Source organism: Quercus lobata, chromosome 6 (assembly GCF_001633185.2).
Source record: "Quercus lobata isolate SW786 chromosome 6, ValleyOak3.0 Primary Assembly, whole genome shotgun sequence".
Taxonomy (NCBI): domain Eukaryota; kingdom Viridiplantae; phylum Streptophyta; class Magnoliopsida; order Fagales; family Fagaceae; genus Quercus; species Quercus lobata.
Genome location: NC_044909.1, coordinates 36,315,250 through 36,431,887, shown reverse-complemented (window position 1 = coordinate 36,431,887; position 116,638 = coordinate 36,315,250). Strand labels below are relative to the sequence as shown.

The following is a 116,638-nucleotide window of genomic DNA, read 5'->3' as shown; positions in this document are numbered from 1 at the left end:
TATATATAAATTAAAATAACGCTCATTTCAATTTTCTAAATAAATTTAAAAAGAAAAAACCCAAGTTCCTATATTATTAAAAAAAAAAACCACATTATGTATCCTTATCCCATATTTTCATGTAGTTTTTTTTTGTTTTTTTTTTTAATAAGATTATCCCATATAGTTAAAAGAATATCTAGTTAGTCACTACTCTTTTCCACTTATCTAAATAAAATTATTAAGTTTTAAAATTTAAAATTTTAGGTTACTTATAAAATCTCTTATTTTTTGTACATGTTCTACTCTATCATAAATAAACCCAAGTTGATATAATCTCACAAAAAAAAAGGGGTGTTAGGAGAGGTGGTGCCTAATTTTATGGAATATGGAGAAACGTTGTGAGATTTTTTTTTTTTTTTTTTAATTTACCTAAAGTTTAGGAGTTTTATTTAGAGTTTACACCTTAGAGTTCATGACTTAAATGGCTTTAAAGTCCCTTAAATAGTAGTATATACAATACTTAAAATTAAAAAAATAATAATAAAAAAAAAATACTCTGTCCCAATCAATCAAGAGAAAGAGTTGGTAGAATCCATTTTGTCATTGAAAAAATAATAAATTTAATAACACAATTTTTTTCACTTTTGTTGAAGTGACAAGTTATGAATGATGGAAATAAAATAAATCTTAATGGTGCTATCATGTGAAAATAATTATTCATGCTAGCAACCTTCCACTTCAACAAGCTGTGAAAAAAGATATGTTCAAAGCAAAATTGTAAAATTTTGAAACTAGTGTTGGGTCCATGAAAATGGTCTACACTCTTTCGAAACTCTTAATATTGAAAAAACAATATCTATATAGAACAATCAACACAGCCGTTGTATAAAAATAAATAAATAATAATAATAATCAACAAAAAAGTTGGTTTAAGACTTTCGGTAGACCACATCTTTCTAGTGTTGTTACGAAGGCATTGATGGCAAAAAATATAGGTATGGCTTTGTATGGACTATTCATTGACTACGCGAGAGTATTAGAAAGAAATTTTACAGAATTATCCTACTCTCATATTAAGAGTGAGCGTAACAAACACAAAGTTGTACATTGCTTTGCAAGATTAGTACTTAATTTGTCAGATACTAATGTATGGATGGAAGATATTCCACAGTTAGCTTTTCTTTTTATTCAGACGGATTTAGCCTTTTGTTTGAATTAATATAAGCAAACTTATTTCTCAAAAAAAAAAAAAAAAAAAAAGATACAGAACAACCAACAAAGCCATTGTCAGTTTGTCACTAAAGCCAAAAGGTGTATAGTATAGTAAAGAACTCGAACAATTGAATTTGGGAAGTCATTGACCTCTTTTTTCAATCATGATCATTGTGGGGGCCTTTTTTGTGTATGGTGTGTTGGGCTGGGCTGCCTTCTGCGATGATGGGTCCAAATGTTTCTGAGTAAGGGAGTTGGGACAGGTCCAATTGTAACTCAACTTGGGCCGGTTTGTGCACAAACTTATGTCTTGTCTACCAGGAGTAAGCTTACGGCAAACAGAACTGTTTCAGACGAGTTACGGCAGGCAGATATAATAATAATAACCAAAACAGAGTATTCTGACTATTTAAATAAATGGCTATGTAATCCCTACTTATAAAGTATGATTACAGTCATGATAATGTCAATCACAGAGAAAGTGAAGAAAATAATACGAACTAATCAAATGGGCATAAATCAAGTATTAAGTTTAGTCTGCCGAAGCAAAGCCAAAGAGGGGAGAACGCCTCTTCTCAATGCAAATAATCTCCCAAGAAAGGATCCTGCCGTGGGGATTAATGGCTTTGAGGGAGTTGGACCTGAATGATTATTGCCCAAAAAAGAGTCATTGTTTACGTTTTGGAAGAGAGCAAGATTTGAAGAGGGAGCGAGGGAAACCGATCTACCGGTGCATGCCCACTGTATTACCTCTCATTCTTCCTTAATTTTTCTCTCTTTTCTTCTCTGTTTTTCTTTCTTATCTTTTTTCCTCTTCTTTTTACTCTGTTTTTCTTTTTACTCCGTAAATGCTCTGTTTTTCGATCCTTTTCTTAGGGCACGGCAAGGGCCCTTTTATAGTGCCTGTCGTGACCAATCTTTTACCATTTTGCCCCTTAACCGCCTTTATCTGGTCTGGGTGTACTTGCCGACCACCAAGTTTGTGCGACATTCACCCTTGCCAGACAGAGGCAAGTTTGTTTCATTCCTCAGTCTACCGTAACACTTCTTTCCTGCCACGGTATAAATGCTTTCTCTCTCTACTCTCAAGGTATGCACCCAACGGTTCCCCCTTAAACTTGCCTCTTTTGGGTAGTCTATCATCCCAGCAGGACGTACCTCCCAAAAGGGCTTGGGTAGGAGTCGCAAAACAAATCTTTTCCCCTCTCCCCACCACCAAACCATACCCCCCTTACCTCTTACCTCTGGCCCATGGCCCCACCACGTCCTATATTAGCTGGGTACAAGCTGGTGGTGCCTAGGCCTTACGCGTGCTTCCCTTTCAGATGTGTCCAAGAGTCTACCTACTGCTCATGCGTTTGCTGTGATCTGGAGACTCTCTGTCTGTGTTTTCTGACCTTTCATGTGGGCTTTTCCTTGGTTTCCTGCTCCATTCAAGAGTTGGGCTTTGTCTGATGATGGGCCTTACATTTCTTTGGTCCACTCTTGATTTTCTTTATTTCTTGCAACGTTGAACTGTTATTCCTGCCGTAATAACTTAATCCTGTTGGACCTCTTTTGGGCCAGCCGCTTATTCCTTTTCTCAGTGGCTTGTCACGAACTCTGTTTTGCTTTTACTTATGGGCTCCTATGTCCCTTTGGGCTTTCCTTTGGGTATCCACGGCCTGATTGCTTTCTTTGGGCTTCCTTGGTCCGTTTGCTAATTCCACACTCCCATGAGCTTTTTACTAACTTCATTGGGCTTCCCCAGCCCAATAACCTTATTCTTATCCTTGGGGTTCATAGGCCTGCCATAAACCCCTTACTCTCTTAGTTTGCATTGCCTTGAGCCTGCGGTGGCCCTTTCTCACTTTTCTACCTCATACACTGCCCATAGGATGCTATTTCTTTCTTTTCGAGCTTCTTAGAGCCCGCTTGCCTCTTTAAGACCCATTTATTTATTTGTTGGGCCTGTGATCCATTATTCCTGCCGTTTGGGCCTAATGGATTTTTGCTATCTATTTTGTCAATTCTTTGTTGCTTTCATTATTGGGCTTTCTTTCTGTCTGTCTGGACTTCCACAAATGGCCCTCAACAATCATTAAACTATAAAAGTTGTACTCACTGTATAAACCTTTAATTTTTACAGGTATTAGGAGAGATGATTGGTAGATAACCATATCCTTAATTCTTGGTTTTTTTTTTTTTTTTCTTAAAGGTTGATTCTTAGGCCCCAACTTGCAACCTATCATTTTAATGAAAAATACCTATTATCACACAAAGGCCCTACCTTTATCTTGACCATTGAACTGTAATCCAAAAATCCCCTTGCTTTTAATGATATAAGAATCGTTTATTTCAATGCCTTTCATTGAACTGAAGTCCGAAAAGGTCCATCCCCAAAATTGAATCTCATTTACAAATAGAATCCATCACCAAATCATTTTCCTTTTATCCTAAAACCAATCTAACCCATTACCTAAAACAGAACCAAATCTAACAAAAATATCAAAACAAAACTAAATATAATCCAAATACCTAAGTCAAAATCAATCCAATGTATATCCAAACCTAAATCAAATTTAACATCCCCTAAAAAAATGCCCAATGGCAATGTCTGGTGAGATGATGATAGTGTTCAACCTAAGGGGGCAAACATACAGACAATGGTGAATTACCTGAAGGGGGAGGTTGGTTGAACCATGGAGTGTGATGAGAAAATGGATTATTTATTTATTTATTTAAATCGATTGAGACTTTTCTTTCAAGACAAATGTTTCATTCAACAATGGTAGTTGGTATGTGGCTTGAAGCAGGTAGTCAAACAACCCTTTTTTTTTTAAATGTCTTATTTTGAGTGATGAAGGTTTAATTTGTAACCACCCTAAAGCATAGGTTTAAAATGAATTTTTTCTTATTTTATATATGTATACATCTTTCCAATGACAAGATTAGAACCCTAATCATGCTTTTCATGGGAGGGGATTAATATCATGTATTACAAAGATTATTGAAACTATATGAAAAAATGGAACATAGGGTCAGGGGCCAACTCAAATTTTTGAACCTACACAATTTTTAAAAAGTTAAAACATATGTATACTACAATATTTCTCCAAAATTTTAGGGGTAACAGCCCATTGACAAGCTCAATGCTTTTACTTTTTTAATAAAAACATGAGATCTCATCAATTGAATTTACAAGAACCGATTATGATACCTCAATATTTATTGATAATTCAATATTGAGAGGTGGGGATTTAAACCAACAATGTATACTCTCAACAAAACAACAAGAAGGGCAACTTAGAAATACAATAACCTTGTCACGAAACCAAAATAATAAGAGAAAGTCTATGAACAAAAAAAAAATTGACAAATGATGATATGACAGATTGTTAGTAATAAGCAAAAACTAATGTTCAATGGTTATCCCTAGGGCTATCATCGGGTTGGGATTGTGCCCAACCCGCAACTGATCCAATCAGATCAGGTGGGGAGTTTTCAAACCTGTAACTGAATTATAAGACTATTAAGTTGGGTGGTTTGGGTAACTATCGTGTGGTAGTCAATTTTGGGTGAAGCCGAAAATCTTTAAAAACCATTGAAAATCGGTGAAATCTCTTCAAATTTAGCAAGATCTCTTTAGATCTGTCTAAGATCCAGTGAGATCTAGCCAAATCTAGTGGAGATCTTGTCAGATCCAGACAGATTTTCACCAAATCATGCAGAGAACTTGCCAAATCTAGTGTATCTCCGCTGAATCTAATTGTATTAGTCGTCGAAATCAATAGCATCTAGTAGGAAAAGTCGCCAGAAAACTTAAAAATCGCCAAACTCGATGGTTTTTGGTCAGGTTGGGTTTCTCGGGTTTTGGAGTAAGAGACTCGCAACCAACCTATTGATGTTGGGTTTTTAAAGGTCGGGACCCGCGTCCGACTGCAAAAGTAGTCGGATCGAGTGCCAGCGGGTTGGATATGGTTAGGTTGTGCGGGTTTGTTGGGTGGGCAATGAGTTGGACACCCCTAGTAATTATCTTAAATGAAAACTAATAAAAATTTACCAATTCAATGGATGTAAAAAATGTAGTGAATTTTTTTTCAAAATTTTTTATGTGCGTTCTAACATTGGGTAAATATTAAACCTTGACATTAATACTTGCGTTACCAATAAAACAAAAATGATAATGATCCGAGTGGGAGTAGGAGCGAGAGAGCGACTTCACGAAATGTTAACATGTGAAATAAAATAACGAGAGCACTCTCGGGGGAAGCCATAATAGGCAGTGGATACAGAGCACGCTCAGCCGTACTCTTGGAGGTGGTTGGTTTCATCGAGACTATCGACAGAGAGCCCAAATACGTACTAATAGAGCTGTGGTACGGTTCAGATTACAGACTACACAGACTAAGACACAACCAGAGAAGGGTTGCAGTGAGAGAGCTAATAACAAAACAAATCCTTCCCCCTTTTTTATTGTTGTAGTTTTGGTAATTATATTCACAATCAGTCAATCTGACACTTTACATTACAAGTGATAGTGATTGTTCATTTGACAAACCTAGTAGTTCGTATAATATAGGAAGTACTGCCCTGACCACTTTTTTTGTCTTGTAGAACCCTGTGGGCCAATCTCTTTATATTGACCAAGCAAATAATAAAATGAAACTGGGTTTCTAATAACAATGTGCAATATGTATACTTACGTATAGTAATTTGGAATCATATATACTGCCAACCCGGACATGGATTTTACACTATTTCGTCCTGCCAGAAGATTTTGCCAGCCTGAATATATTTGCAGTTTTGCACACTTGGCTCTGTGGCTGCCATGGATCATAGCAAAACAAGGCATGCCCAACAGTGGAGCCAGAAGGGTCACCTGGCCTTTGTCTATCTATCCCTAATATTGGAGTTTGATGCTGTATATGTTGCAATATCCAAAAAGACAAAACAATATAATAAGATTTATAAACTTTTTGGATATAGCTTGGTCAAAACTCTTTAATTCATAATCTATTCTTTTTGTGGGTTTGGGAATGTTTTTTTGTCACACATGTACATAGAATAGCTTATTTGCAGGTGGTTCTATGAGTATTCTACTTTTCTATTATAGTTTGAAATTTTATTTAATTTTCTCAATACAAAAAACAATAATATAACCAAACATTAATTAGTCTCAAAATTTTTGGGCTTAGTTATTGACCAATATTAACAAACTAGTTAAGGTTAGTTATATGAATATATATATTTTCCCATCATTCTATAATATACCTGAAGATCATACTTTTTGTTATTTTCTTAATTAACACATCATTTTGTATTATTTTTATTAATATTATTAATTTTTTTGGTTTTCTTCTATCTATTTTTTGTTCCCCCAATTTGAATTAACTCATTCTTTCTCACTAGTAGATTAATCTCTCTTCTCTAAACATGAGCACGTCATTTCAATCAATAACTTTCGCCCTCATCTTTTAGTTGACTCAATATTTAAAGCAAAATTTTGTTTGGCTCCTGTATATATGTCCTAATTTAAATAAATTAATATATAGGTGTCCATAGATTGGGCTATATGTATTTTTATTTTCATTTGATTGTTTGGTGTTGGACATCTGTTGAAATCATATATAAACATAAAATAATCTTCAGGTGGCCTTAAAGTAACTAAGACATTGGTTTTGCGGTCGGCATCTTGACTTGTGGCGGCGATTCATTGTGAAGGAGGAAATTGAAGTGCAGTTGCAAGCTTGTAGCAAGAGCTGTGAGCTTATATATATTGTATTGCAACTTTTCCATGGTGGATGTGATAAGAGCTCCTAGAGTGTTTTTCTTGTTAGGTTTTTACTTCGTGAAAAATTTCTCTATCGCTTCTCATGTATGTGGTTGATTTTACTGTTTATCCATATTATAATTGAATTCGACTAATTAACTATTTTGACTTGACATTAATAAATTGATAAAATTGGTACTAAGCCGTACTAAAGTCTAACCTTAATTTTACATTAACTTAGATATTAAAAAAAAAGGAATAAAAACAGTGAACTTTCAGCAGAAAAATAGAGGTCTAAAATCCAGAACTTGGATGATTTTGAAATGCTTAATGAAAATTCTGATTAATTGGCATAACTATTTTATGGAAAAAAAAAAAGAGAGAGAAGAATATGATAACAAAAACTGAATGAAACTGAAGTGGTTAGATTGAGATGGGGAGAGCAGTGAGATCAGATGGTAACGTTTGATAAGTGGGAAGAAACATTGATGTATGCATGTATTGTATGTATTGGCTTTGTCTTTGGTTTGCTCTCATCTCACGGGAATCCAGCCACCCCTCTCACGTGTTCCTCTTTCTCTCTCAAATGTGAACTATCTATCTGGCTGGACCTAACTGTTTATAGCGCATAACTTGTTATTTTACAATGACCAATGAAATGGGTTCTTTCTTAACGTTTTTGGTCGGTAGTGCCTTGTTTGGGTGGGGACTAGGGAGTTCTTACTTTACTAGGCTTATATTGTTAGTGATGATGATGATGATGATGAATGATCCAAGACAACTCTAACAGTAAAACAGATTTTCTTTGGCTGCAGATAAATCATATATAAATTAATGCTTACAAATAATTAGAGGAGGCTAATAGGCTATACTTCTAATGATTAGAAGGGGAGAAAGTCAAAAATAGGGTGTTGGGGTAGTACAATTGGGTGTCATTTGCTATGATTAGAGAGATTTGTTGATTAGTGAAGTTTTTGAGGTACGAAATTCGAGTGTTTATTTGCAGCTTTTTTTGGTCTAGTTGCTTGTCTTGGATTTTCTTTGTCCAACAAATAGGCTATACTTCTTAATTCACTTGGTCATTATGAAAGAAAGAAAACAAACAAACATATTTTTATGGCACGTCCAAAGCTAAGTAATAGAAACTGTCGTTCATACTTCTTAGGGGCAAATCTATATGAAGTAATGCTGTGATTAAGAATACAAATCTACACAAAGACTATTATTTTACGCATTATTTGAGATTATAATGAGTAAGCATAAGTTGTCAAAACCTTATAACTCATCTAGCACTATTTGATGTTTTCAACGAAATTATTTAAAGTTCAAATTTCTATTCTCTCAAATTTTAACTATCGAATTATATATATATATAATTTGAATAATCATAACTTGTTGGTTCTCTCTCTCACTGCAATTTACTTGTTGGTTAAACAATATTTGAATTCCATCCTACATTATCACTTATCACTTATCACTTGTTAAGGCTCAATCAAAAATTGAGTATGAACATATTTTTTCTTTCTTTTTCATTTTAAAGTTACAAATAAAAACTTTATTTTGGACAAATTACACCATCATCTCTTGAGTTTCACAACTTTTTAAGGTGGTAAATTATTTTTTACATGGGTCCTCCATGAATACATATCTTTTATTCCACTTTTAGTGTTCCATCAACCACACTTTTTTATTTGCCTTTTTTTTCATTTTAAACTTTGGTCACTTTTAATTAAGGAAAAAATAAAGGTAATGTGTGGTAGCTAATCTTCGATTAGCGGAATATAAAGCAAGATACTCATGTGGGATAGAAGATTTATAATCGGTCCATCACAAAGTACATCCTCAATGAACTCAACAAAATTCTAACTAAATTTTTCTAGAAAGTCTCTTTTTTTCCTTTTTTTTAGCTACCAACCTTTTGGAATACACTCCAAAACAAAGTCAAAAGTCCCAAACACAAGAAAATTTTGGTAGTGCTTAAGATGATATCAATGAGAAAAGCATTGAGATCAGTGGCATTAATCTTCGAAGCAACTTGGGCCATGGTCATCTTTAGCTTCGGTCTTCATTATACTTGACACCGATATAAAATATAAAAATCCATTCATATGTATACTTAGTATTTGTTTGGCTAGATCTTATCTTATAAGTTCAACTTTTAGTTTTTAACTTTTATATATAACTTTTTAAAAGCTAAATAAGTTGGTTAAAGCTTATAAGTATACTTTAGCACATTTTCAACAAAAAACTAAATAAGTTGCTTCCAAATGAATACTTAATGATATACTTAGTGTAAGAAAACTCCAAAAAAAAAGGTAGAATATTTATTATAGGCAAAAATACAAAACCAATCTTCTAAGTTTCACCAAAATTTATTTCAATTCTCTAACTTTGCATTGTTTATTATATTTTATCTTCTTCTTTTTTAAGTAAAAATTCCATTAAGAAATGAAGGATTTTTAGTTCGTAGATTGACACCAAGTATAACTTTGGTATTTTTATATTATTAAGAAAATGCTAGAGATACAAACTTTTTTACAAGAACTTCTACAAACTGCTGATGTGGTGAATGATAATTAGTAAATAAAAAAGTGATGTTATTAGTTGGCCTAGATAAGAATCAATTAAAATTTGGTCACAACAACAATTTGTAACAATGTTGTAAAATAGTTATAGCTGTAGCAGTATTTTTTTTTTTTTTTTTTTTAAGAACACTAAGTATTTTTAATACACACGGGAAGAGGGAGTACTCATACTATTATATAATTATCCCAAATTTTATTAAACGTTTATACATGAATTTCTTGAAGGAGAATAAATTACTATATAAAGAATTTAAGGTGTTATTAATTTCTTTTATCACGCTTTAAATGTATCAACAATGTTCCTTTTTTACACCTTTCTTCCTTTTTTTTTTTTAAAAAAAATTTCTATATTCACTTTCCTTCTATAAATTTGAACCACAAAAGAAAGTACAAATATAAAGATTTTCTATCTATTTTTGAATAAATTTTGACATGTAAAAAATAATAATGTATTGTTGGTTATAATTATGATATAAAAGAAATATATAAAGAAATTCATTAAAAGAGAAGGGGGGGGGGGGGGGGAAATCAAATGGGAGGGGAGCAAAGTTGAAACTAAGTGTGTGTTTGGAAAATGCTGAAAAAAGTTTAGTTTTTTTTTTTTTTTTGGGGGGTAAATTATCTAGTTTTTAACTTTTTATGACATGTTTAATATAAAAGTTTCCAAAAACTATATCTTTTAATAATTAATATAAAAATAAGCTTAAAAAAAATAAACAATTGTTAAAGGCACGTTAATAAGTGATAATTTCATATTTTTGGCTGGTTAGATTGGGTCCTAATTTTCGAAGATTGTGTTGAATTGTTGGTGAATTTGTTTCAGATTTATATAAAAAAAAAAAAAAAAAAAAAAATGTTGCTTTGTTGAGTTCACATAGGATAGAAGATATTATCACTAACATAACTATTAATTCTTAAATAAATAACTGCGACTAAATTTATTGTTTCTAATGGATAAGGCCAGAAAGTAAGAAATTAATTTCAATTGTCTCCCTGCAATCAATAGCAGATAAAATGGGCTCAAAGAAAATCTCTTTTTTCTCTCTCTCTCAGAGTAAAACTAGATCTTCTGGTTCCCAGAAAGTTTTCCATCAGCCAAAGCTACAAGAAGACAAACTAGCAAGAAATGATCGCGACCGTTAAAACCCGGTTGTTCAAGTATTGGGAAGGGTATCTTTTTGCAGTTTTGAGGTTCGTCAGAGATGTACTTACTTTTGCACCCCTGACTCATGTACCATAGGAGAGTAGTTTGGTTACTCTGGTTGAGACATATGGGTGTTCATGAATTTAAAAGATTGAGACTTGAGAGAGCTTCACAAGTCATTAATGCAAATCAATGAACTAATTAAAAAAGCTTTCTTTGCATTGCTCATATGGAGTAATTGGCTACTGATCAAAGGCATATGGTATACTGAGTTGAGCATATGGTATACTGCCTCCTTAAAGGACTAGTCTAATCTTGAGACTCTAAAACCAAATCAGCAGCCTTTTACTAAGGCCATATTTATAAGAGTAAATGTTAAAAATAAAAGAGTTTTTAAAACAAATTTCACAAATTTTATTGATTTTCATATTTGCTTATCGCTAAAACTACTTTATAATTCTTTATTTATGGTCTGATAGTTCATACAATTATGAATTTTGTTGTGTCTCTAGATTTATTGAATTTCTAATTAAATAGTCCCCCTCTCTCAAATAATTACTCATATATTATAAGAGAAATTATGCAAATATATATTGAAAGAAATCCTTTTTTATTTATGTCGTGATTCTTTTTTTTTCAATAAAAAAGTGGGTTTTTTTTTTGAGAAAAAAAAAGTGGGTTTTTAGTGTGGACTTATTAACCTCACATTACGTAATTGTAATGAATAATACTATATATATTACCAAAAGCTTGATAAGGCTATTATCGTGGACACAACACACTAACTGAAGCGTTATTATTGAAATCGCTCAATTATTATTAAATATCATGTGAAGCGATACGAGAACTCCAATCACCAAGTCACACACCTACAGTATTTATGTCGTGATTCCTTGATTACTGTTTATGAAATGGTTAATATGAGATGACATAAATTAGAGAAAGAGGGGAATTTCGTACGTGCGAATTCCTGTATGGGCTCTGTAGAGTGAGATGAGGTTAATTTTTAGGTTCAAAAGGGACATTACATGGGAAGGAATAGACAAAGTTGCAGGGAGTGGCAGAGCCCCACTGCTGCACTGCTGCTTGCCTCACTGACTCTATGCTTCACCCTACTAATTAGCCCTACTCCCACTGCCCCCTGTCATTGCTGCTCTATCTTATCCCCCCACTTGGATAAAATGTCCTCTTCTTTTTCCTATTAAATCCAAGACTACAAGCATTTTTATGCTAACGCTTTCATGTATATGAATCATGCTTCCCTTCCACTCGTCACATCCAAAAGATGACCAAATGCCCGTACCTACTTGATTCTTTGTTTTTCATTTTTTTTGGTTATGTAGTAGTAATCCCATAACAGAAACGGGATAGTGATGTTTTTAACAAACGAATCGAAATTTGGAGCGAGTAATTTAGAACAAATTATCTATGAATTCAATCATAAATTTATAATGCCATACTTTAGATAAAAAGAGAATTCACAAATTGCATTATTTTTAAACCAACCTTTTAAGATTTTATCAAGTAGGGATTTTTAAGGAGATGAGTGTTTTTTTTTTTTTTTTTTTTTTGTATATAATACATTTTAAAGTGAAATGGGGATAAATGTCTTAAAAATACCAAGTAAAAACTAGTAAATCTGTATTACGAAAGTACCATACAGATACAATTAATGGAATGATTTGTTTATATATTGGTATTAAAGGAATCCCCTTTGTGTGCTTAATTACATGAGATTTAATTATGATTCATAAATGACCAACATTTCTCATCATCAACCATGAAGAATAGGAATTTTGTTATATCCAATCGTTTTCTTGTAGTTGTGGATCTCTCATTCTGCCAGTTCAGTTTCAGATAATCTATAGCTTCCTTGTCTCTACTCTCTCTCTCTTTCTTTCTCTCTCCTTGTACATATATAGACCGACTACTTTTTTCTAGTCTCATGTGGAAGCCAGTAGCTTTTTTTACTAAATTTATTCCACTTCTCACAGATCTAGTCCCCCGGCTCCTAAAGTACCCTCCATAATATATATATAGGATATAAATATAAATATATATATATTTAATAATATTTATAATTATATTCTAAAATCCCAATCTCCCTCTCTTTGATGAAGATCACAGGCACCCATCCATCAACATCCTTGATCTCACCATTTCTCACCCCCATGCATGAAACCATTCAATTTAGTATCTTTGCCTCTGCCAAAGGAAACTGATCAAACAAAACAACACCCACATCTAAAATTTTTTTTTCTTTCCCACATACCTATCTTTCTCTCTTTCTCTCTTTTTGCAATTGCAAGTGCAATGATGTCACAAGATAACATTCCGGCGAAGCCCGTGACAAAAGATGAGAACCAAGGCTCCGCCGGTAGCCGGAAAACAGCGGCGGCAAGGCCACCAGAGCAAGGTCTAAAGTGCCCACGTTGTGACTCACCAAACACTAAATTCTGCTACTACAACAACTACAGTCTCACACAGCCAAGGCATTTCTGCAAGACTTGTAGAAGGTACTGGACAAAAGGTGGGGCCTTGAGAAACGTTCCCATTGGTGGTGGTTGCCGGAAAAACAAGAAGGTCAAGTCATCTTCAAGGCTGTCTTGTGACTCCAAAGACTCTGGTTCATCATCTTCAGAGATCGGTGGTTTGAAATTCTTCCATGGTTTATCTCCTACAGCCATGGATTTTCAACTTGGTGGGTTATCATTCCCAAGACTTCATCACCCTCCAACTACTGGTGTTTACAACCAGTTTTCTTCTTTTGGACTTGGAGATGTTTCTGCTACTTTGGCTTCTGGAAGTGTTACTAGTCCTTGTTTTGCTCTTGATCCATCTGGAACCTCTAATTCTCTGATGGGTTTTAATTATCCTAATAATAGCGGTGTTGGTTTTAGTGCTCCAGCTCAGAACACGAGCACTCTCAACGTTCACAGCAGTCTTGCTTCTTCTATAGAATCTCTGAGTTCTATAAACCAAGACTTGCACTGGAAGCTGCAACAGCAGAGGCTAGCTATGCTATTTGGTGGAGATACTCACAAGGATAACAGCGTTTCCTCAGTTCCTCTTGAAAACCACGCACAGAAACCACAACCCATTGTTTTTCAGAACCTGGAGATTTCAAAACCGGAAGCTTGTGGTGTTGAAAACTCAAGAAAAGAAGGTGGTACAAGTGGTGACACACCAACTGAGTGGTTCTTTGGGAACTCTTATGGGTCAGTGACTCCTACTCCAACCGACAGTGAAGGCAATCGTGGTAATGACAACGCGAGCAACTGGAATGGAATTCAAGCATGGGGGGGTGACTTGCAACAATATAGTGCTTTGCCCTAGATGATGAGGGGCATCAAGAGGTAGCTAGAGAGCTTAATTAAAGGATGGTGAAAATAGGGAAAATGTGAAACTATCTGAAACTCATTTAGGTATATGTTTGTTTTTGTTTGTTTGTTTATTTTTCTTTTGTGGGTGCAGATCAAAATGTAAAAGTTGCGAAAAGGAGATAGTGTTTTATTCTAAAATTAATCAAGCTAATATTTTTATTATTTTATGTTGATCATTTGCCATAATTAGTTCTTCTTTTGGTTGCTAGCATTGATGCTGTTGATTGTAGTGATTTCCATTTCTTTTGCATGTAAATGCAGGACCAATATTGCCGACTACGGTAGCAAATTACTAGTTAAATATATACAAATATGTCTGTGCAGGGCTGATCATTTTATTTATGAAGTTTGATTTGAAAAATGGAATCTGTTATTTGGCACAGATTTTCAAAGGATTTGATGTTCTACCTCAATACTTTGTTGAAGCGTCGTTGTTAATGCTCTACTCTTCTCAAAAAAATCACTTTGGAATCTATATGGTGGACTTGGGACTGTTATTATATGTGCCTTAATGGCATATCTTTGATTTGTTTTATGTTCAGTTTGTATCCGAACTCTCACTGTCTCGGTTTGTCCCTCTCCATCTCTTTCAACTATCAAGGTCTGAGTTTCAGGTTGCTCAGCTACAGCTACAGAACTATGTCGATATATGAAACAAGCACAGTAGCAGTGGCTGGGAAAGGCCTTAGCTGATTCTCAGCCTCTTCCTAGGCTCTCAGTGTTTAGCTTGGCCTATAGCGTTTGCCCCTCTCTCTATTTCTGTAGGGCACCCCATAATAATTAGGGGCAGTGTGGTGTGATTTGGTAGTGTCTGAAAAAGTGGTGGTTTGAAAGCGTATTGAATGAAAGACTGTCAACATTTGAATGAATGAGAGAGTAAGAAAAAGAGAGAAATGTGGCATCTAAAGCCTTAGGGTTCGTTTTTCTTTTCTTTTTGGTATGTATAGCAAAAATAAATAAATAATAAATAAATGTTTTGTGTTAAGCCTTTTAGAGTCTTGGAGAGTGAGCCTCTCCCTCCGTGCTAATTGCCACTGAGCATATCATCTCTCATTGTGATTCTGTTTTGTGACCAGTGAGAGAGAAAAGCTTTGCTTTTTCTTTGCTGCTTTTGCTATCTTTATTCTTCACTTTCACTATTTCTGTGAAAAAACTGGACCCCTCAATCTTGAAAAAGATTAGCATTAAGCTCCCTCTGTATCTCTTATTAAAAGAGGATATATGTGCATGCAATTGTTTTAATTATTAAACACCACATTGTTTTGGCCCATATGTAGGAGCATGTAACTTAACTTTCATATGAATGATTAGGTTTTTTGGTCCTCCACTAATACGAATTCTTCTTCTAATTCTTCTTGGAATAGTTACCATTGTCACGTAAATAGATGGATTTCTAGCTTGTCCCCTAATTAACTTTTACCCCATTTCTTCTTCTTTTCCTTAAATGCCAAAAAGGTTATTATTAGTGCGCTATTCTTTCTTGTACAAAGATAATCTATCTCTCTCTCTCTTCTGAGAGCTCTACCACTTCTAGTCTTTCACCACTTTATATTGCCTGTAGACTGTAACTGAGTGATCAGTGATCACAGCCTGTAACAAAGGCCAACCTCTCTCTCTCTCTCTCCCTCTTTGCCTTTTCTTTTGCCTACAGCATTTCACAAAGTGACATCCATTATCTGATTTTGATTTGAAAACTGAAAATTTATTGTTGAAAACACGTAGCAAAATAATTTTTAAATTATAAATGGTGCTGTGGGACCTAGAATTTACTGCTTATGCGCGTTTTTCACAAGTTTGACTGGGTCGTGAATAATGTTGTGGGACCTAACCAAAAACGCAAAACGCAATATAATTTTTAGGCAAACGCACACTCAATACAGTGAGCTATTACATTATGTAATTTACATCTGCCAGGCTTCCTTTCATGAGACCGTTTTTTGCTATTAGCCACTATATTCATTCTGGACATCTTATATATCCAACATTCCTAGGTTTTTTGAAGTTAAATAGGTCATATATTGTAGATATACCAACCCCCTAACTTGTTTGCTTGCTACGTTCCCAATCTTGCCTAGTTAACTTTATCTTCTTGCTGGTGCTTAAAATATGTTATGTGTAACATCTATCTCTCTCTCTCTCTCTCTCATACACAAACTCCTCAAAAGCATAGCAATCATTTCAACATTTGTTTTATATATGTACAAAGTGTGAATATAATAATTTTTGTATCACTAATTTTGTCACAATTTTAATGCGATAAACTATGAATGGTAAAAAAAATGTGGTGAAATTTTTTGTAATAACCTGACAGGGGCTTTCCTTTTATATTAAAGGCAAGTAGTATGGTACAAAACAATTAAAGTACTATTTACAGTCAAATTTTCCATCTTATCTGTTTATGATAATTAGTATTTTGTTAGAGAGAGAGAGAGAGAGAGAGAGAGAGAGAGAGAGAGAGAGAGGGCTGAAGAAGAACTGAACATGTAGTTGCGTGATTAACGTGATAGAGTGAGTGGGAGAAAAACTTTTTGGTTGTGACTGCTTGTGTTTGTGTCAACTGTCATTTACAACTTACACCCTGCAAGAAGCTCATGACTGAATGAGAAACTCTATGGTGCTCCTCGTCTTCACCCCACCTATCATGGTACCTCATTATCCTGGCCCCACCAACCGACCTTGATGGTTTCATCAACCATCCACTCAGAACTCCATATATGTCAAAATGCACCACAAAAGTCATGCGGTGTGTTCTTGCTTTGCTGAAAGGTTGTTAATTGCACGGGTGACTGCACTGTTCGATCTATATATACGAAATTACAAATCCTATCTTCGTTTTCTGTAGATGTATATGATTGGAGCGCACTTGTCCATGTGTAAGTGCATGGGAATAACGCTACATTTTTCCTCTGTCCATCTAGGAATATACCCAAATCCATCCTGAATTTTACAACATATTTAAATGTCAATATCCAGTTGTCAGCTCCATTTATTTCGCTATAAATTGTTTTATAAAAAATATTTTTAACATTTTATTATATTTGTTTCATTGTAAAAAATTTGTTTAAACCTAAAAATATTTTTCATTAATCATAAAATCCTTTGTAAAATATTGTAAAACGTTTTAACTTTAAAAATTTAGTAAAACATTTCACAAAAATATAGTGACTCCCCTCCATCTGGTGGCTAAATCGTTAGCCTAGTTGGTTTGGCATTCAGTGTCAAGGTCCAATGGTCTGGTGACAGGTAGTTTGGTTGCCAGAGTCATAGGTGACTGTGGTCATATCATTAAACCTTCAACATTGGCAACTTTGATTGGTTTATATTTGAAAAATTTTACATGTTACACAAAACACTTAAAAAATATTTTACATGTCACACAAAACACTTAAAAAATATTTTACATGTCACACAAAACACTTGAAAAATATTTTACATTAATTTGTGTTTTACAATGAAATAAATGAAGCAAAATTTCATTGCTTATACATGAAACCACCACAATACACTAATCACAAGTTGAAACTTAACCATATGTGTTTTACAATGAAATAAATGAAGCAAAATTTCATTGCTTATACATGAAACCACCACAATACACTAATCACAAGTTGAAACTTAACCATATTAAAAATAGACAAATTTGCCAAGAATTTGTAGCTAAGTCAAGTGGCATGGCCTCTTTCCCTTACAATGGGATATTTATTAGAGTAAGACTTAAATACAGTACTTAGGTGTTGTTTCTTAAGTTCTCCTCCTAAAATTATGTCATGTATCTTTTTTCTCATAGAATGAAAATGGATTTTTTAGTTTAGTAGCTACATAATTAAATTTTGAGAGATGAACTTAAAGAACAATACCTAAGATACTGTACATAATTTTTATTTTATTTATTGTATATATAAATTATTAAAAAGAAAACAAAGAAACCAAATTCCAAACGCCATAATCGTTTGGATTGATCAGACGACTGATAAATGATAATCACCAACCAAACTATGAATTAATGTGATTCATCAATCAATATATTTTATCATCATTTTGATTCGTAAGGAGTGAAATAATTGCTATGTGTGAGTCTGATAGTGCAATTAGAAGATCCACTCTCTCTATAGATATATATCTAAAAAAGGCCCTATGTGGCAATTGGCAATAAAACTAATTAATCAAACATGTCATCATCGCATAATAACGTTATTTAATTTGTTGTGTTGTCTGTGATGACCTGTTTGACGGTGGGAGGGCCTCACCTCCTTCAAAACGAGAAAAATACTTTCATCCCATCACCCTTTTTGGCCTCTTCTATTTCTAAGTTCTAATCTTAACCCTGACGATTCAACCCCACACCTTCCACCAAGCCATCACCATCATTCCTATTTTAGCCTTTAGTGGCGTGTAATTTGTGAGTGTGTTTTTAAATTTTTATTTTTTTTATACGATGGTGGATTGATTGAATTGCAATGTCACAACTAAAAAATATTTCTAAATTTATTCTATCTAAGTTTTTATTTATATTCTTAAATAATTAATTAAATTATTTGCGTCGTCGTTGATTGGGCCAAAAAATTTAGAACTGCTACTTTTTCCAAACTTTAAAACAATGGTTGAAAGCAAGCTTATCAAAATCAGGATCTTATGTAAGATCGTGGGAGGTAAGTGGAATTGCGGACTATAAGATCGAATTGCAGAACATAGTTAAGATTATAGGAGTATTTTTTTGGGGAAAATAACAAAAAATACAATAGTAATGACTTTTTATGTTGAATAATCACATAAATTATGAATTCATCCCTAAAAAAATAAAAAATAAAAATAAAAAACAAAAAACAACAATTTGTATCAATGTGACGTAATTTGTATACCATACATCATCACATCTATATTAATGAAAAAAATATAATTAAGTTTTAACACAATATATCCAAAAAGTTCAGCAAATATTTAATTAGCAATCAAGTACCAAAATAACTATCAACACATATGGAAAAAGTTTCAAAATTAGTTTCAAGTTCAAAATCAAAAATAAGTTAGCAAATGGAAACTAGCTAACTACAATATGAAATACTCCAAAAGCAATATGAATAATAAGGTGAAGTGACTATTGAATCATCCATTCGAAGGTTCTTGCATAACCACCATCATAATCATTATCATCATCATCCATTTTGCCATCCATGTCCAACTCAGCACCAGCATCCATGGGGTAATCACAAAGGGGGCTATGCGATTTTTAGTTATTGAATAATGAATAGGGATTTTAAAGTTTTAAAGTTAGGTATTTTTTAAGATTAATTTTCAGTTCACCTAAATGTAATTTTGACACTTCAGTATTCATAAGGTTCTATTGGGCAATTGGTAATTTGCTATCCATTGGAGGTAGTTGGCTTTCTGTCAGCTCAAACCAATTTTCATTTTTGAGTGGGATCAGAACAATCCTATGATTCAATCCTACATGATCCTACGCGATCCTACTTACAATCCTAAATGTTCTTAATACGATCCTGCTCTTTTTGGATAGGTATCGTAATTTTTGACAGCCTTCTTTGAAAGTAGTGGTATATAGGACACCCAAATGCAAATTCAAATCCATTAAAACTAGTATATCTATGGCTAGGGTTATTCAAAAATAACAATAAATTTTTTATTATTATTATTAGATAAGTAGATATTGGAAGAGGGGTAATGGAGTTCCAACTACAAACATTAGGTACCACAAAAAATAATGGAGTTCAAACTACAAACATTAGGCACCACAAAAAATACTATCATCACTAGACAATTACTTGACCCCTAATAGTCACCAAATTGATTGGCCAAAACTAAGCACAAATATCAGTTTAAACATGCGTTTGGATTAAGTTTTGAAAATTGCTAAAGTCATAAACTATTTTACAAACTACTGATATAATAGGTGGTTATTAATAAATATAAATGTGATATTTATGGTGAGTCCAAATAAGAACTAGTGAGAATTTATCACATCAATAGTTTATAAAAATGTAAAATAGTTTATGCCTGAACATTACTCTTAAATTTTTGTTAAAAAATTTATTTAAAAGAAGTGGGGCTTTGAGAAACGTTACATAAATAAATAAGCTAATATATTAACAAGGATTAAAAAAAAAACTAACATAAACACATTGAGAGGCTAAAATGGGGGTTTGCAGTGGATGGCCGGTGTGCTTAATTAATATAATCTTAAAATGGTTTCTTAGTAGTTGATTGTTAAGAAAGTGGAGGAAAATCAAGAAAAAGAAATGACAGTACTTTTATTTAGAAATATATGGTTTTTTGTGAGTTAATTTTTACTTGTGGTGGTTTTTTTTCTTCTTATTTTTTCAACTGAAACTAATTAGACTTCTTTTTTATTGTTATTAAACCCTTTAATGTGTCACTAAGCATTTAGCCAACCACCTCATTAAATTTTGAGAGCTAGATGATGGCAAAGGTAGTATTTGAAACATGTTTGAAATGAGTAAGTAACTAGGGACTAAATTGACCAAAAATAATTATTGAGTATTAAAATGAAATTGACCCTACAACTTGAGGACAAAAGCATATTCAAGCCAATTATATACTTATAGTTGACTAAAATCATAGAGAAATGTAGATACTAGATGCGAAAATATTAATTGACACCGAACATATATTAAATGTAAATTACAACTTAAAATTACATTATAATTTTTTTGATTACTCTTTTTACCTATTTGTTTATTTTGTTACTTATGTGCTATGTTGAATTCTTTTTCTTTTTCAGGAATTAATTTTGTTTTTAACCTTTTATTTTAGTCTTGATCCTTCTAACTAAAATCCTAGCTCCGTCACAGCTATTAAACATAATGCATGATCTCTACTCTGCTAGGAATAAATGAGAGGTACTACCGATTATCAAAAAAAAAAAAAAAAAAATGAGAGGTACTACCATTACTTGGGCAATAATAATTGCAATCAATGGCTGATCAACCTAACCCAGGCCTAACTAACTGCAGCCTTAATAAGTAAGCTCATCCGAATATCCTAAGCTCAATTGTGAAATCGAAGGAGAGTTTTAGACAATTTTAACTAACCAATCAACCAGTTGACTACAAATGGAAATGTTTCAGGTCAAAACCTCAAACAACTTGAACCATTAATTATCACCCACTGTGAATCATGTTGAAAGCAAATATATCCGAAATTCTATATTATTGCAGTAATTTTTCAGTACTCTTAAAGCAATACTCTCTCTTCTTTGGATCTAATTAATTAAAGATTAAAATCTATTGCGCACACTCACCAAAAAACAATTGAAATCGTACGATGTGTATGAAACTGTGTAATTAAGGCTACCCCTAATTAAATTCATGCTCATTTTTCTTGAGCAGAAATTAGGGGTGTCAATTCGGGTTAGCGTGTCGGGTTCGTGTCGTGTCAAGGTAGGGGTATTCGACTAAATGGCTCAACCCTAACCCGACCCATTTAATAATCGTGTTATGATCCTTCAACCCTAACCCGACCTGTTAATAAAGCGGGTTGACCTGACCCAACCCATTTGACACGCTTAATAAACGAGTCGTGTTGGATTGACACGAATGTAACATAACCCATTTCAACCTGCATAATATTAAATATAACATCAATCTAGAAATAATTTTTTTTTACATCCCAAAAAGCAATGCATACACTTCAAGTCTTCAACTCACATTCAAAATAATATAGTTTAACAAAAATATAACATTTATCTATAAAATAAGTTCTTTACACACCAAAAGAAGTGCATACACTTCAACCAAATTCAAAATAACTAAGTTTAACAAAAATAAAATAACATAGTTCAAAAAAAATATAATATCCTTGGAACTCGTCAAATACTAAGTATCAATATTGAAAGAATTTGAGTAAACAGTAGAACTAATCTTGACTATGATCACTATTATCATCTATAGATTCTTTGTTGATGTCCAAATTCATAATATCTTCCACAAGCTCATCCAATTTTATTTGTGCAAGTTCTATACCAAAAAAAAAAAAAAAAAAAGTATTAGTAGTTCTAGGGTTTGTAAAGTTTCAATTTCCAATTATATCCCTTGTAAATTTTTGTAATTACTCACTTTTCTTTTTAAATTTAAAATATATGTTGGATATAAAAGGTATTTGACAAATTTAAAATAAAATAAATATTTATTTGTTAAATGAGTTAAACGAGTTGTGTTAAGTGGGTCATTTTGGGTTGACACAAATAAATTGGCGTGTCAAACGGGTCTATTGCGAGTTATGCGGGTTAACCCGCTTATGACATGTTTCTTATTGTGTCGCTTTCGAGTCGACCCGTTTATGACCTAAACCCATTAAGGTCCAACCCTAACCCGAAAAAACCCGTGTTAGGTTCGTGTCGTGTTCACGGGTTGGGTCGAACCTTGACACCCCTAGCAGAAATAACACTGCACACAAAGTATTAAATGATTTTAGACATGGTTGGTTTAAGACGTGTAAAAACGCAGTTATATATCCTTTTATGGATGTTTGCATTTATATTCTGCAAAAGACAAATTATTGTAATATAATTTGTATTATAAAAAAAAAAAAAATAAAAGACAAATTTTTGTAGAGATATTATTGTTATAATAATCCACTAGAATCTATTCCGAAATAACAAAGAGAAGATCTTCCCATCCATTTAAAATTACAAGATACTGGCGAGCTGCTGTTTCTAGGTTACAATTATTTTATTATTATTATTATTTGAATCCTAGGTTACATTTATTATATTTAGGCCTCAGCCACTAAATTTTTTTATTCCAGTGTTCACTATGTGTGCTACTGGTACTGGCTACTGCGTATCATTGCAGAATCGTCAGCCCACTGCGTACACTGGTATAAGTAAAGGTCATTAAAACATTGTGTGCGGGTTGAGCCATTGACAGTTAACATCATAGCCAGCCTAAGAGGTTTTTTTTTTTTTTTTTTTTTTTTGTGCCCTTTAATTCTTATGGGTGAGGTTTGGATCCAATGCTCAGTTGCACTGAATCCATTGAGATAATGACACGTGTCATCATCTCAACGGGTCTAATGTACTGAATACACTGGACTTAAGCCTCACCCAATTCTTAAAACCCATTAAACAAGATTACCAAAGAAATAAAGATCTTCCCCACAAAATGAATATAACATAAGAATCCTTAATACTGAATTTGTGTCTGAAAACTATTTTATATTGATTAATTGGTAAAGGGGGAGGGACAGTTGGGTGGATCTTAGGTCCGAAATCTTGTTGAAAAAAGATTTTACTATCCGGGTTTCACTTCTATTAATTAATACTATATTTAGAACAACATTTTCTATGACCACAACTTTTTTATTATTGTGTTCTTCCGGAATACCATAAATGTGTACTCCCTCCTCTCACATGAATGTTGAGTCCCACTAATTAAATTCATGGTGGGACCCACCATTCATGTGAGAGGGGAAGTACACATTTATGGTACTCCGGGAGTACTTAATAATTTTCCATATTCAGGACAGTCATTTTTCACTTATAGTGGTGGAGTTCGTTAAATTTGTGGCAAAAACTATGTTGCTATACTTTCTCTATTTAGAAAGACAAATCCGAGATCCTCCAACATGTATAGTCTACACTAAGCCGAAATTGCTACAAATTAACATTTTTTTTATATTCGAGGAAAGAGACACGTCCGTTTTCTCTAAATCATTCTCCTCCTCCATGAATTTGCTTTCATCTTCCTTATTACAATTTCAATAATACCCCCAGAAAAAACTACTTCTTATAGTTTAATGCAGATATTCAATCATCTGGCACCGCTATCAATAAAAAAATTACAAACAAATAAAAAATTTCATTTCTTCCTTTTGTTTAATGATAGAAATGAATTTCAGATAACATTCAATCATGGTACAGAATTTTACATTCAAAAGAGAAGGCATATGTAACATTGAAGTAAAAATGTAAATAGGGAAGTCAACGTAGAAAACAAGTTGACTGACTGACTGAGTTGAATTTGCTTCACTATCTTGACCAAATCTTCTTCTTATTATCCCTCTCCTTAATCCCTTGAATCGGATCTCTACTAGTCCTCTTGTGAGTCAAGGGTCCCTGAGCAGCAGTGGCTGTTAGCTTTGTTGTTCTCACAACTCTTGCTATTTTTGGTGGATCAGATTTCCTACTAATCTTCCTGTCATTTAAAGAAGACGGTACAATAAAGTTGTTCTCTATATCAGAACTTCGAGACTCTCGTTTCCTTCTTGTCTCGTGGAGAGGCTCAATTCCTCTTAACAAACTAGACCCTTGACTCATTGGGCGGTTCACTGAATTTGAACTTCTCAATATATGAGGCTCAATCTCATTCATATATTCTTCTCTTACAAAGGTTTTTACTTCAATGGGAGTGGCCCTAACTGCATCAGTGTAGTCATGAGTATGCTGCCACTGTTGCTCTTTCATCCTCAATTTGTCTTCAAGCTCCTTTATCTGCCATAACATGTCAAACAGATATTAGCTTTGTCAATAAAATGACCTCCCTAAAAAACAAATTAAGATTAAGAAGCTAATTACAATGCATCATTAAAAATTACACAATGGTAGTGACATAGCATGAATATACATAACATGGTAAAACAATGGCGGATCAAGGATATTGATAGGGAGAGAGAAATTGAAACATAAGTATGAAACATCAAATTGATTTGGCAAACATTAATTAATGCAGATATCAACATAAATTAATTATAAGTAACATTTTATTATCTTACAAACATAATGTACTTTTCACATTGATACTAGTTCTATTTTTTTTTTACTGGTAAGTTACATAACCCGTGGGGGTCTTGAACCCACGATTTTACCCTCTAACTTATGTGCAAATTTCAAAATTGATACCAATTGGTTTAGGAAAGAGTGGGACTTTATGTGTTCTTCATTTGCTTGGACTCCCCATGATCTCAAGTGGTAATTACAATTTTATTAGTCTTGGGCATAAATAAAGATCTAAATTTTATCTAATCATAAGAATTTTAAGCTAGAAATGTGATCATTATATATGAGGAAATTAAAAAGAATAAATTATTGAATAGAGAAATTACTCCTTACCTAAGAACAAATAAGAAATGAAATCAATCTAAAATATGTGAAACATGATAATATACCTGAAAGTTTCATTAAAAATATCAAGTTCCACTTCTTCTTTTTTTTCATATTTTTTTTTCTAAAAAGGCTAGAGATTTTTAGCCATGGAGGCTATTGGACCCCTTGACCATTTTGATAATATAATACGCTTATTCAGTGGAATTATGGACTTGAACAGCATATGATCATTTCAGGCTCTACAGGCAACAATAAAAATTGTAACACAATGAAACTTCTTCAACAATGTAAAAAATATTTCATAATTAACTGTGAAGTGAGATTATCCAATATCCTCAATCACAGTATTCCTATTTTATAAGTAAAGAGGAGAAAAAGAACCTTTTGGTGAAGTAAGACACACTCTGAATTCTGTTCCTGCTCTCTCAGTTTTCTCTCCAGCTCATTAACCTGAAAAAGAAGTAAACAAGCAAACGACATCTTTAATTTTAACTTCCTACTATTAGCTCATTAACATATAAACTAACACCACTGAGTTTTTGACAACCTTATGTTGTAGGATGACAGTATGAGACTCAGACTCCTGCAATTGCCTTTTAAGCTTGTTTTCAAGTTCCTTAACCTGCTTGAATTAAAACATTGATTAACCATTTTAGCTTTTCTTTTAACATCAGCATAATTGGTTGAAGTAACACAGCTCTAGAAAATTGAAGATCCCATCATTAGGTCACCAACAATGCATATTAGAAGTATACTTCTTCCTCAGTATACAATAATAAAGTAAAAAATCATCACCTCCCAAATTAGTTTCCGTTTGAAAAAACAGAGATTTAAAGTTAAATACACAAACCTTCTGTTGGAAAGATGCAGATTCTAACTGCTGTTGCTCTACAAGCTTAATCTCTAGTTCTTTGACCTAAGGAGAGAAATTAATTTCAAATTAGCAATAAACAAACAGGAAGCTAGAAATTTCAAATTCAAGGGGAAAGCAACCTTTTGCTGGAGATTACTGCAGATTTCTTCCCTCCCCTTCAGTCTCTCAGATAGTTGTGAGACTTGCTTCTCAGACTGGCTGTGCACGGCTGTCTTCAACTCAATTTGGCCTTCAAGTTCTTTAATCTTCTCTTGTAGGTTTTTGTAAAACTGATCTTTGCCTTTTGCCTTGCTCTCCAGGTTCTGGAAGTTCTCTTCTAGTTTCCTTAAAGTTTCATCTTTAGATTTGGATTCCTGCCTTGCTTTTTCAAGCTTTATGAAAATAAATAAAGAAATTCAAAATTCAAACGTAAATTGCTTGTGTTCAAAAAATTATGAAAATGTAAACTGAACGTAAAAGACCTACCATTGCTTTAACCTTTTGAAGCTCACTTGTATCAATCTGCTTCCTGACAGGTCCCAACTCAATTCCTCGAACCCGTGATGCAAAATTTAAAGAACTCAAAGTCTCACCCACATCCTGGTCTGAAGGACTAATTTGTACAAACATCAAAGTTTTGGAATCCCCCCCTGCCAACACACATATATAAATAACTACATGAAAAAGAAGCAACAAAATCCAGCAAGGTCAAAATCTTGTGATCATATTCATATCCACTGTCTGATACCAATAGCATGAACATAAGAAGCAAAATTTTGTACACACACATACACATTCATAACCAAAATGACTTAAATACCTAATGAGTCTTGAAGTAAATGTGTCAATTTGGAGTTCCTGAAACCAAAAAACTAACATTGTTAGAATCACATTTGAATTATGATGGAGAAACAAAATAAAGGCAAGCAGGATGTAATGTATACCTGTATGGAATGTGACTATTTTTAGTTGCCAAAGCAGATATAACATCTCCAAGAGCTGAAAGCGATCTATTTATATTTTGTGCTTCCTTCAGGCGTTCCCCTTGCACATCAGTTTTTGCAAGCCTCTCACTGCCAGCCAAATCTACAAGCCAAAGCTTGCTCTTGGTGCACTCGCCATTCACCAAGTTCTTTGCTCTTACCATTATACAAAGCATGCTGGAAAAAAGGGTCAATCATTAATGAAAAGAACATATACAAAATAAAAACCAAGATTTCTGTGGTCAAACACAATAATTTAAAAAAAAAAAAAAAAAAAAAAGGAGCTTGTTTACCAGTGAGATCGACTGCTATGCTCATTCACATTATTACTTCCAACAGCTCTGGCATTACTTCCAGCTTGCAGTACACTCCAAACATCCTTAATGTTATCAACTTTGGCTTCAACAATTCCTGGAACATGATGAGACCCTTCAGAAGCTTGCTTTATCTCCAACCTGATACCAAAAGAAAAAAGTGTTGACTAAGCCTTTTGTTCTATAAATATTTATCTCAGCCTAGTCAAGTGAATCACTTGATGAGTTCAAACCAGCAAGTCTAGTATGCTTCCAAAGCTTGACTAGCTTGGTTGAGTTTTCTTACAGATAATTAAAGAAAGCAGCAGCAATCTTACTTTTTTGATGTTGGAGATGTTGCCAACAAATCTCTAATTTGCTCATTGTAAACTTCAAGAACACTAACAGATATGTTGTATGTAAAAGTTTCACTCCTTTCCTTGGCAATGTTAAACAAGTGCTCAAGAGTCCTATAATTTACTCCTCTGTTTTGCTCAGTACCCTCCATTGTAAATGTCTTCCCTGTCCCTGTTTGCCCATAAGCAAATATACAAACATTGTAGCCGTCTAGCACTGATATCACCATTGGTGAAGCATCCGAAAACACCTCAACTGTGAAACAAAAAAATAATAATAAACATTTTACAAAATCAAAATACTGTTAGTGTATCAACCAAAAGACAGAAATATGTATATATATATTACCTTGATCATCTTTTGGTGTGTAAACTCGGTCAAATTTGAAAGACTTTTTTGTGGTACCACCAGTTAAAATTCCAAGACTTCCTTCCTTCGCTGCATCAAAGTCTACTACTGTTGTACAACCTGCTGATATCTCGCCCTTACTCAATGGACGACAGCGGCAGAAAACCCTGATATTACCTGATATGAAACACATATAAGTTGCTGGGTTAAAAATCTTGACAAATATTGTAACACACTCATAATTGGTTCAGTTGGCATAGAAGTGAAACATACCTTTTGCATCCTGAACTTCATTAAAGAGTTTCCTCCTCTTAGCTTGCTCTTCGTTGTACTTCACTTTGAGATCTTCACACTGTTTAACTGCAGAGTGATTCAATGAGTCAAAATGTCAAGATACCAACTTACAATACTAAGTCTAACTCAAGCAATCAAGTTTTTTATTGCAGAAAAGGGGGTGTTGTAACTTAAACATACCCAGTTCCCGAACTGCAAAAACCATTTTATTCAACTCAGGAATGGAATCAGCACAATCATGAGCTTCAAAAGAAAGCTGAGAATGCTCTGCTTTCATCACCTGCCAAACAAATCGTTTGTGAAAGTTCTTAACAGAAACTTAAAATGAAGTAAAAATTAAGAGAATATATAGAATGATTTTGACACGTGATCTTTAATAGCATTTCTGACCCTTACAATTAAGAGTATTTATAGAATAATTTAAAATGTGATCTTTAATAGCATCTCTGACCCTTACCTTTATTTTTTCATGTAACTCATTGATTGCCGCTGTCCAGTACTTCTTATCGTGCTCATACTTGCTAGAGATATTCCTCAGATTTTCAGCTTGTTTCTCCATGGTTTGATCTGACAGGGAAAAAACAAAATTTGAAAGGTTATTATTTTCAGAGGAGTATAAACTATAAAGCCTAGGATATCCTGTAGTGGAACTCAAGGAGGGTCCTGGTAGTGATAGGCAAACCTGCCTTGAATAATGTTACCCAATACCCACTAATCTAATAAATCTTTTCGTCATCCATTTATTCTTTTCATGTAATGGATAAGTAATTAACCTTTATTCAGTTGAGTTCTGTCTAGAATGTGAAATAAATTTTTTTGTTCCTGATAAGTAAGTTCTAGTCCCAAAGTAGATTGACACAGTTGTTGAATCATCAAACATATCATTATTATAAACAAAGTTCAAGAACATTGCTAAAACACTCTCCTTCTATTATAAATTCAAAGCATACTAAACATCAGACTTACCTAGAGTTAGTGTCTTAAATGTCACGTTGTCGAGTTCCATCCTGACCTGGTCGAGCTGTTCATTTGCTGCAGTCAGCGACATCCAAGCCTCGTAGCATTCTTTTGTCTTTCGCTGGCACTGCTCGGTGAGTTCCTCTATCTTCTTCTCATATTTTATGGTGGACTTCGTTTGCATGACTTTCTTCTACAAAACCCAAATTCACAGACCATGTAAGCAACAATTAAGAAGCTTTACTCTTTAACTGTTCATGTAAGTTGTATATAACCTGAGCGGAAGGAACTTCTATCTCAGCAGCACAGTTGTTACATGTAAGATATTCATGCGTCACCTGAGGAACTGTACTCAAATCATAAGTATATTAAAACATGATAAAAAAAATGTTCACAAATTACAGTGATGTTCCACAAGATAACAAAGCAAACAAGAGATATGCAAATAAAACTACCTGACAATTTTGGTGCTTTCCTAATACAAATTCCACTAACTACTGGACTTCCATTGACCCCTTCAAATCTTATCACAATGACTCCATCCTCCTTCATCAAGACCCTCAAATTAACCAGCTGCAATGGCTTATTGGCTCCAACTACAGAGAAAATATCAAAGTCTGATAGGACCTGCCATATTCACCAACAACAAGAACACCAAGAATAGCACAATAATCAGTTTTAATACTAAATAATGACTGTATATGCACTTAAAACTTTGCTTAAAATGACTTGCCTTCTCTTCCTGGATGTATACATTGAATACCCTCATTCCTTTAGGTCCATTTGTGTTTATGATCTCCGCAAAATGAAGGTCGATAAAATAGTCTCCAGGAGGAAGATCAGTGAACCGATAACAAAAGTTTCCTAATCGTGCAGACTGATAGATGAATGGACAATCTCCAGCCTCGGTTATTGGCTCATTGGTCCTTAAACCATGCCCTCCATCATAATACGTATCACCCAAAATTTTCACACTTGAATCTACCTCATTTGGAGCATCACCTCCAGCATTTACAAACATCACACATTCCTCTGGTTCAAGAAGACAATGTAGTAGTTTATAAATACTATAATTTGCCAAAATCCCCACCACCACCACCCCCCCCCCCCAAAAAAAAAAAAAAAAGAAGTCCTTCCAATCCACTAAGAAAGCTAAAAAGTTTTAGCCTTTGTTAAATATTTCCGAGAAAATTTACTAATAAATAATTGACAAAGTAAGCACAATCATTAAGAAAAACCCTAAAATCTAATTTCAGTATAAACCATGAGATCCAAATCGATTGTATTATATTAACAAAAAAAAATTATAAACTGATAAAATTACTAGTGTGAATTGGAAATTCTAGGGTTTTCCATTAAATTACAGAACAAATCCCACATAACATATAAGCCCAAATCAATAAAAACCCTAAGCCCTCTATAACCCTATGTTTGGTTCCTGAGAAATATAACAGAAAAAATAAAATAAAATGCATTCATCCAAAGAATGTAACTATCACGCTCATTTTCTTGGTTCTCACATCCTAAATAACGAAAAGAAGAAAGACCCAGAATGTAAATTCTTTTCATTTCCCTAAGCAAAGCAAAGAAAGACTAAATTCCATATGAGAAAAATCTTGGGCTTAGTTAACAAATACTAACCGGTGAAGTTGGATCTGGTAAAACCGGTAGCGATTAGTCTTGAACCGGAGTCGCAAAGCATCGAATCCACGAAAGACTCATCGCTGCCAGAACCCTCCTGTTCTTGATTCAAGGGTTCAACTTTTTTTGAATCGCAGACAGAGGAATCTGGAACTAGGGTTTCTGAGTCTTGACAAGTCTTGAATTGAATCTCTTCCATGGAAATTGGGGCTTTTTGCTTGAGGTGTTTGGTGACAAAGAAAAAGTGTACGGTGAAGGAAATATAGCTTTTTTTTCTCTTTGAAGCAAGAAAGTTGAGTTTGAAGCGTTTGAAATTTTCGGGTTTCTTCTAATTTTTGCTGTGGGTTTGGTTTGAGAAATGAGAACGAGAATGCTCTCTCTCGAATTTGAATTTAGTGACCGTTGGGGGGTAAAGTTACCGTTACTATCCTTTTTGGGGGGGTTCTATAAAAGTCAAATATGCAAAAAGGTCCTTTCGCTTTGGATGAATTTTAAGCGCATCCCCTGATGTTTCAATTTACTGCCATTTGAGTATTGACACGTAGGATTTTTAATTTATTTTCTTTTTATATTTTTTGGTGTTATAATTAAAAGACCCATAAGATTTTTTTTTTTTTTTAAAATATTCTTTTTTTACAAACAATGGAATCTAGATTTCTTTGAATATATGATTATTTCTTCGCATACATACAGTTTTCTGTTCCACACACACTAGATTATTATATTGAGTCTCTTAAGAGTGATTCCAAAATGTTGACAAGAGTTTTCAAACCTAGGATCTCATTGATACCATAAAGTTTTAAGAACCACTAAGTTAACCCCTTAGGGTTAGCCATAAGATTTTTTGAAGGAGAGTACATATCAATTTTTTTTAAAAGGAAAAACCCAAAGGATTTGAGGTATGGTGAAATTTCTCTCACTTAAAAAAAATCATTTTGTTTTTTAAAAAATATTCATTTTATTTTAGATTAACATTTAGTAAAAGTATTATCTCTTTTTGTTTTCTCTTTCTTCTTATTTTTCTTCACTTTCTTCTTACTATTCCAATTCACTCCCCCTTAACCGTCTCATGCAAACTTGCCAATCCCCACTCACCAATAGCAACCATACACACATACATCAATATAGATCCAACCTATTTTGAGCCCAAATCACTAGTAGGGGTGGTACTTTATCTTGGTGGGTTATGTTTGTGTTATGTTGATATAGAAGTATTCGATTACATAGGTTAACCTAAATCAACCCATTTAATAATCATAACACTACTTGTTTTATTAAGAAAATTTACACAACATGACTTATTTCAAACCTTTTAAAAAAAATGTATATATATGCATGTTTGTGTATGCATGTATGTATATATATTTTTGACACAAGATGATTAACATATATTATACTAAGTAAGCACGTCAAGTATGATAATTGATAGTAACAAATAAATTCCTAATTTCATAATAGCATCAATTAAATTATAAAGGTAATGTAGTGTATCTAATTTCTTAATGGTTACGAATTAGTTTCAATAAAATTGTCTACTTCTTTTTTTCCCAAGACCCTAGACCGTCATTCCAAACATGAGAAATATTGTGTTTTCTCTACCCTTAAAGCCAAAAAAAAAAAAAAAAAAAATCCTTGGTTCTCCGTCATGCTCTTCGGAGGTGGCATATCAACCATGTGTGTGAATATCATCCCCACTGAAAAATGGTGACCTGTACTTGAGTATTACGAGTCCAAGTTGTCAAGTTGTATTTGATATTTGACTTCACGATCTTGGCGAGGTATTCGTTGATCGTGACCATTGGAGTAGGAAGGGATGGGATGAAGGTGCATAGTTATTGCGGGGAGGGGGAGGCCGATTGAATGGTTTAGGTGAAGAGTAATGTGACTACCCTACGCAATTAGTGAAGTTCTATCTCCATCTCTCCCTCTTTTAAGTTTTGGGGATTTGAGTTGAGAAGATGAGAAAGAGAATCAAATGTTATTTACATGAAATAAAAGAGATAGTGGAGAAGATGTTGCAACTTGCAAGATTTATTTGCAAAAAAAGTTAAGTTAAATGAACATTAATCTTGTTAGGGACACGATTTTCTTCACATCACTTTAACATAATCTTACCACAATGGCACATCATATGATTTTTGTTTATGCATTATTCACAACATGCATACTTGAATGATTATGAAAAATATTAGTGAATTTTTCTAGGTCACTTGCCTTTATTCATATCATCCATGTATGGATAATATTAGTTTGTGGTCCTAGATTTTCATATAATTATATTTCCTTTTATTTTAAGGTTTATATATATATATATATATATATATATCAATCGAATTTTCATACCATCCTGGTTGAAAACACTCTCAAGATAAGTTTTGTTGTGCCTTCTTTCTTATTGCCCATGCTTCATATAAACAGGGACGAAGCTATTCTTGGATCTGGGGGGCAGTGGCCCCCCCCAGATTTTCAAAAAAAAAAATTAGTATATATATATATATATATATAATATATTATTTTTAGCAATTTGTTTCAATAAAATTACACTTTGCCCCCTTAATAATATTATTGATATTTTTAAATGCTATAAAAAAATATATTAGCCCACCAATAAAAATTAAGCCCAAACAACACCAAAAAAGAAAAAATAAATCAGAGCCGGTTCTAATTAGATATCTACCTAGCCTAGAAGTAGGAAACACCTAACTTACCTCACACGAATGATAAAAGGGAAAAAAAGAAGGGGATTTCTAAACCATTCCAAAAAAAAAAAACCTAACTTACGGCACATAGAGGAGAGGAAATCGGCAGCGGCAGAAGCAAAGGTAGTCAACCAGTCAGCGATAGGGACACAGAGCAGCTGGGGCCTGGGTGCCAGGACGGAGAGACCTGAGACTCAAAACTCAAAAGACATATTATAGAAAGAGTTAAAAGAGAGGTAAATAAAAACTGAACCAAGACCCATCTTTCATCTTTGTCTTTAGCCTTCTTTTATAATTTAAAAAGTTACATCTGATCAGACAAACACAACTAAACACGCAACAGTCAACAAGCCATTGATATTTTGTAATTTTTTTTGGTTGTAGTTTTGTCTTTTAGCAAGAGTGAATAACTTGTGTTTTGTGATTTTTTTTTTTTTTTTGGTAGTTTTGTTTTTAGTGTTTTTGTCTTTTAGTTAGTGTCTTTTAAAACATTAAAGTTGGATAAATAATTAAAGAGATTATTTGTAACTTTAAAATTTATTGGTTAATTGTTGAATGTTTGTGTGCATAGTATTTGTCTATTGTGTGTAATGATTGTAGATTATTGACCATATAATAACATAATAATTTCAAATTATATTTTATTTGTAGATTATGAAAAAGTCAACTACCATATTTGATTTTTTCAAAAGATTTAGAAGCTAATATTAGTGGTGCAACATTGCCAACCATTAATGTTGAGGAAAATCCTGATGTCCCAATTGAGGAAAATCTCAACATCCAAATTGAGGAAAATCCTGATGACCCTGTTGAGGAAAATCTTGATGTCCCTATTGAGCAAAATTCTCAAACAAAATTTCAAAAGATTGATATGAGTTCGTTGCAATTAGAACTTGATCTTGGATTGCGTAGACAAATAATTTGTGTATTTTTCTTTGTTGATGGTTTATTAAATGAATGTTTATTTGGAGTTTCAAATTTTTTTTTTTTAATACTTCTGCCCCCCCTAACTCCAAGTCCTGGCTCCATTCTTGCATATAAATATTTTCATATCCGACTCTAAACTATGTTTAGACGTGTATGCAACATTCGGCAAAATTGCATGGTTGGTTATATATTCTGAAAGGAGTGCTCTTTTGCAGGTAGGTGATTGTGAAAGATTGCCACTCTGAAAGGATTGGCAACATTCTACTCTCTATAACTAATAAGATGAAAAATTATTAATATCAATGGCCGAGTCAGGATTTTGGTTCAGGGGTATGATTAGAAGAAAACATTTTTAAAAAAAATTAACCAAAATAAAAATACTAATCTATATTAACAACAAAATAAATAAACAATTATAAACAACTATAAGTGTTGTCATACAAAAACTAATATAAATGTAAACTAGAGTTAGACATCTAAGTTAATAAGTTGCAAATCAATTTGAAAATATTAAGATTATAGCAATTTACTTGCAAAGTTGTATACATGTCTCACTATCTTGATTGTTTTTAAAAATATAGGCAAAATTCAACTTTCTATCTATTTTTCAAAGTATTTAAAATTTGGATTCATAACAAAAACCCACAGTTTGAAACTGAAATGACAAGAAATTGAGGAAAAGGAAAAAAAAAATTGTAAAATATAGGATTATCAATTGAAATATTATAAAAAACACTAAAATGCATTATTATTATTATTATTATTATTATTATTATTATTATTATTATTGTAGGGGCAAAGACTCCAAATCATGTAATGGGCCTTGGGCCCCACCCAGGACGATTAGCAATGTTCGAGGAGAGGAAATGATTGCTAAAGGGATTTCCAACTTAGCTCTCGTAGACAAGGGGCATTTGGAGGACGGTCTGAGGAAGAATGCCTCCTTGAACGTGATGAATATAGTTCAAACATGCACTTTGACAAATAGAAGGACCCCCCCAATAGGCATTAGCAATAGGGACGCGCCCCACAAACCCGCAAGGAAGAAGGAAACGCAAAATTTCCAAGAGAGGTTGTTGTTACCGCATTAAATGCATTGCAGCTACTTTTCTGGTCGCATTAATATGGAAATGACCTGTGAATAGTGCTGCCTTACCCACCACAACTCACAGAAGGCTGAAAGGGGGTGTCCGATGGGACAAGCACTCAAGTAATAGGGACGCGCCCCCAATAGGCACTCTGACAATTAGAAGGACCCCCCCAATAGGCATTAGCAATAGGGACGCGCCCCACAAACCCGCAGGGAAGAAGGAAACGCAAAATTTCCAAGGAGAGGTTGTTGTTACCGCATTAAATGCATTGCAGCTACTTTTCTGGTCGCATTAATGTAAAAAGGACCTGTGAACAGTGCTGCCTTACCCACCATAACTCACAGAAGGCTGAAAGGGGGTGTCTGATGGGACAAGCACTCAAGTAAGGATCCAGATGATCAACAAGTGTAGGACCACGATGGCTTCAAGAAGACTATATAAAATAAGGAGTCGCCATGAGGAAGGGGACGAAGAAAAAAGAAAGAGAATACTGTAGCAGTATAAACGGCCATAATATTCAAACAAAGATCAATATATATTCATTTACCCTCCTCGGATTGAAAATCTATGGACATTAACATGTTTTATTTGTGTTTAATCATTGTATAGCCCAATACTAACCGTTATCCGACTCGCTAAGACCTAGTTCTACGGCCCATTCTCTACAAATTCATTGTTTATGGGCTTCTTGGACCAAGACCCCATACCTCTTGGGCTTGGGTTCCGAATTTTGACCCTACAATTATTATTATTACTATTATGTTAAGTTTAAGTGCCTGAATAATTAAAAGCTAACAGCCAAGACAAGTCAAAGCTATTGGTGTGTGTTGTTGAGCCTATGGGAAAATTTTCCCTTTATTTTCGCTTGTATGAAGAAGTTTTTTTCCTATTTTGTGTTTTCCTTTTCTGCATTGAGTTATTGTGCATTAGGTAAACTTGCCATTTTTTCTTTATTTTAGCAAGGTCAAGAAGCCTTTTTTTCCTCTTTTGTTTATTTTCCTGCATCAAGGAGGGTAAAGCATCTAAGAGATTCATAATAGTAGTACATATGAAATATTTTAGGAGTAGGGGGGCAATTTACCCCCATTCCCCCCCCCCCCCGCTCCACCCTTGGTTCTTAGGCCCGACCCTAAAAATGTTGAAATCCTATTGGATTAGTGTTATTAGTGTTCTAATGTAAGGGAACTTTTTGTAGAGCCAACGTAAATTGAAGTTTTTAGCATATGGTCCATAAATAATAACTAGCCTCATCACAAGCACTTCAGGCATGAGATGAAGCTTTTTATTTGGGTTTACCATGTTGTACTCATGGTAGTTTTATTTTAAGTAGAAATTGTATAAGTACTTGACTACAAATGTAAGAGAAATGTGGAGGTGGAAAAAAAACAATTTAGTGATAAAAAAAATGGTACGTTTATGGGGGAAAAAGTTTTATTTTATTTTTTATTTTTTAAAAGAAGTTGTATTAGTACATGACAACTAACGTTAGAGAGAAATATGGAGGTGGGAAAAAAAAACTGTTTTTTTTTTTTTTTTTTTTTTAATTTAGCTAAAAATTATGAGTTTTAAAATTACTAATTTTACATGTCGAACCCTATGATTTAATCCTTAGAAACAGATAAATTTGAAAGTATTTTGGGAATCTAAATTAAGGATCCCAAACAGGGAAAGCCCCTTAATTAAATAGTAGTATAGATAAATTTTAATTGATGAAGATAGGTTTTTTCATTTGCTGGTGGGAGTTGACAAAACCAGCCGATTGGATTTTTCTGTCTCTCTCACTCTCTTTTTGTCGCATCCCACTCCCTCGCTAAATCTTTACAACCTGCACTGAACCAAACACAATAAAACTGTTCACAATCTTGATCAACCACATGTTAGTAATGGTAAAGGTTTACCTATTTTGATGTCGCGGAAGTCTGAAGAAAACATACACAATGCTCTCTTGATAGAACAAAAACTAAACTATTAACTTGTGAATCCACGAGAGGTTTTCTCTGAATCCACAAGGAGATAAACTAGAATCCATGCTTGTTCACTCCCAAGTGCAGGAGATCGTAGCGATATAATTCTCAGAGTACCGAGGTCGAACCACAAGGAGCAGGGTAAATTCAGAGACAATATAATTAAATAGCAATTTGGGTGAATAAGAAAAATAGTTTTGCTTGGTGATTGTTAACAAGAATAATAATAATAACTGATTTAAATCAATAATGTAAATACTAGGGCATCAGGGTGTTTCCCTATATCGATATGAGATTTTTTGTGTTCTAGGAAAATATCTATTTCATAATTGATTGTTCTTATACAATTAAAAACTTATGATTCGGTTGAACTGAGACAATTTAAGAATGCATGATAACCTCGATTGATAATGAGGTTAGAAAAGTTTTCAGAAAAACCTATTCACTTTAAATCCTGATTTCTATTTGAAACTATTAGAAATTCATCTAAACAATAAGAAAAACATGATTGAACTTATTGAAAGTATGGAAGAACTAATACATCAAAAGAAATCTAATTGAACAATCAAATATGTTGTAGATAAAATCCTAGTAAGAATCACATTAAATATTCATACCGTATAGAAAAAACATAACCCCTAGCCCTAGCAAAGAGTTTAGGCTGCCATTAGAGAAAGAAAAATACAAGGTTTGCTCTCCAAAATTTGCTCTACACAGCCTTCCTCCAAAACCCTAATGTCTAAGTGTCCAAAGAAAATAAAACATTTACTATTTTAATTTCCGTCCAAGTTTACAGTGGTAATTTGTGAGTTAATTTCGGCCTTCAAAAATTGAGAATTTCGAAAAACTCAAAAATGAAAAGTTGTAGATATTTAAGTCACGGTTCCAACCCATCTAGCCTTGTGTCAATTGGATTTTTGAGGAGAGAGATACGCCCAAAATACTAATCAATGCTCAAATTAGATTTTTCCTTTTCACATTCTACTTCTTTGATTTATTTCCTTATTTGAAACTTCCAATCATGGTAGATGATCCAAGCACTCCAGTTGCACCTCCTTAGACATTTAAGCATGGTTCTTTAGCTCCACTTTAATTCTAGTTTGGCCTCCATTTTCTCACAAATTCCTGTAAACTCATCTTTCTCATATAATTTCCTAAAAGTAGAAAATTACACACAATGAATAGCATTTTATTCAAGAAATTATGTAAAGATAAATAATAGGGACTAATGCAAATCATGACTTAATTATACAAATTAAGCATAATAATAAGGAGATAATGCCCATATAAATATATAACAAGTATACATTTTAAGGCGTTATCAATCCACCAGAGAATGAATTTAACAAAAGTCTATGTTTATTGATATAAATTTGATTTGCCTCTAACAGCTACAAAACATATAAATACTGAAGAAAAAAAAAAGTCTGAAACCCTAATTCACACTAATTGCATGGTTAGGTGACAAAATACCGAAATTTACCAAAAATGGCAAAATTGAGTTAAATGTAGAATCATAAACTACTAACCTTGAGGGTCATCTCAAAACAAGTAGGACCTTATTTTGACTTTTAAGCAAAAAGTTATTAAGGTAACAAAAATTATTTTAAACGGCAAAATTGCAGTTTTTGAGGCCTAAATGAAGGAATCCATCATTTTCAGGAGGTACCTCATGGCAAAGTTATGACTATTGCTTAGAAGGCCATTTCGTTTCAGCCTGCCAAATTACATGCGATTTCGACTTCGAGACTCATGATTTCTACTAGTGTCTTTTTGCCTTACGTGATAATTTCAGGTGCACGTGAGAGTCTAGGAAGGCCATGGCGGTTCTGTCTATATCATATTTCTCACATTTGCTTGACCTCTTTCCTTAACCCTTCTTCGTCATTTCAGTTATTTAATGTTCTACATGCACTCTCCATCGCTAAATCTTTACATTTTGTTTATGGCTTTAACAAATATAATGGTATCTTCTTTCAATTTATCCCTCACGTTTTCCTAGCAAGTATTAGGTCACCAAGAGGGTGTTGCTTCAAATTAAAGGGAAAATGACTCTGTTCTCTACAAGCTTCCTTCTTCCTCAACCACCTCGTTTAGTTTGAAACTTTGAATATCATCTCACTGAACTAGAGAACTCTACATCCTGAGATCACAGACTTGGCTATCATCATCATCATGCTCTTCACATTAAAGTTTGGTCTTATGGGAACCTTTTCTTATATATATCCTCAACTGATGGCCATTGTTATTTCATGGAATCTTTTTGGGTTATTTATTCAAAATTTCTTTGGTATTATCCTCTGTCTTAAAAATATGATGATTTTAATGTCTTTCTCTAATCTAAATATTTGCTTAAACCATAATTTTAATGTATTTCTCCAAGTTGAAACTCTTCTCCTATGAACCTTCAACTTGAACTCTCTCCTGTGAACCTTTAACTTGAGGGACGCATAAGATAATGTTGTGATTAAAAGTTTGTATTAAGTTTGTATTTTTATTTTTTATTAATGCTTACAACAAGTGGGAGTATAAGGATTGTTCTTCTTTATGAGAGAACCAGGAAATATGATATGAGTGAGATACACTGTTCTTGGCTTGTATTTGGAATTGTTTTTTTTTTTTTTTTTTTTTTAGGAACGTATTTGGAATTGTTGATTTGCTGAGATTTATCTTATCTTGTGCCTACAATTATAGATATATACAATATTCATGAATACTCTTCGATGCTTTGTTGTTGCTTGCAAGTAATAAACTTGAACAAAATATCTTAGATTCCTAAAAGAGAGAAATAAACCATTTTCTAGTACATTAAACTTGGAATAGAGTACTATTAAGTATTGACACCCTCATATTCTTAGTCTATAAACCTCATATTTCGATCCCGATCAAAAAAAAAAAACTCATATTTCGATCCACCCATGATGGTATTGGAATTTAGATCAATCTCCAAACCAATCCCAAAAATTTCTACTATAAATTAAATTTAAAAAGCCTCAACTTTATTAATATGCAAACAATGAAACACAGTCTTCAATTATTCCTATAAAATGGAAAATTAGTAAAAACCCTCTCTACTACAAGTCGTTAATATTACTAGATTTCATCACACTCTCTCCTAAGCTAAAACCCCATTGTTGTAAGACCTCACCTTCTTCTGAAATCTAGCATTCACTGGTTTCGTTGTGGTATAAATACTAACAAGAGACCGATACCTTCTCTTCTTCGGACGATACACCTCTTTGTCTTCTTTCCCGAAAATCTCTTCAATCAAAGCCGAGGTTATTTCACTCTGACTCTGATCATCATCTGAGTCCCTCTTGCTGCATCTTTTTTCATCGTTGTTGCTATCTTCGTCGCTAAGTTGCATGAGTTGCTGGGCCGCAGCCATGTCTAACTCAGTTAGACCCTTCTGGGGATTGGTTTTACTTGTAGTAGATAAAAATTCAGCCATTGCCAAATGCTGAAGATATCTCACAAATTCACAACAAAAGACTTGTTCAACTCTCTTTGTGTGTGTTTATCTATGTTGCTTATCTCATATGGTTTTGGAAGAGTTTTTTTTTTTTCCTTTAAAAGGGTTTGGCGTAGAGCGCGTTTGAGGGTACGTGTTGTTTGAGTTTTGAGAGAGAAAGAGAGAGGAAAAAGAAAGTGCAGCGTTTTTTCTTTTCATCTTTTTTGAGAAATAGAAAGTGCAACGTTGGTTCCATGAAGATGAGTGGAAGATGTAAATATATTTATATTGTGCTTTATTAATTTATTTCATTATCATAAATTTCGTAGTCTCATTCTATATTTTATTACATTATTAAAAAGTATTATAATCCGTTGGATTCATTAATTATTACATCATTGACTTCTTTTGGGATTTTGATGATGAATCCAACTGCTACAGTGTGTTGTCATTGTTGGTAGTGATATCTTGGTTTTCTTATACATGATATTTTCATATTTGACAATTTGATCTTGTGGCCCATCTGTACATACTTTGCCTCATAAACCAAGGGTCCCACCAGATATATGTATAAAATTATATATATATATATATATGATTTGGTTTCAAGTTACGCCTGATGTAACTCTAAGCAATATTACACCACTTAATAACTTGTTAATGAATATATATTTTAAAAATTCCACCGCTGGATTACATGTTCTATATATTCTAAACATGCGTGCCAATTTTCATACTAATAAGATATTATTTAGCATTCGATCAATAAGTTCATCTTTTATATATTATTTTAAACTACAAAAATTTGAATTTATATAATTAATAAATGACATGACTATTGATATTTGATTACCTTGAAATTTTGCAAGTATGAAGAATATATAAATATAATGTAATCTAACGGTCGATTTGTCAAAATTAACATCCAATTAAAAAATATTGATTGGTGTAACATTACTTAGAGCTACACCAAATATAACTTGAACCCAATCCTATATATATATATATATATATATTATATCTTAGATAAACAAAATTTGTGACCTAAGAAAAATATATATTTTTAAATTAATTAATTAACCTTTTAACTCAATAAAGTTCCATCTTGTGTTTCTTTCATCGTATTAAAATAATTTATAATTGAGTATGAACTAAAATTTTTAACCATTTCTTTTACATCTTTAAGCCATTTTACGGGTTCCATATAGTTGGAACAGAAGATTGAGCAGTAGTTAAGATTGTCTTTATAAATTAGTTATATAACAAATTTATTAGGATAAAAAATTTTGAGTAGCAAAGTCTAAACTACTGTTTAGATGTAATAAAAAAACAAATAATAAAAAAATTGTTTGTCTTTTTTTTTTTTTTTTTTTTTTGGATACCATTCATAAAAATAAAATTTAAAACTGGCCATCAAATTTTAAACTTTGAGAGAGCTCAAAGCATGTCTAAAATTTGAAGGGGCAGATAAACAAATTTTTATACTTGCAGTTTAATTAGGGACTTTAATGAAAATTTTAAAAAGCTAGGGGGGCCATGGCCCCTCCTTCCCCAACATATATAGCTCCACCACCGACCAATATGATGATGTATATATGTTAAAAAAATAAATATCAATATGTATATATGTGTGCGTATATATGTATGTATATATAAAAGCAATCTAATATATAATTTATGGTGGAAAAATACAATTTATCTTTTTTTTTTTTATTAAAAAAAACGAGTAAATAAAACCAGAAGTTTTTAGAAGGAAAAATTGTGACAGAAAATTTGTAATTTATAGTAATTAGTAAGCTTTCGTAAAAATTAGAAAGAATTTACTTGTGAAATTTAAAATGATCACATACAGATAACATTGATGTGAAGAGGAATGGCAAAGAAATCATGGCAAGAGCCATGCTAAGAAACAGAGTGGTCTGCTTGATGTTTGATTGCGTTGTTGCTTTTGCACTTATGAGTAGGGAGTTAAAAGTTCTGGTTTTTTTCAGCCCAAAAAACGTTCACTTAATACAAATTTTAGTTTTTTTTTTTTTACAAGAGATTTCTGCTGTATACTTGCTTTGCATGCAAACTACAAACCATGGGATATCAGAGTTGCAATAAAGATGTAAGTTTTTAAAACTTAGGGTATGTTTGGTACACTGAATGAGAATTATGACAGAAATTGTAATCTTTATTATTAGTAATAAAGTGTGTTGTAATGTAATAACTAAACATATTTATTAGTTTGGTTGTGAGTTATAATATTAGAATGAAACTTAACATTTATTTTAAGAAATATCTTACTCATATAATTATATCTTCTTAAAAATTGTTATTTTTAAATTTAAAAGAGATATGTGTTATTTTTTATAATTTTTATTTTTATACTTGTTAGATGTATATAGAAAGTTTTTTTATTTGGAAATATATTAAATTTTAAAATTATTGCACTTATTAAGGAATAACTAATATAACCTTTTAAAGATAAATAGTTATTACAGTCTACCAAACATGCCCTAAGGTATATTTGGTGGACTGTAATAGGTACTGTAATGTAACAGTTATTCTTATGGTTTAACTATTCAGTGATTTCATTCTCAAAAAAAAAAAAAAAAAAAAAAAAAAAAAAAAAAAAAAAATGGGTTGGTTATGTTTTTGTTATTGGGAATAGTCATTTTTAATAAATAGCTATTCTTTAAAATGAAGAATTACTGTTAATTCCTCTCTAAAAATGTTGTAATAGTTATTCCTTAATAGGTGTATTAATTTCTAAAATTAATATATTTTTAAATAAACAAACTTTCCATATACACATAACAATTATGAAAATAAAAAATCATTAAAAATAACTAATATTTCTTTCAAATTTAAAAAATATTATTTTTTAGGAAATAAAATTATATAAGTAAGATAATTCCTAAAATATATTTTAAGTTTTATTCTAGTGTTACAATTTAAACAATTTGATTAAACATTTCATTATCTTCAAGGTTCTATTCTTATGTTGTCATCAAACAAATAAATAGTAATAAATATTACATTACAATATCTTGTATTCCTTTTAATATATATTCATTTTCTCATGTAATCACTATTACAGTCTATCAAACGCGCCTTTAGTCACATAGAAGAAATCGTTGAGCGCAATTTGGCCATTGATGGTATTATATCCCAAACAAACCCTATATATAAGAATTACTCACAATACCTATGAGTATTAGTACATACATAACATTCTCACAGTACTTCTTTAAAAAAATAAAAAAAAATAAAAAAATTATTCTGTAACAAATTAAAGGGATTTCTATTGTTGGATATCAGCAGGGACGAGCTCAATTTCTTTAAGGACTGCATCGCACTGGGGAAGACGTTCCTTCCTCAAGAAACCAAGAGGATTGGGAAGGCGTACCGGGCTTGAAATGCCATTGTTGACTGTGAGGCTGACCCTAGCACTCCTCTTGAGGAAAGGATCCTTGCTCAACTCGTTGCAGTTAGGATCAGAGCTCTTAACCAGGGCAACTTCACAAATCTCTTCTTCATGATTTCCGTCCACCAGAAGTTGGTAGCTTCCCGACGCGTCAGTCACAGCCTCATTGCTGTATATTACGCTGCTGCCTTCACGGTCCCTGCACTCTATGCGTACTCTTGCATCTACATCAACATTCAACAGCACGTAGTTACATAATCTCAATAATTCGTTGAAGTCTAAACCAATTTTGTTACTTGAAAATAGCGTAAAATTAACTTGACAATTAATGACTGGTACTACATCAACAATACAATAAAACCAATAAACGAAAGAACTTATATAAATTTATATCGTACTAACTACTAACACACAAAATGTAGTAAATTTTGTACACATTTGCAAAAGGAAAAAGTGTACACTATATAATACGATGTAAACTAAGAATTTTACTAGTTAGTGTTTTAAGAAACTGATAATGAAGTAATATTTACCTTTCATGTACGTACTGATCCTTGTTACAAACTGGATACGGCAGGTGTCACAGTAAACCTTGCCCTCCACAAAGAAGCGGTCTTCGCAGTAAGCGAAACCAAGGAGGGACAAGAAGCAAAGGGCAGACGCCTGGATAATAATAGACTTTGCCATTGGTACTGCTTGCTCCTTTTCTTTTCTTTTCTTTTTTTGTTTAGATGGAGATTTGATTCAGAGGACTAGGTACAAAGAAAATGGATCTCATTTATAAAGGAAAAAGATTATGTTATTTTTTGGGAATTTGATAAAGCCTTCTTGTCGGCCGTAATAGTTTTTGAGGTTGTTATTTTTCACTTAAGTTAAATGCGGTTGAAAAACTATTTGACCCAGTCTTCTGTTCCTTTAATCTCTCTTTGTCTTGAAAATTAAGTTCCTCCATTTTAGCTATAAAAAAATTACAATTAAATATTGACTATTGAATGTCAATAATACTGCTAAGAATAGGTAATACTTCCTTCCAAATTATTTGCTGCGTATTGGTAGGATTGACCAAAATAAATATTACTCCATGTCCACATTCTGCCTACCTGCTTTTCACTTTATTTCTAAAGCATTGAGTTCAAAGAGGAAAAATTCCGTGGAGGTGTTCAAGAAAATTCATCCATGTTGGCTTCTTTCTTTTCTTTTCTTTTTTTGATAATGGCTTCTTTCTTCCTCTTCCATTATCTTCATTTTCCCAACCTATTTCTCAACGGATCTAAATGCCCTTCTCTAGAATCTTCCTCGTAGCATGAGCATCATAGAGAGAGATGGAATTGCTCATGAAAAAAGAAAAAGAAAGACGCCTCAAAAGATAAATAGGAAGAAATTGAACATATTAAAAGACAATGTACCCTCTGTTATATTGGTTGATGTGTGTATATATATGTAAGACTTCGATGAAATTTTCAATTAATGCCGTTATAAATCATTCGTGTGACCATTCCTTCTAAATTTGATAGGATGACTTGTAGCAAACCATCTCAGGCCCCCCGGCAAAAAATGATATTTCTCTTTGAAATCTCAATTAATTGACGCACTGTACTTGTTAAATAAAAGTATGAACTAATAAAATAAAATAAAAAATAAAAAAACATAAGTGCCTTACTTGTCTATCTTGAATTTGTGGTTGCACGGTTGCGTAATGCATATGACATATAGAGGCCACCATTTGCTCTCACTGGAAATTTCTTTAGGACAATGGAATTGATAATATGGTTTTCCAGAAACCTTCGCCTTTGTACATATTCAACTCCACCTACAGTCTTATATTCAGACCTCTCTCTTGATCTCTCTTTACTATTAAGGATTCTCACAATAGGACTGTTATTAGGGGCGGCTATTTGTGTTTGTGGGTCAGGCTCGTGTTGTATCGAGCCATAAGTATTTGGTTACATGGGTTGACTTGAACTCGATATGTTTAGTAAACATGTCAAGAACCCTCAACCCAAATACGACATGTTTATTAAACAAGTCGACTTGACCCAACATATTTAACTCATTTAATTAACAAGTCATGTAAAGGTCAATACAAATAACCCGTTTAATAATCTATTTGATTAATAAGTCATACCTAATCTATATAATTTTTATCAATTCTCATATATCTAAAATTAAAATACAATTACAACTATAAATATAGTAATAAACATATAAAAAAAATCATAAATTAAACAATAATATCAAAATAACTAATAATTTTATAAGCTAAAACCTAAACGGGTCAGACAAGTTCACAAGTTGAACATAAACACAACCTGTTTATTAAACAGGTTAGCCGTGTCAACCTGAATATGACTCGAACCCGTTTAACCTCATCCTATGACCTATTCATAAATAGGTTAGTCGTGTCGGGTTCGTGGGTCTTGTCAGATTTTGTCATCCTTAGCTGTTATGCTCACTACTAATCTTGTTGAAAGAATGAAATATAACGCAGGTATATCTTTTTTATCAGAGGTTGAATCGATCATCAAAAGAAGAATCAGGATTAAAATTAGGATACATCCTAAGAAAATATCTTTATTCATTTTACTTACAATAGGTGATATATAAACAAGAAATAACCAAAATAAGTCATGCTTAAACAAGTTTTACAACACAAAAACTTGCTATATTAATTTCACACTTGCTTCCCAAAGTTTATTTCACTTATATCTCAACTCTGTTGAGCATTAAAGGACTCAGTACATCATTAATGACAAACATATTAATTAAGATATGAGAAGTTTCATTGAAAAAGAAGAAGAAGAAGATATTTTCATATGCAATAAGTCACTTTTTACACACAAATCTATAGAGAGAGATTACAAGTTGAAGTCAACACTGGGGTCAAGAGGAATAAGAACTTTGATTTTGCATAATTTGGAAGGTTGTTCTGCTTTATCGAGTATAATATGAAATGCTTTTGCAGCATTTTTGAAACATTCACACAAAGCTTTGCGTATGTGCACCTTCACAACATGCATGGCTTGGGTCTTTTTTGTTAAAGCCTCCTTGAATGCTATGTCATTTAAAGGACTTGCACTTGCATTTAGGACCAAAATCACCGACCCAAGAAGGGCTTGTTTGGTTAGTTTTTTGTCATCACTCATCACTCATCACTTATCACTTAAAATACCCCAACTTCCACACCCCACCCGTTTGGCACCATCACTCAAAATTTTTAACTATTTGTGGGCCCCATACCTGTAACTTAGTGCAGCTTTTACTTTTTTTTTTTTTTTCCCTTCAACCCCAATACCCAAACTCATCGAACATTAAAAATAAAAAATAAAAAATAAAAAAAAAAACCCAAAAACCCGAACCCAATGAAAGAAGAAGAAAGAAAAAAAAAAACCAAACCCGAACCCAGTGAAAGAAGAAGAAGAAAAAAAAAAAAAAAAAAAAGCCAGAAACCCCCAAACCCAATGAAAGAAGAAGAAGAAAAAAAAGCTAGAAACCTGAACCCAGTGAAAGAAGAAGAAGAAGAAGCCACCTAGTGTGAAAGGGAAAAAAAAAAAAAGAAAAAAGAAAAAAAGATGAAGAAACCAAACTCACTAAACCCAGTGAAAAAAAAAATGGTCAAAAGTTGCGGTTGGCTCTGACCGTGGGACCCAGTATGTAGTTTTAATTACGAAAATGCCATTAAAAATAGAGTTATGGAAACCAAAAAAACTTTTAGGTGTTTTTGATTTTCATAACTCATCACAAAAAATCAGAGAATTGAGTGATGGAAACAATCATCCAAAACCAAGCTAAACAATCATCCATCTGTGGGACCCACTTGTTTTGGATGATGGATCATGAAAACTGAGTGATATCACTCAGTTTTCATGTATCCAAACAAGCTCTAAATAACTCATCATTTTCTCTCCATCCTCTTTTGAATTAAAGATTAGGGTAAATTCCACTAGTATACCTTAAAGTTTAGGCTAATGCCAATTAGGACCAAGGCATTTCAAAATTGACTAGTTTGGTCTTTAAAGACAACTTAATTCCTAACACCGTTAGCCGCTCCATTACTCATTTTTCTTTTTCTTTCACAAACCTATCTCTTCTCTCTCTCAAACCTCTCTTCTCTCTCTCATCCCTCTATTTCTCTCTCTCCAACTGGGCCCACTTTCCTCTCTATGCTCACCCTTTCATTGTCTCTTTCTTCTTTTAGGCAATGATAGTGGTGTGTGGGTTTGGTGGTTTTGGTTGGCTATAGGTCGTGGTTATGGGTTGTCATTTGAGGTGGTCATGGGTCGGTGGTGGGTTTTGGTTTGTGGTAGGTTTTTTGGTGGTGATGGGTTTTAATGCGTGGTAGGTTTATTATGGGTTTTTGGGTTTTTTTATTTGGGTTTTGTGGTTAGTGGTAGTTTTCGATGGTGGTGGTGGGTTCGATATGGGGTGGATTTGTAGTAGGGATGGCTGTGAGTTCTGATGGGTTAGTGGGTTTGCTATAGGTTTTTGGATTTGGATTTGGATTTTGTTTGGGTTTTGTGGTTGATGGTGGTGGGTTCTAATATGGGATATATTTGCTGTAGGGGTAATTGTGGGTTCTGATGTAGTTGTGGCTTTGCTATGTGTTTTTTGGATTTGGGTTTTGTCAAAAGATTTGAGTTTTGTGTTATAGGTTTGGTTAGGTTTTGGTATGGGTAAAATTGGGTTGTTAGTTGTCTGTGGTGGTGGTTGTAGCAGAGAGAGAGAGAGAGAGAGAGAGAGAGAAGAGTAACAGAGAGGGACAAAAGAGGAAAGAGTCACAGAGAAGAAAGGGAAACTAATAGAGGGCTAATGGTGTTTAGGGACTGAGTTGTTTTTAGGGACCAAATTGATCAGTTTTGAAATATCTTGAACCTGGTTGACATTAATTAGCCAAAATCTCAAGATATGGTAATGAAATTTACCCTAAAGGTTATTACTTGCTTACAAGCTACAAACTTGGCTTAGAGTATAGGTGCAAGCTCTATTTATAGATGTGTGATTGTAGACACTCCTATGTGGACATGCGACTATTATTAAAGTGAATTGGTGGATTTCATTTTATTTGAAAGAAGAAGGTACTTGTTTTATCATCTCTCTCTAACATTCTTAATTAGCATATACTGTTAATTGCTAAAAACAAAAAGGACCATTTATCTTTTTTTTCTTTTCCTTAAACGTTATCTATTCATATCTTTCTCACTTTCTTAACTAGTAGATAATTGAGCATTGTTGTTCTCTCTCTCTCTCTCTCTCTCTCTCTTTGAGAGAGTTTCAACATATGATGTCTATTCCTGATGATAGGTTTTTATCATCAAGAAAATACATAAATGGTTAGTTGTTTTTTTTTTTATTTTTATAAAGAAATTAATGGTTCTTATTATGGTATCAATATATGGAATAAATAGGAGAGATATATATGTCGAGGGAATGATATAGATCTTCAAGTTTAAGGGAAGAAACAAAAGACGAAGAAGACATATGTATCATCATTTAATGCTTGGAGAAAGTTACACATGGTCTCATTGTGTGCAACCTCCAATTCGAGGATCAAATATATATACTTACTTATTTTCCCCTTCTCCTCTATCTCAATTAAAAAGAGTCTTCCCATCAAACTCCATTTCTCATTTTCTCTTTCAAAAGATAACTCTTGCAACTAGTAAACATCAAATCACATATTCTTTCCACTTCTCTAAAAACACTCCTTGATAATCAACTACCATCAAACTACTCGTTTCCTCTCTCTCCTTCACATATTTTTCCACTTATAATAAACTATATCATAAGAACAATTTAGAGAATTAGATGTATTAACTATAAATAAATAAAAGGAGATGTTAGCAAAATTTGAATACAATCAATTTAACTAGTGACTTTGTATCTAAAATAGAGAGAGTAGTGGATTTTAAATATATAAAAAATATTATCCAATTAATATATAAATACGAGAGAATACTTCGCTTAAAATTATTGTAGTATGTTTCAAATCTTATCGAGTTGATTCTGCATGCATGAAGACCTACATGTAAGATTCACATTATGTGAGAGGAGAATACAATACACCCGGCATAGTTATAATTTCATTACATATATTTTGGCTGCATCTAAATTGTTATTTATCTTGAAAAAGAGTATCTCATGGAAGGAAATTAAAAAAAAAAAAAAAAATCCTAAGTTAGTTATTTACTAATAAATATTATAGGTCACTTCTACTTTCCTCACAAGTCACCTAGTCTCATCTTGCAAGTATGAGGTTGAGAGTTTGATCATTGACACACCCCATTAATTGCACGGATGGTTCCATGCCATTTATGAGTAAGATTCAAGTGGGTCTAGGCTCGTGAACTCAATTGCGAGTTTTTTTTTTAGCTACAAAAAGAAATAAAAATTATATTTTACCTTTCTAAACTATAGTTCTTTTACAATTACTTCTTAAATTATGAGAATACAGACTCTACCCTCCTTAAACTTTTACAGGCCCTTTTAATAAAGAGTCACATAGGGGGTGTTTGACACATGCACTTAAAAACATGTGTTTTATTATTTGAAAGTATGTATGAAAATACATGTGAATAAAAAAGTGTGTAAAAATAATGTAATGTTGTTTAAAAACTGAAAACATGTGTTTAAATTGCCATACCAAACGGCCTAGTCTCAGCCACTCACGGTAAATGCATGGCACCAGATTTCTCCTCCTTTTGATAAAGGGGACACTCGTATGTACAAGAAGTATCGAAGTGCCAAAAATACTGCTGTTCACAATTGTTGTTGATGATTTACTAAAAGTGAAAATGTAAGCCCACTGTCTTCAAAGAAACGTAAAATACACGCTCCAGTGATCACGGTCTCAGAACCTCAAAAATTCCACGCGCTACGACAACACGTGGTACCAAACACCGTAATCGAAAGTCTCAAACAAAATGTCTTAGAAACAAGATTAAGTGCAAAGGCGTCCCTGTTTATCAAAAGTAGTGGGCGTCCAGATCCTTTTCCAGTTTCCACCCAAAACCTCAAACCTTAAAAAACAAAAACAAAAAAAATAAAAAAAAATTTTCCCCCCAATTTTCTTGCTCTTTTTCTCTTCTTTTCTCACCATCCAAACAGGCTTAATAAATTTATTCAAAAAAGGTATGACTTTTAAGATTTTTTTTTTCCCCTTTCAATTTGTTTTTTCACAGAATAATTTGTGGTGCTGCATTTTTGGTTTGTACTAATATGCTCTGGTAAAGTAGTAATGCATAGTTGATCTGTTTCAATACCCCAGCTCTGTTTCTGAAATTTATTTTGAAAATTTTGATTTTTGATTAATTTATCTTGGTGCTTACTGTCTGGGTATTTTCATGTTAGGGTCTGCAAGTGCAATTCTGAACTTGTGAGGGAACTTTACTTATCAAGTGAAAGCTTTTTAGTTTCTCACAGTTTTGTCATATCTTGTTTTCTAGTTTACTGATAGAGTGCGTGTATGGATTGAATTCCCAAGTGGGTTTTCTTTAAATATTGTTGTATTTGACAACGATCATCGTTTGTTGATTTTGTGATTAAATCCATTTTGGCTTAGTTGAATCCTTTGTATAATATTCTCATTGGTGATTCATTTTACCATGGAATGTATGCATGCCCGCGTTTGGTTATACTATTTGAATGGCATAGATGAGAAGCTGAAAATTACTAATGGGAGAATCATTGGCCGTTGTGAATTCAGCAGTTTTAAGTGGTCATTAACATGTGTATTCTTTTCACTTCCAGTGGTTAAATTTGAGAAACTCATTTTGTTCAATTGCTTTCCGTGACATTGATGATGGAGGGTACATACTCTAAAAGCACCTGTGGCTTCAATGTTGATGGAAATATCAATTTATCATTTTTTTCATACTTTAGTTCTTTTGGGTCTTCTAATAATTTTAGAATTATGTGTTTGTAATAGAGAGTGGGTAGAGGTAGTAGGGGCCAGGGGCCAATGATTGCTTAGTGAGTTTAACTATTTAAAAACTTTTGGATGAAGAGGTATTGCTAACTCTGCATTGATAGGCAGTGTTATGACCAGGATCTTTCTTCTGTTTGTTATGTTTGCCCACATTTGTGGGTGCATGCATCTATGTTTGGGCACATTTCATGATATGTAGTGTACAGTGTTTCTACTATCAAAGGCTTGTCGTTTGGAAACTTGTCAACACAACACATTCTGAGTTGAACACGTCTGAAATGCTTACTAAATGGAATATGTCTGAAATTCTTGATAATAGTCAACACTTTTTTATTCAAAATAATGCGTTTAATTGTAGCAAATCACAAAGATACCATTTTTAGATGCGTCCCTGCATTCTGATACTCTAAAGTTTCCCCCATGCAACACATTTTGTTAGTGTTGGAACAGGGAATTTGTCCCGAAAAGGATACAGTTCCTTCCAAATTTGTAATTATTTTTTTTTTATAGATAATTAGATGTGCCTTTTCACTAACATTTTAAGTGTTTAACCATTTGAGAAGAAACTTTTTTCCTTAGGATATATGTATACAAAATGAATATTCCTTGTAGTGCTGAGTTTACTCTTTAAATGTAGAGCAAAATAAAGTTTCTGACGACCAAATGTAATCAAATTGTGAGGGCTAGGGCTTATTTGCATGCAAGTTGCTTAGTTTGGATTGAAACTACTGAAGTGTAACTTTTGGGTATTTTGGAATAGTAACTGGTCCCTTTTTGGGGTTGATTGATATATCAATTTTTGTTAATGGGTATTGGACACACAATTTTCAAGGAATGACTAGGTTACATAAAATTATGATGCTTTAGAGTCAATGCTCATGGATTTTGGGTGAATCCTTTTGCTGACCTTTTTTGAGAAATGGACACCCAATCTTTTGTTACCATTTGTGGCTTGATCACCAGTTAAATATATTAATTGAAGAATCAAGCTGCCAAATATATTAATTGTGTTGTGGTTGCATTCTAATTTTAGATTTTGAGAATCGAATAATCGTCTCACCTGTTTACTTTTACTATCAAGAAATGATTATATTAGATTTTATAAATGAAGTTTCCTGTGAGTTCATGTGCACGAATTGTTTGCTTACTTTTCCAAAAAGGGAAAAGAGCTGTGTATCAGTTATTTTAAAGTCTATGGATTGTTGGCTGGCTTATGTATCAAAGAAGAAGAAGAAAAAAAAATTGTATCTGGGTTATTTGGAAGATCCTAACATATGAAGAAAACTTTGGGCATATAATATTTGTAACTAAATGACCATGGTGCTTGTTATTTGTTTTCTTTGGATTTCTTGTGAAATATAATCCATCTGAGTGAATTTATGTGTTTCCAAAGGAAATGTCTAGGGTTCAAATCCCCCCTCCCCCAACTATCGAAGTATAAACAATAAACCACAAGAATTAGACATTGTCACCTTATTTTACTTTTCACATAATGGACTTGACTCAAAAAAAAGAAGAAGAAGAAGAAGTGAATAGCTTTGATGTTTCAAATGAAGGTTCTTGTAGGTTTGTGTTCAGATTGTTTGTTTATTTATCAAAAAATAAGAGGAAAGTAGTTATTTGGAAGATTTCTTTTGACAAGTGGTTATTTGGAAGATTCTGACATATAAAGAAAATTTTTGGCCTATAATAATGTAAGTAAATGACACACACGCCCACATAACAACAATAACTACAACCAAAAGCCTTAGTATTTTTTAACTAAACGGTCTTCATGCCCATTATTTGTTTTCCATAGATTTCTTGTGAAGTATAATCCATTGGAGTCAGTTTCTTTTCTTTCCTTTCCTTTTCCTTTATTTTTCTTTTATTATAAAGGGCTTGTATAAGTCCCAAGTACTTGGGTGGCACCTGATTGCACTTTTGAGCATGGCTACTTCACAAAAAAGAAAAAAAGAAAGTTTTGTTTTATGTTCTTAGTCCTCTAATAACTTGTATGTTTTTTCCATTTTGGTTTTATTTCTTCTTATTGCCATTGGTAATGGAAACTCAAAGTCAACTAGAAGTTACAGGGCAGACAAAGATGCTTCCTCCACCACCTGGAGCATTTCAAGATCGTGAAGATCTTATTAAACACGTCCGTGACTTTGGTGCTAATCAAGGATATGTGGTTACTATCAAGAAGTCTAGGAAGGACAGAAGAGTCATCCTTGGGTGTGACAGAGGAGGGATTTATCGTAATAGGCGTAAGATTGATGAAAGCAAACGCAAAAGGAAAGCTAGTTCACGCCTTATAAATTGTCCTTTTGAAGCCATAGGTAAAAAGGAAGATGATGTCTGGGTACTAACCATAAAAAATGGGGAACACAACCATGAGCCATTAAAAGACATGTCAGAACATCCTTATAGTCGTCGTTTTACCGAGGAAGAGGTTAGGCAAATCAAAGTTATGACAGAAGCTGGTGTAAAACCTCGTCAAGTGCTTAAGGCTCTCAAGCAAGGTAATCCGGAGCTGCAGTCAACACCAAGACATTTGTACAATCTCAAAGCAAAGATCCGTCAAGGAAATCTATCAGGTCAGACCTTTTCTTAAGCTTTTAAAATCAAATAGGTCATGCAATGGCTGAGATTTGTAGATTAATAGGATCTTTATTAGGCAGAATAGTAGGATTTGTACTCTCAGGGCCTCATGGTAGGAAAGTGGTGCTCTATTCTGATTCTTAACTATTATATTCTTTGTTCATGATTAATGTTGGGGAACCAATGTGGACTGCTTGGCAGTTAAACAGCAAGATTCAGGGGAGTAGTTCTTGGTGCCCCAGTGGAGCAAGAAAAATTATTGGCAGGGTGAATGTCACTTAAAAATGCTTGTTGATGTTGATGGTCCTCCCTTTTCTAGGGAGCTCCTTCGTTGACTGGAGGTCTCGGGCCTGTTTGGTAAGGGAGTTTAAGCAACAGTTTCAAGTGTTTAAGTGCTGGAAAATGTGGGCTAAAAAAAAAACGTGTTTGGTAAGAGTATTTAATGAAGAGCGTTTGAGTCACAGTTATGAATTTAGAGTGTTTAAGCACTATATTTTGAGAACACCTCAAGAGGTGTTTTAGGGCCTGTTTGGTTGGAGATTTTTAGTATCGTTGTTTAAAATGATGTGAACATTGTGGTTTAAAAAGTGTTGTGAAAACATGTATTTACAATATTCAAAAAGAAAAAAAATGTGTTTGGTATCATGTTTCAAATAACATGTATTAGTGTGTGAAAAAAACATAATTGTGTATTTGGTATGTGTGTGTGTTTTTTTTTTTTACTTGACAAGCACAGTACATTTAATTTTTTTATTTATTTGAGAGAGAGAGAAGTCAGTTTATGTGTTGTCTAATCAAGTGGGCCCCATGGTTTTCAATATATTTACAAAAGTGTCATTAAGCAATGTTGTTTGAAATCTGAAAACTGGTAAGAGGAGTTTTCTAAGTTCATTGTTTAAACACCCTAAAATGAGCAATGTAACTTAAACACTCCAGTAAAAAACACCCTTATTAAACGTGTTGTTTTTTTTTTTTGGTCCCACAATTTTCAGTGTTTAAACATTGTAAACTATTGTTCATACACCCTAACCAAACCGGCTCTTAAATTTTCAAGTAACAGTTTTGAGTGACATTGTTGTAATTATTTTAAAAACTGTGGTACCCATATGATATTGACAACACATATAACACACTTTTTCTTAAAAACACATACTCATAACACACACTCAATTCTATTTTTTCACTTTTGAAAATATGTTATTAGAAACATGGTACCAAATACATTTTTTTTGTATTGAGTACTTTAAACACGTGATTTCAGAACACTTTTAAACAATAGTTTTCACATTATTTTGAAAACCAATACCTACTCATATTCCATCGCCTTGTGGAGCAGTGTTGCTGCCATTACCTCATGGGACTGGCCATGAGACATACATTACTATGAAAACATTTTGTATTTTAAAAAAAAAATTATTGGTAGGGTGAATAGTGAATACTTATTATTTTTTGAATGCCCATTTTGATTAACAAGTAGGACTTGTTTATGGTGGGTCCAAGTTTCATTTGTTTCCTTCATTGTGGTTCTGTTAGCTATATATGGAATTGGGGCTTCATTGGTATTGTTTATAAGTATCTGACTTTTATTGAATTTTTGTCAGAAATAATTTTAGCTTAGAATGATAACCAAGTAGGAGCTAGAAGGTACCCTTTTGACGTTATCGAAGTACCTCGCAATCTTTTCTTCCAGTGCTGGGAAAGCGTTCCTTGGAATGTAATTTGAAGCCTGGATGAGAGTTGCAGTGCTTGGAATGCGTAACAAGCTTGTGCTTAAGAAATGGCTGCTAGGCTTGAAAGTGGGAATTTTTATATAGTTCCAGTGAAAATGTTTGACTAGAGAAAGTTGTCCACCTTGATAATCTTGAAAATTCAGTAGTTATTTAAAATTTTATTTGAAAAAAAAATGTTTTTGCAGAGAAAAGTTATAAGTCATGGAGGCCGAATAGGTCTGTTCCCGTGGAAACAAATACCACTCCAACTGGGGGTTCAAAGCAAAATAACAACCAGCCGGTAAGTTTTGAGGTAACAGGAAAATGGTGATGTGGATTAGGTTTCCCTCCTTATAATTTATCTCTAGTTACATCATCTCTCAGTCTCTCTCTCCCTCTTTCTGTTGTATGTATCCGGGATTTCAACTTATTTTAGAGTTAAATGTAGCTGAAGGTTCCTAATTTTATTGGAGGAAAATTTGTGGATTCGCATGGCTGTTCGCTGATTGACGTTTTAAATCCTGTAAGCTCCAAAATTTCCATAGTCAAACCTTTTATTTTCCTCTTCATAGAATTGTTTCTTTGAGTGGTATTTTAATACCTTATGTTTCTTAATTAGGCAACACAAGAGGTTGTTTCTCAAGTTCCTTTGACTACCTATGAAGAATTTAAAGCTGCAGTTGCTGCAGCAAAGCACGCTTTTCCTTTGTGGAAAAACACACCTATTACCACTCGTCAACGTATAATGTTCAAGCTCCAGGAGCTCATCCGCAGAGATATTGTAAGTTTATTACAATTTCATTCTTATATATATGCTTTTGATTTTGTGAATTTTAATTTGGGCAGCACAATATGTTGTATTCTCAGGACAAGCTTGCTATGAATATTACTTTAGAACAGGGTAAGACTCTGAAGGGTGCACAGGGTGATGTGCTCCGTGGTTTAGGTTAGTCATTGCATATATCTTGCAGTTTCTATTATCATTTAGTAAAAAATATGTAAGTTCTGTTTCAACCTTTTCAAGATTAAGCTCATTCCCTCTCTGTTTTGCTTGCAGAGGTGGTTGAACATGCTTGTGGAATGGCAACTTTGCAGATGGGGGAGTTTGTTCCTAATGCATCTAATGGAATTGATACATACTGCATTAGAGAACCAGTTGGTGTTTGTGCTGGGATATGCCCCTTTAATTTCCCTGCAATAATTCCCTTGTGGGTATGTGTGCAATCTTTCCGGGGTTCTTTTATATGGATATTTATTTTTATTTCAAATATAGTTCTTTCTTTGTACGTCACCACGATATACTTATTTTTCTTTATGTTGTGATATTTTTTCCTCTTATACCTTTCATTTAATCATTTTTGCTGGAGGCTTGTTTGTGTAGATACTGTAAGTTTTCTATCAAACTTGTGTGCACACACTCTATGTTGTGTTTTATACTAATTGTTTGCATATTCTAGAAAAAAGAAATGAAAAGGAAACTTATATTCTAAATTGTTGAACAATTTTGCAGATGTTCCCAATTGCAGTTGCCTGTGGTAATACCTTTGTTCTTAAGCCATGTGAAAAAAACCCAGGTGATTGCCAACCTTTTTAATATTGTGTTTGTCTATATTCTTGGTTTTGACTTTTGATTCTCTTGTAATCGATAAAAATTTTAGAAGATACCAACCTTTATTGGATAAAGTTAATTAATTTCTTACATGAATGTGGTAACTTGGAGTTAATGTTTCTAATGGGTTTGATAGTTTCCATAGGCTGTGAAATTGAGTTGGTGAGATTTTAAGCAATATTCTATGGGCTCCTCATCAGATGGATTGAGTTCATTGTTTAAGTAGCTACTCCCTGTTTAAAAAGTTTTCTTTGAAATAAGGTTCGCACTGAGACTGATAGAAATTACACCATGGTTGTATCTTAAGGTGATTCAAAGTCTTACATGAGTTGTTTCTGAATGGCAGCCTTTTACCCCCTAGAGAAGCCACTGAGTGAAGGGACATTGGGCTAATGAATATGAGGAATGTCATTAACAATCATCTATGTATGGTCAAACAAAAAATTTTATAATTTTTTATATAGGTAATTGAAGAATTCATTGAAAATGAAGAAGTTCATATTCCCCATGTACAGTGGCTGTGTACTAGGTATGTTACAAACATCATCTAAAGTTACACAAATCTGGAAATTTCTTCAAATTAGAGAAAGAGTGACCACTTGAAGCAGTCGTCCAATCATACATAGAACGTACCAAAAACAGTTTCAACTCCAAAGGTGAATGTTCAATCCCTTCAAAAGTATGCAGATGCCTCTCTCCAAATGGTCCATATGATGCGTTACCTGCCATAAGTCAGCATTAGGATGTCTGCCAAATCCCCTTTTCCAACAAGCCAGCAAATTTAATAACCTGTCTTTGGCATAACCCAATGGAGTCTGAACAAGCAAAACACCAATGACCATAGATTATGTGCAAAATTGAAGCAAAGGAACCATTTATTTTAGAATCCCCAGTGTTCTTGCACATGCAACATCACTTTACAATACAAATATATCTCTTTCGAGGATTATCCTCAGTGTGAATCTTTCCACTTGAAGGTCATTTTTGTGGGGACCTTAACCCTCCAAATACTCTTCCACAGAAAGAAATGAGGATTTCTGTTAGTAAGAACCTTGGTGTAACCCCTGGAGTGCTGACACATTCCGTCTTCCACATCCCTCTTAATTTAGTGTAGTAGAGAAGGTCAAGAAATTATCGTAAAAACTCCAAACTTCCAATTGTGGACAGGTCTAGTGAATAGAATGTCCCAATTGGCCTTGAGGACAGGAATAGTATTTTTATTCTATTTTAGCTATCAAAAAAAGAATAGAATGTCCCAATAAATAGCGTCATTATTCCGTCACATATGGTCCACCACTGAAGCCTCCTTATCTTGGGTTATTGTAAATGGTGCAAGAAAAGCCTTCTTAAGGATCACCTCCCCACAGCATTAATCATGCCAAAAATGGATACAAAGAACACTGCCCACTTCAAAGTTGATAAATTTAGAGAACTTCTCCCACGCATTGTGAATATGTTTCCAAGGGAGACACCAGAAGGATCATTGATCACCCCCAAAACTCAACCACCAAACTCATTCCCATATTTTTTTTTTATCTACTACTGTTCTCCATAACGCGCCATTTTCTGTGGCATATCGCACAAGCCATTCCCCAAACAATGCATTATTAAAAAGGTATGAAGCCTCTAATGCCTAGATTGCCATGTTGAATTGGCTCACAAATTGTCTTCCAATACACTAAGTGAAATTTAACATCATCTCATTAGCCACCCCAAAGAAAATCATGTGTAATTTCTCAAAGAGGTTAACAATGTTAACAGGGATGGGAAATAAAGTGAGGAAATATGTTGGAAAGCTTGAGAGAGTACTATTTATTAAGCTTATTCTAGCCTGCTAACCTCCTTTCCATCTTCTCCAGAATTGGATCCCATATTGCTTTGGACTTGTATTTAGCCCCCAACGGTAATCCCAAGTATTTCATAGTCACTGTAGATATCTTGCAACCTTACTTATCAATAAACAAAAAAGAAGATATCTTGCAACCAAGAATGTCAGGCAAAGCTTCTATCTCTGGAATTTCTCGATTGGAACTATCTTGGGTTTGCCTAAATTGATCTTTAAATTAGATATGGCTTCAAAACTTAACAAAACAAATGTTAAATAGCCAAATTGTTCTGCATCTATATACACATGTAGACAATGAAGCTGTTCCTAGGCCTCGGTTTTACTCCAATTGTCAAATGCAATTCAATTTTTTACTCCATATTATCTTGTTATTGGTACAACGTTCTTTATTTTTCCCATGGTTGATATGGCTAGTATTATTTTTGTTTCAGGGGCTGCAATGATTCTTTCAGCATTAGCAATTGAGGCTGGTTTGCCTGATGGTGTCTTGAATATTGTTCATGGCACTCATGTAAGCTTTTCTTTTTAAACCTCTACTATTTTTTTTTTTTTTTTGGTTGTCGTTGTTGTTGTTGTTGTAATTTTTACAGTTGAGTATAACTCTTGCTCCCTAGGAGGATTGGAGTTGTGACTACACCCTCCAGCCCTTATTCCTTAGCATTCACACAATTCCATTTTTAGTGGCATTATTGGTTTTAGCAAATCCTTTTAATTAGATATGTCAAATCTCTTGTCCCTAAGTTAGGTACTGAAATAATGATATGATAAATTTAAAATACCATAATTAAGTCATCAATGGTCACCATCATTTCTACCTTTTCTGTTTTCTCAACTAGCCCCAGCCTGTCTAAGGGTTGTGCCATTTTTAAGAAGGGGTTGATCTTTTGCAAAGGGTTTGGGATAGTCTTTTGCAAAGGGTTTGGGATATGTTAGCTGATCTTGAAGACTCCCTATTGTCATTCTACTTGAAAACATTGCTACATTCTCTACCTTTTCCTTTCTGTCCTTTTTAAATTATTTATTTATTTTTTAATGTTAATTGTATACTAAATCACAATTTGAAGTTTCAGTTTAAGTCATTAATTTATCTCTGACATATATTTGTTATGAAAATGAATTTGAGCAGGATATTGTTAATTATATCTGTGATGACGACGACATAAAAGCAGTATCGTTCTTTGGTTCAAATGCAGTAAGTTGGTCCCCAGATCTTGGTGCTTCATTCCTACAAATAACACTCATACATGCATAAGTACATACATATGCAATGTGGGAGTTCAGACATACTCTACACACCCACACCTGTGCATATAAACTTTTGAGGAGTTTTATTGCATTTTTATTTTATTTTATAAGTAATGAATTTTTTTATTAAAATAAAACAAACCAAGTACACCGGGGGTGTACTTAGTTAGAAATACAATCATACTCACAAATTACAATTCTCAAACAAATCTAGAAGAGTAAAACAAGGAGGAGAATGAAAAGCAACACTCCAATCTAACAAAGTACATGCTAAAAAGGCTTTAATTTCAAGAATGAACTGTACGCATCCCTCGAAACTTCTAGCATTTTGTTCTCGCCAAAGACACCATATGATGCAATGTGGTACAACCTTCCAAAATGCTATGTATCTATATGCTTGTCGAAAGAACCCTGCCAAGCTTCGAACATATCAATAACCCTCATTGGCATAACCCGTTGGATACCAAATAAAACGAATACCATTGTCCATAGCTCATAAGCTATCGGACAATTAAGAAGAAGATGATCCATTGACTCCCCACACCTTTTACACATGTAGCACATCCAATACAATAATACCTCTCTTCTAGAGATTTTCTGAAGATAAAGTCTTACCTAGAGCAGCAGTCCAAGAAAATAAGGCAACCCTAGAGGGGACCTGACCGGCGCACCAGTTTCGAAGGAAACTACAAGCCATTAAATGAGGATAAGGAGTGGTAGTAACTAGTAACTACACACCTCAAAACCCCTGCTCTTGGCAGGTATCCAACTAAGTCTATCCATCCCCACACCCTTCACTGCCCTGGAATAGATTAGATCCATAAAATTTTGGTAAAAGTTTCTGTTTACTATTTACCTATATGATTCATAATGATTTCTATGTAAGTTCCTCTTAAGCTGAAGAGTGATTATGTCTTTCAGATTGGTTATATAGTGGATGGGAAGTTTAGATTATTAAACACATAAAGAGCGCATAAATTTGAGTGATCTGGATCAAAACTTGTAACTTTCCATGCTCTATGCCAATATCTTACATGCACCCTGAAACTATTCTAATGAGAAACCTGAGATGGGAGTGTTTCTCAGTTCTTGTCCACTATTTAGTATTAACTGTCACATCTTTATTGTTAATTCTTCAAATATTATTACCAACAGTGAGGTGTTGGTTGAGTTTCACGTTATCACTTTTTTTTTATTATATAAATTTATTCACTTGGTCAACTATTCTACAGGCTGGAATGCACATATATGCTAGGGCAGCTTCTAGAGGGAAACGTGTGCAGGTGAATACTCTTATTTTTTTTCCTTCTCTCCCTCTGGGTGTTTCTATTGTAGTTAGACCTATTTGAAAACTTTGAATTTGCAATCTGGCTACCTAACTGATTATTGTGTTAACTCTTTAGTCCAATATAGGAGGCAAAAATCATGCAATTGTTATGCCTGATGCTAGCATGGATGCTACTTTGAATGCTCTTGTGGCTGCTGGCTTTGGTGTTGCAGGACAAAGGGGCATGGCTCTCAGTACAGCTGTTTTTGTTGGGGGTTCAATTCCGTGGTATTATGATTTGTTTATCTTAGCTTCTCCATTTTAGTTTTGGGCATTTCCAAACTTTAAGAACCTTTTAGGTGGTTGCTTTGCTAATGAATCATAGCTGTAGATCAGCGTACTTCAGTAAATTATAAGAGTTTTTGAGTACCTCTTCCAATTCTCCAACCCACTTAATAATGGGCTATCCCAGTCTTTTGAGTATGATGGCTATTTATCTTTCCAGGGAAGAACTTGTGGAGCGTGCTAAAGCCCTTAAAGTAAATGCAGGAACAGATCCCAATGCAGACCTTGGTCCAGTTATTACTAAAGAGGTGCAACCATAGCCCTGAAAAGTTTGCTAATTCATCTGCTATAAAAAAGGGTTTATTTCACAGACTAAGTTTCTGAATCTTGTAGCTTGAACTTTCTCATGGCATTATGTTGTTTGTTTCCTTTTAGTTAAACTAACACTCACTGTTGTTGCCATAGCTGGTTGCTAGTGCATACTGTGTTTTAGGTCATGCATGAATGTAACTCTTAACTTTGTGTTACTTTTTAATTCCTAATGTGATTGTTAAATTTACAGGTAAAGGATCGCATATGCAGATTAGTACAGAGTGCTGTTGAAAATGGTGCTAGAATGCTGCTTGATGGGAGAGACGTGGTGGTATGCATTTATTTTTTCTAGAAAAAATGGCGTTTCTGCGAAATATGTTGTTTGGCAAACCCCTGATTTGGTCTGTTACAAGACAATTTAACTGTTCCTCTAATTTAGGTTTACTCTGCTTTGAATCCTCTTGCATTAAATCTGCTTTATTCAATTTTGAAAAAAGCAATGTGGCATATTGGCATCAATATGCTACTCATCTCAGTTTCAGTCTGTTGCCAGAACTCTAGAATGTGTCCTGTCAGATTTGCTTATGGTTAATGTGTTATAGGTTTTGGCAGTTCAACTTTCTTTAAACGGCCATGATTAGAGAAGGATGATGCTGCAATTTTTTTACAATTTGTTTTTTTTTTTTTATAGGTGCAATTTTTTATCAGTTGTTGGGTCAAGCTCTTGGACATAATGGAGATTTGTTCCAATCTAGAGAATTTGGTGATTGTATTTTTAATTAAGTGTTGGACTAAAAGTTTTGGATTTTCAATTCATCCAAAATCTAGGCTACTATAATCCGTATGATTTATAGTATATGCATTTGTGAGTAGTTTCAAGATTGTCATTTTACATGTGAACCATTTTGATTGCGTTAGTTTTATTTCTTCATGAACATTCAAAAACTTCTTGAAGGTCATAAATAGTCAACACAGCTGTGAAATCTCTCTCTTTCCAGGCGCAGGGCTAGCCTTTTGAAGTTACAGGACTCTTTAAAGGTCAACGACTACATTCTCAGTTCTTATGTTATGGGAAATATATAGGGGATTATTTTAATATGAAATTTAAGGACTTCAATTCCGTTGTACATTGAAACGTGTCCTTAGGTGTTAAATATGGGCAGAAGCTGTTGTCCCACAACATTTAATATTGATGTAGTTTTTGACATGACTTCTTATATTATGACATTTTTCAGTGTTTCTTTTGCTGGGCAAGCTCTCTCTGTTCACTATTCTCTTTGACGCATTATGTTGGAGCATTTGTCTGCTCTTTAATTCATGCGGTTTATTTTATCTGGAAGCTTGTCTCACATAAACATTTTCTGAATTTTCCAAACTTAATTTTGTAGGTTCCAGGATATGAGAATGGGAATTTTGTTGGTCCCACCATCTTATGTGATGTTACAACCAACATGGAGTGCTACAAGGTATTTCTTTTCATGCTTGCAGTAGTTCATATGTTTTCAGAATGAATGGATTTGGATAATTATGATTCTCAGTGGAAGAAGAGTTGCACCAAAGACATTGGCATATTCTTGACAGCACTGTATCTTGTGTTGAGCAGGAAGAAATTTTTGGACCAGTTCTACTCTGTATGCAGGTATTACTTAGTGGGGGTATTTGGCAAACTGTAGAACTGATTCAATTCTAATATATACTAAACCACAAAAAAATCAGTTCAACATTGAATTGATTTTATTTTATCTTCTGTTTATCTAGACTCAATTTTCGCAGGAATATGCATGCAAGAATGTCAAATTTAAAACTAAGTTTTGAGGGATTATGCATTTGAAAATGCCAATATTTTAAAAATCATTTTTGGAGGGAATGTGCCTTTGAAAGAATCGAATTTAAAATGAGATTTTTATGAGAATATAACTGGTCCAATTTAGAACCAGTTTTCTGAAAAAGAGAAAATTGAAACATTTAAAACCAGTGATATGTTTCCTAGTTGGCTAGGTTCTCTGACATGCCAAATATTTTTTTTTTTTTTTTTTTTTTTTTTTGTTTTATTATAAGCTTGAAATTGGTTAGCAAAATTTCTCTTGTTTGATAACCAACAGGCTGACAGTCTAGAAGAGGCCATAACTATTGTGAACAGAAACAGGTATTGTTACTCTTCACTCTTAATTCCAAGGTGAATTTTGTATGTTGTGTTTCAACACGGCTTAGTTTTAAACTTACAATGGGAGCATTACATGGCACATATATTTCTTTCCTTCTCCTTTCACATGCCAGAATTATATGTGAGATACACCATGTAAACCTTTTCTTTTTAGTAAATATGCAGAAAGTTTTGCAAGTTGTGGGAAGGGATAGTTTTTATTTTTGTTGAAACCTTGGGATGAAGTGCATTTTAAAATATGGTTGTGTTTAGAAATATAGGAACTATATGGATTATTTAAACGTATAGGAACAGTTCAGAGTTGAGTATATAGTACCGCATAAGAATTCAAATTCTTTTGGAGATACTTTGCTGTTACATATAATTATCTTCTTGTCTCCACAGGCATGGAAATGGAGCTTCCATATTCACAACTTCTGGCATTCATGCAAGGAAGTTCCAGAATGAAGTTGAGGCTGGACTGGTAAGCCAACCATCTATAATGGCATATAGGTACCAAGAACTTTTATAGAATGTGCTGTCCTTTTTCCTGGCCTTAGGATCTCCTAGACCTTCTTATTGGTCAATTTAACCAACCCTTGCTTAAATGCAGGGGCCCATCTATGGGCTAGATTTACAAAAATTGAAGCAAAAACACAATTGAGTAACTTAAATGTTATTTGGAGTTGAGGATGCCATTTTGGTTAGCAGATGTTGCTTTGAATTTTATGCTTGAATCGTGTTTGGTGGGAGAATAATGGGAGAGCTTGTGAGCTGCCAAAGATAGTATTCATATATTGCTTACTCTTCTTTGAGACCGTTTATCTACAAAATGACCTGCATGTCATTCTCTGACATGAACTTAATGTCTCAGGTTGGGGTCAATGTTCCTGTACCAGTTCCATTGCCATTTTCTTCATTCAACTGTTCAAAGCCATCTTTTGCTGGGGATCTCAATTTTTGTGGTATAATTTATTTGATTCTCTTTCTCCACCCAAGACATGGGTGCATTTGGCTTTTGCCTATTTCCCGTACCTAACTTGCGTAGTATTTATCAAAAGATATGGTTTTTGGTAACTTTTATGTTAAATGTGTTACAAAAAGCTAAAACTAGTTTATTTCAAAAAAGCTAATCGTTAGATTATTTACCCAAAAAAAAAAAAAAAAAAATTTCCAATGCAGTTACATCTTTCATTTTGATTCTGAATTGTAGGGAAGGCAGGTATGCAATTTTACACCCAAATTAAGACAGTGGCACAGCAGTGGAAGGATTTACCAATCCTAGGAGTGTCAGTTGTTGCACCCCCGTCATCTGAAACAGACACAACAAGCCGAGGAGTATCTTCAGCATTGCCTCAAACTTCTGAGAGAGATTCACCAAGCCAAAGAATGTCACCAGCCATGCCTCTGACATCTGAAAGTGATTCCCCAACCCATGAAGTATCGCTGCCTATCCCTCCAATATCTGAGGCAGATTTATCAAACCCAGGGCTGCCATCTATGTCTCCAAGAGCTGATAGTGATTTACAAAGCCAGGAAGTGTCCATGGTCTTGCCTCCAACATCTGAGAGGGATTTACCAAACTGTGATATGTCAGTAGCTATGCCTCCGGTAACTGAAATGGATTTACGAAGTCAAGGAGTGCCAATATCCACACCCCCATCATCTGATGGAATGTATATGTCTCAGGCTCGGTGGAATGACACTCAACCCTCAGTATCTCAAAGGACTGATAGTCTTCCACCAGCTTCTGAGAGGATTCATGTACCTACATCTCAGAGGAATGGCATCACATCCCCAGCATCTCAACGAGATGCTGCTTTGGCCTTGACTTCTGAAGGGGTATATGTTCCTACATCCCATACACTAGACAATATGGGTCCAATATCCCACAGGAACGACAGTGTGGCTCCTACATCTCATAGGATTGACACTACAGTGCATCCGACTTCGGACAGGGTATTCATGCTGGCAGCATCTCACTTGAATGACAGAATGGGTCAAACATTTCAAAGTACTGACTCTACCATGTTTTCAACTTCTGAGAGGCTATACATGACTGTCACATCTCACCTGAATGACCATATGGGTTCAACGGCACAGAGGACTGATAATATTGCGTTACATCCAGCGTCGGAGAGGATATACATGTCTGCAACATCTCAAAGGAATGACAACTTGGCTCCGGCTTCTCAGCGGGCTGACTCTGTTCCTCCTGCTGAGAGAATGTACATATCTCCAATAGTTCAGAGAAACTCTGTTATGCCTCCGACATCTGAGAGGTTATATATTCCTGGGACATCTCAGAGGATGTATTCTCAGGACCCCATGATGTCAATAGATGAGTTTCCCAGCCAAGGGGCATCACTGACTTTGCCAACATCTCAGAGAATATAGAATATTCCATGATACAAATTGTTTTCCATTTTAGGATCCTTATAGACAAATTAGTCTCATAATGCCAAATAAGTTTATTTTCTTTTTTTAAAGTACAAAATCCGTTCTCTTCTCTTTGGGAGAGTTCAGAGAGGGAAAAAGTGGGAAGGACGAAAGATGAATCCACATAAGACATTCTCGGCGTACAGTGATGTGGTATTCCACAACCATTAAAACATGACATATCCTCAAAAACTAATATGAAATAGTTATTTTTTGTAGTAGGTGGCTTGTATTTATTGGTGTGGAGTACCAGATTTACTGTACTTTGGTAGTAGCGATCGATGAAAGCAAGTAGAACCAGAAATGGATGATCTGGTGTTCATGGAATAATTGACTTAAGAAGCTTGGACCTCATAGTCATTGCCCAAGTGGCAAGAAGCTGTCGTATTGCTGCATGCTTCTTCAACCACATTCATTTGGATCTCTATCAAAACTCAAAAGATAACAAACAAAAATACTAATCAAAATGAAAAAGCAGTCAACAGAAGGCATCATAATCCCAGAATGAAAAATAAATTATGCCAACTAGTTGTAGACCCGTCTAATGTGCTGAAAAATTGTAAAATTTGACAATTTGTTTGTTTTGTTTTTTGGTTAATTAAAATATGAAAATAGTATATGAGATTTATAAGTATTAGTTCTAAACCCTTTTTAAAATAATGAGATTACTTTTTAACTAAGTATAATTGATACAATATATTATATTCTCTAAATTAAGCTATTTATATTTGTTATTTGAGAGTGTTTTAAATTTTGCTAGTTTTTTTTTTTTTTAATAAAAAAACATGCTTTTTACATTTAATTATGGGAAATGCTAATGAGTGCTCTTAGGACACTGGTTAATAATCCAGTTAAAAAAAGGTTTTTATGGGAAAAGAAAAAAAATAATTAATGTTTTGACAACTTTTTTCATTTCCTATAAAAGCGATGTCAAAACTTTCCTTAAATAAATTGTTAACATATGCCCTCAAGGTACTCGTTATTATGACCATTTGATTATCATATAAAACTAGATATTTTGTGAATAATGTAACGTGTAGTTCGAAATCTATTAGTACTTACAAATGATTAATCCTCAATGCGTCTTGACAAACTGTACATCCTCTGATGGACTAAGCATTCTCCAAAACACTAGTTAGAAGCATGTATTGGTATTGGTATTGGTATTGGATAGAAGCATGTATTGGTATTGGAAGGTAGTTTATGTGGCAAAGTAAGTACTCTTTCAGCTTCGATTCTGTATTCAGAATAGGAAAACTGCGAGTGTATGGTATAGAGTATAGACTGAGTGGAAGGAATGCAATGCACAGACACGTCCTGCTGGGGCTGGGTGACTACATCACCTACTTTTCCTCCAAAACTCAAACTCAAAGTTGCTCAGACTCAGACACAAACCCATTTCGAAAAGAAGTATGACAATGCTTCTTACGATGTGAAAGTGAAAGTCCCTCTACCTTCTCATGTGCAATCCATTACTAGCACTTCAAACCCATTTGTGAAGCACTGCCTCAAGCTGCGCCACAACTCTTCTTATCGCCACTCCCATGGTTCAGTTCTCGTTGTGGGTGCTACCCCTATTAGGTACTCATGCTAATCCTTCTCTCTTTCATTTCAATTTATCTGGGTGGTTTTCTATGTTGTAGTCAACAAGCCTAGTAGCCCAAAAATTAAAATGGGTATCTACTATTTTTCTTAAACTCTGTTTTCGTTGCTGAGAATATGTTGGAAAGTAAACGAATATTATTATCATTATTATTTCCAAGAATTAGAAAATGAGTTCTGCCGTGGACTTTGTAATTATCAGTGATTAGAGCTTTCTCAAATGAATTCCGGCTTTCGCTTTTTTTTTTGGATGCTCAGTAGTGGAAGAGAAGAAAAGAAATTGAATTGTTCAATCTTATGAATTTTGTTCTTCTGGGCTTCCAAAAATTAAAATTCCTGACAGTTCAGATATTTCGGGTCCCAAATAATTTAAGAGAATGAGAGTGAAATCTTTGGTTGAGGAAATTTGAATAATTTATTCTCTCTTCTATGATTCCCTTACTTTTGTTTTGCATAATGCTATTTCATCTTATTCATTGTCACTGATATGGCAGCTCTGTTGTTAAATTTCTATGAACTATTTATGTTGTAGTTAACATGTTCCCTACATTTGACCTTTCTGCTTTTTTTATTATCAAAGATTTAATTTTTTTTATCTCCTCCATGACTTACCCGAAATTTTTATATTACTTCAGCATTCACTGCCTAATTGATTATGGGAACTACATGTTAATATGTTATAGGTGATAAAGCAATGAGATATTCTTTGTCTGTAGGGAAATATACAGGTTTCAAGAATCGTTGCAGGATAAAACTGTGGGAATGGATTGTTTACTTCTACTTGATAAAGCTGAGGTTCCTGAAGGGATAGATGATCTCTCTGTTCGTATTGTGCGTGTGAGCTCTATGGTGATGAGAAAACTTTCTGGTGTGCAGTCAACTGAATCTATTGAAGCAATTGCCCTGATGAGTATTCCTACCAGTTTTTTCAATGTAGTTGATGGTCAAGAAAAGGCAGATTGTCAAAGATGGTTCACATCACTGCATCGAATTCTAGTCCTTGATGGGATCCAGGTGATTATCACACTTATCCTGAGTAGTTGTCATTATTGGGAGGCTGTTGATTGGCTTTTCTTCCATTGTTGTAGCCTTGCTTTTTTTGTGTGTGTTTGTGTGTGTGTGTGTGTGTGTAAAAAGATGATATCACGCAATTCTTGGCTTTTTGGGGTGATTATGGATGCTGCTCTAGTCTTCTGCTCAGTGGAGATCCAAGTATAAAAGCTGTATTCTTAGAAAGTAGAAGAAAAAAGTCATTGAAGGGGAATAGATCTAATTACCAATTTCTTATAGGTAGAGTCAATTGAAGCCAAGAGTTTGTCATGCTACATGGCTGCAACTCAGTCACCTGATATTTCTTTTCTCATACGACATAAAAGACACCTATATTAGTAGTTAATACATACATATATAAATATGCAAGACAGAAGCAAAGCATGAATTCTGTTAGGTTTAATAAAACTGTTGCAACAAAAGATTGGAAATAATTGAAGTCTCTTTCATCTCTTCCCTATTATTTGTTAAATGCACAAAATTCCATAAAGGTTTATTAGTGCTGCTTTATACAATAAACATGACATATTAACTGAAGATTCCTAACTCCTAAGATGCTGTTTGTTATCCCGGTTACAATTACAGGCAATTGAATTTAGGAACCTTATGAATTTTGTATCACTAATTCAAAGGTGTTATTCACTGCAGGATCCTGGAAACCTTGGTACATTACTCAGATCAGCTATGGCCTTTAAATGGGTAAGGAAATAAGTTGCAATTTTGAAGTATCTGCCTTCTTTATACTTTTTTATGTTTTTCCACAACCTTTCTGATGTTATATTATATGGATGCTTCTCCAACTTGCATTGCTGAACTTCAGTTGTGTTAAAAGCTTTGATGTAAAGTGCCATTTCTTTTCATCATTAAGGAATCAGTTTGACTCCCAACTACCATTGCTGCAAATTTATGTTAGTTGATGATTGCTTACAGGTTTCCTTTGGCTGCCTGTAGAATGCATTAACCCTGATTGGTTTCATTATTTTAAACTTCTCAATGATAATTGTCACAAGCAATAACATTTTAAGGGTTACACTTACATATTGAGACTCAACAATCTTTCCATTCTGTTGTAAGATGTCCCACTCCTTTTACTGAACAGAAAGATCAATGATTAGCCATACACTATTATGAATACTATTACTTAATGCAACTCTTTTCATGCATTTTCTTGCCTAACGTGAACTATTGTTCTTCATCTATATTTTAGAAGTCAGTCTAATATTGGGGCCGGTGTCCAACAGGGAGGTGTTTTTCAACTTCCTGGCTGTTGTGATCCGTTTAATGAGAAAGCACTTCGAGCTAGCCGAGGAGCCTCCTTTCAGCTCCCTATAGTTTCTGGCAACTGGGTTCATCTTGAAGCCCTTATAAATGAATTTCAAATGAAGGTGCTGGCTGGCCATCCAGAGAGTACTGGAAATTTAAAGCCAGTTGCTAGGCTTTCTCAAGAGCTAGCAGATTCTTTTGTAGATGTGCCATTGTGCTTTGTATTGGGTAGTGAAGGAAGTGGCCTTTCAGAGAAATCTTTGCAGGTTTGTGAGCTTGTGAGCATTCCAATGGCTGGAGAGTTTGAGTCTCTGAATGTTTCAGTGGCAGGAGGGATTTTCTTGTATATGCTTCAGCCTAAGAATCAGAGATGTGTCTGATTCTTGTTCTCTTTCTGTTAATGCTATAGGAACTACGGAGAGTAACGTGCACGAGCCCTTTGATTTTGAGTTGCCATATTATCGAAGATAAAAGAGCCTTCCTCTATTTGTTTCATTTGTAATATAGATGGATGTTAAACTTGTAATTACAAATGCTGTGCAGCAAAATTGAATGATATAATTTCCTAGGAAGGTTTTGAGATGCTTTGAGTTAATCACCGACACAAAGAAATGCTTAGCATTTGACTTGCCGGCCGAGTCACTAGACACACACACAGACTTTCACGTGTATCTAGACTTTCTGCACCTAATCTCTCAATTCACCATCCTATCAGATACACTTTTGTGAATTTGAAGAACCGCGTTGCTGTCAATTGGTGATCAAGTTGAAGCCACAACATTAACATAGACAAGTTGCAAAATCTTTGAGGTGATCCATGAAGTCGCGAGTGGGAGGTTTGTATTGGTGAAATCCATATTAGAAGAGTCCAACCGAGTTGGAGTTGTGTGGTTGAGTAAGCCACTACTAAAGGTAGCAATTAGAAATTAGGGTAAGTATCTGTTGTAAGAACTTCAATTTTAATAGTAGATTTTGCTTGGGATTGGTGGTAGTGGTAAACCCTCAAAGGGTTTTTTTTTTTTTTCCTTGGCTAGGCCACTGGTTTTTCACTTTGTAAACAGATTGCCTTGTGTCTTTATCTTACTGCACTTTATTATTGGTAATTTGTTTACTGTGGTGTAATTAACCTCGAATTGAAATCAAGCTCATAATTGGTTAATTAAATGATTTGGTACAATTCCGCTAATTTTATCAATGAGGTCTCCTAAAAAAAATCTGGTATCAAAGTGGGCCTTGACTCTTGAGTCGAGGTTTTTAATTTATGAGTTGATCATTGACCCCATTGCCAAGAATCGTGGTCACTCACTGAACATCCTTCTGTATTTTGATGGAAGGTGCGCGGAAGAGCCATTTTAAAGTCTTTCAATGAAAAGGTACGACTCTTGGTAGAAATGGAATGGACTAAGCCCACAACCTCTTGTAATTGCGACTTAATATATGTGTTTTTTTATGTTTAAAAGTCGGCACATTATATATGGTCTATTTGGATAGTAAGATATTGGCATTTAGATTTGGATTTGGGTGATTAAAATCTACATATCTTGTTTAGATAGTTTAAAAAAAGGTCAATGATTTGAATTTGATAAATCTACGTAGGATTTTTAAATCTTTAAAATCAATGAATTTGAAATAATAACTAAAATTAATGGATTTGAGATCAAATTTATTAATTTAAAATCTAAACACAAGTTTCCAAACATAACCGTAAAGTCAATGTAATAAAATTTATAGTGATTACCAATTTAAAACTAGTATGGCTTTTCATCCCAAGGAAAAAATAAAATGTTTGTCCATTGTCGATGCCATTGCCTGCTATTCCAATTATTAATCTATAAAGGTAAACTACACTAATGAGGCCAAGAGGCCAGTAGCTCATTTGACACTCCCTTAAACCATTCCTCCATGGTAACTATTGAAAATTTTTAATTAAAAAAAAAAGTATGATAAATCAACTTTATTTTTTTTAATTTATTTTATAAGAATAAATTGACAAACGCGATAAGCGATAAATCATAGATTCGCGGCGGAAGGGAAGAAGGGAGTGAAAGACAGTAATAACTAAAGATTAAAACAACAACCTCAAAAATCTCCCAACAACACAACACAGTTGTTTATTGGGCATAGTTGGCAATGTCAACCGGCGGAAAGGCATCTCAGCCTCAGGCTGCAGCCGCGTTCTCTCTCTCATCACCCTCACCCTCACCCTCGCCACCCTAACCCTTCTTTCCTTCACATACTTCTCCTACAATTCCAATTCCCTCCACTCCTCACCACCACCAACAACAACAACTACTTCTACTTCTCAGCTTTATCTTTCTAAACTAGAGGTGGTGGAGGTGGAGAAAGATGATGTTTCCGGGGATGTTTACCATTTGCCGCAGATATTTGGGTTGAATTATGTGGAGATGGAGAGGAGATTCAAGGTGTATATATACCCAGATGGTGATCCCAACACTTTTTACCAGACCCCAAGAAAGCTTACGGGCAAGTACGCCAGTGAAGGCTATTTCTTTCAGAACATTCGTGATAGTATTTTCCGTACCCATGATCCCAATCAGGCTCATCTCTTCTTCATTCCAATCTCCTGCCATAAGATGCGAGGCAAGGTATGCCCTTACGATAATGCTGTTTTCTGTGCTTGCCTTTTGTTAAACTTCTTTTATATTTATATGCACCAATGCTGTGTTTGTTTGCTGAGAAAGCACGACAACTGGAACTTGTGAATTTCATTAAGATTTTAGAGTCCCAAACCCTGCAAAAGTAGGAGTTTTGTGCACCAGTATAACTTATCCCCTATGGTTTGAATCAATAACAACTTATCGACTATGATTTGTTTTGAAAATGTTGTGGACATAGTACTTCTCTTTGTTTTTTGAGTTAGGAACTCTAAATGGCTAAATAGACCTGTAACTTCAGGAGAACGGGTGCCTGGGGGTCACAGTGTACACGCCCAGGCTGTTGTTTACAAAAATTAAAACACAAGATAGGTTTCTGCAAATTCGTAAGACCATGTATGGGGGCTGAGTGATGCCTGCCCAATGCTGAAAGGTCAAGGAAGTTGGTGAATGAACTCCACTAAATAAAGGGTTTCTTGCACTAGATGTTCTTTATAAGTATATACCATATACAACATATGTAGAGTAGAAAATCTATGGACACAACAAAATCTCACAACATCCTTTTGAGTTGTGGGGGGTCTGGGTGTAATATTTTATTATGTTTTGACTTATGGCAGGCTGATACCTTAGTTTGCTATGAGATTTTGTTGTGGCTTTAGAAGAAACTCTATGTAGAGATCCATGTGAAATCTGAGGCACTGCTTGTTTTGCTCTGGTGTCAGTTGTAATGTTTTGAGTTCATTGAAGGAAAAATGACTACAATGATTGCAAATGTGGATTGTTTGGATGTGTCAGAAAGTTCTACCTTGCAGACTGTCACAGCAAGTTTAACTTTTACAAACTCGCAATTAGTGCAATTTTTCAGATATTGGTCTTGTTTAGGACAAATACACTTTATTCAACACCTACACCTACACTTCTGATCTCTTCTCTGCTGCTATGTGATGCTTGCATGATCATGTGCAGGGCACTTCTTATGAGAATATGACCATAATAATCCAGAATTATGTGGAAAGCTTAATTTCCAACTATCCTTACTGGAATAGAACCTTGGGTGCGGATCATTTTTTTGTCACTTGTCATGATGTTGGTGTTAGGGCAACAGAAGGAGTTCTGCTTCTTGTAAAGAATTCAATTCGAGTAGTGTGCTCCCCAAGCTATGATGTTGGATTCATTCCACACAAAGATGTTGCTCTCCCTCAAGTTTTGCAACCGTTTGCCCTTCCAGCTGGAGGAAATGATATTGAAAATAGGTAAATTGTGGAATGTAAATGTTTGATTACATGATTATCATACTTTCACATAAGTAGATGGCAGATGGCCAGTTTTGGGGTTATTTCCGACTTTCATTATTTGTTACTCTCTTTGTCCTGAGCTATTACTTGAAACATCAATTTGCTTTACTCTCCTATTTCTTAAGGAAATAAGTCCTTATTCAAAAAATGGCATACAAATTTGAAATATCTGGCTGCCTCCATTTTAACTTTTTTTTTTTTCGTGGAATTGGAACTACAACCAGATTGTTATCTTGAATGCAGTGTCGCTAGTGCTTTATATTATGGGATCATGATGTACTAAAACCATATATTGTTAAAGGATCCTATGTGATGATCAATGGCAAAACTTTTTTAAAAGTTAAACCATATTACCAGTTTATAAGTCTGAATTAGTTAAAACTTTTTAAACTTGTATAGAAACTTCTTTTTACCCTGAAAGTTGGTTAACTTGTAGAGATTTTTTGGAAATTTGTGGAACTTGAACCCATTTTAGTTCAGACACTATCTTGAGTGGCTTAGTATATTGCTTCCTTTTATAAGGTGAATGTCAGGTCATGGATGGGAGCTTATGGGGTTTGGGCTTGTTATGATCCTTAATTTTGGAGGGGGAGGGTTATTGGGGGAACTAAAGAAAAAGAAAGTCATCTAATGAATTGTTTTTAAGGTCTATCTCTTTGTAAGGGAATAATTGTTGAGTCATTGTATATTTCTAATGTCTCTTGAAGTTACAGGTAGCAGAAGGAACCGGTACGCTAGCAGTTAAGAGCTGAGATGCATTATTTCATAAAATTAAATTGTGAATAGAAAGCCCATCTATCTCACGTGTGAAGCATAATTTAGACACTTGTCTCACTTGATCTATTAGTGTCAACTTTCCAACCCAAACATGTTCAGTAATGTTGTCAAGAATATCTGGGAAAAGTGAAATGCGAAAGTAAGAACATTTCACAATTCCTCAAACCTATCAAGTTCTGCAAAGACTGCTTTTTTTATTTTGTCGTGATATGGTATGGTGATGGTCAGATTTCATCCTACCATTTTTTTTTTCCCCCAATAATAATAATATTTGTTAATTTTTGAGGTTATCTATCATATCTGTCTTTATACATACTAGAATTATTAGAAAAGGGAAAATAACTGTATACTCTCATCTTCATCTTGAATGGAATGTTGTTTTCATTTCATAGGAATGTCTCATGATGCATCTTATCACTAGTTGAAAGTTGAAATTGTTTTAGGTTAAGACTTGCCTTACATAGGTAGCTGACTGTGATTTTTTTTTTTTTATTAAATAAAAAAACACAGCAAGGCAGTTAATTGCTTATAAAAATAACAAACATGATTTGCAGGACAACACTTGGCTTTTGGGCTGGACATCGAAACTCTAAAATTAGAGTTATACTAGCACGAGTGTGGCAGAATGACACTGAACTTGATATTTCGAACAACAGAATAAATAGGGCTATCGGACCACTCATATATCAAAAGAGATTTTATAATACTAAGTTCTGCATATGCCCTGGTGGTTCCCAAGTCAACAGTGCTCGCATAGCTGACTCAATCCATTATGGATGTGTTCCTGGTGAGATTTCACTGTTTTAATTTTGTAATTTTACTACATACTTGGAGTACTGCTTAGCTTCATGACTTGTACTTCAAACCTGATTGATTGGCACTCTTATACAGCTTATGCGATTTTGCTAATTTATACATTAGCGTGGGGGGTTTGCAAAATCATTTAAAACTTTCAAGAGTGCTTTTTTCATGTGGCGTACTATACTACAACAACCAAGTTTTAGTTCCAAAATTTTGAGGTCAACTATGTATCCTCAACACACTAGTTAGGGTTAGCCACATGTATGTTTTTCCACTTTTCTATTATATCCGAAGTAATATTCTCTGTTATCTTCTTAATTGACCTGTCCCTTTAAATTACTTGTACTAATGTTATTTTATTTCTTCTACCTTTTTTTTCATTCGCTCGACTTGAGTCAACTCACGCTTCTCATTAGTGGAGTAATTGCTTTCCTTTGCACATGTCCAAACCATCTTAAGGGACATTTTCTCATCTGTTCATCAATAGGAGTCATTTCTATCTTTAAATGAATTCCCTCATTTCGAATCCTATTTTCTCTTTTATTTCCATCTATCCAGCTTAACATTCTAGTTTTAGCTATACTCATCTTATGGACATGTTACTTCTTAATAGCCCAACATTTAGTACCATAGATCATAGTAGGTATTAGTGGATCCATTCATAATAAAGTGACAAAATTTTACATTGGCTGTCAATCTACCACAACTGTCATTTTTTTTTGGGTTTGGGATCGATTGTGAATAAAATATTTGATAGTAAGCATAGACATAGGTGGACCTATGTGGTGGATTATAAGTACATTAAAATTATTAACATAGATTGTGACACTATATTAAACTTTCAAAAAGATTAAAAATACTAGTTCTATTAAATTTCTATTTCAAAGAGTTATTAGAAATTTCATTATTTACTTTAAATTACTTCAATTTTTTGTATTAATAAAAAAAAAGGTTGGGACTTAACTCTTACACATCGTGCTTGCGCTATATGGCCAACATAAATGTACAGGTTGTATGCATTTTTGCAATGTGGTGCACTATAAAACTATCAATGTAATTTTGGCAGCACTTTGTTCTAAATCAAACTCTATTACTAAAGATTTATAATTTATTTGCATTTTATGGCTCAAGATAAGTGTCACTTATTGAACTGAGTTCTTACAGCTTATGGCACACCATAGATCTTTAAACTTGTCAACATAGTTTTCTGTAAATTAAACTTTATTACTAAATTTTTAAGAAATTCAGAAGTACTTTTATTAAAACTAAATTACCAAAGTTTCAAGAAATCTAAAGAGAAGTTTCATTATTATTTTTAATTTATTTTAATAATGTATTATAAAAATAGGTTTTGATAAAAGCTTCGTCTTACATGAGATTTGTTATGATCCTAGTGTCCCACATGGATTAAATGTAAGCTTAATCATGTGTTTATAAGCTCTTGGTTACTCTTCCCTTGCAAGCCAGTGTTCAAGGGTAAGTACTACCCATGGGTTTGTAACATTTAATATCAGAGCTAGGTTCCATGTCGAGTAATCGGACATAGCTCATTGAGTATGGGATCAAATGAGTTGCGACATTGTGGTCGGATCTCGAAGGAGGCGACCTAGAGGCTAGATTAAAATTATTGGTAGATGAGTGGAGCCACCAAAAAGAGGAAGGGCTACCCTTGGGTCAGTGTCGCTAGAGTGAGCCGTCGTGGATGTCGGTTGCGGGGTGTGGTGGTATGTTATGATCTTAGTGTCCCACATGGATTAAGTGTAAGCTAAATCATGTGTTTATGAACTCTTGGGCTCCCTCCCCTTGCAAACCGGTTTTCAAGGGTGAATTCTACTCATGGGTTTATAACAAGATGTGTCAACATGTAACTTAAAGTATTTTCTGTAATTTTTCAATTTCAATTTCAATTTCAATTATATTATCAAAATATTTTTTAATTTATCCTTTTAAAAAAAAAAAAAAATTTATAATTGTATATAAATCTGTACATATATCGCACAGCGACACTATATATCATTGTGCTAGTATATATTTAAAATTTAAATCCCTAAGTTCTTCATGTGTTGGATCTCTTGCAGTGATATTGTCAAATTATTATGACCTGCCATTCAATGATATTCTGGATTGGCATAAATTTGCTGTCATACTTAAGGAGCATGATGTGTATCAGCTTAAGCAAATTCTAAAGGACATACCTGATGCTGAATTTGTTGCACTTCACAAGAACTTAGTTAAGGTATTGCCTTTCTATCTCAAGTCAAAAATTCTAAGTGGTTTATCTGATTTATACTACTTTTCAATCTTCATATGGTCAATCTGCTTCTACGCTGTATATATTGTTTGTGTGTACGTATGTATGTGTGCTTTGTCGGCTTCAAGTTCCGTAGGTGAACAACTCACTATTGTATTAAGTATTATTTCAATGGTCTTTACAGTTTATTCAAAAAAAAAAAAAAAAAGAAAAAAAAGGGGAAAATAAAGTAAACTACTTGATAAGAATTTCTTTTATGGATTGTCTTCTATCAGGTTCAGGGGCATTTCCAGTGGAACTCTCCACCCATCAGATATGATGCATTCCATATGGTCATGTATGAGCTTTGGTTGCGCCACAATGTGATCAAATACTGATTTGATTATATTTCCAGTATGCTATATGTACATTTGCTGGCTAGTAATTCAAACTGTTTGTAAATTATCATATGCAGCTCTCTCACGTTCCTTAGTAGTCTTAGAAAGAGAGGAATTAACACTAGTAGAATGGTGGTGTTTATGTAGGTGTAGTGGGAGTCGGTGGATCATTTGTTACTTCATTGTGATTTTGCCAATGTGATGTAGGGCTATTTATTTTCGTTTTTTGGAGTTAATTGGGTGCTCTTATGTAGAGTATTTGATTTATTGATTGGGGTGGAGGAATTGGTTCCGTAAATGCTTGTCCACTGTGTTCCTTTGTGTTTGATGTGGCTTTTGTGGCAGGAGAGGAATTCTCATCCCTTTGATGACGTGAAAATTTTGGAAGAAAAATTGAGGCTTTTATTTCATAGATTACCATTTGAATGATCGACTGTCTTGAGTTTTAGTGACAGTAGTACTATTATTCAGTTCGCTAATTCGATATCTTTTAATTGTAATACTTTGGATACAATTCTTTATACTGTGCTATATATTGTTCACGAGAAAGTTTAAAATCATGTGCTAAAAAAAATAAAAAATAAAAAATCGTGATGGAGAGTAACGTTACTAATGTTTTAAGGGTAATTTGTTTTGTTCTTTATGTTTGGTTGTTCCCCATAGAGCCCTACCTTTTTTTATACATGTCCTTGTTTGTTATTTTATTTTTTTATTTTTATTTTTTTAAGATAACTCGGACTACTTTAACCTTAGAGCATTCGCATCAGGAAATTCTATCCTATCTTATTTTACTATCTCAAAAAGTGACTTTATCAATTATACAATACCATTTTACAATATTTATAACATCTCAACTTTTATTTTACAATACAACACATTAAAATAATATTTCCCAAAATCATATCTATTCTCTCCCATCTCTCTCCTCTCTCTAATTTTTACCTCTCTTCCAGCTGCAACTTCCGCTGGAGCCTTCATTTTCGACGAGGTGGTTAAATAGCCCGAAGCCATAATCTTATTCACCCTTTCCATGTTGATCTCCACAAACCCAGACACAGGCCACAACAACTACAAAAAAACCCCATCAGAACCCACCCAAACCCACCTCGCCGATCTCCACCTCAACTATGACGCCACGCTGATCTCCACCTTGCCATGCCACCATGTCGATCAATAAACCCACTACACTAATCAGACCCATGGTAGCAACCAGAGAGAGAAAGCAAAAACGGCGGTAAGTAGATAGAGAAAAGGGAGAAGAGGGAGAAATGAAAAGCATAGATAGAGGGAGGCACCAGCACGTCGATCTCCACCTCGCCATGCCACCACGCTAATTAGGAAAACCACTACACCGATTAGACCCACGGCAGCAACCATAGAGAGAAATCGACCACGGTGGCAAGTAGATTGCATAGATAGAGAAGATGGAGAAATGAAAAGCACAGTGCAAAGATAGAAAAGAGGGAGAAGAGAGGAGTGTCTGAGCGTGAAAGACAGAGGAGAGAGAGTGAGTAATAAAAAAATGAAATTTAAGTTTACAATTGGTGAACAGTGACTTGTATAAGTATAATTGTACTGTAACTCTATTGTAAAACTTTTTAGAATTGAAAGACCGGATGGAGGGGTTGTTTTATGCTAAAATTTTCCTACATATGCCATTTAGCATGCCCAATGCGAATGCTCTTAGACCAGTCCAATTATCAGGGGGCGTGCGCTAGGTTTTAAGGATGGGACTTTGGTTGATATGTGTGATATCTTTTGTATTTCTCTCTGTGGGAGAATGGAGAATTTGAATAATTTATTTGAAATTTAAAAAAGTTTAGCTATAAAAGAAAAAAAATTAGAAAAACAAATCATAGTACTATAACACAATTTCAAATATTATGGACCAGCTCATAAAGAAATAGTATCAATCAAACACACCAAAAATGATAAAATAATATCTTGGTAAATATAGAAAGATGAAAAATAATTTTATAAAATATTTAATTTTTAGAGAGAACAAACTATCTTCAACAAACTTTAGAGAACAAATTATACATTATACCATAATCATAAAATAATTATTTATTCACACGCATTGTGCAGGTGTAGGTCTGCAACTAGTAGTAAGCCATCTCCCTTATTCTGCTCTCCAAATTGCCAACCGTTTGTCTCAGCTTCTTGTTTCAATAGTACTCATCATCATATTAGGGGAGCTCTCAGTAGATTTCTCTCTTTTCAATGTCAAGTATGTCAATAATGAGACGTAAAGCACCATTGCTGGAAGAGCTAGTACACCTGCGAGGATTGATCCAGCTTTTGAGGTTTGCTTACTTGTTATCCTTCCTATGATAGTCGTACTTAAGAAGTATGAGTTGATCCCAATTGAGCAACACCCCAAAAGCCATGAAACAAGCCTTACCTACGGCGGAAGTACCAAAAGAAATTGTCAAGCACCATATAATTGTTATGCCAAAGAAGCAATGGGTATTAATCATATGGATCCGGTTACTGTATGCCTTTATTTTGGCATATCTTGGCATGAAGAGAAATCAATTTTATCATTGTAAGTGTTGTACTAATATAGGTCGTGAGTTTTATAGAAGTCAGACCTTGGTGCAATAGAAAACGCCTTTCACCAAAAGTAATAGGTGATAGGAAGCGAGTTTGAATTCTGACATCAATCTCTCCAAAGAATTGGGGGATAAAACATTGACTACTAATTAAAAATGGAAGTTTTACGCACTAGGTTCAATTTTTTAAGGGTTGAACTAATATTACTAAATGATGCAAAAGTACCTTAAAATGTTAGAAATCTTACCATTGTTGAGTTCTTATGGGGACCCATCTTTGCTTCGCTGCTGGTGAACTTTAGGAGAGAAACCAATGCAAATGGTAGTTCAAATGATAAGACCATCTGCAAAGAAAAATAACAATAGAAATCAAAATTTTGGACTAATTTAAGGATTAGAAAGAGTAGAAGTTAACTAAGAGTTCTGTTTAGTTTGAAATTACAGAAGCAATAATGATAAGGCTTGCAGCTCCCCGAGATCCACTGATAATGCATACCACTAAACTTGGAGTAATTGCTATGCACCTTGTTATTAAGTTTCTCAACCAGGGCTCAATCTTCAAATCTAAGAAACCCTGCAAACAACGCAGCTAAAAGCTTTAGAAATCTTTCATAATTAAGCTCATCTCTCTGAGGGAAAAGGATTCACGCATTGATGAGCACCTGCATAATGTACTGGCCAGCGTAGGTTCCAGTGACAGTTGAACTCTGACCAGAAGCAAGCAAGGATATGGCATAAAGTTTCGAACTCCAATTTCCAAGGGCATTCTATTAAAATACCATATAGCAAGTCAAGAAAAAAAAAAACAAATCAGGAAAACAAACGTATAATTCTGTTACCTAATTCTGTTTGGTTGCTGAAATTCCTGTCAAACATAATATATTAAACTTGCATGGTTTCGTAAAACTTAGTTTTAAAGTTCTAAGTTGCCATTTTCTCTACATGCCTCGCCTCATGTGAATTTTCCTCCTTACAACAAGTGGGGTTGGAACTTGGAACCTTCTTACAACAATACCACTGAACTACAAGTCTTTAAGCCGTCTATGGTTTTGTTGAGAAACAACAACAGTTTGTTGGTCATGAAAACATTAATGTTTTTTTTTTTTTTTTTTTTTTTTTTTGAATAAGTAATTAGCATAAGGAAGAAGGCATATATATGTAAGACCTTAAGCAAGGAAGCTGCAGACTCCAGAGTGATATTCTTGCATTGAGCTTTGTTTTCTGGAGATATAATTGGATTGGAACACACGCTACCACTAACAGATATGACTGCCACATTGATGAGGAACGCTAGGAACAATGCTAACCCACTTTCTATCAAAAAGCACTTGCTTGCACTCTAGAGAGAGAGAGAGAGAGTAAGAGAGGTGGTTAGTTTAATCAAACTTTGTCATTCATGGAAGGAAATAATTGAAGGTTTTAATTACTTACCTTGATGCCATCTAAGGTGTGAGGGATTTTTCTTGATATAACCAGTGCTGAGTGGAGAAAAAGATTGTGTCTGTAGTTTGATAGTATGAGAATAGTGGCAGAGTCAAATGTTTTCGATGGCTTTACCACAACATATTCTATATAAAGAGCCTATAAATGGGAAAACAAATGAAATTACTAGAGTGGATTTGGTGATAAATTATCTGGTGGTGAATTTGGTCCGAATCTATTTGGCTAGGGAAGTTAGGCCATGTGGGCCTCAGGTTGGGGCAATAATTTTTTTTTTCTTCAAAGCTCACACTTTTGCAAAGTTTGAGAGAGGTGGTCCAACCAACAACTGATCATCCAGGTTTTGAAGGTGCTTTCAAGCTCATACCTGATCAGTTCTAACCCAGGGAAACAATGTTCAACCCCAATCCATTGGGGGTCACCTCAGTATTAAAGGTTAGCCACATTATATATGGATGTGATACAAGAAACTGGAACGATGCCATTCATTTCAAGGGCTTCAGAAACTTATTCTCTCTCTTTGGGGTGGGGGGATTATTAAGTACTCTCAAAGCACATGACATGGTGCTTCATTCTCTCAAATTCATAGTGAATCACACCAAAAATATTGCCATAAATATGAGAAGATGGAGCATCAAGCCACTGTATAAGTACTTGATAATTACTTATTCAAGAGTGCCAACATCACCAAGTGGATGCTATAACTTTTCAAAAGTTTGTGAAAAAGGTTTTACAAACTTGTTAGCATATGTTGCACAAATTTTACCCATTTGTACAGGAAAATATTAAAGGTATTATTAATTTTATTAGAAAAATTATAACTTGACATAATAATTAAGTAATGTAGTTGATTCGTATTACATAAAATAAAATATAAGAAATAACATAAATTTTTTTTTTTTTAAATTTTTTTTGGTGTTTTTGAAAAGTTTGACATATTGTCACATACTACTCTTTCCATCCCAAATTGTTAACCTTCACTCTACTTCATTTTTCGGAAGTTCCAAAATGAAGTTATCTTTGAAAAAGCCAATACTCTTCTTTCATTTTATTTTTTTAAGGGATGAAAGTTTAAATTAAGGATGATAATCTGGAAACTTTACATTTTTATGTAAAAAACAATGCATTTAATAATATTCTTTTAAAAATTTGGATTTTCTAAACAAGCATAAGCAATATGGGGTAGAGGAAGTATATAGTAAAAGTTGGATTCTATAAGTTGTAATTGTGCCAAGTGGCTATCTTCTTTATCCACCGAGTGGCAACACTCTTCTTGCACTAAGTGGCTACCTTTTATTAAAAGCTTAGCCATTTAACTCAATTCATGTATAATTTGGGGTAGTTTCAAATTAAACCTAAATTAAAAAAATTTATTCAACCAGGAATTGGAACCTAACTAATCATATAGTTGTGATTAAAACCTATCTAATCATAAAATAAAATAAAAATTCCATGTGAAAATATAATCCTTTTATCTATGTGAGAGTTGTAAAAGTATATTATAACAACTGATTTAATTATCATTACCAAAATATTGATTAATAAAATTACATATAAGCTAATGTCGAAATCTTACTACATTATATACTTTATAATTAAAATTGTGTCTTACATGATATGATTATACCAAATACTTTTCACCAAATAACTTGAAGTAAACTAGTTCTTTTATTTTCATTATATATTTTATTATTCAATTTCACTTATATAATGTATAAGTTTTGATCTGTGTATGTGCATAATACTAATTAATTTTTAAAACTTACCCCACCTTACTTATTAATCTCATATACACAAAACCGATAGCCTGGTTCTGAGGAGTTTAGGCAGTATGATAGTATTTTATAAAAGATATGGTCTCCAACCCTAAGGTGGTCTATTCTGTTTCCATTACATGTATCCTCCTCCTCACATGGGGGTGAACCCCACAAGTGTTGGGTCCACCCCTATGTGAGGGTGAGGATACATACAACAGAAATAACATGTATTTTCTCTCCACCTCCAGGTTAATCAATATTTCACCTACCGGAAATAGCACTACACATTATTCAGTAATCCCACCACAAATAGCCGACAGCCTGGATTCGTGGAGCTCACGCAAGTGTGACATACATACTAGCATTTTGTAGAAGATATATGGTCCATAGCTGAATCAATATTAAATACATGTACTTATGTATGCTTGATTTGCTTCCCCAAACTATTTAAAGTTAGAAAAGTAGCAATATATATATATATAGTAGTTTGTGAAATTACGGCATGATGAGAGCTCCTAAAAGAGCAATGGCATCACTGGTGGCCCGTGGCCCATTCAATTTGGGAACAAACATGCCAGTCAAGATCTCCTCTGCACTGGGTTTAGCGTGTACCATCACGGTGAAGAAGCAACAGCCTAGTACCATCACTAGCAAGCCAATTACACCCTCCAGCTTCCTTATCTACCAACCAAAAATATACCCACTTTAGAACTGTAAAATAACAAGAAAGATAGTTAGATAGAACTAGCTTGGAGCAATATTAGTCACTGCTAGCTACTTACACCATATCGTTGCAGTCCAAGGAGTAGAAGAGTATTCAATCCAGCTAGTAGGACCCCAATCCATATGGGTACTTTGAAGAGTATGTGGAGAGGAAATGCTGTTCCTACGACTGTAAAAATCATAAGTCAGTGACATCTATGTATGAATTTTCCTCTACTTTTAAGGATGGTGTCTTATGTATTGGTAACATACAATATCTCTCTCATATTATGTGAGTTCCATAGGTTGAATTTTATACTGCATGAATTGCAACATATCAACAGGGGCAACTTGATGCATTTGAAGGCCTAAGGTGAAAATTGATTATCTTGTTTTATATGCAAAATTACTGCTTTACATGAATCAGAGATTTTTTTTTTTTTTTAATAAGAAGTTTATATACGTAAAAAATTTGACAAAATTTTTTACATTTGTTGATGTGTCAGATTGATAGTAGTAAGTTAAAGAATAATGTTAGTGGTGAACCTAGATGAAAACTAGTAAAAATTTGTTAACTTGACTATTGTGAAAAATGTTGTAAATTTTTTTATTTATTGCTTTTTTTTTTTTGAAAAGTGCTACATTCACAATATTTTTCATAACAAATCTTAGGTATTATGTTACTTCTTGTTTTCTATTTCAACCTACCACTAAAATTATTTTTTTAATATCAATAACAACATGTAACAGTATGCTATTTAGGTTTTGTTGTAAAAGTATTATGAAAAATGTTATGGACATAGTATTTCTTTATCTTTTTTATTTGTTTTTCATTTGATAAAAAAAAAAATTTATTTATTGGTTAATATTTTAGCTTAATTAATACTATTTGTTAAAATTTAAGTACTTTTTTTTAACTTGCAGCCTTAGGGTCCGTTTGAATACAATTTATTTTTGCTGAAACTAAAAACTGAAAACTGAAAACACTGTAACAAAATAATTTTTAAATGTGTAAATAGTACCGTGAAATCGATTTTTAATATTTTTAAATGCGTTATCAGTATATAAATAATACATAAATAGTGATAAACAGTACATGAACAATAAAATTGGTTTCTAACAATTGAACACGCGAAAAAAAAAAAAAAAGAAAAAGAAAAGAAAGAAAGAAGGGAGCAAAACGCAAACGCCAGAGATGGTCAAACACGGATCCATACAGCTCTTTAGGCAGCCACATTAATGACTTGTACCATTGAGCCGCACTGCATATCATGTCTTTTTTTACATGTCACATCTCTCTCTCTCTCTCATAAAGTAAACAGATGATGGTATACAAAATGGAATCACTCGTAAAGTTATCAAAGTTTAAAATAAAAAAACATATGGAATGTAAAATGGAATGTTAAGAGTGAGACACAGGATTTTGATTTTATTTTAACATGTTTCACTTAAAATTGTCCATACCTTCTGGGATATCCGCAGCTATCACAGCAACCTCCGCAAGTATCCACAGGCAGTAATTAACTGAAGTTGGGTACTCTGCCTTGCAGTGCTCAGCAAGATGCTTTCCTGTAATTAAGCGATATTAAGCAGTAACTTTAATAAAGATTGAAATATTGCATGAAATAGTTTGAGATAAAAATGCACGTGCATGATTGAGCACAGCATAGAAGGAGAACCTGTAGCCACTCCTAGATTTGCCGAACGAGACTGGATTGTTAAAGCAAAGCTCGGCCCAACAAGCACGATCCATAGCAACTGCTTATACAAAATAGATTGCATTCATATGGGACAAAGAATCCATCCTAATATAATAATAATAATAATAATGATCCCAAAAATAAATGAAGAATAAGGAATACCTCGAATTTGTGGTCTGCACCAGCTTGTAGATCTGTTTCCACTAGTGCAGACAAAGCAAGAACTTAGAGCATAACAAAATGTTTTCTTTTTGCTTCACGAGATTGATTATTTTAACATTTTATTAATACAATATTAATCTTAGTATGTTTTCTGACATTTCAGCTAATAAAACCATGATTTTGGTGGAGATATATTTTCCAGATTTGTCATATAATTTCTATAATCACTTTTATTAGGGTGGTATTTTTGAGAATTCCAATATTTTTCACCAATAAATATCGTTTTTAGTTTTTAAACTAAGACCCCTCACAAAATCACCTACATTTAGAACCACAAGCTAGGGGTGAGAGAGAAAATTTTGCTTACAGTTTCCGGGATCAAGATAGGCGACAGAAACGAGAAAACCAGGTCCGACATAACCCAAGAGTTTCTTCCATCTAGGGGTTTCTTCTATCCGAACTAGAGCCATGTTTTAGACTTGCTGTACGTCTTGTACTGATCTCATTGTTATAAGTTCTCCATCCCATTTATAAAGGCGATTGTTAAGGGAGAGTACATAATGTACTACGCGTGTTACAATAATTCAGCCCCTACAAGACAAATATCTAAAATTATAGAGAGTACCTCATAATTTTAGAGTACTCCTACAAGACAAATATCATGGGCAATTATAGAGAGTACTATAAATAAATAAATAAATAAATTGTTTCTCAAATAATAATAATAATAATTTTAGAAAAAAAAAAGAGAGAGCAGAAAATCATGCTATATATATCTGGTAAGATGTTTTGCAAAAACAATTGTACAAAAACTATAGTTAACTTTATATATTCAATATTCCTTTCATTCCAATCTGAATAAAAAAAGAAAAAAAAATTACTCCTCATGAAAGTCAATATTATACTGAATGTTATTTTAATTTAGTTAAGAAAATGAAATATTTTAGTATCGGTAAAATACCGATATATCATTTTGAAATTATTGCTAATTTATATATTTTTATATATAGATAAATAGATATAGATATTTATTTATTTATTTATATGCTCATTAGTAAAATCTTATATAATTTTAAAAAGAAAAATTTAAAAGTCCATATCTTAGTTGATTTGTTAATTCCTAGCTAAAATGACTTTTTTTTTTTGGATGAATAAAGTGACAGCTTTTTAGTAAAACAATACTAATAATTTTAAATATTTATTGTGTGTGCCTAAATTTGTTGTTAACATAATTAAAATTGAACCTACTTAAAAAACGATGATAAAACAAGTTGTTTGCATGTTACACAAACGGCAAGGTGAACAATACTCCTATTAATTAATAAGAATACAATACACCAAATTGTTTGCATGATTGAGAGATGGTAGTTGTAGTGTACACAAAAATTGAATTAAGCTGAATTCTTCAACCAATTCACGTGAGTGTCAGGCATACTTAACGAAAAACACAAACTAAAATTTAAAAGAAACGCACATAGCAGACTAAACAAATTGAACAAAGAAACAGAGACAGGCGTCTAGAGTTTCTGGTTGAAGTGTGTTAAAGACATATTTTATATAATTGGCTAATTCTTTGACAAAATGCACTTATAATTGGGTAGATCTAAGATGTGTTTAGTACTTTAAGAAACAAGAGTTCAAGTCAAGTATTAAAGTCATGAAGATTAAATTTATACCTTAGATGTCTTGATTGAAAACATTAAGAGGTGATGGTGATGATGATAATAATGAATTAAGACATCTAAGGTATAAATTCCCTCATCACTCTCATTGTAACTAAAAAAAAAAACTAGTCATATAATATTATGCTTGAAATAACATGATGATGATTATGATGATGGTGATAATGAATACCACCAATATGGAATGGTCATGTTTGGCAAGGAATGGGTCAAGAAATGAGCAATGTAGGGACACTTAATTTTTTCCAATCTTTTCACAATTGCTAAGCTGGTAATAAGTTATGGTTAAAGTAACATCACTTTCATTTACACCTATCATTAACACATTTTTTATTGGTACCAATCATAATATGTAATCTCAATAGTTGTTGAAAAATTATGTTCTTAAGATTATTGTCTACGAATTCCTTTTTTTTAGACATTGGAAGAGGGGGGACGTGGGGTTTGAACTATAGGTAATGGGATGCCACAAAGGATAGAATTACACTGGACTATCATTTGAACTCATAGAATTCCAGATTGAAAGGCTTCATTCTTGTGTTGTTTGATGGGAAGAAACTTATTACTACTAGTATTAGAGCATTCACAATGAACTCAACAAATCCCACTTTTTTCCCCCCAAATTTTTGCTGAAAAAAATTATTTTTCTTGCTCCAACAAGTTCAACTATCTCAATGGATTTTTTCTTAATTTTACACCCATTTTTTATTTTTTCCTACCTGATGTAAGTAATGCCTTTTTACATGGAATTCTTAAGGAAGATGTTTATATGCAACAACCTTATTACTAATTAAGTTGATCCAATTCATCCTACCTATGTTTGCAAACTTCCTAAATCCTCTCTATGGCTTGAAGCAAACCCTCTAGGTTTGGTTTGAGAGCTTCACCAACCAATTGCTTTACTTAGGGTTCACTACCACTCTTGTAGATTCTTCTTTATCCATCTATCACACTAGTCACACTACTATCTACATTCTCATATGTTGATAATATTATCACCACAGGAAATAACACCACCTACATTATCTCTCTCATTTTGATGTCGTGGAAGTCTAAAAAAAAGCATATACATTGCTTTTTTTGATGAAATAGAAATTAAATTGTTAGTTTTGGTAGTAAACCTCGAATTCATGAGGGTTTCCTTGAATTCATGAGGGTCCTTGAATTCATAAGGAGAAATAGTTTGAAATCCACCAAAAAATAGAGAGACAAAAATCTGAATTTTATTGATTGATTAATTGTTCAAAAAAACATTTACAGACTTGGAGGCCTATTTAAAGCCCCATAACACTTAACAGACAACAAAATATTCTAAAACAAATCTTAATTAATACTTGATCATAATAGGAACCAAATTTGATCTAAAAAGTATTAAAAGTACCTAAAAATAAGGAAATAATAACCATAAACCTAAAATAATGAAAATTACATAAAAGTACCAAAATTAATAAATGACAAAAATTAAATTACAGATTATGTCCTACATCCCTTAGCCACTCTTTTGAACTTAAAGATTTGGGACCTTTGAATTACTTCCTTGTAATTCAAAATACTCCTACCAAGATTGGCATCTCACTTTTCCGTTCCAAATATGCTTCAGACATTCTTCATCATTTTAATATGCAGAATGCCAATCCTATCAAAACACCATCTTTTCCTTCCATTAGACTCACAACTTATGGTGATTACAGCCTTCCTAATCCTATTGTGTTTATAAGCATGACTAGAGCTTTGTACGTATCTCACTTTTACTAGGCCTGATATTTCCTTTGTTGTTCACTAAATTTGTCAATTCATGTATTCCCCAATAAATAATTGTCTTATGGTTTCGAAGCATGTTTTAAGATGCATTAAAGGTAAAATTCACCTGCATGGCTTTCATTTCAATCTAGGCCTCTTAACCCTTTTAGCATTCACTGATGCTAACTAGGCTGGTGATCTTTCATGATGATGCACAAAAATCGTCAGCTGATTGTCCTCGATTGCTCCAATTGTTACTTAAAGAACAAGAAACCAAGAACCAAACAGAGAGCACCGATGGGGTGCCAGCCAAAGACCCTCCAAAGGTTAAGTCAGTGAATGAGAAATATCTAAGAACTCTATAGTGAGAGAAGTAGGGATTTTTTGCATACATGGGAGAAGAGGAGGTCTGAGGCTTTTATAGTAGCGAATTAGTGAACCAAGATCCCTTGGATGTAGGGATTCTTCCTTGTAGAGAATATATGGAATTAAGGTTCCAAGATTTTAGGGTGTCTTTCCATATGGGGAAGACACGGGTGTATACTAGGGTCTTTGTACGTGATGCGCAAGACATTTCCATATGAGGATACGTGCGTGGAGACTACATAGAGGATTGTGGGACCCACTATATGTACCTGTTGGTATGGTCCTTCATTTGTCAGTGTCTAAGTGTTGATGCGAGAAACAACCTGACAGGTCTCCTAGGGGTGGTGTTTTTATTCGTCCATATAAACAAATCTGATTGGGAAACACACTACGATGGGTGTGTAGACCTGAGGAATGGGGGGATGTAGTTGAGTTCGACAATACTTGGGGAGTTTTAGATACTACTGGTGAGTTGTCCGTAGTATAATTGATCATCCGTTGTTGAGTTAAATATTATTTTTCTTCTTGCTTTGCATATTCCTATTTATTCCGTCGCTAACCCTTTCTTGTTTTTTATCCGTTAGCTCAAGCACTGATGGTAATCAACGAGGAGCAGAGGGATTTTTTGGAACGAATCTTACAGATCCCCTTAATAGAAAGGAGTTAGAAGAAGCTAGTGACGCTTGACACTCTTCACGCATATTGTGGACCGGTGCCGACGGCTGAAGCTAGAAGGTTGGAAGGTCAATCTCGCCAATGTAAGTATTTTATCCGTCGCCTAGTTCTGATTTGTCCTAAGTCTTGATCCATCCGTTCTTATCTCATTGTTACTTTTGTTGTAGATATGGAGTTAGGGTTGAAAAGGGCTTTGGGGGTGAAGAAGGCTGCAACCCTTCAATCAAAGGCTTGTAATTCGTCTACCCCGGCCGCTAAAACGAGCTTGAAAAGGAAGAACCAAGCCGACATGGGACATACAACGAAGAAAACCGTCAACCAACCCATCATTTCAGACCCAACGGGCTCCCAAGGCATTCCTAGCCCTCCCCGTCATGGCACAGGTAAGGGTTTGATGTCGGCTCGTGGCCCCATCATCAATGAACCTATCCCTCAGGTCCCTCTTCTGGTGAGGGACAAACAGCATGCCATCCAGATGGCTTATTCTATTGTCAAGGATGCGGACCTCAACAAGTGTTCTGAGCGTGAAACAGATACCTTGGGGGACTCTGGTCTCTTCGATTTGATAAGGGTGACTTTTTTTGTTGAGTCATAATTCTACTTCGTCGCGTAGTGTATGCGTATTGACCATCTGTTTTTACCAAGCTTCGGTAAGGATGTGGGCACTCTAGATTAAGTGTGCTACCCAATAAGCCATCGTTAAACTCTTGAGGGGCTGTCTAGAGGAGGAATTAGACTAGCTGGAGAAGTACAAAGAGGGGGCACACATTCTCCATGGCGAAGTCAAAATCTTGACAGAGCAGGTGAAGAAGCTCGATGGCGCTGCCCATCGAGCTGAGGAGCTGATAAAGGCCAAGCCATCCTAACGACTGAGGTGACTTCCTTCTGTGAGACCCTGGACAAGACCAAAGCCCGATGCTGTCAAGGAGTATAAGGACTCATAGCCATTCTTCAACCTACTGAGGTCTCAGTATGGCAAGGGCTTCGAGGACTTTAGAAAGCAAGTCGTTGCCCTTTTCCCCAATGTGGACCTTTCTTCCGTCTAGATTGAGCTTATTGTCCCCCCGACCTCTAGAGTAGATGATGAGGTGGTTGATGTTGAGGATGGAGATGAGGATGCACTTGAACATGTTCTTGGCCTCTTAAGTGGTTCAAGGTGACGGTCTACCTCAGGCCGAAGAGGCGACGGAAGAGAGAGCTGAGCCTGCCCTCACTGCCTAAAGAGAAAGCTTTTATGTTTACTTTCCCCCCTTTTTTTTTTTGCAATTTTTAATTCTATTTTGAGGACAACTTAGGTGCCCTGTTTTGCCACATGTGATATTTTCCTTTGTGTTTTTGTTTGAATCAACCGTCGGTTTTATCTTAAATATAGTTGCATAAATGCCTTTACTGCTATCGTCTACTTTATGTAAGATCATTTGTCAGGAATATTTATGATTCAAGTACATATTCAAGTATTTTTTACCGTCAACCCTTTGGGTTTCTAGGAACATGTTAATTTTGGGATTGAGGTGCCCGTCAACATCCTTATTGACCCATCCCCCTATAGGCAGGACTTGTTGTCTTTTTTGGACTTAATGATCCATCCACCCTCTGGGTTGGACTTAATAAAAATTTTTTGGGATCGAGGCAACCGTTGGGATCCTTGATGATCTGCCCACTCCGTAGGTAGGACTTTAGTAAATTTTTTGGGACCCAGGCACCCGTCGGTGTCCTTGACAATCCATCCACCCCATAGGTAGGACTAGTAATTTTTTGGGACCAAGGCACTCGTCGGTGTCCTTTATGATTTGTCCACCCCATAGGTAGGAATTCATAAATTTTTTTGGGACCAAGGCACCCGTCAGTGTCCTTGATGATTCGTCCACCCTGTAAGTAGGACTTCATAAATTTTTTTGAGACCAAGGCACCCATCAGAGTCCTTGATGATCCATCCACCCTCAAAGTAGAACTTCATAAATTTTTTTGGGACCAAGGCACCCCTTGGTGTCCTTAATGATCCATCCACCTTGTAGGTAGGAGTTCATAGTTTTTTTTGGGGACCAAGGCACCCGTCGTTGTCTTTGATGATCCATCCACCCCATAGGTAGGACTTCATAACTCAAAAGTACTCAAATCACTTTGAAAACGATGCTGAAAAATAACCTTTACTCACTGTTTTGGTCATAACTTTTGATCCACAGAGAATTTTTGTGTAAGGTTTGTCTCATTGGAAAATAGACATTCTGGGCTTCAATTTGAATACAAATATTACCTAATTTGAGCTTAAATTGAGTGAGTTATTACTGTTTGAAATTGGGCCAACTGGGCAGTCCGATTTTCTGGATTTTAAAATTTCATTTTAAGGGCCCAAAACGTAATGTTTTGATGTGGGCCGGCCTATGGACCCTTAAAAACGTCCAAAGATCATTAAAAAGTCTGAAAACCCTAATATTAACTTATAAATACTCATTTTAGGCTGCCAATCAAATCCCTAGCCAGAGAGAGCCATATTTTAGCATCCATCTTCTCTAAAACCTTAATTCTCTTTTCTAAAACACTCACACAGCACCTTTGCACGTTTTTTTCAAATTAAAAACCTCTCTTTAGTTAGTTCTAAGATAAAAATTATTTTCCCAATTTGATTTCTCGAAACCCTTTTCAAAACTAATCTTGTTTTTGAGTTGTAATTACCTATAAACTATTGAAATCTTCTTTTACCTTAATATCTTATTGAATCTTGTTGTGTAGGCATTGATGGGCCAGTTAAATATCAATCAAGCTTGTATTCCATAGCAAGGTCAGTCTCTCTTCATTGCTTTTCCTTGATTTGGTTCTTTTATAATTTGTGTTTTTGTTGTTCTTAGTTAATTTATATGTTATTCATGCTTAGAAATATGTTTTGTTTTTTCTCATCATGTTTTGATTGGAAAGTTGATATGATTTGATATATTGATGAATATGTTTTGGTGTGTCAAATGTTGCTCTTGTTTGTTGTTAGATCCAATGCATGTTTAGGAATAGATTTTGTTTTGTTTATATTTGATATCTTTGTTATTAGTTTAGATTGTTTAGTTTTATATTAGAAGCATGTTAGGTTTCGTTTGATTGTTATAGTGTTGCTTGCTTTAAAACTATATTTCTAGGCATGTATGCGTGCGCATACTCATGTATGCGTGCGCATACTCATGCCCAGAAATGCAGATTTAGGGTTCTTGCAATTTTGATTGTTTTGCTTAGTTCTAAATCCTCTGTTTAAGTCTCGTTGAATCTAATTTTCACATTGATAGGCCACAAACTGAATGACCCCTTGTGATAGAAATTAATTAGCTAAGTTATTAATTAATCAATTTATCATGCAAAAGCATGATAGCACAAACAAATCGCCAATAAAGTAAATATGTAGCGGAAAATAAAAGACACGGTGATTTGTTTACGAATGGGGAAAACCTAACAGCAAAAACCCCATCGGGTGATTTTCAGGTCACCACTTCTGAAACTCCACTATTATCATAACAAGTAGTTACAAATAAAGGAATCCAAGTACCTTACCAACCTACAGTTGAACCCTTACCCCAATACCCAATTGGACTTGTTCTATAATGATAGTTCCCCTTTCAGATGCACGACTCTCAGTATGTGACTAACCAATTGGGCGGATCCCAGTACGCGACTTCAATCACCAACAAAGAAGGTTGTTGGTTGCAGAGTTCTTTAGTTCATCCAAAGGATGAAGATCAAGAAGATGCTTGGTCACAAAACCCTACGATGCACATACACAGCAACTTCTTCAAGAGAAAGAGATGAACTAGGGCAAGAACTTTGTCTCCGGTCATAATTTGCTTGAACAGAGTTTACTCAAAGTTTGTGCAACTTGTGAACACTTTGACGGCCCTTAAACTGATCCTTTTATATGTCTAGGTTTAGGAGAAAAGAAGGCCAAAGACATATTCACGGATCCCAAGAAAATCATATTGAAATTCTGAAAATCTTAAACCTCGACAAATAGCAGGTGTTGAGCAGCTATCGAGAAGGTGTCGAGCACACCGAATGTAGAACAGCTTCCTCAAGCTCGATAGATGCAGCTGTCGACCAGCTGTCGAGCTTTAATGATTTTGCACTCTGAACTTGTTTTCTTGAACAGACTTGAAAGCTTCAATACTAGATCTTGAAACAAGATTTCTTGAAGTATTTAAAACATCCTAAATCTACCAAAATACAAGTAAAGTGCATTTTGTCAAAGGATAAACCAATTATATAAAATTATGACATATGTTCTTAACAAGTGAAACACATATGTCCTAACATACATGTTTAGGCCTATGGTTAGTAGAATAACATGTTTCACATGCTTTGATTGTTGAATTGATAAATAGGGTTTATATCTTCATTGAATCACATGAACATGCATATGAACATGAACATGCATTGATGCATAGGTGCTGTGGTGCTATGAGATAAGTGAGGTAAGTCATGCATAATTACATGAACATGCATTTGATTGGGATGATGAGCATGATATGGTTTATGAACATGATGAATATGTTTGGCTAATACCATGATGCTATGCTTGGATGTTTGGGATATGCTTGATGTTAATACCTTATTGATGCTACCGTATTGTGATATGCTTACTGCCTTGTGTTAGAGACATATTTATGTAATTGGCTAATCGTTTGACAAAACGCACTTTACTTGCAATTGGGTAGATCTAGGATGGGTTTAGTATTTCAAGAAATAAGTGTTCATGTTTAGTATTGAAGCCATGCAAATCTATCCAACAAACAAGTAAATAAGTGTTGTTCATTAAAACTCGACAGCAGTCTTAACAGAAAGACTTCTATCGAGATTTAATGTTGAAACTCGATAGAAGCTCAACACAAGTTGTATATGTCGAGAATTATGAAATCAGAAATTCCAGATCTAATTACACACATATCCTTGAGTATTTGTGTAGGGTTTCTTTTCTCATAACCCTAGACATATATAAGGATTATTTTAAGTGCCATCACACTAGATGCAAGGTTGTTACAATTGTTGTTACATGCATTGTGTGATCGAAGACAGAATTTGCCTTAGTTCATCTTTTTCTTTGTAGAAGCTATTACGTCTTTACGCCAAGGGTTTTATGACCAAGGATTTCATTGTTAGATGAACTGAAGAACTTTGCAGCCAATATCTTCCTCAAGTTGGTGTGTTACTCACGTACTGGGATCCGTGCATTATTGGTTAATCACGTACTGGGATTCGTGCATTGAACGGGGAGATTGCCGCTACAATACAAGTTCAATTGGGTATTGGGGTAAGGGTTCAACTATAGGTTGTTATTAGGTATTGGGATTCCTTTTACTTGTAACCGCTTGTTTTGATAATAATGGATTCTCGGGAGTGGTGACCTTAAATTCACCCAATGGGCTTTTGTCTCGGTGGTTTTTCCTATTCGTAAACAAATCTCCTGTGTCAAATTTAATTTTTACTGCATTTAGTTATTTGGTGATTTGTTTGTGCTATCACGCTATTGCATGTTAAATTGACTTAATTAATTCACTTGGATAATTAATTAATTAATTTGCCAAAAGCGTCAATACATTTTTGGCCTATCAAGTGGTATCAGAGCAAGCACATTTTGATTAGGTTTAATTTTTGCTGTGTGATCCATTGACCCCTGTTGTCATGGCTATCTTGATGATTGTTGAAAAAGGTCTTAGTGTGACAAGGAAGAAACTAGACTGTCTCAAAATGAAGATGTACAAAGGAGTTCGTCTGAGAAGGGTGAAACTTAAAGGTTTTATTCATAAATGGTAGATGAGAGAGAAAACCATTCCTACTGATTTGTCAAGCAAGCATGAAGTGTGCTTTCTGATGAAGTCTACATTTAAGGTAATGGACACATGTTTGTGGTACCTTGACAGTGGATGCTCGAGACACATGACTAGAGACCATTCTCTCTTTAAGGTTTTCGAGTCTGAGAAAGGTGGAAATGTCACTTTTGGTGATGGGAGCAAATCATAAATAAAAAGGCAGGGAACCATCTCTCTACTTGGACTACCAAACATTACAAATGTGTTGTATGTAGAAGGTCTGATTGTGAACTTGTTGAGCATAAGTTAGATATGTGGTCAAGACTTCATGGTGCTGTTCTCAAAAGGGAAGTGTCTTGTTTTGAATGAGTCTGGAAAGAAACTCATAAGCGGAGTCCACACTCTGGATAACTGTTATGGATTGGTACTTGATGCTGATATTGTGTGCAACAGTATTCATTTGCCAAATGAAGACTTATGGTACCAAAGAATGAGACATGTTAGCTACAAACATTTGTCAATTGTATCTAAGCATGAATTAGTGTTGGGAATACCAAAGCTCAATAGGGTTAGCAATGTTGTGTGTGGATCATGTCAACTTGGGAAACAGACGAAAGCAAAACATCTAGGCATTCAGATATCAGCTACATCTAGACTTTTGGAGCTACTACATCAGCTACAACTAGAACTGAATCTCTTGGAGGAAAGATATACATCATGGTTGTAGAAGATAATTTCACCAAGTACACTTGGGTCATTCTTCTAAGATCCAACTCAGATGCTCCTAAGCACATTGAAGCTTTTTTGTACAAGACTGCAAAATGAGAAGAACATGAAGATTGATTGAATTCGAAGTGATCATGGTAAAGAATTTGAGAACTCATACATGGAATCTTTTTGCACTAGATTTGGTATATCTCAAGAATAATCTGCTCCTATTACTCCTCAGCAAAATGATGTAGTAGAAAGAAAGAACGGAGTCATTCAGGAGATGGCTAGAAACATGTTACATAATAAAGATGTGGCTAGAAATTTATGGGGAGAAGTAGTCAACATCGCATGTCATACAGTTAACAAGGTATATTTCAAACCTGGTACAAAGAAGACTCCCTATGAATTGTGGAAGGGAAGAAAGCCGAATGTGAAGTATTTCAAAATTTTTGGAAGTACTTGTTTCATCCTTAAGGATAGAGAGAATGTGGGAAAGTTTGACTCCCGAAGCAATGAAAGAATATTTTTGGGATACTCCTCCACAAGCAAAGTTTATCGGGTGTACAATAAAAGAATCAAGAAATTGATGGAAACCATTAATGTCGTTATTGATGAAGTTTCAGATTCTAGTTCTGAGAAAGTAGTAAGGAAATGCCTAAGGAAATTCTTCCTTCAGAGCCTAAGGTTGTTCAAGAAGAAGTTGATCAAGAGCCCGTTTCTCTAAGTACTCCAAGTATTGTAGAAGTCTCAGCAGATATTCCTACATCACTTGAGTCTGAATCTCATGAAGAGAAAGGACCTTCCTCAAGGATCAAGCTGAATCACCCTCTTGAAGTTATTGTGGGAAATATGAATGAACTTACACTAAGAAAGCGTACAGTTGATAAATGTGTTGCTAACTTTGTGTCTTATTCTTGCTATTTGTTGTAGGTTGAACCCACCAAGGTTGAGGATGCTCTTCAGGATGAAAGCTGGGTTGAGGCCATGCACGATGACCTGCTCCAGTTTCAAAGGAATGATGTCTGGACCTTAGTACCTAGACCAGAATGAGAGCACATCATTGGTACAAAGTGAATATTCCGCAATAAAACTGATGATAAGGGAAATGTGATTTGTAAAAGGCTCGTCTGGTGGCCCGAGGATACTCTCAAGTGGAAGGAGTATATTTTGATGAAACGTTTGCTCCTGTAGCTCGCATGGAATCCATTAGGGTTCTCCTAACCCTGGCTTGTCACTTGAAGTTTAAGCTTTACCAAATGGATGTGAAGATTGCATTCTTAAATTGGTTTCTTAGAGAAGATGTCTATGTTGTCCAGCCTAAAGGATTCATTGATCCATACTTTCTGGATTATGTGTTGTACCTCAAGAATGCTCTCTATAGTCTAAAGCAAGCACCCAAAGCTTGGTATGTCCACCTTACACAATACCTGGTCTTACATGGTTTCACAAGAGGACAAGCTGATCAAACTCTTTTTATTAAAAGGGAAAATGGTGAGTTGATAGTTGCTCAAGTCTATGTTAATGATATCATCTTTGGGTCTACAAAGGATGAACTTGCTCATGACTTTTTGAAGCTTATGCAGGCCGAGTTCGAGATAAGCATGATTGGAGAGTTGAATTACTTCCTTGGATTGTAGATTTGTCTACAAGAGTCAGGTATATTCATATCTCAATATAAATATGCCAAAAATCTTGTGAAAAAGTTTGGGTTGGATTCTACAAGTCCTGTTGGAACCCCTATGAGCCCTAATGTTAAACTCACCATTGACTTGTTGGGCAAAAGTGTTGATTCTTCTTTATATAGAGGCATGATAGGTAGTCTCCTTTACCTTACTGCTAGTAGAGTTGGGTATTCTGAAGCAGATTGGGTTGGGAATGCTGATGATAGAAAAAGTATTTTTGGGGGTTGCTTTTATGTGGGGAACAATCTTGTCTCCTAGATGAGTAAGAAGCAGAATTCCATCTCTTTATCCATTGCTGAGGCTGAATACATTGCTGCCGGTAACTGTTGCACCCAACTTTTGTGGATGCAAAAACTCCTCTTTGATTATGGTATTCGTCAAGAACATTTTACCATTTATTGTGACAATACCAGTGCCATTAACATCTCTAAAAATCCTGTTCAACATTCTTAAACAAAACATGTAGAGATACGACACCACTTCATTTGGGAGCTTGTCAAAGATGGCACACTCACTCTTGAGTTCATCCATACTGGTGATCAGAAGGCCGTTTTGTTCACTAAACCTTCTAATAACAAACGGTCTGAATTCCTATGCCAAAACATTGGTGTAATCTCCATGGAGTGATCTCTCCTCTTTCTCCTCCTTTCTCATGCATTTGCATCTAGTTTTATGCTTTGTGTGGTTCTTTATGTTATTGTTTGGTTGTTTTTCAGTTTTTGTTTATTTTACTTTTCATAAAAATAAAAATAATTTTTTTTGAAAAATTAGAAAAATACAAAAACAATGTGTGTTTGTGTATATTGGTACTTGTGTACTTTGAATGGCTATTGAAACAAAGTTTTCTAAATTTTGTATCTCTTGTAGTTTAGATGAGCAGTTTAATGCACAACTAAGTAATTGAGTTTTGTGGCTCGTGTTTGTGATGAGTACGATTAAGTAATCTCTTATACTTAACACTCATATTACTCTTTTTGATGGGAATGACTAGAAAATCCTAAGAGAAAAGCATAAATAACCATCTCACCACTAAAGCTCGCCAATCATGTATAACATCTGTGTGCTTCGGCATTGCAAAATTGTGATGTTTAAGTTTACATAATTAGGTATTTCTTTTCTCTCTCTTATATGCCCATGCATGCTATGCTCAAAAAGAAAAATATGCAAAGAATACAAAAGCAAAAAGAATCAAAATGCTTTGAATTATGGTTGCAAGCGTGTTTCTAGGAGATGTGGGAGTTATAGGATGTATCTTGAAGGTGATAGTCCCCATCAAGTAGTTATGATTGTGTGTGAGTGTATTTGATTTTCTCATATCTCAAATCGTTATAATATGAGACACTTATGCACTCTTGCTATGTTTTCATAAATTCTTTGCTACTTTTGATACATGTATAGGTACAATGTGATTTGGCTATCACAAGAAATACATGTGTTAATATATGCTCACTAAACTGTCTTAACTTGTTTTTAAAATATAAAATTGGTTAAACTTGTTTAGTGTGTGTGTGTGTGTTTTGGATTTTTGAATGCTTTGCATATTTGTTGAGAGATGTCTTAAAAGCTTAACATGTTGTTTGGATCCTTGTTTGAGTAGCTTGCTTGTTGCATTCATTTATATGTGTTTTTCCCTTCTTTGGAAAACCTTTTTTCTTTAAGCTCGACAGCTTCTCGACAGACCCTCAACAGATTCTCTTCTATCGAGCCTTTCTTTATCCTTTTCTCGACAGATCTTGACGAAATTTCGATCCATCGAGATTTCTGGGTTTCTTCTCGACTGATTCTCGACAACTTCTTCGATCCATCAAGCCAATTTTCTGAACCTTCTGTCTGGCCGATAAATTCTCGACAGATTCTTGATCCATCGAGGTGTTTTTACCGTTGACAAATCCTCGATAGCATCTCGACAGATTCATTTTTGTCAAGATTTAGTGCTTAACAGATCTCGATAGATACTTTGATCCATCGAGCTACGATTTCTATTTAAAGGCTGAGCGCGAATCAGATCTCATTCTTCACTTCTCTTTATCAACAGAATTTCTTTTCTCTCCTCCCAAACATTTTTCTTTCACTCAAATCCTTCTACCCTCATGATTTTCGGCCTAGATCAAGCCTTAATCCTTTGGTATGTGTTCTTAAACCCTTCATTTACATGCATTCATGCTTTTTAGGTTTTGGGGGTTTTTGAGATTTTTTTTGTGAAATTGTTGGGTTGGGTGTTGTTAATTTGATGTTATATGCTCATGCATTGTATTCTCATTGCATTGCAACAATGTTTCATGCATTATAGATGTGTGTTTGATTATTGAAATGTGTGCTGGTAGGTTTAGATTGAGTTTTACCCATGATGCAATTTAAATTTTGCACGTTACAATGTTCTTGCATTTTTCATGCACACGTCTTTCTTTTCCTTTCTATTCCTTTGTTTCTGTTGTGATGTGTTCTTTCTCTCTCTCTCTCTCTTTCTCTCTCTCCCTCTCTCTCTCTCTCTCTCCCTCTCTCTCTTTCGAATAGATTGCATTATGGCACCTTAAGTGCGTAAATCCACTTCGGGCTGGAATCCTCTTCAAGGTTCCGGTTCTTCTTCTTCTGATCCTATCCCCCCTCTTCACGTTCGGTTCCATGATGAGAAGGCCCAAAAGGACTTTTAGAAATGTGGCATTCATTCGAAGTGCCATGTTATTTTGTCGGACTTTTTTGACACTCTTCTCCCCACTGTCATTCAGATTCGGGGTTGGGAATCTTTACTTGAGAGTCCCTTAAGGTGTCCTATCGTGTTTGTACATGAGTTTTATGTTGTGAAATTTTAAAATACTCACAAGTGTACGAACCGTACCGAAGTATAGTTGGACAAGAACGAGGTCGAACCCACAGAGACTTGTATGAATGTAGGAAAATTAATTAAACCTTAACCAAATTAATCCTAATCTAGTTTAAATAAAAATTGGTTGGTTACAATAAAATAAACTAAGCAATTAATAAAATTAAGAAAATAGTTAAACTAAGAAAAATATATAAAGCAATAAAAAGATGTAAACAATCAAGAGAAAGGAATTAAGGTTTTGGAATCCGCCTTGTAAGTCATATCAGCATATATTTATGATCATTAATTTTTCCCAACTCACTACATGATAATCTAGAAATCAATCTTGTTATCATGGAAAATATCATCATTTAAACCCTTATTTTAAAAATCAAAAGCATGTTCTTCTTCGCTTCTTAAGTATAAAATCAAATCATAAATTGTATCCGTAGTCAAACAAATCACAAGATATATCCGATTTTATAATCAAGAATTAATAAACCAAGCATTCAATTAATTAAGACAAATCCTAAATTATGAGAAAAACATGATTGAACTCATATCTAGAATCCCATCTTAGTCAATTGATATGAAGCAAGAACAATTTAAATCATTAAAGAACAATTATTGTGAGAAAAATCAAATCACATAAATATTACCAATAATCCTTAACAAGGTTTCATCCTCAACCCTAATTATAAATTTAGCTACTCATAGTAATTGAAAGAAAACATAAAAATAAAATACTAATCATTAAACTAAACAAATAGAATAGAGAAAGAAATAGTCACAGTGCTAGAGAAAAGCCATAGACAAAAAAAAACACGTTCTGCTCCTACGCACCAGTCCTAGCCGCAGCCTCTACATGTTCAGTCCCCTTATTTTTTCTGTTTTGCTCTCTATTTATATCACACAAAGACACGCACTTCAAAAGAGAAGCCGCTTGACTCTATGAAAATTCCTAATACAAGTGAAACTAGGATTGTAAGCCACACGCTACACTTCAAGTTGTGCCTAGCCAAAACCAAAGACTAGCCCAAAAGAGAAGCCCAAGTTAACAAAGAGCAATTAAAACCCCAAGCCTACTGTATATCTCTTTGACCTATGAAAGCACTTCTATTGTTATTTTTTTAATTTCTTTTTCTTGTGCTCCACATGTCTCCAGGTCCTTATTCTTTTCATGTTGGCTTTGAATCAATAGGCCTGGACCTCCTTTCTTTAATTTTCTTTCTACTTGCTTAGCTCGTGTTGCTTTTCTTTTCTTTACTTCATGCCCTCCACATCCTTCAAGTTGGGTTAGCGATTGACTTAGCTCCACGTTGCATGTAAAACCCTTATCACCTATTAAACAAAGATAATATATAATCAATCACAAGATAGCATAAAAATATGGTAAAAAATGCAAATATGAGAGTATTTTATCATATATATTTCATGCACATCATTTTACTCCAATATACATGGTATCGATACCTTTGTACCTTGATTTGCCACGACATTTTGAGGTACACATATCATAGTTACCTCGGATCTTATATTTGAGGTACTACATGTTCCGTAGGTAGCACATCCTAACTACCCCAGCTGTGAGCATTTTAGGACTATGTCCAGAGACGAGCTTTTGTCTCACTTTTGTAAGACATCTTCCATATGAGGTAGGAAGCAAAACACCCAATGTTTAGGCTTTGCAAAAGGTCCGAGGTTCCTTAACATGGTGATGACTTTTACTCTTACTCCATTGTCTCACAATAACTCTATCACAGAGCCTCATGCTCATTTTCTTTTGTCTCATCTTAAGGATCTTTTTATAGACTTCCCTTCTCACTTCATTACTTCTATCCTCGATGTTTATCAAGATATGACGACCCGTGATAAGCTCATCTTTCCTTCAGCTATCACGCGAATCCTTCGCCACTTCTCCATCCCCATTCCTGATTCTCCTCATTTCACCACCAAGGGTACCATCAGCGTCGGTTCCATTTGGGGGAGTGAGGCCCAGCTTCGACTGAAGCGGCCATAGACAGAGACGACCGATCATGTAGATCTTGTAGCTCCTTCCACTTTGGCTTCTTCCACCTCTACTCCTTCTTTGACAACTGGGGTGACCTTGGAGGCCATTATGGCGCAGTTTCAGCACATGGATGCTCACCTTGACTCTTTCACCGATGAGATGTGTCAGGTGAACACCCGTGTCGGTCGTATAGCATGACGGTAGGCTTGCCTTGGTGGGTTCGCTCCCTCTCCATCTCCTTCTCCAAAGGTTTCGGCAGATGAGGATGAGGATGCTAGCTCTTCCAGTGATGATGAGATGACGACCTTTCAGTGACTTACCCTTTGTTATTCATGACAAAAAGGGGGAGTAGTTTTGGGTTTGGGAGTAGTCTTGTACTTAAGGGGAGAGTTAGTATAGGGCATTTTTTGTTAGGTGGAGTGTTTATAGGTCTAGGGATGTAGTGAGGTTCTTATGTATTTTTTTTCTTTCTTTTACATTAGCCTCATGTATACTGGTCTTGTGACCATTTATTGACATATATTGTACTTTATTTTCATATATATATGATGATGTATGTTTTTATTCACCTATCTCTTAATGTGTTGTTTCTTTTCTCTCTTTATACACATGTTTCTTTATGTATGCATTCTTTATTTCTATTTCACACATGATGCCTTGATGAGTTTTGTTTAAGTGTTTCAAAAAGATAGGTTGTGAAAGTTTACCATGCCATGAACTCTCTTCTTGCAAAGTTTTTCAAGAGTTTGTGTTAGGGTTAGATTTGTTTTGTAATTCAACAAGTGATTATGAGTTTAGTGATTTAAGACTTCTCTCATGATTCATTTGTTTTTTTTACTTTTGTCATAGATTGCCAAAGGGGGAGATTATTTGGGACATATTTATGTAATTTGCTAATCATTTGACAAAACGCACTTTACTTGTAATTAGGTAGATCTAGGATAAGTTTAGTACTTCAAGAAACAAGTGTTCATGTTTAGTATTGAAATCATGCAAATCTGTCCAAGAAACAAGTGAAGAAGTGTTGTTCATTAAAGTAAGATAACAGTCTTGACAGAAAGACTTCTATCGAGATTTAATGTTGAAGCTCGACAGAAGCTCAACACAAGTTGTATATGTCGAGAATTAGTAAATCAGAAATTCCATATTTGATTACACACATATCCTTGAGTATTTGTGTAGGGTTTCTTTTCTCACAACCCTAGACATAAATAAGGATTATTTTAAGGGTTGTTACATTGGTTGCAAGGTTGTTGCAATTGTTGTTACATGCATTGTGTGACCGGAGACAAAATTTGCCCCAGTTCATCTTTCTCTCTGTAGAAGCTACTGCGTCTTTATGACAAGGGTTTTTGTGACCAAGGAGCTTCTTGATCTTTATTGTTGGATGAATTGAAGAACTTTGCAGCCAACATCTTCCTCAAGTTAGTGTGTTAGTCACGTACTGAGATTTGTGCATTATTGGTAGTCATATATTGGGATTTGTGCATTGAATGGAGAGATTGCCGCTACAATACAAGTCCAATTAGGTATTGGGGTAAGGGTTCAACTGTAGGTTGGTATTAGATACTAGAATTCATTTTACTTGTAACCATTTTTTTTTTTTTTTATAATAGTGGATTCTCAGGAGTGGTGACCTTAAATTCACCCGATGGGGTTTTGCCTCGGTGGTTTTCCCCATTTGTAAACAAATCACTTGTGTCAAATTTAATTTTCGCTGCATTTAGTTATTTGGTGATTTGTTTGTGCTACCATGTTATTGTATGTTAAATTGACTTAATTAATTCACTGGGATAATTAACTAATTAATTTGCCAAAGGGGTCAATACATTTTTGGCCTATCATCTTAGATGAGATGAGATAGATGTATGCTTTGGTTGTGATATGCCATGATAGATGAGTGATTAGATTTTAGGATGATTGATGCCATGTTGATTGTTAGATGTATGCTAGCGTGTGTGTGAGTATAGATGCAATGTTGAATATCACTTTAATAGGGTTAAGAATTAAGATATAAGACGTAATGAGAGGAAGCCAACCTTAGGGTTTGGTGGTTTTCAGTACCTAACACCTTCCCAAGACCATACCTTAACTCTGAACCCATATCTCTGGTAATAAGATCAATGGTCCTTCCTCGAGAGGACTCTATATATATGGTTCCTAGACCATTGCCAAAACTAGGTGGTGACTCCCCCTTGTGTCCACAGTCGTCAAATTCCTTAAGACTAGGTCCTCGATCTAGAAGTGCCGAGGTTTAACCTTGGTGTTGTAGTGCTTTGCTATCAAGTCTTGATAATGCGTGATTCGTTACTCAGCCGTCGCCCTAACTTCATCTAGAAGGTCTAATTGTAGGCGCATTCCCTCTTCGCTCCTTCTTTCTTCATGGTGGGATACCCTGTAGCTGGTCAATCCAACTTCTGCTGAGATGATGGCTTCACCCCCAAATGAGAGGCGGAAAGGTGTTTCGCCTATAGGCATGCAAGTTCTTGTCCGGTATGCCCATAGCACACTTAGTAGTTCGTCCGGCCACATACCCTTTGCCCCTTCGAGCTATGTCTTGATCATCTTAAGCAATGATTCATTTGCAACCTCAACTTGACCATTGGCTTAAGGGTGGGTAGGAGAGGAATAGTGGTTTTTGATCCCTAGCTATTGGCAGAAGTCTCTAAATGCTTTGTTATTGAATTGCTTTCCATTATCAGAGACGAAGACTCTAGGGATGCCGAAGCGACAAATGATGCTTTTCTAGAAAAAGTCTTGGACATTCTTCTCAGTGATAATGGCCAAAGGTTTTGCCACGGCCCATTTAGTGAAATAGTCGATCCCTACAATGAGGAACTTAAGTTGCCGCATTGCTATGAGGAAGGGTCCCATTATGTCAAGCCCCCACTAAGCGAATGGCCAGGGAGCGTTCATTGGTGTAAGATGTTCCGACAACTATCATATGATGTTGTTGAAGCGTTGTCATTTGTCACACGCCTTTGCGTAGGACTGGGTGTCCTTATGCATAGTGGGCCATTAATACCTAGCTCGTATGAATTTATGGACCAACGAGCGTGCTCCCAAATGGTTGCCACATACTTCCTCATGGACTTCCCTCATGACATAGCTTGCTTCGTCGAGGACCAAGCATCTCAGGTATAAATGAGAGAAACCCTTTTTGTAAAGGACGTCCTTAATCAGCACGAAATGTGAAGACCGCACCTACAGCCTTCGGGAAGCATTGTGGTCTTCTAGAAGCGTCCTGTTCCTAAGGTAAAAGACGATTGGTGTCATCCAATTGGCTCTCGTAGGGATCAGCAGTACATCTATTTTGTTAATGGTAGGTTTGTTTTGTATGAAGGATAGTACCTAATCGGTGATGACCATGTGTTCTATGGATGCTACTTTGGCTAGTTGATTACCATGCTCATTATTTTCCCTTAGGATTTGCCTAAATTTAGCCAAGAACTTCTGGCTCACCTTTTCTTTGACCATGCTTAGATATTCCTTCATTGGTTCCCTTTTGGCCTCGTAGTCTCCGTTGATGTGTCCAACGATAACTTGCAAGTCGCTATGTATGACTACTAATGAAGCCCCTGCCACTTTAGCCAAGTCAAGACTCGCGAGGACTGCTTCATACTCGGCCTTGTTTTTGGTTGTCAGAAATTGGAGATGGATCGCACACTCTATTGAATCTCCTTTCGGTGACTACAGGACAACCTTAACTCCTTAAGCGCATTGGTTGGACAAGCCGTCCGTCCGTATCATCCATGTTGCTCGTCTTCGTCCTCATCTTCCTTTGCTATGAATTCAACAACGAAGTTGACCAAGGCCTGGGCCTTGATCGCAGTTTTTGGTCGATACAATATGTCAAACTCGTCGAGCTTTATCGCCCATAAGGCCAACCACTCGGCTGCCTCAGATTGTTCATCACCCTTTGTAATGGTTTGTCTGTCTAGACCACTATGGTGTGCGCTTGGAAGTACGGCCTGAGCTTTCGGGTGGCTGTGACCAGGGTAAAAGCTAACTTTTCCATAGGGGGTACCTTCCTCTCACCCCTCAAAGCGCTCAACTAGTATAGTAGACAGATAACTGTACTTATTCCTTTTCCAAGATAAGAGCCAACTGATGGCTGTTGGGGATACGACCAAGTAGAGGGAGAGCTCCTCGCTAGGTCTAGATGGACTAAGTAATGGTGGAGACGCAAGGTATGTCTTCAGTTCCTCGAAGGCCTTCTGGCATTCGCTGGTCCACTCAAAGGCTTTATTCAGCGTTTTGAAGAATGGTAAGCATTTGTCCGTCGCCCTAGAGATGAACCTGTTGAGGGCTGCAACTTTACCATTCAAGCTTTGTACCTTCTTGATGCTCTTCGGAGGTGTCATCTCTAATGTGGCTTGAATTTTGTCGGGGTTGGCCTTTACGCCTCACTGTGACACCATGAAGCCTAGAAACTTTCCCGATGATACTCTGAACACACATTTGTTGGGATTGAGTTTCATATCGTAGAGGCGTAGGGTCTCAAATGTCTCTCGAAGATAGTCTGGGTGACGATCCTCCTTTGCGCTTTTCACAAGAATATCGTCCACGTATACCTCGACATTCCACCCAGGGCATTGTCATGAGGGTGGTGGAATTATCAGGCATCTTCTTTTATGAAGCTGATGGGTGGGTTGTTGACCCTAGTCATTTTAGGTGGTCGGCCAGAAATCTGGACACTTTGCACCATCCGTAAATATGTCTTCCTCACCTTCTTAAAGGAACCATCCAATGTACTTCGTCCTACGATCACCCTTATCTCTCCAAGTGGGGCCTTTGGTCTTTCTTCGACCCGTCGGTGAGGTTCGATTAAGGGTGGCAATTTGTATTCGTGTGTCAGGTTTGTGTCGGGTTGAGGTGTGAGTATTATGTTATATGGGTCAACCTGAAAGCGACCTGTTTAGTAAATGGGTCAGGATTTCTCAACCTTAACCCAACCTGTTTATTATACGGGTAACCCGACACGACATGTTTAACCCGCTTAATTAGTAGGTCACGTTAGGATTGACACAAATAACCTATTAATAACCTGTTTGATTATGACCCGAACAACCTGTTTAATTAAACTTAACCCGAATAACCTACTATCAACTCCCATATATCTAAATTTATAATTCAACCATAAATCAAGTAATAAAAATTCAAATAATAACAATAGCAAATAATTCTTTCATTCCTTCAAAATAAAATTACTAGTCCAAAAGGTTCCAGCTTCCATACTATCAAATTCAGTAATAAAAAACCAAGATTATTACATGGCATCCAAGTGCCATATCAAAAACTAAAAGACAAACCAAAATAATTACATGGCAGATCAATATTGCCATGATGGAAAAATCCAAGTCCAACCATCCAAGTGCCACATCAAAAAGGAAAAGGCATCACTGATTAAGAAACTGGATTAGAAGAGATTGAGGGTCCCATTGAAGAGGTTTCTTCCATATGCTCACCTTTATTGATATTCATGTTCATTATATCATTAGTGAGTTCTTCCAACTGTGATTGTGCAAATTCTACATCAAAAAATTTAATGAAACATTAAAAACTTATCATTCAGAACATAAAAAAATAAAAAAAATAAAAAAAGAACAGAATAACATTCATCTCAGCATAGAATAAGGCTATCAAGAAAACAATGAAGCAACAAACAAAATAAGATGCTAAATTGCTTTTACTTTCATCAAAATATGGTTAGTACATTCCTAGCACAACATAGAACCAAAAACCATTCATCCAATAACACATATTCCTCTAGAAAATAAAAATGAACCTAAACTCTATTAATTCTCAATGAAATTCAGTACACAAAAAACACATCGATTTTCTGCACAGTGGTGTTTTCTGAACAATGTTATTTTTCTGCAGTGTAGTTTTTCTGCACATTGGTTTTTTCTGCACAATGTTATTTTTCTACAGTGTAGTTTTTCTGCACAATGTTATTTTTCTGCACAGTATTATTTTTCTACTGTGTTTGTTTTCTGTGGTATTTATTTTTCTGCAAAATAGGTCTGGTTTTCCCTTATTTTGATGTTACATGTACTGTTTATCATAGAGTGTCTAATAAAATTTCTATTTTTTATCTCAAAAGAAAAAAACAATCAACATGATAGTGATTAACAAAATAAACAAATGGATCTACAATTATTTTATTTTAAGATGACAGATACAAAGAAACTTGAAAAGAAATCATAGAGCAAGACCTAGTTATTTTAAAATCAACAAAAAGAATACAAACAAGTCTACTATTGGTACTAAACAATCAACATGATAATGATTAACACAATAAACAAAATCTACAATTACTGAAAATTTCATAAGTAAGAAAAAAAAAAAAAACAAAAATATATAACATATATACCTTGCTAGGGGATTCGGTGGTTGAAATCTGAAGAAAATTAACTGGTGAAGTTGTGAAGTCGTGAAGGAGAATAGAGAGTAGAGAGGGCAGCCACGGTTTTAAGGGGAAGAGATATTAGAGGGGTCGGCTAGGGATTTGAGGGGAAGAGAGAGTAGAGGGTTGAGAGACATGAGGTGGGTAGGGTTTTGATTTTATAGTGTAGATTGTAGAATCTGTATCTGTAGGATCGGCTAGAGTTTTGAGGAGAAGAAGAAGAGTTGGAGGAGACGAAGTAATGACTGTTGATGAAAATGAAGAGACACAAGGTCCAGAGAGGCATAAGTTTTGGTTTTGAGTAGGAGAATAGACCATAGCTAAGCTTATATACCTAGGTTTTAAGGGTAAAATTGTAAAATTACCTTTATAAGCTAATCAAGTCAAACGAGTCAAACGGGTTCAATAGGTTGAACACGAACACGACCAATTTAATAAACAAGTTAGCCATGTCAACCCGAATTTAACCCGAACCCGTTTAGCCTCAACCCATGACCTGTTTATAAACAGGTTAGCCGTGTTGGGTTCGCGGGTCATGTTGGATTTTGCCACCCCTAGGTTCGAGGTCCCTTGGTGGGTTCTCTCCGCCCATGATGAACCGCTATAACTTTCCTTACTTGAAAAGGGCTTCAATTTGCTGCTCTAGGTCATAACAGTTAGAAGTGTCATACCCATGGTCTTGGTGGAAGCGGCAGTACTTGTTTCTAGGCTTTTTGTTCAAGTTGCCCTTCAGCTTATCCGACCAAGTCAGCGCTGTGTCATCCTTTAGCGGCATAAGGACTTGATCCATTGAGGAATTCAGAGGTGTGAAGTTGGCAGTCCTATCGGGCAAAGGTCTTGATCTCCTATCGTCCCTTCGATCGCTTGTTCAGGTAGACTTTCTTCCTTTATTGAGACAGGGATCTTCTTGTCTTTCTCTCTTCTTTGGCCTACCCCGTCGGGCAATTATGGTGTCTTTAGCATTCATATACTTCGTGGCCTTATATAGCATATTGGCCATTGTCTTCAGGTTGTTCTTGTAGGTGGAGAAGAGGAACTCCCCGAACTACAGCCCGTTGGTGAACACGGTGACCAAAACTTTGTCGTCGGCTTCATCAGTCAAAAGGGCCTCCTTGTTGAAGCGTGTCACGTATGACCTTAGGCTCTCATTTTCTCGTTGCTTAATGTTCAATAGGCTAGCTGAGGACCTTTTGTACCTCTGCCCTCCAATAAATTGGGTGACAAAGTGTCCGCTCAATTCCTTGAAGGTGGAGATGGTATTAGGGTCCGGTTTGCTAAACCACACCTTTGTTGGTCCCTTGAGTGTAGTGGGGAACGCCTTGCACATAATCTCATCTGGAACCTCTTGTAGGTGCATGAGGGTTTTGAATGACTTTAAATGGTCAAGCGAGTCCCATGACCCATCGTATGTTTCCACCTATGGCATCCGGAACTTGGCAGGGAGGGGGATACAAGTCACCTGTGCTGTGAAAGGTGAGTCTGTTCGCTGAACTAACTAGTCCAAGTTGGTGGATACTCGTCCCTTCATGGCATTCATCATCATGTCCATCTTCTCTTTCATCATCTGCATGTCCTAGGCCATGCGCATCGTGCTACCTTCCAATTCTGACGGGCAGTTGGTGTCCTCTGGTCTGTCTCGCCTGTTGGGGACATTACTTTCTTCCTAATCTTCCCTCTCCTATCGATCCCCCATCGAGAGATGATTGTCGTGCTGCTCCTCGTTGTTCAATTCGTCGCATTGATCTTTGAGACGTCGTTCATTCCTCTGGCTTAGCTATTGCTCCAACTCCTGGTTGCATTGGGTGAGCCGTTTGACTGCTGCTGCTAGGGTTTGTACTTGCCTCTCCAAGGTGTGTGGAGACTACGTAGAGGATTGTGGGGCCCACTAGATCTACCTATCGGTATGGTCCTCCGTTTGTCGGTGTCTAAGCGCTAATGTGAGAAACAACCTGACGGTTCTCCTAGGGGTGGTGTCTTTATTCGTCCGTATAAACAGATCCGATGGGGAAACACACCATGACAAGTTCAAGGCCTTTACAACAACAAGTTTACGGTTAGTACACTTCACCTCTTGCCATTAGGATGGTATGGATGGGGATCGTCCGTTCCTGTGAGCACCTAGACGGATGAGGAAAAGTTTCAAGCTCGTCAGGATCGCTTTGGTGTGGGTGAGCAATGAAAATTCCTGCTGGAGAAAAATACCCTTATCACTTCATCTCACAAGTCTACCATAGGCAACCTTGTCTTTCATGGACCGAATCCCATATCATGGTCAGCTAATAAATAGTCTATCGTTTCTCGCTCATCCATAGAGGTAGAATATTGTGCCTTAGCCACCACTTTTTTGTTGGAGGGATAGTTCTTTTTCATGACATTCAAGTCAAATTTAGCTTTAGTAAAGACAATCTCTCACAATATTTTTATGAAACCTTTGGCTGCTTTTTATTTCTCCTTTATTCAGTCCAAACAACTTTTGGATTTGATTTCCCACATTCATTTGAGGGGGCATGTTAAACCAACTCCATTATTTATTTATTTATTTTATTTTCTATGAGATAGAAATCATACTCTATCTTAATTTAAGTGTATATGTATAAAACTTCATTCTAAAGATTTGAGCCACATCCCTTAGCCCCCCATCTCACAAGAACTTGTACTTATGAATTGACTATCATGTTAATGGTTCACAGTGATAAATCAACTCCAATCTAGCAAGACGAGAAATCATATAATCCTCATGGTGGATCACGTCACTTTTCCACTATTCCACTAAAAGACTCCCACCTAAATTATAAACTAATTTAGCAATTTTAAACAAGTGGAAATGTTTTAGTGGAATGGTGAACAAGTAACATGATCTATTATGAGGATCATATAATTTCTCTAGCAAGACAGAGAGAATGCCAAAACCAAAAAGGCAACCATTTCACAGCTAGTAACAGTTACTCAAGCAAAAAATGATGTTACATCACTTTTAACGTACACAACACCATTTTACAATAGACTCTTAAAGCTAATTAATGTTCACAATCACAAGGCACCGTTTTATGACTAGCACTATATTAATTAAGTATTGTCACACGGCGCCATTTCACTAAGGGAAATGCTAATGAATGTCCTTAGGGTATTGGTTAATAATCCATTTAAAGAAAGTTTTTATGGAAAAAAAAAATGTTTTGACAGTTTTTTTCATTTTCCATAAAAATGGTGTCAAAATTTTCCTAAAATGGATTGTTAACCAATGCCTTAAACGCACTCATGAGTGATGGGTTGTTGAACAATTAGTTAGATAGCCGTTGGGATGTAACAAAATTGTAAGTTAATGTAGTTATCATTCTGTTAGAGAGAAAGTGATTACTTTAATCATGTATAAATACTCAATTACGGTGTAATTGTTCATTAAGTGAGATAATTTTCAGTTTCATTATATTTCTTTGCACTTTCATCCTCTCTCACTCTATGGTTCATCTTCTTCTTACAATTTCTTTTCTTTTCTTTTTGTTCTTTTTTTTTTTTTTTGCTTGAATTCTTCTTACGGTTTCTTTGTCCTATACAAAAGCTTTACTTGTTGGGTTTATATATATATATATATATATATATATAAAGTAACAATATTTTCACAACACTTTTACAACAAATCGTAAATGACATATTGTTACTTGCTATTATTGGTAGGTAATTTTTTTTTTTTTTTTGTGTGATGAGTTTAGATTAAAACTTGTAATGACCTATCACCTAAAATTTAATATGAAAATATTATAAATATAGAGCTACTCATTTTATAATGTGAAAACCTTGTAAAGAAAGATCTCACTTTTTACATATGTTGTCTAGACCTAGGAAGTACGGGTGCGGATTCGGGTTCGAGTGCGGGTGTGAATGCACAGAAATTTTTGAAAAAGTAGGATACAAGTGCGGCGGGATATGTATATTATTTAATTATTAAATATATTATAATTTATATTTTCTATATATTGTTAAGCATTTTTTTATATTATATAAAATATATATTAATGTATTATTACTATTATACTATAAATGAATATATATATATATATATATGTGGGTCCGAGAGGTCTGCAATCTGGCCCAAACTCTATCTGGGCCCAGGGCCCGTGCCGAGGAGGTATCTTGCCGAGGACGAATGATCAATGGCTGGGGTAGCAAGGGGAACGGCTGAGAACTTACCCTGTCCTCGGCATTCCAGAGCTTCAATGGGAAGACCAACATCATGGTGGAGGCAATCCCCAAACAGCCCCCTCAAGGGGATGTAAACGGAATGGGGCCCATAGGGAAGCAGGGTGTGAAATTGGACCAAGGAAAATGCGTCCCCTCTTCAGTAAATGCACCTGCCAATACCCAGAACTGATTAATGAGAAAAGACGTTTGGACGGTGTAAACTTCGATCCATGCAACTAATAGAAAGTTAGACGGGACGGTTGATGGGATGGATACAGAAATAAGCTCCTGCTTGACCTACAAGTGGAGGGTCAGGATCAATCAAGACGGACTATATAATAAAAAGGAAGGTGCACCAACCAGGGGGCTGGGAAAAATGGCCAAAAACCAGAGCCTCCCAGCCCACCTCCAGGAGAAAGACTCCATGGGTGAAGATAACCTAGACACGCACGAATACCACGAAAAACCCACCGCCTGGCGATCAAGGCC

General features: G+C 34.7%; 8 protein-coding genes across 12 annotated transcripts; 4 read left to right on the top strand and 4 right to left on the bottom strand.

Annotated features, from left to right (window-relative positions):
• The first annotated feature begins 12,535 nt into the window (after nucleotides 1-12,535).
• Nucleotides 12,536-14,261, top strand: LOC115994018 (dof zinc finger protein DOF5.7-like). The gene has a single exon (XM_031118030.1). The coding sequence runs from the start codon at nucleotides 12,851-12,853 to the stop codon at nucleotides 14,009-14,011; it is 1,161 nt and encodes a 386-aa protein (XP_030973890.1). The 5' UTR covers nucleotides 12,536-12,850; the 3' UTR covers nucleotides 14,012-14,261.
• A 9,600-nt stretch (nucleotides 14,262-23,861) lies between these two features.
• On the bottom strand, nucleotides 23,862-31,286 carry LOC115995421 (kinesin-like protein KIN-14R). The gene is made up of 19 exons (XM_031119978.1): nucleotides 30,862-31,286; nucleotides 29,954-30,252; nucleotides 29,676-29,847; nucleotides 29,496-29,566; nucleotides 29,230-29,413; nucleotides 28,721-28,830; nucleotides 28,444-28,543; nucleotides 28,243-28,329; nucleotides 27,970-28,146; nucleotides 27,603-27,876; nucleotides 27,265-27,426; nucleotides 26,933-27,148; nucleotides 26,809-26,846; nucleotides 26,475-26,638; nucleotides 26,129-26,380; nucleotides 25,986-26,051; nucleotides 25,683-25,757; nucleotides 25,517-25,585; nucleotides 23,862-24,523 (listed from the first exon to the last, which is right to left on the bottom strand). Exons 1-19 carry the CDS (start codon nucleotides 31,058-31,060, stop codon nucleotides 24,062-24,064), a joined length of 3,177 nt encoding a protein of 1,058 aa, XP_030975838.1. The 5' UTR covers nucleotides 31,061-31,286; the 3' UTR covers nucleotides 23,862-24,061.
• A 9,371-nt stretch (nucleotides 31,287-40,657) lies between these two features.
• Nucleotides 40,658-40,993, bottom strand: LOC115950205. Its single transcript, XM_031067444.1, has one exon. The coding sequence runs from the start codon at nucleotides 40,991-40,993 to the stop codon at nucleotides 40,658-40,660; it is 336 nt and encodes a 111-aa protein (XP_030923304.1).
• A 3,065-nt stretch (nucleotides 40,994-44,058) lies between these two features.
• LOC115993673 (olee1-like protein) lies at nucleotides 44,059-45,141 on the bottom strand. The gene is made up of 2 exons (XM_031117618.1): nucleotides 44,939-45,141; nucleotides 44,059-44,629 (listed from the first exon to the last, which is right to left on the bottom strand). Exons 1-2 carry the CDS (start codon nucleotides 45,090-45,092, stop codon nucleotides 44,283-44,285), a joined length of 501 nt encoding a protein of 166 aa, XP_030973478.1. The 5' UTR covers nucleotides 45,093-45,141; the 3' UTR covers nucleotides 44,059-44,282.
• A 6,352-nt stretch (nucleotides 45,142-51,493) lies between these two features.
• Nucleotides 51,494-67,819, top strand: LOC115994140 (methylmalonate-semialdehyde dehydrogenase [acylating], mitochondrial-like). Of its 5 annotated transcripts, none has more exons than XM_031118186.1 (20): nucleotides 51,494-51,530; nucleotides 54,382-54,902; nucleotides 56,822-56,928; nucleotides 57,064-57,138; nucleotides 57,235-57,396; nucleotides 57,483-57,561; nucleotides 57,673-57,827; nucleotides 58,126-58,189; nucleotides 60,502-60,581; nucleotides 61,197-61,262; nucleotides 62,548-62,598; nucleotides 62,719-62,870; nucleotides 63,088-63,175; nucleotides 63,430-63,510; nucleotides 64,568-64,645; nucleotides 64,783-64,818; nucleotides 65,282-65,325; nucleotides 65,728-65,806; nucleotides 66,197-66,287; nucleotides 66,536-67,819. In XM_031118186.1, the coding sequence occupies exons 2-20, from the start codon at nucleotides 54,410-54,412 to the stop codon at nucleotides 67,717-67,719; spliced, it is 3,165 nt and encodes a 1,054-aa protein (XP_030974046.1). In that variant the 5' UTR covers nucleotides 51,494-51,530; nucleotides 54,382-54,409; the 3' UTR covers nucleotides 67,720-67,819. The 5 variants fall into 5 exon arrangements, with proteins under 5 accessions (XP_030974046.1, XP_030974045.1, XP_030974044.1 ...); XM_031118185.1 differs by having other exon boundaries at nucleotides 51,496-51,530; nucleotides 54,340-54,902; nucleotides 56,822-56,916; nucleotides 57,070-57,138; XM_031118184.1 differs by having other exon boundaries at nucleotides 51,496-51,530; nucleotides 54,340-54,902; nucleotides 56,822-56,916.
• Nucleotides 67,820-68,768: 949 nt separating this feature from the next.
• LOC115950798 (uncharacterized tRNA/rRNA methyltransferase slr1673) lies at nucleotides 68,769-72,781 on the top strand. Its single transcript, XM_031068045.1, has 4 exons — nucleotides 68,769-69,342; nucleotides 70,080-70,377; nucleotides 71,062-71,112; nucleotides 71,655-72,781. The coding sequence occupies exons 1-4, from the start codon at nucleotides 69,059-69,061 to the stop codon at nucleotides 72,054-72,056; spliced, it is 1,035 nt and encodes a 344-aa protein (XP_030923905.1). The 5' UTR covers nucleotides 68,769-69,058; the 3' UTR covers nucleotides 72,057-72,781.
• Nucleotides 72,782-73,746: 965 nt separating this feature from the next.
• Nucleotides 73,747-80,093, top strand: LOC115950784 (probable glycosyltransferase At5g03795). Its single transcript, XM_031068024.1, has 5 exons — nucleotides 73,747-74,282; nucleotides 75,261-75,547; nucleotides 76,921-77,153; nucleotides 79,246-79,403; nucleotides 79,694-80,093. Exons 1-5 carry the CDS (start codon nucleotides 74,082-74,084, stop codon nucleotides 79,793-79,795), a joined length of 981 nt encoding a protein of 326 aa, XP_030923884.1. The 5' UTR covers nucleotides 73,747-74,081; the 3' UTR covers nucleotides 79,796-80,093.
• Nucleotides 80,094-81,796: 1,703 nt separating this feature from the next.
• Nucleotides 81,797-88,594, bottom strand: LOC115994068 (metal transporter Nramp5-like). Its single transcript, XM_031118091.1, has 12 exons — nucleotides 88,479-88,594; nucleotides 88,112-88,152; nucleotides 87,929-88,007; nucleotides 87,714-87,818; nucleotides 86,330-86,439; nucleotides 86,047-86,228; nucleotides 83,782-83,851; nucleotides 83,516-83,689; nucleotides 83,013-83,117; nucleotides 82,793-82,924; nucleotides 82,599-82,694; nucleotides 81,797-82,199 (listed from the first exon to the last, which is right to left on the bottom strand). Exons 1-12 carry the CDS (start codon nucleotides 88,579-88,581, stop codon nucleotides 81,951-81,953), a joined length of 1,446 nt encoding a protein of 481 aa, XP_030973951.1. The 5' UTR covers nucleotides 88,582-88,594; the 3' UTR covers nucleotides 81,797-81,950.
• Between the last annotated feature and the right edge of the window lie 28,044 nt (nucleotides 88,595-116,638).

Bases quoted from the DNA above. Each gene is read 5' to 3' on its own strand.
- LOC115994018 (XM_031118030.1), top strand. From the start codon at position 12,851: ATGAAACCATTCAATTTAGTATCTTTGCCTCTGCCAAAGGAAACTGAT.
- LOC115995421 (XM_031119978.1), bottom strand. From the start codon at position 31,060: ATGGAAGAGATTCAATTCAAGACTTGTCAAGACTCAGAAACCCTAGTT. The intron at 29,848-29,953 runs GCAAGTCATTTT...TGAATATGGCAG, and splicing joins TATACATCCAGGAAGAGAAG to GTCCTATCAGACTTTGATAT. The intron at 28,330-28,443 runs GTATGTTTAAGT...ATCACTCTGCAG, and splicing joins TTTTGCAGTTCGGGAACTGG to TTAAACAGTGTGAAGATCTC.
- LOC115950205 (XM_031067444.1), bottom strand. From the start codon at position 40,993: ATGGCTGAATTTTTATCTACTACAAGTAAAACCAATCCCCAGAAGGGT.
- LOC115993673 (XM_031117618.1), bottom strand. From the start codon at position 45,092: ATGGCAAAGTCTATTATTATCCAGGCGTCTGCCCTTTGCTTCTTGTCC. The intron at 44,630-44,938 runs GTAAATATTACT...ATGTTGATGTAG, and splicing joins GATCAGTACGTACATGAAAG to ATGCAAGAGTACGCATAGAG.
- LOC115994140 (XM_031118184.1), top strand. From the start codon at position 54,368: ATGGAAACTCAAAGTCAACTAGAAGTTACAGGGCAGACAAAGATGCTT. The intron at 57,828-58,125 runs GTATGTGTGCAA...ACAATTTTGCAG, and splicing joins CTGCAATAATTCCCTTGTGG to ATGTTCCCAATTGCAGTTGC. The intron at 64,819-65,281 runs GTATTACTTAGT...GATAACCAACAG, and splicing joins CAGTTCTACTCTGTATGCAG to GCTGACAGTCTAGAAGAGGC.
- LOC115950798 (XM_031068045.1), top strand. From the start codon at position 69,059: ATGCAATGCACAGACACGTCCTGCTGGGGCTGGGTGACTACATCACCT. The intron at 70,378-71,061 runs GTGATTATCACA...TATTCACTGCAG, and splicing joins TAGTCCTTGATGGGATCCAG to GATCCTGGAAACCTTGGTAC. The intron at 71,113-71,654 runs GTAAGGAAATAA...GGTGTCCAACAG, and splicing joins CAGCTATGGCCTTTAAATGG to GGAGGTGTTTTTCAACTTCC.
- LOC115950784 (XM_031068024.1), top strand. From the start codon at position 74,082: ATGGAGAGGAGATTCAAGGTGTATATATACCCAGATGGTGATCCCAAC. The intron at 74,283-75,260 runs GTATGCCCTTAC...GATCATGTGCAG, and splicing joins GCCATAAGATGCGAGGCAAG to GGCACTTCTTATGAGAATAT. The intron at 77,154-79,245 runs GTGAGATTTCAC...GATCTCTTGCAG, and splicing joins CCATTATGGATGTGTTCCTG to TGATATTGTCAAATTATTAT.
- LOC115994068 (XM_031118091.1), bottom strand. From the start codon at position 88,581: ATGGCTCTAGTTCGGATAGAAGAAACCCCTAGATGGAAGAAACTCTTG. The intron at 83,118-83,515 runs GTCTTACATATA...GTATTTTAATAG, and splicing joins CTGCAGCTTCCTTGCTTAAG to AATGCCCTTGGAAATTGGAG. The intron at 82,200-82,598 runs GTAAGATTTCTA...CTTCCGCCGTAG, and splicing joins CCCATAAGAACTCAACAATG to GTAAGGCTTGTTTCATGGCT.